Here is a 118,013-nt window from a genome sequence, read left to right as displayed (position 1 = left end):
TCGCATGTACCTGCGTAAATCGGCTGATATATTATAGTTCTTCTTCAGTTCCTTAGCCATCTGATTATATAGTCTTTGGGCTGGATTTGGTGCGTCTGCTCTTTGTGAAAATTCATATGTTTGGCAAGGCTTAGGTAGATAATTAATAAAAACGTTTTTGTTTTATTAGAATAGGGTGTGCGGCTTAAAGTGTTTAACGAATTTAAAAACAATCAAACTTTAAAAGAACTACTAGAAGATATGTGCTCTCAACACGAGTTGTTACATTCGCATTACTCTGAAGAAAGAGGAGGATAGTGGCTTTCTGTACGCATGGAACAATTGGGTATACAATTTAGTACTTAATGAAGAAGGACTTGACCCAGTTATAATTTGTGACCCAATATATGCAAATGAACTCTCCAATCTCAGTTTGCGATTCTGCATTATTACCTTGGTTATTACTATCATTGATTAAATAACCTTATAAGGTTATTTAATCCATGTTACTATACTAAAATTTGTCTACATCCCTATCTACTGGAATTTTAGTTAAGCCTTGGTTTAAATCTTCACTGGTTTGTATAGTACCAATTGAATACAAATCTTTTATAAATAAATTACACTGACTAAATTTACTTTTCGGCTTTAAAGCTAACTCTTCTGGTGTATATTTCTTACGAGCTTGAGCCACAGTGACTCTTGAACTTAACAGAGGCAAAATTTTTGAAAAAGGAATAAATTAACCAACGAGACAACGTCTTCGGGAGATTTACCAAGGAGAATATGCTTCTTGGTTTTACCGCTAGGTTAGCTAGCATCGCCCATCTGAACTATTTCCTCTGACCGTGACGTCATGAGACATAGGCCAAACGTAAAAGAGTCGTTCCTGATTGGCTCAATCATTGTATAGGGGAAACAGCTCCTCATTTTTGAAGGAAACCACTGGGAAAGCTAACGAACCCGTTTCCTCCCAGACTTTCTGTTTTATATCCACTTTTGCTCCTAGCTGGAAGGTATCTCTCTTCTATATACTATTTCTGCTATTTCTGCGTACTGTACAGCATATCTTATACTTGGTGTACTTGTTCTATCTCCATGCTTGCTGCGTCATAGTTAGGTGGTGTATTTTCTACGTAGGCTCTGCGTGAAGTAAATATCCTGGCTGATATTGAATTTTTAGGTCGAATGCCTGAAGACGGAGTTACATTCTTTGGAGACGCTTTGGGGCTGATCGCAGTGACTTGCCAAAGATGGGTATAAGGGGTTTGTGGTCTGTGACTATTAGGAATTCGGAGTGACCCACTAGATATTTTTCGAATTCCTGTCAAACAAACACTATCGCTAGACATTCCTTTTCGATTTGTGCGTAGTAACGCTCGGTCGATGTTAGTGCTCGAGAGGCATACGCGACTGCATGGTTGTCCTTCTTGCCGAAGTACCGCTCCATAAAATAGATTTTAGAAGATGACTAAATGCTCTGACAAATAACTTAATTTAATAATTAGCATTAGCCAACTGAAGAAAAGTAGTACACCAATTTATATAGCATACTACAATTGAGACTATATAGAAGCCTCTGTTACACTTTTAGAATATTTCCGATACTCCCGAGTTGTGCAGAAAAAGAACGTCCCAAACATATACATGTAATGTAGTAAAAAATTAGGAAGTGCTCAAATAAACCCGAATAAAAAAAGGACGGCTGGCCCATGAGCCATCATGAAAATCTTCGCAATGTGGCTTCTGCATGCGTCATACAATTTTAAGCGCTTTTTGATTTCGATTTCCTGGTGCCAGCGGGTTTACGAAGTAAACTAGGGCCCGTTGCAAAAGTCTGCTTTGCTAGAATCGCACATGTTAAATTCTATGGGCTAGCACTTTGGCGATAGGGCTTTTGCAACAGGCCCTTAATTTCCCAAGCATCACATGTGGTCCATTGTATGGCATTGGCTTGGCCGTAGATTTTAAGTAATTTCTCCAAACGTTTGAAGGGGCCAGAGTTAAAACCCTCTTGTCGAAGGGTGCGAAAGACTGCTCTTGGGAGCATGTAGTCGGGTAATAACTGCAGTCTGCCAAGATACTTTAATTTCCTAGCTGCCTCCCTTGCTGCCAGCAAACTCTGACAGTCAAGTTCTCCTTTAATTGCAGAGTTGGCCGCTTATGACCCAGCAGACAAAGCTGCTCGGCCAACTTGTCGCTCAAGTGCTGCTAGAGAGTACCTTGATATACTTAAAATCTCAGTGCGGTGGACAAGGGGAGGGTTTCCGTGTCTATCCCCCGCCTCTTGGGTGTAACTTGGGCTGTACTAATATTTAACCCCCTTTTCGACCCCTCTCAGGTATTTTACATAGTTTGAACCCCTTCATTGGAGAATTTCTGGCTACCCCACTGTAAAACCTCATTGGCAAGTGTCAGAGCGGGTACCGCACCGATTTTCATAGTGTTGTATTTGTTGTAAGGATGTCCAGCCATATTACTTACCACATCGCTGGCGGGTAGCTTTTAGAACTAGTTGTTTTTCAAAAGGGAATAGATATTATTTTGTCCTAGTAGAAAAGAGCACTCCTAGGTATTCATCAAATAACTCTAACTCGGCACTCGCTACCCTGTTGGGTAGCCGTTTCTTCAGCTAGTTGAGCGGCAGCCCGAAACCCTAGTGCCTTCGATTTTTCCCCACTAAATCTCAAACCTCTTTCATTGTCAAAATCAGTACAGTGCAGTGGCGTAACTAGGGACCCGCAGAGCACGCGACCGCGGGGGAGCCGGTGACATTTTCACAAAATAGGGGGCCCTTTCGTCTTAAGAATTAATTTTTTGCTACGAAAATTGTACTAATGCTTGATAACCAATAAAAAGGTTTTTTTTTATAAAGGGCCCTTTTGATATCTTGCGGCAGAAGGTGATAGCAGTGGCGTAGCTAAAGGGCAAGGGGCCTTGGTGCAAAAAAAAACCAATAGGCCCCCTAACCAATATGTTTAAGAAAAAAATAGCTAATGAAAAATCTTTTATTTTTCTATTTAAAATTTTTTGAATGAAAACTTGCAATCTTTTGCGGACTTTAATGTTTAAAAAATTATCAATCACTTCGTTCAAATTCAATTTGATGCAGCCTTGTTCTCGATTGCTATTAATGATAAATGGCAAAGCCGATTTTGTCGCAGACTATTCCGCAAATAACTTTTAATTTTTTTAGCCAGAAGTTACAGGTTTAAAGTGTGAAATAATAAAATTGCGGTAAACACTTCTGTTAGGTCACATTCAAGAACTCTGAATTTCGTTATAATTACACTGCATAATTGTTGAACAGTCCACACTTCGGTTAATTCAGGTAGAAGAAAATTGTAAAAATTGAGAAATTGAAGCGAAAAATTTGGTCCTATTATATCAGAATATTTTAACTGAAATTGATCACATTAATGTAATAAAACTGCTCGGTCAATATCTGCTAAAACTTTTGGCGTTAGAAAATCAAACGTGTTACCATATGTAACATAATCACTCATAAGTATGCCATAAAAGCATTTTCGTTAATGAAACCTTGTTCACTGGATATGACGTAATTTGCATCACTTAGAAGTCCGTGACGAAATATGCGTCATCAACTTTACTGATGGGAAACGGAAATTAGTGAGAATTCCTCGCGCGTTTCTGGCTTTGCCCATTTCAAGTTTAGCTCGTGCCTCGCGATCACATGATTTCATTTCCATGGTAACCTTTTCAATAGCGCAAGGATTATAAGCATTTTTGCATTTTTGGGTCCGCTCAATGCATGTTCCGCGTGAAACAAGGTCTCATCGAATTTTTTTCAATGGAAATATTATACAGAGGCATACTTATGAGTAATTATGTTACATATGGTGTTACATATAACATATTTCTCTCATACTAACGCCGCTTTACTTGAGATATCAAAATGTCTAAAACATTATTGAAAATGGTCACTTTAAAAATATCTTCCCTTTTTTCGAATCGGTGGTCAGAATCTAATGGCGTTTTCCATTGGAGTCCTCTGAGCGCTCCTGGAGCGCTCCTAAATATAAAACGTGTTCCATTGGGACAAAAAGGGCAACTCCAAAAAGGAGGCACGTCTTCCATTGGCACTGTTGCTCCCTCGCGGATTGATCCGAGCTGCCCCAACTCGAGGGACGGGGCAACCAAAAAAGAGCAATTTTTAAGCAAAGTGACTCCGAGAAAAATTCGTATTCCATTGGGAGGGCTGGAAGTCTAGTCCTCCGAGCACCTAGCGGAGTTCTCCGTGGTAGAGCAATGACGTAGAAGGCAAATCCGGATCACGCTCGGAGCAGTCCCAATGGAAAACGCCATAATTCGTCCAAATGTTTTTTAAATTTTCTCTGCCGTTTTACTTGAAATTGGGGATCAATATCATATTTTGCTGAAGTATCAGTGGCCTTGCATTTAAATGATTCGAAGTCAATTCTGTAACTTTTCAATTTATTTCGAGCGTCTTCTAAAGCTCTACATGCCTCGTCCAAATCGATTTCACATTTTTGCAATTTTTTTTAAACATAGTTAATGCACACGGTGCATGAATTCGCAGAGTAACAAAAATTCGAAATTGAACATTTGTTTTAATATTTTCTGCTTCAACCCGTTCGTCTTTACTGTGACTGTTATACACACAAATTTCATCCCTAAATATAATGTACCCATATACCACATGTGTAGATGGCGCCACCTAAGTAGTGAGATCAGACGGTAGAACTTAGCACATGTGGGCTTTAGGGACATTTTTGTTCCTGCCTAGATACCAACCAGCAGCGTAAAGCTTTTTCCCTTTTCATTTGTAATTATCATTAAGTCAACATATTAAATATCTTTCAAGTATTAAGTAGTATTAATTACGAACACAACAGTGACTCTTAAGGATTATGTCTGACAATGCTTTGGTAATATCGAACTACACAATTATAACGTGTTAACCCTGCTGGACCATCTGGTGGGTTTTAATTTATTCAAGCTGATTTCTGATTCGCTAGTGAATTACGATAACAGATCCCAACGCTTAATGCTATTACCAAAAAAAATTATACAGGTCTTGAATAGTTCCGAAAAAGTTTTGTATTTCCACACAACCACGCACGGCATCGTTTATCACCAAATTTAGGTTATGACTAGTACAGTGTACATGTTCGGCGTTTGGCTGAACATCCTTAATTTGTTTTTGTACACCATTATACATACCACTCGATCATTACACTGGCCCCGTCATAACCTTGGCCAACACACTTTCTCATATCAAGATTTTTTTCGGAAAATAAATTTTTCGTCTGGGGTATTGATTTGAAACGTCGGACCGAGTCGACCATCGAGAGGCTCTAGCCTAGATTTCTCAACCGATTGAACCGATGAGGTGGCGACCAGTTCCACATCTTCAAGTAGTAATTCCTCGTCAAAAGTAGAGTCTGGCGGGCCGGGCGGCTCTGGCACTTTCACAGAAATAGCTGAGGCCGGTTTAACTAAATATTTATCTAGTTTGGGCAACTTTTGTTTACTTTCTTCTCTTTCTTGTTTCTTTTTTCGGCATGACGAAGCGTCGAAGTATTTACGTAAATACGTGCATGTCCCGAATTTTCCACAGTATAGCCTAGGTTTAGGGGCCTCCCTGAGCTATGGGGACCCGGTGCACCCCACCGCCCAGCCCCAAGCATGTAGATATAGAAAGTCTAAGGGGGGACGGGTTATAACACAACCAGATGAAATCGCGAGCGCAGCTAGCGCGAAATTTTCGTTAGCAATAACGCATATTTAAAGTACTGGCTAGACTCGGGACGAGTGACAATGACATTTCCGCACGTGTATCAAACGAAGTTTTTTAATCCATTTGAGAGAAAATGATAATATTAATTATCCTATTAATATATTTAATATATTAATATATTTTGCTGTGCTGCGTTGCGGATATTTCAATTCATTTTTACGTCTTAAGCTTGTTTTCCACTAGCGCGCGTCATAATGTTATTTTCTTTGCGCGCGCCAGTGGAAAACAAGCATGAAGCTTGTTTTCCACTGGCGCGCGCAACGACACGTTTCTCAGCTTTGAAACATTCAAACGTTTTTACGCGCGTAAAGAAAATAACATTATGACGCGCACTAGTGGAAAACAAGCTTTACTGTTTATTTCTTAATGTTGCGCTCCTTTCGTAAGAAAGGAATCGAGTCCTAAGGGAGGGGGGGGTTTGAACCCCTAACCCCCCCCCCTTTTATACGTCCTTGCCCAGCCCTATGATAGCTACGCCACTGGGTGATAGCCAGGTCATTAATATAATTAACAAACAGGGCAACCTAGACGTAGACCGATCATACGATTGTAAGTATAAGCTCAGTGGTCACACCTTGAGCTGTATATATGTTTTATTTATTTATTTACAAGGAAAGACTGCTAAGCTAAATAACATAGAGCAACCCACTCACATAGACTGGAAGGCTATCAGTGAAACTTGTGAACACTTTTCGTACGTAACGTCATGTTTTCCAGGCGTGAAATAAACAAGTTGGTCTAAAGTTAAGGTACAATACCTGGATAAAAAAGTAACTTTATACTCCAAAAAATGTAAAAACAATACCATCGCTCTCGCTCGAGCGCTCTTCGGACTATATTTATTCACGCCTCGAAAACAAGCTGGCCCGTTAGGAGTAATGTTTCATGCGCTTCCATAGGGCCTTCCACTCTATGTGAGTGGTTTACTCTATTGCTAAATAAGCTTGTAGGCAGTCATACAGGATAAAAAAGAAAAATGAATAATAAAAATTTTGAAAAATGGCAATAAAAATGTTGAAAAATGGTAATAAAAATCATGTAGGAAAGAGGATACAGTAGATCAGAGGCAGAGATGGGCAACAAATCATTTGACGAATAACGAATAAATTTTTTTCGCGTCAGTTGTTATTTATAAATAAGGTTACAATTAATTTATTTAGAGAAAAATATTTTAAATAAATGTAGAAAAATATTTTTTAATAAAATAAGTTTATAAATAAAAAGGTCAAATATCTGTTTTATTAAATCATTTGAAATAAATGTATTTTGCAAATAAGAAGACTGAAATATTTTGTCATCAGATATTTCGGGTTGGCGTAGTTTACAAATAGATCGTCAAAAATAGCTTCCGTTTATTTTTTATTTAGTAGATAACGAATTATTTGAGAGGGCTAGACTCAAGGAAAATAACTGAATACATGTCCAATTTGTAAGAAAATGCAATACAAATTCCAAAGACAAATTAATTCTGGTGTCAGAGACGAAATACAATTTTCGACACTATTTTTATTTTAACAAAGAGTATCAATATTACCCAGCAATGGTGGTCACTATTTAATGGCACAGCGAAGGCACAGCAGACCTGTCGGAGGGGAGGCAGCGACATGTGAGCGAGGCCCCTTCTCACAACAGACATGTTTTGCGAAGGAATAAATGAGGGGCCCGAATAAGTGCCGCAAAGTACGGGAACCCCAAAAAGTGCCGGACCTCAATAAGTGCCGCTAAGTAAGGGGACCCCTAAAAGTGCCCTTAGGTGTGGGGACCACAAAACGTGTCGCTAAGTGCGAGGCCCTAGACGCTCGCCTGTTCTAGCACCGGCCCTATAGCTACACCACTGTAGCTATTAATTATTTAATTAATGCTACTAATTTTTACTTGAAAGCATCATTTACCTTTACTATATACACAAACCTTACGAAGATACGTGAATTTGGTTAATAAAAACATTAATCTAATACTGCCGATCGCATAATTTACGTAGCATCGTCCAAACAGTGGCGTAACTAAGGACCTGCAGACCCCGAGAACGGGGGGGGGGCTTTTCATTTTCACAAACTAGGGGGCCCTTTCGTTTTAAGTATTTTTACAAGAAAATCTTGTAAAAATGGAGAAAAATCGGTTACGGGACGAACAAAAGACAGGCTTTAAACCATACTAAAATTCAATCTCACTCAATATCCGACGGTAGAAATCGTAAAAAAATATCAAATTTTAATAAATGAAATTCGCGGTTTTTAATTTAAATAGACATATTATATATTGCATTTCCTTTACTACGACACTACTAATACCTTATAACAAATACATTTTTTTTATAAAGGGGCCTTTTGATATCCTGCGGGGGGCTCGAAATTTGTCATTACGCCACTGCGTCCAAAGCTTCTAACTGGAGGTGCTTTGTCGGTGGCATTAGCGTTAAATGTTGCCATTATCAAGAAGTCAAATATCCCGCAACAGTTTACTCCATATAGTGCGATAAGCATTTTATTATGAACCTTGCGTTTACTCGATTAACTAAAACAAAAAGAACAAAGGTCTCCTTAATCCTTATTCGTTATTTAAATTAAAGAAAATATTTCAATTTTTTTTATTCCGCGAAAAAATGACTGAAAATATTTTGTAAAAAAACAATTTACCAAATGAATGTTCATGAAATATTCGTAAAATATTATTTTCCAGATAATAGTCGAAAATATTATTTTTTAAATTATTTACCAAATAAGACCACGACCAAATATTTGTTTAATTGCCAAATAACTATACCTAAAATATTTAGCCCTGTCAATCGACGAATAAATATGATCAGATATTTTGTTATTTAGTAATTTATTCGTTATTCGCCAAATGATTTTTTGCCCATCTCTGATCAGAGGAGGGCAAAAACATAAGATTAACAAAATTAAGAATTAGCGAAGGCCGTTGATTGGAGATGTTGCCGAGCGTGTTGGCATAATTTTGGATAGTTTTATTGAATTTAAGGATTATGAAAAATTGACTGTCTACCCCCCCCCCCTCTCCTCTTTATTAAACTGTGAACTATTTTAGTATAAGTATACCTTCTTAAAAAATTAAAAGTAAATTATTATAATAACTAACGATGTAACGTTATGATAAATTCAGACCACGGGAAATCTTGATTGAATAGTACTTCGGCCTAATAGCACCCACACTAGAAATAACCTTGATGCTACCTTTAGTGCAGGTTACTTAGAATATGCCACAGTTTATCTTAATCTACCACTCCGGAACATTGGTGGTGGAACAGGGGTGGCTAGTTTAAACCACACTGGTTTAAATCATGGTTTAAATCAGGTGATTTTTTTTAAAAACCAATGGTTTTTTTAATTAACTAAAAATTATTCCAAAACGTTTGTCCATTTTCTTACCAAAATGATTACATTTCTAAAACATTTACAAGGTTCCTATATTTTTAATACCGTCCACTAAATTCCTGAGGTTTTCTCATGTAGTATATAACCCGAAAACATTCCGTCGTCGCGTGTACCCTTCTTCATCCTATATTTAACTTTATTTTACTTACTGTTTTCGATAAGAATCCTTATTTTTACTTATGGGTTTTACTATATTTTCCTTTAATTCGCTTGAGAATTTTCTAATTATTCTATAACATTTTAAATTAAATTAAATACTACTTTCATGCTTGCTTTGTTTCACTTAATAATTAAATTAGGGTTAATTTTAATGTTTTTCGTCATCAATATTTATTCAATAACTTTACAACCACAAATCTGATTTGAAAAATTAAACCAGATTATGTTCCCGAATATTATGACGCTTCGAACATATTTTGTTTTCATGACGTCATTTTGGAGGGGTTTGGCTAATTCCGGCTTTGATCGCGCCCTAATAGAATAGAAGCCCTCATTCGGCTCTCTACCTAAAATAGAAACGAAATGGCTGCCAAGAGAAAACGGCCAGAAACTTTTGATTAGGATTGTATATCTTTAATTGGACGATGTGTGAGCTAGGGGTTAGCTTGAATCCTCCTATATGTGAGAAAAAAAAAACGAGCTGAAGATATGGCGAGAATCTAGCTGAAGTTCGTGGCCCATTAAGAGCACGGATTGTGGTTTAAGACTATGAAAATGAAATCTTTTCTATTTGCAGATCTATCCAAACTGTATACCTGCAGAAGCCAAAGCAGTGTTGCCAATGTTCGAAAGTAGAAATTTCCATTGCTTGATGGTAAATTTCCCACGAATTCCCACACCCCAATGGACGCTTCAATAAAAGATACTCGGTTTTTACTCCCCTCTCCAAATTCATCTGGGAAGGAACTATTTCCGGTCGGTCGGTTAAACGGTTAGAATGGCTAGCCAAAAAGTCATATTTAAGCCATTTGGAGACGCGTTTTTGCCCTCATGAGAATTTTGCTCACGTGTATAAGGAACATACTAATGTTAATTTTCGATAATATATTTTAAGGTAAAATATATAATGTTACTAAAACTAAGTATAAGAAGATAATATTATTATTATTATCATCCTCTTATGGTATAAATAATTAAAATTATACGGAATATTTTTATATTACCGGGCAATTTTAATTCTTCTCATGGAGGCAGTCTTTCGGAAAAATATGAAAACGAATTCCTTTAGAACTAAACGTATTACTTTTTCAGTACGGTATGCAACAAGTGTTTTCTTTTAACCAGGCAACTTTTTTGGCATGTTAAGGCTTAGCAAAAAACCGATGTTATGTTCGAGAAAAGTTTCCAGCTTTCTAATATTTCAACAAGCACTATATAAATAGTAACTTATGAGTCCTGGCTGTCGGAAATATTACTTCTTTGCAATTTCTGGGAAGATGTTTTATTTAAGCGCCTATTTAGCCCCGCCCCAAACGAAAACCAACGGAAAACATGCCATAATTTTATTTTTTTTTGGAAAATGTACTTTCAAAATTAAATTTAATTGAAATTACGATTTTTAAACATTTTGGTTGTGCGGCCTATAACCCTATACATTGTTTGATTGAAGTATTAGGAGGCGCCTCCTTTATATTATTTCTTAAATCTTAAGACTCACGAAAATACACAGCTCTAGATAATTTTGAGCTTTCTATTGATAGACAAAATTAAAAATACCCGCAGACATGAAAATTCCCACTAAATCAACGTTTTTTTAAATAAATTATCATAGAAATCTTATACTCCTACAGAGCCAAAATGGGTTAATGGACCCCAAAAATTCTTACAATATGGGAAATTTCCCACAATCTGGCAACGCTGAGCCGAAGTGGACTGGATCATGGATTAACAATAACTTATTGTTAATCCATGACTGGACGGAGAACATCACTCTTTCGCACCATCAGCTAGTCGGCCCCTGATCATTTTAATATTGGCGGGGAAAAAGACAAACTACTGGTTTCGATGGTTGCCGTATAGTGCCGCCGTCTAACGATGGGAAAAAGCGGAAAAAATAACATCGTAAGCACATGGTGTGAGGGTTTCTAGACATATTTTTGACATGGTGTACAGAATAATTTTTCGAACTCACAGCTTGGTATACTGCTTCTAAACAATCCGAGTCATGTAATCATGTTTAGTATATTTGATAGACTAGAGCCCATGAAACCGGATATTGGAATACCTGCCAAGGATTTAAATCAGGAACAAATAGCATTGATCATAACTCCTATTGGCCAAGAGAAAAAGGGTAAAGGGAAGGTTTCTCTCTTCGATTCCAAAAATGCAATTTTATATTCTAATGATCCTGAAGAACACAAATTTATGAGAGACCATTTAGAGAAATATGCCATTCCTAATAGCGAAAGTGACAACATCTGCCTTCCAAATAACTTAATCACCTCCGGAGCAGATGCTCCTTGTCCAAATAACTTTAACATCCGAGGAGCTGTTTCCACAAATACGCCTTTTCCAAATAACTATAACACCGGAGGAGCCGCTTCCATGAGTATGCCATTTCAAAATAACCATAACACCGGAGGAGCCGCTTCCACGAGTACGCCATTTCAAAATAACCATAACACCGGAGGAGCCGCTTCCACGAGTATGCCATTTCCAAATAACTATAACACTGGAGGAGCGGCTTCCACAAGTGCGCCTTTTCCAATTAACTTTGTGGATAGATCAGACATGGCTTATAATCAAAAAGGCGTTAACTGTTTGCTGGGAAATTCATACAGAAGCTCATCATTTACTGGAGAAAGCGGTTCCGGTTACGATGACCATATGATGAGACCAAAGGTGCCCATTGCATATCCGCAATCAAACCCGCAATTTGACCATAGAGCTCCACTGATTGGGAACCATTCTATTCCTCAAAATGTTCGAGATGCTCAAAGTGCTCCCTGGAGAAGGCCCTACAGAGGAGGATTTCGAGACAAAGGAAAGAGGTGGACAAATACTAGCTGGAGATTAAAATGACCTCTTTGTAAAAGCTTTATCCTACGTAAAGAAAATAATTTGTTTGCATTCAACAGTAAAAAATATTCTGTATTAACATTAAAATTCCTTTTAAAGTAAACAAGGAATTTATTATAAAATATTTTGGTCTAATTCTGTTTTAAGTGTCAAGGATTCCAAACTTTGTTTTCCACTCGGGGGTTCCTCCCAGATCACTCTTGTAATATAATTAAAAATGATAAACAAAAACCAACCAGAGGTCGTAAATAGAATTGGCCATAAGTTTGTATGACGCTACTGATTATTTTCGGGTACTACCAGAACTAATTTCTATCTTACACAGTTTCAGTACAAGAATTTAATGGGGTGTGGGCTAACATTTTTTTCTCAAAAATGGGTCTTTATTTAAAATTTTCAGTAAGTTAAATAACCTTTGGGACCCCTACCCCAAAAGTTAATGTGAGGAAGCTTCAAGGGGTTAGTCACTTACGTAATCAGGTGTACAAATCATAGGTAATCACCGCAATTCACCTAGAATAATCCCAGAATATTTAAGGAAAATCAGGAGTACAAAATATTAACGTGTGACTACCCCCTTGGGAAGCTCTATTGGGGCCCTTTAAAATTGATTTGTGTACAATGAAAAATAGGCCATAGCTTGTGTATCCAATGTGGTATTATTGTTGTATATGCATTTACGATTTAGCGGGAATATCGCTTACTTCGAAAACTACTTGGAAGAAAAAATTTATATACATCTGGTACTACTTTTGGAAACTGGAATATTATGTAACAGAAAATATTTCTGGTTTATATTTAATTTTAAAATTTCCTTTGTTAACTATAGTAGTGTCTTAAAAAGTAAGTAAAAAAACGTTATATTTCTATAAGACATTTTATTTCAAAAGGGTGAGGACATTTTATGGGTAGTTGAATTAACGCGACTTCTTGTTTAGGCAATTGGCGCTCCGAAGCCGATTGGTCCGATCCGCGAATGCCGACGAAGAGTCGCGGTTATTTCAAATGGCGAGTACGCTGGTACCTGTCGAAAAACGGTCAGAAATATAATTAAATTCGTGCTAATTTGGACAAATCTTCCGTATTTGCGACGTCCTTCTTAGTAAGCGCCGATATTGTTGATTTTGAAAGGTTGCTCGTAACTTTGGTAACCTAGCTTTATGACGTAATTACGCACTCATACAGCTAGATAACCAAAGAGAATAACACCTTTTATACACGATAATTGACCATGGTACCTGTAAAAAGCGTTACAAAGTATTAATATCAGATAATCGTTTGGAAAAAAATCTACCCCCGCGCGGAAACTGTACTCTCAGAACCCCGGTGTGTAGCGCGAAAGAGTCCCAAAAGTTGTTTTTTTTTCCATCGGTTAGTGTAAATGCCACGGGGTTATATATTATCAGTTTAAAAAAAAACTTATCCCATAGTTTTACGAGACGTCGAAAAGTTAACCATTCGAGGAGGGGCAGTTTCTAAAAGGTAAACCCCCCCTCTCGCTTTTCGTTCGCCAAAGTCCTATCTATAAAAGCAGCCACCCACCCAAAATTGTTAGAGCCCCCTTTCGGAGGTAGAAGGAAGGCTCGAAGTAGACTTCTTTAAAAAAATATATATCTATATATTCCTGGACCACATTCCAGTCGTTGAGGGACCTTTCAAAATTTACGGAACACGGTAAGATAGGGTAGGTAGAAAGGTAGGGATGACGCGGAGGAGGGTCTATAAAGGGAGGGGGGGTTGGCGAGGAAACCGACGAAACTAGTCTTCGCTCTAAGCAGTCTAGTTTTTGAGTTTGACCCTTAGATATGACCCGAAGTGGGTCTGGGAACGGGGGGACGCGCCGCCAAAATGTACCTCCCGAGGGCCGAAAAAAGGACTCCACGCGGCGGTGGCGGCGTCAGCTTGCTACCCAAAAATGTACAGGTAGTTACTTTATAGAAGGAAAATAGCGCGCGCTTTTTCTCGAACATTTTTCCAAAAGAAAAATAAAAAAAAAGTTGTCCATCTTCGTTGGACGTTTCGAACTTCGGGAATATCCTAAGGTTTTAAAATAGAATCTTAACGTAGTTCGTATAAAATCGAGTGGTAGCGAGAAACAAAATACGCCGAATTAACATCTGCGTTAACATATTAACGATAGATGGCGGTCAAAAATGTCGATGGGGGTTCGATTTTTATGAAATATCACTTTTAACTTGTTTTAAGTGATAGAAATCGTATATACAACTTGATTTCGTAAATTATAAAACGGTAAAAGTTGCGAAGAAATCCGTAAACAACGCGCTCTATATAAAAACGTTACTCGTAAAAAACTAACAGAAACAATAATTTTATAATTAAAACTTATCCAAAAGTACTCGGAATATATTAATTGATAAAAGATAATCGTGGACCTTACCTCATTTCGTACAAACGCTTTAAAAATTGCCGAATGAACGAGACGTCGTTAGGAATCGGTTCTTGGTGGAAACTAAACTCGAAAAGTTAGACCAAAATCCAACGGTTTTAAGTTTAAGCGTACCAATTTTGAAATACCTCGAAAGCGGTGGCGTCTGTTGGAGCGCGCGCGCGGGAGAGAGGGGTAAAAAAGTACGTCGAACACTTTGGGAAGTTTTCGGGCCTCGGTTGGCCGTTCGTCGGAGGGTGAGAGCATCTCGCCAAAGAGAGGAGATGTGCTGGCCCTTTTCTGGGCGGGAGTAGATCCGACTTTGGCTTCTTCGGAAAAGGTGGACTCTAAGGGGGGGAGAGAGGAGAAGTTAAACCTGTTTGTTAGGCTGCAAAACCGCTTTTCACGGAGGTTCACCTACGTGATACATTGCTCGCTTCTCTTATAGAAGTTCGGCAATTTTTTTCTCATCTCCCCTCTCTCTGGCTGCGCTAAGTTATATTCAAAAACCTAGTACGCTTATAATAGGACTTCTAAAGGCTGTCTTAATTTTTATTTTCTTTTTCGGTAATACTCGTTTCTTCTTCAACTTCTACCGATGGACGACCCACGTAAAAACGAAAAATATAAAAAGATCCCCTACCTACCTGTATGATTTTACCAAAAGTACCTCTTGGCTAGGGGTATGACGGTTCTCTCGAAGGTACCCAACACGGTAAAGTTAAACCCAAACTATACACTATAGACTTTAGTTTAACCCTATGCAAAGCGAGGCTATGGCTAAAAGTCGCTTTCAAACTCTTTTATTATTAACGTTTCTACCATATAAATTAATAATTAAGAAACTAAGTTCAATTATTTTTTAAAGTTTAATTAATTTTTCTTACGTAATTTATCTATTAATTTTTCGGTTAACTTTAAAATCTAGCTAGCTTTAAAAATCTTCGCGAAAAACCACCCCCCCCCCGTATCAAGGTATCTTAAAATATTTGAAGTACAACCGTACAAAAAAAAACTTTTAAAAATTGACTATGTAAAACGGGTTTTGCCAAAACTCTTTCCAACGGGTAAGGAAATGGGGTGTTTTTTATATACTTTGAAATTATTCCTCCTGAATTCTAATTAGCATATCTCTCGGAAAATTACTATCTTATAACCACCTATATATTACGTTGTGCGCGCCATAATTCTACGTATAGTTAAAAGCAAAAAGATCGACACTTTAGAGAAAATGATTTCGTCATAGTTGAAAATACTTTATAGTGTTGTATCCGATTCAATTCCTCTATCGTCTGAAGATACAATTTTCCCTTACGGAGGGTTTTATCTTTTCGGTGTTCGTGAAAATATTTAAATGGCGCAACAAAAAAAATTTGGGAGTTGGTCGTGTCTCTTAACAAGGGGAGTTAAAATGGACGGTCCAGTCTGTGAAAAAAATCTTCTATCTTGGACTTTTTATCTCGGCTAGAACGCGAGTGGCCTCCCCCTCGCCAAAACTAGCCCAGAGGGTAACCCCCACTTTGGAATCCGGATAGGACTATCTCGCATTATGATGTTATTCACCTCTAGACAAGTCTTGTGATCGAGCCATTTTTTAATTTCGCGAAAGGGTAGACTAGACCATTTTCCCAACAAAATGTTTCGGCTGGTTTTATTTTAAATATATTATAGACTTTAAGATCACTTTCAATTATTTCCGTCTATTTTTAATCGAACTGTGTGTGGGTGCCTGAATTGGAGCTCACGAAGTTGCGGGGGAAGTCTTAAAAACCCAGGATATTAACTTAATAATTTCAGATCTAAAAAGACCAATTTGCCTTCATTAAAATCAGGCTTCAGAAAATGTCTATTTTACGTTACAAGACTTTGGACAATGTCCTTTAATTTAATTTTCCACTAAAATATTTCTTAATTCATGTCGATTTTCCACTAAAATATTTCTTAATTCATGTCGATTTTCCACTAAAATATTTCTTAATTCATGTCGATTTTCCACTAAAATATTTCTTAATTCATGTCGATTTTCCACTAAAATATTTCTTAATTCATGTCGATTTTCCACTAAAATATTTCTTAATTCATGTCGATTTTCCACTAAAATATCTCTTAAGACATGCCCATTTTCCACTAAAATATCTCTTAAGACATGTCTATTTTCCACTAAAATATTTTGTTAAGACATGTCTTTATTTTCCAATAAATTTCTCTTCATGTCTATTTTCCACTAAAATATCTCTTCAAATGTCTATTTTCCACTGAAATATCTCTTCAAATGTTTATTTTCCAGTAAAATATCTCTTCAAATGTTTATTTTCCACTAAAATATCTCTTCAAATGTCTATTTTCCACTAAAATATCTGTTCAGATGTCTATTTTCCACTAAAATATATCTTCAAATGTCTATTTTCCACTAAAATATCTGTTCAGATGTCTATTTTCCACTAAAATATCTCTTCAAATGTCTATTTTCCACTAAAATATATCTTCAAATGTTTATTTTCCACTAAAATATCTCTTCAGATGTCTATTTTCCACTAAAATTAATATTGAAATCTCAATGCTGCATACCTGGAAACGTCTTAACGTGAAACCTTATTTTCTTAATTTAAGAAATTTAATCAATATTTAAAATAAATACTAAATGCAATTTTTAAAAAGTTTATTGGTTTTTCATAGCGTAACATTTTCCCCTAGTTTCTTGTTAATTTAATTTTATATATTTAATTTAATAGCTTCTGATCGTTTATTCAAATCTAAGAAATATACTTTCAATTGTTGTATATTTTTTAATATTTATTTTCGTTATTATAGCGATAAGGTAGGTCCTTTTTACTAGACGAGGAAAACTAATTAACATCACAATATAATAAATTTTAAAATCTGTTGAATAAAATTTAATTTAAAAACTTTAAAAATAAGAAACAAAATTACAATGATACTTTTTCTTAAAATAAGTATAAGCCAAAAATAAATATAAAAAGATTTTTTTTTCGAGATTCAATAAATTTTGAGCAGTTAAATTAACACGATTTTGAATCGCAGTTTTATAAATTAAGTACAATACTTGGGTAAATTTGGGATTTTTGTTATAATTTAAATATAGAATCATTTCATTAGAAATAAAGCTCTTGAATATGAGATCCTTGTAATTTATATAAATAGCTGACTAGCTTTAGCTTCTTTTTATGAAACGTAAAAATTCGCAAAAACGCGTTTCATGAAAGAACAGAGGTTTTTTTTTGCGAAAAAAATTAAATAAAGCCTAGGGCGACAGTTTGGAGAGAGCCTGGGAAAACTTGCCTCCCATCTCGATAAGTTGTTCTATAGCGAGTTGCGAGCCCTAAAAAAAACAGACGGACGACAAATGTCAGACTCGTAAGACGGTCGAAAATGTTTTCTGTATCTTACGGAGTAAGGCCCTTGATCACAGCCTGAAAATGTGCATTCCATGGTGTAGCTGAGGCTCACTTTGAACTCCCGCCAGACGGTCACTCTGGCGGTGGATTCTTTACCAGCTTCGATTTCGAAGGAGCAGTCTTCAAAATTGAAGGCGGGCGCTGATTGGCTGAGGATTTCGGGCAAAATCTACCGGGAAACAAACAACCAGGGGATAACGGTCACATATTTCGACTTAAAATGGTCTTCATGATCTTAATAAGACCCTAGCTTCGGGAATGGGCTGCATAGTCGGGGATATATATTATAACTGTTAATTGGCTTATCCGTAGTTCTTTAAAGGACCACAAGAGAGGGCCCGGGCACCGGGGAAATGATAGTTCCGGGCCCTTTTCTCGGTAGAAGGGTAGAAACCTGGGGACCCGAGTCTACACATAATTCCGGGCCCTGTCTCTTGAAAAGGGTTCAAACCCGGGCCACGGGAAAACATAATTCCGGGCCCTGTCTCTTGAAAAGGGTTCAAACCCGGGCCACGGGAAAACATAATTCCGGGCCCTGTCTCTTGAAAAGGGTTCAAACCCGGGCCACGGGAAAACATAATTCCGGGCCCTGTCTCTTGAAAAGGGTTCAAACCCGGGCCACGGGAAAACATAATTCCGGGCCCTGTCTCTTGAAAAGGGTTCAAACCCGGGCCACGGGAAAACATAATTCCGGGCCCTGTCTCTTGAAAAGGGTTCAAACCCGGGCCACGGGAAAAAAACATAAAGCAGCGCCCATTCATGAGAGAAGGGTTCAAACCCGGGCCCGGAAAACTTTAGTTCCAGGCAATGTCTTGGAAGAAGGGTTAAAAACCCGGGCCACGGGAGAAACATAATTTCGGGTTTTGTCTTGGGATAAGGGATAACAACCCGGGCCCTGGTAATTAATAACGGCTTCCAAGGGCGTATCCAGAATTTTATTTCGGGGGGGGGGTTCTAGCTTTCGACCCCTTTCAGACCTAAAATTACGATCTGCACCTACTTCCCCCCCCCTTGATATTGATAAGTAATGTTACGCTAAGCACCCCCCTTTGATCCATTTAAGGAGGGGGGGTTAAAACCTTCCCCCACTCCCGTCAAAGTCTGGTTCTTTGAGTTTAGCCCCAGAGGGTGAGTAGAATAGGTGGAATGAATATTTACGAGGTAGCTTTTATCGTGGTTGCGTTTCGAGCGGTCCTTCCTCAACCAGGATTGATTGGAGTTGCAGCCGTACAGGAATACGTTATATTTCCGAGAATGTCCGTGGAAATCGCAATAAACCTACGTTTCAAAAGAACAGAGTCAACCGAAGGACGAGTTAGCCATACTTCGGAAGAATAAAGCCTACAGGAGTCGCGATTGCATGGTGGCTACAGGAATCCATACTTCTACTTGGAATGCTTATCCTGCCGTATCGCGTATGGTAAGATCACTCTGACGGCTTTGGCCCCGCCTACGAGAGAAAAAATCCCCTCTGCGCACGCTCCCCTCTCACGTTGTTGTTTGTTAAGTTAACATAGTGACGTCAAAAAAACCGTCAGCCACATCGATAAGCATTCCAAGTAGAGGTATGTATTCCTAGTGGCAAGTTTGGTTTTAACAGTGGCTGGAGTTCCGAAAGAGGAGTTGAAACGCCGTTGGCGCCATCTTTTATTTTGTTTATCCTTACTTGAATCACTCGCTTAAAGACAGAGCCCTAGCTAGCGAGTTAAAATTTGGCGCTCCCAATGCTTAAATCGCTTATAGAAAAATGATATTTTAGCGCCCCTAGACCCTAATACGCCGGTGACGACGCCCATGGGCGTAGGAACCGGGGGGGGGGGGGGGCTATACTCATCCCTTGCCCCCTCCAACTTTTTCGTCAGTTGAAATCTTCAAAAGGCTCAAATTATCATTTTTAAAGCATACAAAGCTTATTGAACCTCAACTGTGTTTAAATTCCAGTCTTTTCCCGCCAATTTGCATAGTAGTAAAAAGTACAGACCCCTTTTCGTTTCTTTTTCCCCCCTCCAACTTTTAGCTGCCCCTGCCTAGCTACGGCCCTGCTTAGAGATGGCGCTAAGCCTGGTTTTCACTAGTACCAAAACGGCACAACGGCGAGCTTCGACGCGTAAAAATTGTATTAAGCTAGTTTTCCACTAGCGCGCGTCATAATGTTATTTTCTTTACGCGCGTAAAAACGTTTGAACGTTTCAAAGCTGAGAAACGCGTCGTTGCGCGCGCCAGTGGAAAACAAGCTTTAAGCCCCATTTTCATGCTCGCTGGTAGCAGGTAAAAATCGACAAAATCCGCTTCAGCTATACACTTTTTCACTTTCCGCGTCGATCTGTTTCAAACAGATATTTTAGCTTAATTTTCACGCTTGCGAGTGGCGGAAGCGAATTTTGACGATTTTTATCCGCTACCAGCGAGCATGAAAATGGGGCTTAAGGCCTAAAGCTTGTTTTCCACTAGCGCGCGTCATAATGTTATTTTCTTTACGCGCGTAAAAACGTTTGAACGTTTCAAAGCTGAGAAACGTGTCGTTGCGCGCGCCAGTGGAAAACAAGCTTAAGGCCTAAAGCTTGTTTTCCACTAGCGCGCGTCATAATGTTATTTTCTTTACGCGCGTAAAAACGTTTGAACGTTTCAAAGCTGAGAAACGCGTCCTAGCGCGCGCCAGAATTTTTGCGTCAAAGTTCACCGCTGTGGCGTTTTTGCCCAACTAAGGAAAAAACGCCACGACGGTGAACGTCGACACGAAAAATTCCCGTTAGGCCTAATGCAATATTTTTACGTTGATGCTCACCGCTGTGGCGTTTTTGCCCTAATGAAAACCAGCCTTAAAGGGCGTTTCAACTAGAGCATACGGCGGATTAAATTCGGTCGGCGGCGGCGTTTGGTGAAAAACACACGGCAATTTTCAAAAATCCTCGGCGGCGTTGATATTGTTTCGGCGGCAGCGGGGTTAAAATGTCTTCCCACTTTTTTGAAAATTTCCAAAACAAAATTTTTTAAATGTTTTGGAACCAAAAAGAATAAAGTTACGTAGGAAAACTCAAAAAATTTCGGCGGCGGGAACAAAATGCATCGGCGACGCGCCGAGATGTAATTGACTCGGCGCCAGAGAAAATATCAGCGACAGCGGCGTTGGATCGGCGGCGCTAGGCTCTATTTTCAACCCCTCTTTCGGAGGCGGGGCTTCAGTCTCTGATGAAAGTTCATGAAACTGAAACCCTTATCGGTTTGATACTCTTTTAGGTTTTATCATTTTTATGACTCCAAAGCGATACAATGTAAAAACTTGGACGAATAATTCCTGAACTCGAAACCAAATGGCGCGCTTGGTGCTTTTACGACAGCGCCGCTTGTAGCGCCGTTGTGTCAAGTATTGGAATGATTTCTATCCAGATACTAAACCCGTGCCCAATATTAGCGGACGACGTTAGGCCTAGCGTTTTTAGCTCGTCACTGTGTCAAAGCTTACAAGTTTATTCAGTGGCGTAAATACGCCAATGCAGCCAATCGCGTACATTGGAACGCGCAAAAATTGACATGTCACAGGGGCCCTTTTCCTTATCTTGCATTGGGGCCCAATTTTCCTAGCTACGCCACTGCCTTTATTTCAATTTTTTGACTAGTCATTTTTAAATTTATTATCTATTTAAACCTTCACACAAACTATATATGCAAAAACATTAAAACGAACTTCCTATTTAAATAAATTAAATAATTACCCTTTATTACTGAATAATCTAAGGCCTATTAAAATTCCAAAAGCCTCACTGCTATCATAAGTGGATAATAAACATAAGTATGCCATTTCCTATTCACCAAATGCAATTTTTTTAATGATGGTCTGTTTCGCCAATGACAACGTAAACCATTACGTACCGACGGACTGACAACTCTCTGCGAACTGCTCCTAGTATTTGGAGGAAACCCGGAAAATCGGCGACGGTTCTGGCCGGCAGCCTTTTCGACGGACCAGCCTATTGAAAATTTAAATGCTTTCAAAAGTGCAAATAACGCTTACTTTTGGAAAATAATGATGAATTATTGAATGGGAAGGCAAAAATAACTATAATAAACACTGGCTCCATTTCAAACCTAAACGCAAGTAAGCTCGTATTTCTAGCCATTAATCTAACCAACTATTTTGCCAACGGAAAGAGTAGGAAGGGACGGGTTTGCTGTTCGTAAATTTCCTATTTCGCAATCACTCCACGACAGACAATCATCTAGGAGCCTTTAAACACGCTAACGCAGTGTTGTGTACAAATTTCAGTGGACGAACCTTTACGCTGAACGATTTACAGGCGCGGGAGGGGGGAAGACAATTTCCGAATTTTATCCTTCCGACGGCAGCAGGCGCTAAAGCGTCTAACCAATGAAAAATGTACGCAAGAAAATGCACGACTTTTGACGGGTTGCGTTCTCCTTGTGTGGGGTGCTGTGTTTGTTGCTCCTATAGGTGGCAAGACCTTCATGCCACGAGAACCAACTTTTATAGAGTTTGTTGCTCCTAGCTATCATTAACCGAATTCGTTCTGTACCATACCAAGGATCCTGTATGTTAGAAGGATATGAGGCGAGGGACGAAAAATGGCAGCGCCGTCGGTGAGTCATGCGCGATAGAGAATCCGTCTTTAGATTCTGTCAAGGACAAAACATGGAGGAAGCACCGCCAAAATTTGTCCTTGAGGGAGTAGAAACAAGACGTCCCACGTTTAGAGGCTCTGTTAATATCGACGGCGCTGCCGGCGTTTTGAAAACACGAGCTGGCCGGAGGGCTACCTATCCTTCTAACATATAGGATCCTTGACCATACTTATGTTTTTTATCCACTTATGCTTCTATTAAAAACCGCAGAGTAGACGACGGAATGCGGGTCATCTGACAATTTTAGGCACGTGTTTTGTATTTGGATAGAAATATTTGGCGATTCTCTCGGTAGGAGCGCTGACGGGCGATGCAAATTGTGGAACAGGGGATTTTGCTTAGGTTTCGAGTCCGGTAATTATTCGTCCAGGACTCCAAGGTAAAGACAACCAGGAGGACGAGGAAAAAGCATCGTTGGTTTGTCTTACTAAGGGTGGTCCCCGATGGGCGGTGAGGTGCTGGACGAGGGCCTTGGAGTGGAAGATGGGGGCGTGAAGCAGGCAAGAAGGGGAGGCCCACTGGCGATTCAGGTCCATCCCGCTCAGGGAACAACGGTGGCTAAGAGAGAAGCCGCAGATTCATAGTTAGGAAGTGAGGAATTACAATATCCGGCGGACAGTGGTGTAATTACCTGCCGCTGATGACGCCGTCCGGGTTTAACATGGGCAACACTTTAAAGACGTATGTTTGACGCAGTTTGCGGGCCCTCCGAGTATCGCTTAGCAAATAGTCGAGGACTCCTTTCAGTACCCAAGACGAGTTGGACTCGCCCGGGTGTACTCGCGCTGACAGTACGACGTAGCGGCGTGAAGCTGCAAAACAAAAAGGGTCATTTTATAGCAGGTTGGTGGGACTCGTGGGCTAATACGATCATGGCGCATCAAAAAGTGACATAATTACCAAAAGTGTGGCAATCGGACCTATTTCCTAATGAATGTTACGAGCGAAATACAAGTTGGGAGGGGAGAAGGGAAAGTATGCCTTGGGGAGGGAAGGAAGTTAAAACCAACAAATAACGCCTCGTAGTGAGGAACGGAGGAACTTACAAGGAGAGTACCCGAGGTGTTTATTTCCGATTTTGTTCAAAGTCGGCCGTAATGTAGACCTATATGAGGTATGAAATTTCCCAAAAGGAGACGTTGCACTACCCATTCGATTTGCCATGGCACCCAAAAATGTTTTGACCACTTAAAACCAAAAAATCTCCATTTAAAAAAGCATGGGATTTTTTCGGTTTTACCTACGAAAATTTAAAAAAAATTGAAATCACGAAATGGGTAATTTGAACTACATTTCGGAAAATTTCATCAAGTTTGGGAAAATTGTTACATTTTTGGGTTAAAATTGTAACAATTTTTGGGTAAAATAAGGAAAAAATCTTATTTTTGTTATCAGTGGTCAAAAACATTTTCGGTTGCCATGGCAAATCGAATGAGTAGTGCGACGTCTCCTTTTGGAAAATTTCAGCAACGTCTCCTTTCGGGAAATTTCATACCTCATATAGGTCTACATTACGGCCGACTTTGAACAAAATCGGAAATAAACACCTCGGGTACTCTCCTTGAAAGTAGCACACTAGCACTGGTCAAAGTTAATGTACTTTTGGATTTTTCGTCGTTCTGCGGAGATGCTATCGCCATCTACCTGCGATATAATACCATAGACTAAAAAAAGATCCAGAAAGGCGTCAATAAATAGTCTTTTATGTGGTCGATCTCGAGTCGAGCATTCATTAAACCTTTAGCATACGAAAGTACAGGGATTGTCACACGTTTGGTAATTATGTCGCTTTTGGGCGCGTGTAATTACCGTTAAGAGGCTTTTGCGTGATGGTAAGCAAGAAAACGGGATTTCCCAACAAGGTTTTGCAAATTTCGTCTCGTTTGTAGTAAATGCTGGAGCTGTCGTAGCTATGCTCCCAACAGTACACGTGTAACTGTTTGGAAAAATGAGCGAATACTTTCAACTTCAAGCATTAATTTTAAGAGCTTCGCAACGCTTTGGTATCCCTAATACCAAAAGTAAATGAACCGAGGTTATCACTATCAGACTACTATACTCCCCATGTTGGAGGCGTTTTCCTTAGGAAGTTACATTTTGACCTCGAATTTGAAATTTTGCGCGCTCCTAGGCAAAAAAAAGTTTTTGTTTTTATGAAACCATTTTTTATACATAGAACTAGCTATACCCACAATAGGCGATATAATAAAGTAACGTGGCCTTCTTGTTTTGATGGGAAAGACCACCTTCCACTATGCTTCCATTAGCTTTCCCACCAAAGAGCCTATGAATTCATCCGTAGGCTTTAACTGTACTATTTCGTTATCCCATTTTAACAAGTTGAGCAAGCATATCTGACTTTATAATATCGCCTATTCCCAAGTGCAATTTATCGCGTCAAAAGACGGGAGAAATTAGCTTGATTTTCTCATCATTTTCGTAAGGAAAACGCCCTCCAATTCTGAGAGTTATTGAGATAACTACGGTTAATTTACTTTTTCTAATACCCTTGGAAATTAACATTTCATTGATCCAAAATTTTAGGTGGGGTGGCGGAGTGGTTAGCACTTCAGCCTGGCAACGAGATGAGTCAGGTTCAATCCCGAGTTTGTGGAACTGTTTAAAGGGGTTTCTTAGGTTTCCCCTTTCCACTAGTTGATGTTATCGGTAGTAGCATATGTAACATAATTGCTCATAAGTATGCCTCTGCATAACATTTCCATTGAAAAAAATTCAATGAGACCTTGTTTCACGCGGAACATACATTAAGCGGACCCAAAAATGCAAAAATGCTTATAATCCTTGCGCTATTGAAAAGGTTACCATGGAAACTAAATCTCGTGATCGCGAGACACGAGCTAAACTTGACATCGGCAAAGCCAGAAACGCGCGAGGAATTCTCACTAACTTCCCTTTCCCATCAGTAAAGTTGATGACGCGTATTTCGTCACGAAATTGCAAGTGACGTCATTTACGTCATATCCCGTAAACAAGGTTTCATTCACGAAAATGCTTTTATGGCATACTTATGAGTGATTATGTTACATATGGTAGTAGCAAAAGCGAAAAAAGAACCAAAAGTGTCTGTACAGTATAATGTTTAATGAGAGCTTGTCGCGAAACTCGCGAAGTAAAAAGTGGGAGACGGGGTTAAGAATACGTCATCACAATTTGAAATTTTCTCCACTCCAGCGCCACCGAGTGATCATACTAGCTCTCAGTAAATATTTTAAATGGCGCAAAGTTAGTGTGGACATACTTTTGGGTCTTATGTCGCGTTTGGAAGTAATGAGTGTAGGGAGCTGTTGGCTCGCGTGGCATGAAGGGCTTGCCACCACCCTCCTACGCATTGTAACCTTAAGTTTTTGTAACTTCCCCTCGGGCGTTCTCTCTCTACCCCTTGGCGCGGGTCGTCTTGGGTTGTGTGGGATCACGTGAACCAGCTGTTCTTAGCCGAGCTTCCCTCTCTTCCATGGGGTCCATAGTGGCTTTAGTGGCCACGGGTTGCTGTGCCCCAGTAGCTTTTCTCGTTCCATATAACGGTGCGTTTGGAGTAAAGGAATGCCCTCTTGTCTTTGTAATGCCGCACTATCTTTTCACCCCCATCTCCCCATTTGGCATTTCTCCGAAATAAGAAACAAGCAGTGGCGGCGCCAGGAATTTTCGCGAGGGTAGGCAAACCAAATAAATGGGCCTCCGACCCGGGACCCCCCTTTTCTCAACGAAATCCTTCAATAAAATAAAGTAGTGATGTACATGACGAACAAAAAATTTCTAAATACGTTATCGCCATTTGCTTTATTGTTATTTATAAATAATTTTATCTCTTGGGTCAATTTTGAGACCCTTTATAGATCAATTTGGGGCCCCTTATATGGTGATTTTGGGGCCCCTCAAAATTTTAAGGTAGGCAGTGGCCTACCTGGCCTACCCCCTAGCGCCGCCACTGGAAACAAGGACTGCCAATATGTCATGTTATTTTATATATTTGTTATTTCTGTGTGACGTTTTTATGACTTAAGTTCTGAGAGTTTGTAGTGATACAATTTTAAGGAAATGAACAGAAAGCGAGCTTTCCTCGCTTTGGGGTCATAAAGTGACTCAGATGGAAACGTTTAACGCCTAAGTGCGAAAAGTAAAAGTTTCAACGTGATTGTGTTTGGCTCGGCGGTACCCCCTTCATGTTAAACGAGCGTGCCTTCAACTAATAACTATTTTCGGGGGTTTGAATTTAAAGACTTTGGCCACTGACGCGAAGTCGGAAGCATCCCTAAGCTAACGGCGACTATAAGTCGTGATGAATCAAGCTAACCTGGCGGTTTAAGTTAGAAAGGCGTAAGTCCCGTTAGGGCAGCTGAAACCCCGGTGTGCGCGTGTGTGTGTCTGTGCAGCATAATACTAGCGGTCACCGTTCCGAAACCGAAAACTGCATGCCGAGCCGAAACAGCAATGGTATGACGCGTGTTTATTTTCGTAACTAAGACTTTAAAACTGTTTTCAATTCCCTCGGAATTGTTTCTGTGTTGTGTTTGTTATAAGATGTATGTCATGCATCAGTTAGTCTCTGCCGAGTATTTGGTAGAGTGAAATCTAATTTTTGTTAATAATTAAAAGTAACCAATCTAATGATAATTTGGCAGTCCGTCCTTTTATCCCTATGAATAGTTTAAGCATACCCCTAGACTTCAACTCGTTAACTCCAATCGTGTACGTTATACGAGTTTCCCAGTAACAATCCTTCCCTGTAGGCTATTGTCTCTTGCGCTGTCGTCCTTTTGGCTAGGAACAGTTGTTAAAGGTAAGGAAATAGGCTTACAAACCCGGCAGTGGCGTAGCCAGAAATTCGTCAAGGAGAGGGAGGGGGGGTCGAACTTCGAAGTACGTGAATGTTAAGAGGGGGTCGAGAAGAGGTGGAAATTTAGTACAGTCAAAGGTAGGTCCAAGGGGGGTCTGGACCCGAAACCCCCCCCCCCTTGTCTACGCCACTGTAAACCCGACCACCTAAATTGAAGGCAATAAAAGTCGCACTTGGTGGCATAGATATATGAAATAGTATAGATCCACAATTCCACGAGGAACTTATACGTAAGTGACCGCTAGCAGAAAACGCATATTTTCTGGATGCGCTATGTTACAGCGCCATCTTCCCACCAAAAGCAAAGAAAAAAAGAATGACACGCGACTTCAACTCCACGTTACTATAGGGCTATCCACTTTATTAGGCCTAATCTAGCACGTTCTTTTATCTAAATACTAATTTTGGTCACCGATAGATCTCACTATTACGTAGCGCACCCGGGAAATATTTTCCAAATACTAATTTTGGTCACCGATAGATGGCGCTATTACGTAGCGCATCCGGAAAATATTTTCCAAATACTAATTTTGGTCACCGATAGATGACATTATTACGTAGCACACCCGGGAAATATTTTCTAAATACTAATTTTGGTCACCGATAGCTGGCATTATTACGTAGCACACCTGGGAAATATTTTCCATATACTAATTTTGAACACCGATAGATGGCATTATTACGTAGCGCACCCGGGAAATATTTTCCAAATACTAATTTTAAACACCGATAGATGGTGTTATTTTAAGCGCATCCAGATAATATATTCAAAAAACTAATTTTGGTCCCCTATAGATCTCACTATTACGTAGCGCACCCGGGAAATATTTTCCAAATACTAATATTAAACACCGATAGATGGTGTTATTACGTAGCGCATCCAGATAATATATTCAAAAAACTAATTTTGGTCACCGATAGATGGCACTATTACGTAGCGCACTCGGGAAATATTTTCCAAATACTAATTTTAAACACCGGTAGATGGTGTTATTACGTAGCGCATCCAGATAATATATTAAAAAAACTAATTTTGGTCACCGATAGATGGCACTATTACGTAGCGCACCCGGAAAATATTTTCCAAATACAAATTTTTGTCATTCAGAAAATATGGGTTATCTGCTAGCCCGTAGCAGCGTAAGGCATCTATGCTATTTCATATATCTATGCTTGGTGGTGCCTGGGGTATTATATTAATATAATATATACTTATTATTATTATAATTTAATAATAGTGGGTGTCCCAAAGGGTAGCGGATTGTTGGAAAGAAAGTGTAGATGGCGTCAAATACCTTTAGCAAAGAAAACGTGTAGGGGTAGAAAAAAGACAAATAGCAGACGTCATCCTCGTCGGTAAAACGCACCGAAAACGTCAGCGTGTAGTAGGGTCTGGGGATGTCCTTCCAACCGTCGGGTCGGATCATTCTGGACTTGGCCGAGCAAGGAGGCCGGACGTAGTGATTACGGTAGTAGCACACGTCTTCTCCGACCCTCCTCCAACTTCGATCCTTCATCGAATACATCACAGGTTGCATCCCTACGCAGTAAACCACAAAATTACCCTCTTTGGTTACCGTAGAGCCTCCAAGTGATCAGAGTGAAAACTTCCCTTATTTGCTGGATGTTCGTCTGCTAAACGTTGTTTAAATATATCAGGGTTATTTAACTTTAGGCGGTTGGATTACGGAGGTTTCCGGATGGCGCTCCTACGTCAAGACTTGCTTTCCCCAAATTTCCCCTTTTTATCGTTATTGCAGGGGAGCGACATCTAGGTTAAATACATTGAGTAAAGATAACCACAATTATTTACAAATATTTACTGAAAATATTTATTTTCAAATTTATAAAAGTAAATTTTAGTACATTATTTTCTTAATTATAAAAGTAAATTTTAGTACATTATTTTCTTAATTATAAAAGTAAATTTTAGTACATTATTTTCTTAATTATAGAAGTAAATTTTAGTACATTATTTTCTTAATTATAAAAGTAAATTTTAGTACATTATTTTCTTAATTATAAAAGTAAATTTTAGTACATTATTTTCTTAATTATAAAAGTAAATTTTAGTACATTATTTTCTTAATTATAAAAGTAAATTTTAGTACATTATTTTCTTAATTATAAAAGTAAATTTTAGTACATTATTTTCTTAATTATAAAAGTAAATTTTATTACATTATTTTCTTAATTATAAAAGTTCATTATATTTTCTTAATTATAAAAGTAAGTTAATTTTATTTTCTTAATTATAAAAGCAAGTAAATTTTATTTTCTTTATTATAAAAGTAAGTTAATTTTATTTTCTTAATTATAAAAATAAGTTAATTTTATTTTCTTAGTTATAAAAGTAAGTAAATTTTATTACATAATTTTCTTAATCAAGTAATTGTTTTCTTATTTTTCATGAGCTTGTATTTATCTGCAAAAAAGGGCGCAGTAGGCCAAACAACATAATATATGTCTGAAATGTTTCTATTACTGCTACAGCGTCGTTATCCAACCTCCTAAATGTTGAATAACCCTTAAAATACGAAGCAGACGAAAATTCGGCAGTCAAACGAAGTTCTCACACTGGTCGCTAGGGAGCTCTATGTTAAACAAATAAGCTAATAAACCGAAAACGTGGTGCCATCCTTCGATTTAAGGCTGAACTATAATTGGTAAATCTTTCTGAATTCTAGAAACGGTAGCCTGCTAAATAATGGTTCAGCAACGAATCTAGAGGTGGGGGTAGTGTCATTACAAATTTTAGTCTGCTAATTAGTGGTTAAGCAACGAATCTAGAGGTGGCGGTAGTGTCGTTACAAATGTTCGTCTGCTAAATAGTGGTTCAGAAAATAATCTAGAGGTGGCGGTAGTGTCGTTACAAATGTTCGTTTGCTAAATAGTGGTTCAGAAAAGAATCTAGAGGTGGCGGTAGTGTCGTTACAAATAAAAATAAAACATCTTCAAGGAAATTGCCAATAAGTAATATTGCCGTTTTCGGTCTATCGAAATCTGGCAGCCTTGCCTGCCTTCCGGCCTGTACCTCCATACCGAAAATGGCCGACGAATACGCCGCCGAAAATATTTTACTAAACTGATCGGCGGCGTTTTTGACCGTTATTCTGAATTATCGACTAAGACTATGAACTAAAATCTTGAAGGAAAAAAACTTTGAATTAATTAAGTGGTCACCAGGACCACTAACACCCCAAGCATTTAATTTTTAAACTGGCCCAGCTAATTTTTAAACTGGCGATTGGCCTGTGATAGTGCCTTATTTCTCACACTGACATGCAAGTCACTGTTTATATAGTGCTTGGTAAAATAATGGAAATTTTCACCTATACGTGCTAATAAGACTTAGCAAAAACAAATCGTCATGTTAACAGGTTAAAAGTTTCCATTATTATCAACAAGCACTATATAAACAGTACCTGCAGGTCCTGGCTCTCAGAAATATTACTTCTTGGCGATTTCCTTGAAGGATGTTTTATTTAAGCGCCTATGTACAGCTAGGAGCAAAAAACACAAGGAGAACGAGAGTACAAATTTCAGTGGACGAACCTTTACGTTGAACGATTTACAGGCGCGGGGGGGGGGAGACAATTTCCGAATTTTTTCCCCTTCCGACGGCAGCAGGCGATAATGCGTCTAACCAAGAATGTATTTATTTATACCTAGGGAGAATGTCTATGTCGAGACGGTTTTTAGCCTTTCTCTCAATCCACCCGTTGGTCCCCCCATTGAGTTGGGAATATTAATCTAGAGGTCCAATAGAAACGTCGGATTTCAGTATTTCGCGAAACAAGTTTTTAAAAATAAGAATACTGTCGTCTGCTCCCATCGGCGTCCCAAATGACGAGAAAACGTTATCATTCTACCCGTGGCGCCGTCTATATCTCAATGATTCGTCCAAATAAGACGCGTTTTCAAGCAAAAAGATTTTTTTTCTTCAAAATAATGGATGGCGCCACGGGTCATATGATAACGTTTGCTCGTCATTTTAGAGCAGACGGCACATTCGTATTTTTCAAAAACTTGTTTCGCGGGGAGCAGATTTGATTGGATCTCTAGATTAATATTCCCAACTCAATGGTCCCCCCAGTACGGTTCTCCGCTTAAAATAAAACGAATAGTCCCGGTATTTCATTGGCTGCTTAAAATTTACGTCACCTAACGCGATGGAAATCAAACGCCGGTGACGTTTTTTCTCCCCCCCCGCGCGAGACGGGGGAAAGGCGTTCAATGTGCCCGGCGATTGTCCCAACATAATCATTCTTCCTAAATATAAATAAATACATTCTTGGTCTAACCAATGAAAAATTTACACAAGAAAATGCACGACTTTCGACGGGTTGCGCTCTCCTTGTGTGGGGTGTTGTGTTTGTTGCTCCTAGATTTACAGTAGCTTAAATCTTGGTCTTTTCTACAGCCTGGAACTCGGCGACAGTTGTAAAAATAAGGAGGTAAAAGAATCCACTTTTAATAATACTATTTAATTCGGGGAACTAACTTCTAAGACGAGGAATGTCCCCGTAAGACGCGTATGCATGCTATAATCACGAATGATGAATCGCTTGATTAAGATTCTATGGCTCCGAGCGAGTGTCGAGAATAATTTCGCGTCGATTGCGCGGCTGTATGAAATGGAATAATTTACCGGCGTTGAATTGGCTGCTGGATTTTTCGCAGTTGATAATGTTGAAGACGTAAGGCGAAGAGGAGCCCTCCACTTTGAAGTTGCTGACGCGAAAGTAGAACCATTGGTGATGGTAATCCGTATTGATGTCCGGACTAAGGAGGAGGTCGTACTCTCGATCGGCCACCTGCAAATGGTGAAATTACGTTTTCATTTATTTGGGAATCGGCAGTGGCGTAGCAAGGGGCTGTGATTCGTATGATCTATCCCTGGAAATAGGTAAGGAGAGAGAGACCGAAATCTGATGTACATTGACGACCCGGGCGGCAAAAGGTGTAGCTACGCCTCTGGGAATCGGGATTTTGCGAGGGCAGATCACTAAGCGTAATTGGTGTACATTCTTTCCGTTGACGAAACTCAGCGTACTCAACGTAATCTTAGTGTAATTTCGACGTACTCAATGTAATCTTAGCGTAATCTCTGTGTACTCAATGTAATCTTAGCGTAATCTCGGTGTACTCAATGTAATCTTAGCGTAATCTCGGTGTACTCAATGTAATCTTAGCGTAATCTCGACGTACTCAATGTAATCTTAGCGTAATCTCGGTGCACTTTTGTCGTAATATCGACGTATTCATCATAATTTTCGTGTAATCTTGACGTACTCATCTCATCATACTATTCGTGTAATCTTGGCGTACTCATTGTACTCTACGCGTACTTTTGGCGCACTCCTCATACTATTCGTGTAATCTTGGCGTACTCATTGTACTCTACGCGTAATTTTGGCGTACTCCTCATACTATTCGTGTAATCTTGGCGTACTCATTGTACTCTACGCGTAATCTTGGCGTACTCATTGTAATCTACGCGTAATTTTGGCGTACTCATTGTACTCTACGCGTAATCTTGGCGTACTCAATGTAATCTACGCGTAATTTTGGCGTACCTACATACTATTCGTGTAATCTTGGCGTACTCATTGTACTCTACGCGTAATTTTGGCGTACCTACATACTATTCGTGTAATCTTGGCGTACTCATTGTACTCTACGCGTAATTTTGGCGTACTCCTCATACTATTCGTGTAATCTTGGCGTACTCATTGTACTCTACGCGTAATTTTGGCGTACTCCACATACTATTCGTGTAATCGTGTCGTACTCATAGAGTAGTATCACCTCGTAGCTTTGGCCATGGCCGCCATTTTAGGCACGTTTTTTTCCCTATAGGAAAAAGCATGGGTGACGTTGCGTGATGTAGCACTGATACTACTCTATTGTACTCTACGCGTAATTTTGGCATACTCCTCATACTATTCGTGTAATATTGTCGTACTCATTGTACTCTACGTGTATTCTTGGCGTACTCTCTGGTTACGGGGTGCGGGCAAAGTCGAAGTGATCGGCCCTGAGAGGTTGGTCCCAAAGTGGAGGAAAGTAGTCGTTTGTTTACTTGGAAAGCTTTGCGCAAGTTGCCACTCTCGAACCGTGATTCGAAGCGCAAAGAGGCGCTGTACTTTTCGTCGCCGGTTTCGCTGCCGTAGTTCTTCCTCAGTAAGGAATCCAAGTCGAAAACGGTTTGCTGATGTCTGGGGTCGTAGTCGGCCACGCTTTTGGTTAATCCTTTCTCGTGGTTAACGACGTGTTGACGAATGTGTTCCAACGTCTTGTATCTGGAATATTATACAACTTTATATTTAAATGCCTATTAACAAGCTCCCCGCGGATGGAAAAAACATTTTCACAAAAGTCGAACTTTTTTATGGCCAAGGCTTAGCTCCAAATATTTAAATCGATTTTTTTTGAATACATTCTTTTTATTGAATGAAACTACATAAAAATATTAATAATCTCCACCTTGATTAATATAAATTAACATATTTTGAAGTAGTAAAGGCAATTTTTTAAGAATTAAGGGTCCATTCCCTCGCCAGTTAAAATTTACACGCGACCCGGGTATCGGCGGCTCCGGCCTCCAGTCTCAATATCTATGGAGACTGGCGACCAACAGCGTTGCCGATCTATGGATCCGGGCATACCAGGCCGCTTCTCAAAACCCGAGATAAATTAGCTCCAGCCGGGGCTAGTGGCATAGTCTAGTAATCCCATGCGTCTCGGTGGCAGGGCTTGTGAGGACGACTACTAATCCCCCAACGGGTGGTTGTCATACTTCCGCCACGGGTGTCCTCACCCCTGTCCCCATGTATCCCCCCAGTGGCGTGGCCTTGATATATATCTCACCCCTGATTACTCAGTTGGACGAGCGGACTGAATTGACGTTATAATCGCGTAATAAAATAATAATAATAATTTAGCTCCAGCTGATCCACCCTCAATATTCAAACGGGTCTGTGCCCTTTTAAAGCCCAAAATCTCGACTAAAACGTTGACTCGTGTGAACAGGAAATAGACACGCAGTGGCAGCGCCAAGAATTTTTGAAGTTTAAGCTATTATTTCTTCTCACTTTTTAAAATTTTACAGAAGGTAAACGGCCCTTCTTGGGACCCCACGGGTTAAATAGAGGAGGTGATTTTAGGGCCCTTAAAATCGAATTGTGGGCCCTCAGTAAAATAAAAGTAGGCAACAGCCTGCGTAGCCGTACCAGCTACCACGTGGCCCGTACCATGTAGCACGTGGCCTGTACCAGCTACAACGTGGCCCGTACCGGGTAGCACGTGGCTCGGACAAGGTACCACGTGGCCCGTACCATGTAGCACGTGGCCTGTACCAGCTACAACGTGGCTCGGACAAGGTACCACGTGGCCCGTACCATGTAGCACGTGGCCTGTACCAGCTACAACGTGGCCCGTACCAGCTACAACATGGCCCGTACCAGCTACAACGTGGCCCGTACCGGGTAGCACGTGGCTCGGACAAGGTACCACGTGGCCCGTACCATGTAGCACGTGGCCTGTACCAGCTAGAACGTGGCTCGGACAAGGTACCACGTGGCCCGTACCGGGTAGCACGTGGCTCGGACAAGGTACCACGTGGCTCGTACCGGGTAGCACGTGGCTCGGACAAGGTACCACGTGGCTCGGACAAGGTACCACGTGGCCCGTACCATGTAGCACGTGGCCTGTACCAGCTACAACGTGGCCCGTACCGGGTAGCACGTGGCTCGGACAAGGTACCACGTGGCCCGTACCATGTAGCACGTGGCCTGTACCAGCTACAACGTGGCCCGTACCAGCTACAACGTGGCCCGTACCGGGTAGCACGTGGCTCGGACAAGGTACCACGTGGCCCGTACCATGTAGCACGTGGCCTGTACCAGCTAGAACGTGGCTCGTACCGTGTAGCACGTGGCTCGGACAAGGTACCACGTGGCCCGTACCGGGTAGCACGTGGCTCGTACCGGGTAGCACGTGGCTCGGACAAGGTACCACGTGGCTCGGACAAGGTACCACGTGGCCCATACCGGGTAGCACGTGGCTCGAACAAGGTACCACGGGGCCCGTACCGGGTAGCACGTGGCTCGGACAAGATACCATGGGGCCCGTACCGGGTAGCACGTGGCTCGGACAAGGGACCACGGGGCCCGTACCGGGTAGCACGTGGCTCGGACAAGGTACCACGTGGCCCGTAGAGGGTAGCACGTGGCTCGGACAAGGTACCACGGGGCCCGTACCGGGTAGCACGTGGCTCGGACAAGGTACCACGTGGCCCGTAGAGGGTAGCACGTGGCTCGGACAAGGTACCATGGGGCCCGTACCGGGTACCATGTGGCTTACCTGATTAAATTTGGCGGTTGAACGTAAAACGGTTCTAAATGCACTTTCTTTTTGGTATTCTTCATCTCACTAATTTTGATGTTCTCCGTTTTGGTGCCCAAGTAGACCGGGTGGTCGACCCAGCGCGTGGGTCCGATTGTCTGTTCCGAACACTTCCGGTACAACGCTTCGAAATCCAGCTTGTTTAGGAACTTTTCCCGACACATTGATTCTTTGGCTGATCGGTATAGATTCTTCACAGTCGCGGCGCAACCTCCGAAACCTAACAAATTATCTTTTAGCCGAAGTACGATCGTAACAAGATCTGTAAATACCATTTTGTTTAACTTCCTCTCCTATCTGATTATCGTGGTATTCCTTGACGCCGATTAAGTCTCCAGAATTCTGAACGTATATAATTATAATTATGTGATATACAAAAGTAAAATAATTACCAAAAGTGTGCCACTTCCTATACTTGACAAATTTAACGAATGCTGGTGTCGAGATAGAGCGCTTAGAACTTAGAAGCAGTGGCGTAACGAGGGGTTTGGGTGCCCAGCTCAAAATCCACATTACGTCGTTGGTTCTGTCGAGGGGCAGGTCACTTACATTTTGGGTGCGTCTTAATCATAGTAAAATGATTAAATCAGGGTAATCGTGATTAAAAAATCTAATCAAGATTAGAAAATCTGATCACGATTTAAACGAGATTAAATAATTCTAATCATGATCTAATCTTTTTAATCAGGATTTAATTATTTTAATCAGGATTTAATAATTTTAAAGATTAAATAATTTTAATCAGATTTAATAATTTAATCATGATTAAATCAGATTTAAACATTATAATCATGATTAAACGTGATTTAATCAACTTAATCGTGATTAAATGTGATTTAATCAACCTAATCGTGATTAAATTGAATTTAATAAAATAATCACGATTAAATCGGATTTAATCTTTTGAGGGGTGCGTCGTTAATCAAGGAAGTGACCTGCCCCTCGGGTTCTGTTCTACTGAGAATTATATACTGATTAAATTCCCAACGAAATACAGATGAGTTCGTTATTAGGAACGTTAAAATCTAATTCTACGCGCTTATTAATTCGAAACGTCAAACGCGGCTAAAGGACCTTTAAGCAACGTATACAGGGTGTCCACTAAAATATGGACCAGGGCGAATAGAGGTCGGGGATGGTTAACTTTTATTCAATAGATAAAGCTCTCAAAATTATTCGTAAAACGTTTTGATCAAGTAATTTATATTTCTGTATTATCCGATTAATTTTTTGATAAATTTGTAAAATTAATCGGAAAAACGACGTTTTTTCGATAAAAAGCTAAAATTTTACAAATAATACATGTTTTTTAATCATTTTCCGAAATATTAACCGGTAAATTTCTTTGTTTACATTCTTTTCCCGAAAAAAAATCAATTTAATCATGGATAATGATTAACCGTTACCGACCTCTAAGGGCGAATATCTCCAAAACAGTTTTAGGTACGAATTTGAAATTTTTAGGTCGCAAAGAGTGTGTAGGGGGAAACTTTCATAGCAAATTTCAATGACCTTGAACTATGTCTTCAAGGTCATCCAAAAACTATCTCGAGAACCGTAAGTGTTAGAAAGTTGGTTCCAATTAGAAAAGTGTTCCCCGTCACGTTTTAGGTCGAAATAGCGTAAACATGATCGGATTCGACCAATAGGAATTCGTGGAAAATTTACCAAAGTCACAAAGGTCGTAAAAGGGAAAATTGCAAGAAAGCGCTAATAACTCCAAAACAAGTCGTGCTACATTGTCGAAATTCGCTAGGCAATCTCATCATGGTGGGAGATTTTAATATTCGGAAAATTGTATGACCTTGAACCATGCCTTCAAGGTCATACTAAAATTATCGAGAGAACCATTAGGTTTAGGGCAAAAATTCCAATAAGAAAGTTGTTCTTCGTCACATTACCATTAACTTTCTAATTGGCTAGGTGGTTTCTTTTCGGCTGTTCTCGGACTAAAAGTGTACTCTTTTTACCCTAAAACGTTTTATTCGCCTGTTCCGGGGATGAGAATTACTCCGCCCCACAAATTATTCACTTGTTCGCGAGTAATAGGGCTACTCTTTTTACTCCTTCTGGTAAGTAGGTGTAAAGGAGTAAATCGGATTTTGTCGTCTGCTAGCCTGAATTTATATGTTGAAAAGGTCAAATACTCCGGAACAAGTGAATAGTTTATGGGGCGGAGTAATTCTCATCCCCGTAACCAGCGAAACCACCTATTTTCTGGTTTGTTCTTTGGTGTTTTGTATTAAAACGTAGATAGATGGCGATAGCGTTTCCGGCAAGAAATCAATAAACCTGCTAGCCTTCTTCGGCACTTTCTTAGTTCTCGAAGCTCTCACCAGGCGACACTGTTTCGACTTTTGAACTTCATTCCCTCTTCAATGTATAACCTCCCAACTTTTACATTCATTTGAAAAACAATTACATTGACACACTTTTGGTAATAACGTCACTTTTGGTCCTACCGTCTAATCATCAATAAATAACCAATTTGTCGATGGTCTAATCAATATAGGGACGTTACGGGTCACCTAAATATCCCTAGGAATAGCCAAACGTATTATTACCATCCCTCTATTGGCGAAAAACAGAAGTAACCAGCCTACACACATACGTTAAAGTGTTGACGTGTTTATAAATGACGTAAGCCACGCCATCTTACGGCACTATTGCTATTTCGTTTAAAAAACAGACGCCAAAAAGTAGGTTGTTGCTTATATTTATGCTCACAGCAGACGCTAATTAATAGAAATAATTTCGCACACGCGTAAAGGTATCATAAGGAGTGGCCATGTTAAGAAATTACGTAAACCACGCCATCTTACGGCTTTTTTCCATTTACATTCAAAAATGATGCTTAGAGATGCAAGATAACGCGTGATACCTTGGCGCATGCCCAGAGTCAGCTATTCATATTTTAATTGAAATAAGCGTTTTAGGTTAGCCCAGAATGTCCCTGTATTCATTAGTCCAAGCATGGAGGAAATAGCAAGGAGACGAAATGGGGCGTGCTTCGCTATCGTTCTGATGTTCTCCTCATACAGCGGGGATCATATGGGAGGAGGCAAAGGAGTGGTATTGTCATGTAAAAACGGCATAAGGCTAGTTCGTACAACTCTTTCCGTACCAGGATCCGCTGTGGGAGCTCGGCAAAAAGACGGAATGAATGGTTCTCCTTTCAATTTCCCCCATGGTTGAATGGGGCTGGAATGGCGAGTGGGGGCTTACGGGCGGGGGCGGAGACGTGTCCCTAAACTCCCCGAAGAAGGCTCCGTAGGCGCACAGCTCCTCATCCCCCAATTGAGATCGGAATTCTTTGGATTTCTCCGCTCCGGGCGAAGGCTTGAACGGCACAAAGAACTATTTTTACATTTTTACGATTGCTTTAACGGGTGGCCGAGTGTACTTGCTGGTGTCTTTTCTCGTCGTCCTCTTCCCGGTTCTCCTTTTCGCGCTCCTCCTCGACTTCGTAGTCGCTGTCCGACGACGACGACGACGACGACTCTTCGCTGCTTTCTGCAAGTGTTCAAAGACAATCCGGTTAAAGACGGGTTAGTGGGCGGAAACGAGGGGCTTGTGTGGACAACGAGGGGTTTGTGGTGGAAATGAGTAGTTTGTGGGGGAAATGAGTAGTTTGTGGGGGAAATCAGTAGTTTGTGGTGGAAATGAGCAGTTTGTGGTGGAAATGAGTAGTTTGTGGGGGAAATGAGTAGTTTGTGGTAGAAATCAGTAGTTTGTGGTGGAAATGAGTATAGTTTGTGGTGGAAATGAGAAATTTGTGGGAGAAACGAAGAGATTGTGGGGAAATGAAGAGTTTGTGGGGAAATGAAGAGTTTGTGGGGAAATGAAGAGTTTGTGGGGAAATGAAGTTTGTGGGGAAATGAAGTTTGTGGGGAAACGAAGAGTTTGTGGGGAAATGAAGAGTTTGTGGGGAAACGAATAGTTTGTGGGGAAACGAAAATTTGGTCTATGAAATGAGGGGTTTATAGGAAATGAGTAGTTTGAGGTAGAAATCAGTAGTTTGTGGTGGAAATGAGCAGTTTGTGGTGGAAATGAGTATAGTTTGTGGTGGAAATGAGTATAGTTTGTGGGGGAAATGAGTATAGTTTGTGGAGGAAATGAGTATAGTTTGTGGGAGAAATGAGTATAGTTTGTGGGGGAAATGAGTAGTTTGTGGGGGAAACGTGGAGTTTGGAGGAAACGAGGAGTTTGGGGAGGGAAATGAGAAGTTTGTGGGGGAAACGAGGGGTTTGTGGGGATACGAGGGGTTTGGGAAACCACGTACCGAGTCGGACGTGAGAATCGGAGTCTTCGTCCTCTGACTGCGGCAGCCGCGTCTTGATGGGGTGGTGGTAGGAGTCGGGGTACCTGATCGGGAGCAGCAACGGAGGTAGTGTCCTTTGTACGATGGAGCTGACCAGCAGGACGTGCTTTGTCCACAAGGGTTGCGACGATGGTAACGCTTCCGCCCACGAAAACAGTACATTCAAAATGCCCTCTTCGAGCAGACATTGTCTTCCGGGTTCTAAGGGTTGGATATTAACATTGTAAAATGTCTTCCGTCAAGTTATCTTGAACGCTGACTTTGCTCTACTAAGACAATCCGCAGCCACCATGCTCGAATTTTCCCCCGCCCCGATAAGGGCGCCAGAAGATGTCAGTTTTAGCAAGAGCGACTTAAGACCCAAACGCGCGTCCTCTCTACGTTGGTCCCTTTAAAATATTATCTTACTGAGAGCTATAGTCTCACAATAGACTACATAGCCAACTATTGGGGATAATACTAGCAATGATATGTTTAGTCTATGGTCGGGCGCGATTTTCTCGCCCGTAGACATACGTTCTAAATCTTAGCTGAAGTAGGGAAAATTTCAAATTGGGATAACGTATTTTTAACACTCTCTCTCACTTCCTCTTTTTACTTCAAGACAAGCTCTCATTAAAAGCTACACCGTACTGACACACTTTTGAGTCTTATGTCGCTTTTGCTCTAAGGGATCCTATGAGATACAGGGCGGTTTTGTATGCTATTTAAGAATAGGACCTTACTGTGGGGGGGGATCGGTGGAGCGTCGGGGAGATCGGTGGAGCGTCAGGGAGATCGGTGGAGCGTCGGGGGGGGGGGGATCGGTAGAGCGTCGGGGGGGGGATCAGTAGAGCGTCGGGGGGGGGATCGGTAGAGCGTCGGGGGGGATCGGTAGAGCGCCGGGGGGGGGGATCGGTGGAGGGTCGGGGGGGATCGGTGGAGCGTCGGGGGGATCAGTGGAGCGTCGGGGGGATCGGTGGAGCGTCGGGGGGATCAGTGGAGCGTCGGGGGGATCAGTGGAGCGTCGGGGGGATCAGTGGAGCGTCGGGGGGATCAGTGGAGCGTCGGGGGGGGAATCGGTGGAGCGTCGGGGGGGGGGAAATCGGTGGAGCGTCGGAGGTATTATGTTACTAAGTCCGCATTCTAATAACTACAGTTTGCCTAGTCACCCCAATTAAGATTCAACATTATTTGGACATTAAAAACGATCTTAAATAAAATATTTAAAATAAACAAGTAAATACCTTCAAGCATTTTAATAATAGTAATGCTATTAAAAATAATCAGCTAGGTTAATAACCAAGGCACCACCTTAGGACCAAGTCATCGAGTGACTATTAATGCATTTAAACAGGTGGCCGGGTTGTAATGCGTGGAAGGGTGGTGGCAAGCCCTTCATGCCCTACACTAACTATTACCGTTAACGTCTACAAGTGTTCAATACCAAGGGGAAACCCCTTTAACCAGTGATGAGAGAGGTTTCGCATTGTTGATTAACGCGGTGTAAATGAAAAGTATGAGTTACTGGTGCTGGCGGCGTGGTTTAGCAGATTGAGAATGGTGCGTAACAATTTGGCCATCCTGGATGACTTCTTGGTGGCGGTGCCCTTCCAGGCACGCGGGTCCAGCAGGTTGACCATCAACCCGAGCATCGACGAATCATCCGGAACTGACTCTGGCGCGGAAGCCGAAGAATCCGGGACGTTGGCGGGAGTCCTTCGCCTTGACATTTGAGCGACTGCCAACCCTTGAGAGAGACACGCGATCGAAAAAGAGCAGGATGAAAAAGATTCATTGAGAACTTAGAATTCGTTTAGGATCTAAACGTCGAAGAAAACTAAAGAATTAGAGGGAGCTGGAGATGGCGAACACTAACTGGATTTGCGAGCCACCGAGCAGAGAACTTGCAAGAGGTACAGATTGGCCAACGACGACGGTAGATGGCCGCCATTTCTCGCGCTGCTGTCCAAGAGAAGAGTCATTAACGTCTCCACGACGCCTTCAGACACCAGGGCTCCCGCCGTCGGCGCTAAATTGGAAGACAAATCGACGACAAGGTTACACCTGCCTCGTTGACATCCACTACTTTCTAAATTTATGCCTATTGTATCTTTTGTACGTGGCTTTTTTATACCGGATTTGGAATCTCGCTTACCTTTATTTATAGAATTAAATGTTACGTAAAATCACCATTATATAAGACTAGCTGAGGGTGTGTTTCGAGGCACCCTTTACCCCATAGTCGAACCACCGCAGTAAGGCCCCCGACCCTTTTTTCCACGCCATAATTTCCGTGGCACCCTTTACCCCATATTCGAACCACCGCAGTAAGGCCGCCTCCCCCTTTTTCCCATGCGAGAATTACCGTGGCACCCTTTTCCCCATATTCGAACCACCGCAGTAAGGCCCCCGACCCTTTTTTCCACGCCATAATTTCCGTGGCACCCTTTTCCCCATAGTCGAACCACCGCAGTAAGGCCCCCGACCCTTTTTTCCACGCCATAATTTCCGTGGCACCCTTTTCCCCATATTCGAACCACCGCAGTAAGGCCGCCTCCCCCTTTTTCCCATGCGAGAATTACCGTGGCACCCTTTTCCCCATATTCGAACCACCGCAGTAAGGCACCCTCCCCATTTTACCCATGCGAGAATTACCGTGGCACCCTTTACCCCATAGTCGAACCACCGCAGTAAGGCCCCCGACCCTTTTTTCCACGCCATAATTTCCGTGGCACCCTTTTCCCCATAGTCGAACCACCGCAGTAAGGCCCCCGACCCTTTTTTCCACGCCATAATTTCCGTGGCACCCTTTTCCCCATAGTCGAACCACCGCAGTAAGGCCCCCGACCCTTTTTTCCACGCCATAATTTCCGTGGCACCCTTTTCCCCATAGTCGAACCACCGCAGTAAGGCCCCCGACCCTTTTTTCCACGCCATAATTTCCGTGGCACCCTTTTCCCCATAGTCGAACCACCGCAGTAAGGCCCCCGACCCTTTTTTCCACGCCATAATTTCCGTGGCACCCTTTACCCCATATTCGAACCACCGCAGTAAGGCCGCCTCCCCCTTTTTCCCATGCGAGAATTACCGTGGAACCCTTTTCCCCATATTCGAACCACCGCAGTAAGGCCCCCGACCCTTTTTTCCACGCCATAATTTCCGTGGCACCCTTTTCCCCATAGTCGAACCACCGCAGTAAGGCCCCCGACCCTTTTTTCCACGCCATAATTTCCGTGGCACCCTTTTCCCCATATTCGAACCACCGCAGTAAGGCCGCCTCCCCCTTTTTCCCATGCGAGAATTACCGTGGCACCCTTTTCCCCATATTCGAACCACCGCAGTAAGGCACCCTCCCCATTTTACCCATGCGAGAATTACCGTGGCACCCTTTACCCCATAGTCGAACCACCGCAGTAAGGCCCCCGACCCTTTTTTCCACGCCATAATTTCCGTGGCACCCTTTTCCCCATAGTCGAACCACCGCAGTAAGGCCCCCGACCCTTTTTTCCACGCCATAATTTCCGTGGCACCCTTTTCCCCATAGTCGAACCACCGCAGTAAGGCCCCCGACCCTTTTTTCCACGCCATAATTTCCGTGGCACCCTTTTCCCCATAGTCGAACCACCGCAGTAAGGCCCCCGACCCTTTTTTCCACGCCATAATTTCCGTGGCACCCTTTTCCCCATAGTCGAACCACCGCAGTAAGGCCCCCGACCCTTTTTTCCACGCCATAATTTCCGTGGCACCCTTTTCCCCATAGTCGAACCACCGCAGTAAGGCCCCCGACCCTTTTTTCCACGCCATAATTTCCGTGGCACCCTTTTCCCCATAGTCGAACCACCGCAGTAAGGCCCCCGACCCTTTTTTCCACGCCATAATTTCCGTGGCACCCTTTACCCCATATTCGAACCACCGCAGTAAGGCCGCCTCCCCCTTTTTCCCATGCGAGAATTACCGTGGCACCCTTTTCCCCATATTCGAACCACCGCAGTAAGGCCCCCGACCCTTTTTTCCACGCCATAATTTCCGTGGCACCCTTTTCCCCATAGTCGAACCACCGCAGTAAGGCCCCCGACCCTTTTTTCCACGCCATAATTTCCGTGGCACCCTTTTCCCCATATTCGAACCACCGCAGTAAGGCCGCCTCCCCCTTTTTCCCATGCGAGAATTACCGTGGCACCCTTTTCCCCATATTCGAACCACCGCAGTAAGGCACCCTCCCCATTTTACCCATGCGAGAATTACCGTGGCACCCTTTACCCCATAGTCGAACCACCGCAGTAAGGCCCCCGACCCTTTTTTCCACGCCATAATTTCCGTGGCACCCTTTTCCCCATAGTCGAACCACCGCAGTAAGGCCCCCGACCCTTTTTTCCACGCCATAATTTCCGTGGCACCCTTTTCCCCATAGTCGAACCACCGCAGTAAGGCCCCCGACCCTTTTTTCCACGCCATAATTTCCGTGGCACCCTTTTCCCCATAGTCGAACCACCGCAGTAAGGCCCCCGACCCTTTTTTCCACGCCATAATTTCCGTGGCACCCTTTTCCCCATAGTCGAACCACCGCAGTAAGGCCCCCGACCCTTTTTTCCACGCCATAATTTCCGTGGCACCCTTTTCCCCATAGTCGAACCACCGCAGTAAGGCCCCCGACCCTTTTTTCCACGCCATAATTTCCGTGGTACCCTTTTCCCTATAGTCGAACCACCGCAGTAAGGCCCCCGATCCTTTTTTCCACGCCATAATTTCCGTGGTACCCTTTTCCCCATAGTCGAACCACCGCAGTAAGGCCCCCGACCCTTTTTTCCACGCCATAATTTCCGTGGCACCCTTTTCCCCATAGTCGAACCACCGCAGTAAGGCCCCCGACCCTTTTTTCCACGCCATAATTTCCGTGGCACCCTTTTCCCCATAGTCGAACCACCGCAGTAAGGCCCCCGACCCTTTTTTCCACGCCATAATTTCCGTGGTACCCTTTTCCCCATAGTCGAACCACCGCAGTAAGGCCCCCGACCCTTTTTTCCACGCCATAATTTCCGTGGTACCCTTTTCCCCATAGTCGAACCACCGCAGTAAGGCCCCCGACCCTTTTTTCCACGCCATAATTTCCGTGGCACCCTTTTCCCCATAGTCGAACCACCGCAGTAAGGCCCCCGACCCTTTTTTCCACGCCATAATTTCCGTGGCACCCTTTTCCCCATAGTCGAACCACCGCAGTAAGGCCCCCGACCCTTTTTTCCACGCCATAATTTCCGTGGTACCCTTTTCCCCATAGTCGAACCACCGCAGTAAGGCCCCCGACCCTTTTTTCCACGCCATAATTTCCGTGGTACCCTTTTCCCCATAGTCGAACCACCGCAGTAAGGCCCCCGACCCTTTTTTCCACGCCATAATTTCCGTGGTACCCTTTTCCCCATAGTCGAACCACCGCAGTAAGGCCCCCGACCCTTTTTTCCACGCCAAAATTTCCGTGGCACCCTTTTCCCCATAGTCGAACCACCGCAGTAAGGCCCCCGACCCTTTTTTCCACGCCATAATTTCCGTGGCACCCTTTTCCCCATAGTCGAACCACCGCAGTAAGGCCCCCGACCCTTTTTTCCACGCCATAATTTCCGTGGTACCCTTTTCCCCATAGTCGAACCACCGCAGTAAGGCCCCGACCCTTTTTTCCACGCCATAATTTCCGTGGCACCCTTTTCCCCATAGTCGAACCACCGCAGTAAGGCCCCCGACCCTTTTTTCCACGCCATAATTTCCGTGGCACCCTTTTCCCCATAGTCGAACCACCGCAGTAAGGCCCCCGACCCTTTTTTCCACGCCATAATTTCCGTGGCACCCTTTTCCCCATAGTCGAACCACCGCAGTAAGGCCCCCGACCCTTTTTTCCACGCCATAATTTCCGTGGCACCCTTTTCCCCATAGTCGAACCACCGCAGTAAGGCCCCCGACCCTTTTTTCCACGCCATAATTTCCGTGGTACCCTTTTCCCCATAGTCGAACCACCGCAGTAAGGCCCCCGACCCTTTTTTCCACGCCATAATTTCCGTGGTACCCTTTTCCCCATAGTCGAACCACCGCAGTAAGGCCCCCGACCCTTTTTTCCACGCCATAATTTCCGTGGCACCCTTTTCCCCATAGTCGAACCACCGCAGTAAGGTCCCCGACCCTTTTTTCCACGCCATAATTTCCGTGGCACCCTTTTCCCCATAGTCGAACCACCGCAGTAAGGCCCCCGACCCTTTTTTCCACGCCATAATTTCCGTGGTACCCTTTTCCCCATAGTCGAACCACCGCAGTAAGGCCCCCGACCCTTTTTTCCACGCCATAATTTCCGTGGTACCCTTTTCCCCATAGTCGAACCACCGCAGTAAGGCCCCCGACCCTTTTTTCCACGCCATAATTTCCGTGGTACCCTTTTCCCCATAGTCGAACCACCGCAGTAAGGCCCCCGACCCTTTTTTCCACGCCATAATTTCCGTGGCACCCTTTTCCCCATAGTCGAACCACCGCAGTAAGGCCCCCGACCCTTTTTTCCACGCCATAATTTCCGTGGCACCCTTTTCCCCATAGTCGAACCACCGCAGTAAGGCCCCCGACCCTTTTTTCCACGCCATAATTTCCGTGGTACCCTTTTCCCCATAGTCGAACCACCGCAGTAAGGCCCCCGACCCTTTTTTCCACGCCATAATTTCCGTGGCACCCTTTTCCCCATAGTCGAACCACCGCAGTAAGGCCCCCGACCCTTTTTTCCACGCCATAATTTCCGTGGCACCCTTTTCCCCATAGTCGAACCACCGCAGTAAGGCCCCCGACCCTTTTTTCCACGCCATAATTTCCGTGGTACCCTTTTCCCCATAGTCGAACCACCGCAGTAAGGCCCCCGACCCTTTTTTCCACGCCATAATTTCCGTGGTACCCTTTTCCCCATAGTCGAACCACCGCAGTAAGGCCCCCGACCCTTTTTTCCACGCCATAATTTCCGTGGTACCCTTTTCCCCATAGTCGAACCACCGCAGTAAGGCCCCCGACCCTTTTTTCCACGCCATAATTTCCGTGGCACCCTTTTCCCCATAGTCGAACCACCGCAGTAAGGCCCCCGACCCTTTTTTCCACGCCATAATTTCCGTGGCACCCTTTTCCCCATAGTCGAACCACCGCAGTAAGGCCCCCGACCCTTTTTTCCACGCCATAATTTCCGTGGTACCCTTTTCCCCATAGTCGAACCACCGCAGTAAGGCCCCCGACCCTTTTTTCCACGCCATAATTTCCGTGGCACCCTTTTCCCCATAGTCGAACCACCGCAGTAAGGCCCCCGACCCTTTTTTCCACGCCATAATTTCCGTGGCACCCTTTTCCCCATAGTCGAACCACCGCAGTAAGGCCCCCGACCCTTTTTTCCACGCCATAATTTCAGTGGTACCCTTTTCCCCATATTCGAACCACCGCAGTAAGGCCCCCGACCCTTTTTTCCACGCCATAATTTCCGTGGCACCCTTTTCCCCATAGTCGAACCACCACAGTAAGGCCCCCGACCCTTTTTTCCACGCCATAATTTCCGTGGTACCCTTTTCCCCATAGTCGAACCACCGCAGTAAGGCCCCCGACCCTTTTTTCCACGCCATAATTTCCGTGGCACCCTTTTCCCCATAGTCGAACCACCGCAGTAAGGCCCCCGACCCTTTTTTCCACGCCATAATTTCCGTGGCACCCTTTTCCCCATAGTCGAACCACCGCAGTAAGGCCCCCGACCCTTTTTTCCACGCCATAATTTCCGTGGTACCCTTTTCCCCATAGTCGAACCACCGCAGTAAGGCCCCCGACCCTTTTTTCCACGCCATAATTTCCGTGGCACCCTTTTCCCCATAGTCGAACCACCGCAGTAAGGCCCCCGACCCTTTTTTCCACGCCATAATTTCCGTGGCACCCTTTTCCCCATAGTCGAACCACCGCAGTAAGGCCCCCGACCCTTTTTTCCACGCCATAATTTCCGTGGCACCCTTTTCCCCATAGTCGAACCACCGCAGTAAGGCCCCCGACCCTTTTTTCCACGCCATAATTTCCGTGGTACCCTTTTCCCCATAGTCGAACCACCGCAGTAAGGCCCCCGACCCTTTTTTCCACGCCATAATTTCCGTGGCACCCTTTTCCCCATAGTCGAACCACCGCAGTAAGGCCCCCGACCCTTTTTTCCACGCCATAATTTCCGTGGCACCCTTTTCCCCATAGTCGAACCACCGCAGTAAGGCCCCCGACCCTTTTTTCCACGCCATAATTTCCGTGGCACCCTTTTCCCCATAGTCGAACCACCGCAGTAAGGCCCCCGACCCTTTTTTCCACGCCATAATTTCCGTGGTACCCTTTTCCCCATAGTCGAACCACCGCAGTAAGGCCCCCGACCCTTTTTTCCACGCCATAATTTCCGTGGTACCCTTTTCCCCATAGTCGAACCACCGCAGTAAGGCCCCCGACCCTTTTTTCCACGCCATAATTTCCGTGGTACCCTTTTCCCCATAGTCGAACCACCGCAGTAAGGCCCCCGACCCTTTTTTCCACGCCATAATTTCCGTGGTACCCTTTACCCCAAGTCGCGAATGAAAGTCAGAAAAAATGCGATGAAAGGGTTAGGGCTCTCGAAAAATTCACGTGACTTCTAGACCATTTCCTCTACCTGCAGCATCGCGGCAAAGGCAGCCAAGCCGGCAAAGCCGAACAGATGTTAAAATGTAAATAATCAAAAACTAATAGAAATTGTTAGAAAAAGACCGATATTATATTACATAATTCATCTTGACTACAAAAATCTGATCAGGCCTAAAATTTATCGAACAGTTCAGGTGACATTCGAAAGAACATACATGGAAATGTTACAACGTAAATTTTTTATTAAATTGATATTTTTCAACAAGGCTTAGCTAAAATAGCTTTCTCTGTCACCAAACCGCTTTTCGAGGATTAAATTATTAAAATATCCCTGATCTTCGCGTTTTCGAAGAATTTATCGAATCCAACATCTTTTCTTATATGTTTCTTCTTCAAAATATTGGTCGCTAACAAAATAGTAGCTATAGATTACAAATTATGAGATTAGCTCGGATCGAGTCATTTCTTCTGGGAGTGGGAGCCATTTTCCTTTCTACATACAAAATATCGGCCGTACTACATCCAAAAATATCAACCGTAAAATATTTTAGTGAAAATGCCAAATCGTCACGAAACCGAAAACGAAATATTTTTGTTACGAAAAACGAAAAATTCCGGACGAAAAATATGCCCCGTGGAAACTAATAGAGTTTTATTATGTAGATATATCTCTAGGAGTTGTTAGTTTTCCGGAAAAATAAAATGCGGAAAAATTTCCTAAAATTTTCCGAATTGCGGGAAAATAAAAATTTGAAACATAAATTACTTTTTAAGGGTTTTTAATGTTTTTTATCTTTTTATCGGTATAAAATGTCTAATAACAGTAAACATACTACAAAACATTAATAGTGTTACATTGTTAATCAGTTTAAAGCTAGTCTACAGGTTTAGTTTTACTTTTAGATGAAAAAAATGAGGCGAAAATGCCGCTTTATTTAACTTTGCAAACAATATTAGGCTTATCATGGAATAAAAACCTTTTTATTTTTTCGTAAAAATACGGAAAATTTTACTATTTTTCGATTCACTGAAAAACCGTTTATCATATCTTAAGAATAATTTGGAAATTGGATTGTTCTCACAAAATTACCCCTAAGGCCAAATAAAACCAAATGCAATTTGTATCTGCGCTACATGGGTACCCTCCCGTAGATATCAATAATATGCCAAAACAAAATATTATTCGTAGCTTGCCCGTGGGTGTGGCTTGTGTTCGTCGCCATGGTAACGCGTATAGGTCGGCCATGACATTAAGACGCCCATGGCGGTCACGTGATTATTTAACAAGATCACGTGGCGTATGGCCTAGTGATCTGTGACGTCAAATTATGTCATGGCGGCCGTTTCAAGGCTAGGCTTAGCAACGACGTACGCCCACGACACTACGGGCAACTACCCAATAAATGCTTAAATAAAACCTGTTCAGCTATTTGCTTTGAAGTATTAATACATGGAGCCAGGACATACTTATAAAAGCGATATATTTTAAAGCGCGCTACTGAATATTTCAATTTAGAAGAGCTCGTTCATTGTCACATGCGCCTACTGATCAGGGTTGCCAATGTTCGAAAGTCGAAATTCCCATTGCTGGATAGTAAATTTCCCACGAATTCCCACATTTTTAAACATTTTTGTTGTGAGGCCTATGCATTGATCGTTTTATTAGGAGGCGCCTCCTTTATAATATTTCTAAAATCCCAAGATTCACGAAAATACACTGCTCGAGATAATTTTGAGCTTTCTATTGATAGTCAAATTATAAATAATATAGGATAAATAAATAAATAAATTCCCACAAAATCAAAAGCTTCCTATCTTAATTTATTTTAGTAGTCATTGACTAGTGGGGGTAAAAACAAGAAGGACCGGCAACATTTTGCTTTACCCGTCAGAATTAAAATAGGAGTTTGGTATCACTTGAGTTACATTATATGATTTTTTTTAAATAACATGGGATTGATGAATGATTATAATTAATGATTATGAATATTTAGGTATATTTTTCACTAGTTAAATTGACTAGTGAGCCCCAGATTTCGATTAATTTTAGTAGTCAGAGCATTTATTTTAGTAGTCAAATGCCGTGGCTAGTGCCTGATGTCCAACCCTGATCCGTGACAATTTCATTCAGTGACTCGCGCATGCGCGTAGGGGAGGCAATAAAATGAGAGCGACATTTATTGAATCGCTTATTGAGATAAATGAGACAATGCTTACGTTTAGCCGCCAATATTTTGAGGAAAAGCAAAACAGATTGCAGCAGTTTGGATTTAGCCCGGAAAGAATTCAAAGCGGCCAGAGTGACTCCCAGGGCTCCGCAGCTCAGACATAAAGGACGGAAATTATTGTCTGCAAAACAAATTTACGGTCCAAAGTTTAGCTAAAACGAACGACTTATAAACAGTAGCGGCGTTAGGAAAATATTTAGTGGGGTACAAAAGTACAAAATAACTAAAATCCACTTGTTAATATTGTCCAAACAATTGCTCCATTACTGTCTTCGTGTACCCTGCTTTAACACGCTAAAATCGATTTTCGCATGTTAAGATTTAAACGTAATTAATCTGAAATTTAAATATAATTATCCTAAAATTTAAACGTAATTATTATGAATTCTAAATGTATCCTGAAATCTAAACGTAATTATTCTGAAATCTAAACGTAATTATTCTGAAATGTAAACGTAATTATTCTGTAATTTAAACGTAATTATTATGTAATCTAAACGTAATTATTCTTAAATCTAAACGTAATTATTCCGAAATCTAAATCTAATTATTCTGAATTATAAATGTATCCTGAACTTTAAACTTAATTATTCTGAAATCTAAACGTAATTATCCTGAACTTTAAACTTAATTATTCTGAAATCTAAATGTATCCTGAAATTAAAACGTAATTATAATGAACTTTAAACGTAATTATTCTGAAATCTAAATGTATCCTGAAATTGAAACGTAATTATAATGAAATTTAAACGTAATTATTCTGAAATTTAAACGTAATTATTCCGAAATTTTATTGTTTATCTAAAATTTTAATTTAAGTGGGGTTCTTTAACGAATTTCCAGGTTATTCTTGTTTTTAATTTTATATTGTTATTGCGCCAGGCACAGGATACAATAAGTGTATACACTTTGTATTTCTTATACCATAAACTAATATTATATAGGCTTTCTTCAAACATTTATTCTGTCTAATCGGTTCTCGTGTCACCTCTATAATTTTCTAAAATTTTAATGTATTTGGAAAATTATAGACTGAAATGTGGTTTTTTGGCAAATGCAATGGGGGGGGGGGAGTGCTCCGGCACTGCTTTTAAATGGAGATTTACCTTTCTTGCCGATGGTGGCCAAGACGTGGAACAGCGAGGCGCAAGTGGCGTCGCTCAGGGCCGTCGGGTTCGAAGACAGGGCGTCGACCAACGCTTGAAGCAAAAGCGGAACACCACCCAGAGACACTAGCCTGTGCGCCTTCTCGCTGCGACCTGATGTACGCGTTATTATTAGTGAAATGTATTCAAGCCATCCATCACAATTACGCGGTAAATTGTACCTGTTTTAACGGAATATAAGAGCTCTCGAAGCAAAGTCACTAAATGCTCCAATAATTTCGGTTCTTGTTTTTTCTAAACGAGAAAAGCTACTTATTTTACTACAATTACAGTGTTGCCGTGATATTTTCAAATTGAAATTCCCCTACTTTTCCCCGATCATTTTAGAGATATTTCCCGGACCTTTTTATGGGAAAAATTAGACAATTTTTAACTTTATATTTTACTTTTCAAGAAAATTAATACATTTACTTCAACTTCTATTTTATTATAAAAGCATAAGTAACATAATGCCACTAAGTATAACTCTTGTAGCCTAGCTCGTGCATTTTTTCTTACTACATTCTTTCTTCACCAAAGATAAATCAGTAAAACGAGTAGCAACTCTGTGACCCTGAAGTTTAACCCTCTTTGTGATTGGAATTTTTCTATTGGGTATCCAAATGGGGTCAGAGTTCAAATTCAGAAAAATCATATAGTACTTCAAAAAAAATTCGTCTGTTGCGTAACCATGCGGCTAAATAAGCATTAAGCCTAAAATTGGCGACTTCAAAATCACGCGCTAAATTTCCGGAATATCACGTTAACGGAAGTTGGGTTATATTAGTTCATGGCGCCACTACCGAGGGGCGCTATTTAGATTTTTTTAGTGCCCCTGTGAAGAAAGGATATAGTAAATAATTTCCTAATGTTTTTCCCCGATTAGGTTCAAACTCGGGGGTTAAGTAGACCTTCGTTTACCTTGAAAGCTTCTAAAGGGAAAAGTTTTAATGGCAACCAAAATATTTTTCACAACTCAGGTTTAAACTTTCTCTACGTAAAATAAATCACGGATTTTCAAAAAATTTTAAAATTACAATTTTGGCAAAACAATTGGGTAAAATTATAAAAATTGAGTAAAATCGATAAAAATGGGTAAAATCAATAAAATTTCGGTAAAATCTGAGGGGTTTACAATCCGTGATTTTTCCATGCAATTTTACGTAGAGAAAGTTTAAACTTGAGTTGTGAAAAACATTTTTGGTTGCCATGGCAAATCGAATGGCCATTGAAACGTTTCCCTTTAGGAGCTTTCAAGCTAGGAGCAACAAACCCTGCACCCGACGCATTTTATTGTGTACATTTTTCATTGGTTAGACGGAAGGGGAAAATTCGGAAATTGTCTTCCCCCTTTCCGTAAAACGTTCAACGTAAAGGTTCATCCAATGAAATTTGTACACAATACTGCGTTAGCGTGTTTAAAGGCTAGCTGCGTTTTCCTTGTGTTTATTGCTCCTAGCTTTAAGGTACATGAAGGTCTACTTAACCCCCGAGTTTGAAGAAAATCTGGGAGAAACGCCTCCGGAGGTATTTTATATAAAATATATTTTGGTTGTAACGATTAAAAAATGATTAGAATATTTAGGAGCTAAATAATAATAATAATAATAATAATAATAATAGAATTGTTCACAGAACTATAGCAAAATTACTTTAATAAAATTTTGAAAGATAAAATTCCCTGATTTTTAGACCCATTTTCAAATTCCCTGACCTTTCCCTGACCCGCACTCACCCTGAATTATTTTAAAACATAATAAAAGTTATCCAATTTAAATTTGGCCTATTTTTTATTATCTACATCCGCCTGTAGAAGTGTTCCACCCTTCTGACTCCGCTGTATAGCAACGAAGCCCCCCGTTGCCCCTTCTCCGACCAACCTGTTGACAGATAAAATATTTCGAACCAACTTACTCGCAAAACAGACATCGCCATGGAAATAATAGCCGTTGCCTGAACCGTTATATTTTCGCTTTGAATCTCCTTATCTGAAAGGTTAAAATTAAATTATTCGAAAAGGGATTTAACGATATTTTTACCGCGAAAATAACGCCGCTAAATGGAAGATTACTCGATAACTTACCGAGAAAATTTGCGTTACAATCAACGAGGTTTGTACCCAATATTTGTATCAAATCGTTGTACGATTTCCCCGAAAGAGTAAAGCATTCTTCCGAATCGGATTGGGGACTTTGATCTTCGTTATCCGATTGAAAGCCGTTCATTTTTGGGCCGCCCTAGCAACCGATTCCGCGCTTCGATCGGGAGACTACCTTACTCGTCGAAAGTAGGTAAAGAAATGGGTACTTGTCAAAGTTAAAGGATGTAGCCCGATTATCCAAATAAACTGGCCCGTTTTCAAAAGAAAAAGGCTCTTCCTCTTATAAAAGTGTTTACGGGATCTGAGACGCGATAGCCAAAAAAGAGAGAAAAATGGCTGACTTGGCTGCAGTTAAGGCCAAGGATGAACTGACACCTTGGTCACGGTTGTCTCGACGAAAACCGTACCGCACCCACGCTAATTAACTAGACTATCGGGTTAAAACTTGCACCGGCTCTAGTTTTTAGCCGTCATACCGCGAGGATAATTCGCGATTTGGCTCCAAAAATTGAAAGCCATCTGCTCTAAGTCTTTCCAGCGAACACGACAAAATCTGTTCATCGTAAAACGAGGTATCTTTTTTTTCCCGTCATTAATACGTCATACATTTACCCCTACCCCCCTCCCAGTCAGAAAACCCCTTTCCTTGGCAGAAATTGATCCAGGATCTCAGAGATGCACCCAAAAATAAATCATAAAAGCCATTCGTTTTTTAGAAAGAAATCTTCAAAAGCGAAACGAAAAGCTAGCGTAATACGCCACCCTTTAACCCTCCATTACGAACTCTGACATAACCTTAAACTTTGTTCCTAGCCCCATTAACGCCTAATAAAAATTAATTCTAAAAACAAACGTTTTTTAAAAATGATTGTTTTTATTAAAAAACTTAAAAAATAATAAAATTTTTGTTCAAATAATATACACAAAATTTTGTTTTTGTATACCATTAGTTTTTTTTTTCAAAGATTCAAAGCATTGCTTGTATCATTTGATAAATGTATATCCCACGAGGGAGACTGATTTAAACAATTAGTGTTTTGATACTTACAGGTTGGAGGTCGCCAAGAAACAGCTGTTGAGGTTTCATTATGAACGCTTGCCAAGCTTCCTTTGGTGTATTTGGTAGTGGAAGGGGGATACCTGTGAGGAGATGAGCACCTATTTTCTTCACCATTGTAACAGCTGGCCAGATCTGATTCTTCAGTTTCCATCCACCACCTTATTTTGGGAAAGAGGTTCGTTATGACGTTGAGTTTGAGTGATTACGTTAGCTATTTGGTAAAACTTGAAATTCAGCTTACTAAACTCTTTTTGCGACGTGAGATTAGCGCGCTCTACGATTTAAAATGTTACTTCCTCCCCCCTCTCTCCATTATACCCCGTAAACGCGCCCCTCCCCGTGTATTCTGCCATTTCGCTAAGCCTAGCTATCATAATTTGAAAAATAAACGAGAAAACGTTTTTAAAAGAAGTTTTATAAACTTTAAACGGTTTTTATTACCAGTTGGTAGTTATTTTTTGCGAAAATCCGCTGAAGTGCAAAATTTTAAACAGTGTAAATTAATTTTAAAGGTCAGTAGGTCATTTCAGTAGTTACTCGACAAAATATTCGAGAAAATTGTCTGCTACTATCGAATTTAATTTATGAAGTGTCGCCATCTAGTTCTTTTCTTGTTAGGACTATAAATTAAAGAATAGTTTAATAGATGGCGTAAGTTTCGTAAAACACTTGGAAATATTCTTCCATTCCTAGAAAAGAGTCAAACTAGTCCTACAGAGTTATTTCATTTTCGAGTTAAAACTGAATAATAAGTTAATTATAAATTTATTGTTGTAAAGCGAAACGTAAGTGCTTAGAATTCTTACGGTACTATTTTGAATTGGTATAGATATTTGGTGGTGACCTGTAAATCATAGACTGTGATAAGTAAATTTAAGCCAAGTCTTAATAAACAGATGTAATCTATAATAGTACTACACTATACACCCAACGCGTTAGTGGGATTTACACGTGTTTTTTAAGCCTTTACATACTGTCAATAGTGAAATGAGTTCACAAAAAGGGAACGCTTTAAGACAAAGACCTCAAAAACATTGCAATGTCCGTGGTTTTCGAAATAACGCAAATGACAAATCCCCTCGTGTGAAAGCAATGAATTGTATCGATTTAAAAGAATGGGATCTGTGTAAAAGGTGCATTGAAATTATTCAGTGGAAAATAACTTACAAAAAGTACAAACCTCTCACGTGTCCAAAGAAGTGGTAATATAATTTTATGATTGAGTCATTATGTGGCAAAGACACAGTGTTCATATTTTTCAGCATCAAATGTTCTCAGAAATCTGTCAAACGAGCTTATTGTACAGTTTGTACTGAATGCGCTCAAGCTTTGAAAATTTGTGAGAAATGTGCTAAAAATGAATTTGAGGGTGATGCGCAAGAAAAAGATGCAAGGTAAGCTATATTTAATACAATTTTCTGGTGAATAAAGACCCATCACTTCATAAATATTTTGTAGATTGGTTACTGGTGCAACAAATATAAAAAAAGTTGCTAAAAAAAGCAAACATTCAAAGGAGGATGATGATGATGAGGACGATGACGAGGAATGTGATGATGATGTAGATAGTAATAAAGATGACGAGGAATGTGATGATAATGTAGATAGTAATAAAGATGACCATTTTAATGAAGATGATGAAAGTGATGTTGATGATGGGTCTATAGAGTCTTTTACCAAAATTTCCCATTAATAGACTTCTAGTTGGTCAGGTGATATCATTGAAACAATATCATACCTTTTTTTATTTAATAAAAAAGTGATGTATCATTAAGTTTGTGCTTTTTATTTTAGCCATTTTACAAAAGGTATCTTACGAACATTTATTAGTTTAAAAATACATATTCATTTGGCAGTGTAAAGACCATTGAAAAACAAATCTTATATATATTTTACAGCAAAAATTTGGTTTATCTCTATATGCTAAATAAAAAACGCGAGTGACTTTATTTACAAAAAAACATAAATTACCAGTACGCTTAGAGTTTTAACTTTCAAAATTGTTTTATTTAGTGTTGAGAGGAGAGAGAAAAAACTATCAGAGGTATAATTGTTAAAAGCGCGGCGCACCGTTTAGAGCTTAAAAATTGGTTTGATCTTATTTGGTTATACTTAAAGTAACTGGAAAAGTAAATACAGGCTCTTCGGACAATGGTTTTGACTGGCCATCATTGGGTCGCATAAGTGCTTTAATGCGGAACTGAAATTGACCAGTCTGATTTTGTTCTTTTGTGAAATGTAATATGTATATTCCGCGGCTAAAATAATTAAAACATAAAATTGAGATAAGAATGTTGAGATTTTTGGGCTTGGATTACCCACTAATTTACCTTTCAATCATTTCGAATGGTTTTTCATTATAATCCTCTCCTTCAGTATCTATTTGATAAATAATTTGATACCTCAAATTGTTAGTTGCTGGTTGTAACTGTAAAATCCGAACATCTGGATGTGTTAAAGAAACTGGGATTTGTAAATTAACTTCGGCCATGGAATTATTTGCTAAATTCAATTTCGGTTTTTTGTTGAACTTAGTTTCCTTCTAAAGAAACATAAATATTGGTTTAGTTACAATATAACCCGAAAATATTGGATTGTTACCATAGTTCGGGCCTCTTTGGAATGTCTGACTGTTCGAGCTGTGGTAGAAATGCGTAACGCTTGCTTTCGTCTTGCCTTGGGTTGCTTTTCGCTAGTTTCATTCAGGGCGCTTCTTGAAACCCTAACCCTGGTGTTTGTGTGACTATTTATCTTGCAAGAATAGCAACCCTCAGTCGAAATTATGTTGTCATCATTTCCATCCGTATACCCATCGCCTATACCTCCCCCACCCAAATTATTAACGTGACCTCCCAAGTTGCTTATTTCTCCCGGACCTGGGGTTATAGTTGACAAACAATGGCTGTAAATAAATAAGAAATTAGCTGTGTTGATTTACACCTGAGATATTTGTCTTACCCTTGGCCTATTCGTTGGTATCCTTCAGGGCAACCGCATGCCCAGGCATTTCCACTGACAGGGGTACAACCAAAGGCGCATAGGTTTGGTTGGCAACCTCCATAGCCGGTTCCAAGTGATCCCAGTAATTCTGCAATATATTTAGATTTTAACATTTATATTTTTCAATAACCACTTTGTATCTACCAATGCAAGAAAGAAGTGTTGGGTCGAAAGCGTATCCGTCTTGACAGTTGCAAGAATAGCTCCCGACCGTATTGGAACAGTCGGCCGAACCACAAACGTTAGGTTTACTTGAGCATTCGTTGTCATCTGAATTGAAAATATGGAATGAAATCGGTGATAATGATATGCATAGCTAAAAGCGGCACTTACCCACGCAATCATTCCAGTAATAATGGGGAGATTTGCCATCGGGACAAGTACAACGGTAACTTCCGGGAAGATTTTCGCATCCAAGGTCGCATTTAGAGCCATCCTGTTCACACTCGTTCAGGTCTAAGCAGGGTCTTTCATAAGTCTTTCATTGTGATTTATGTTAAAATACTTATATTTACCAAAACACGACGCTCCATCCGAACCGGGAGTGTATCCTCTAGAGCAGACGCATTTGTAACTTCCGGGTACATTTTTACAAGTACCGAATGGGGAACAGATACCTGGATCGCGGGAACATTCGTCCACGTCGACGCAAGTACCTCTTCCTGACTTTTCATAACCGGTTCGACAGCCGCATTCGAAACTACCCGGTGTGTTGACGCAGTTGTGCTGGCAGTCGTGTCGTCCGTTGGAACATTCGTCAATATCTATTGAATTAAAACTAGGTTAGTTTTCCAACATCGAACTTCGTTCTCGTAGACAAGTACCTTTACACGAGACTCCATCGTGTTCTAAGCGGTAACCCTTCCTGCAAGAACATTTGTACGAGCCGTCGGTGTTCCTGCATTCGTGGTCGCAAGGTCCGGCCTCCCTATTTCCAAACTGCGGCCGAGAACACTCGTCAATGTCCTGGCATCGAATCTGATTTCCGTCAGTCGGATGTTCGTATCCCTTGTTGCACATACATCGATAGGAACCAAGGGTGTTGATGCACCGGCTGTTGACGCACATTCCCGACATCGTCACACATTCGTCCACGTCTTTCCCGTCCTTATTAAAGCCAACGCCGTGCGGACACAATTCGTCGTAATCGACTGATAGATACGAAATAGACGTTAATAGACGACGTATTTTATACATCGTTGTTATCTTACCCGAGCCCTTTCTAGGACAAAGCTCGCAACGATCACCCCAAGCGATACCCATACCGCAGCAACAAGTCGCCCTAGTGACTGACACAGAAACTCTCGAGGTGGGACATTGCCCGGATCGAATTGGCGTTTGGAAGCAGTTTCCAACTCTTACATCTGGTAAGATGAATATCTACGTTGTATATCAAGAGTAAATCGACGCCTTGATAAATTTTTATCTTACCAACGCATCGTTTTCCATCCGCGCTAGATGTAAATCCATCGTAGCATTCGCACCGGAAACTACCTTTGGTGTTGGTACATCTTCCGTTCTTACACGGTCTGGGTTGCTTTCTGCATTCGTCAATATCTGCAAACGGTCCCTTCAATAAATTGACGTCAATCGTTAGAAAATGTCGACAAAGTTTTTACCTCTGCATTCCTCTCCTCTCAAACCAATTTGTTCGTATCCATCCGGACAGACGCAGGCGTAACTACCAACTAAATTCTTGCAGGCGTAGCGGCATTCTCTGGCTAAACCCGTCGCGCATTCGTCTAGATCTTCGCAGTGTTTGCCGTCTGGCGCCGACTTGAAACCAAAGGGGCAAGTGCACTGGAAAGAACCCGGTATATTTTGGCATCGGAAGGCGCACATGTGGCCCATTTCCCGGCACTCGTCGATGTCTTCGCAAGTCTTTTTGGGACCCGGAGCGTATCCCGAGGGACAAGTGCATTCGAAACTGCCGTGCGTGTTGCGACAAGTGCCATTCGTTCCACAAGCCTGCGGTCGTCTGCATTCATCCACGTCTAGAGATTATTTCGTACAGTTAGCGGTTGAAAGTAGGCGTGTTTTCTAGCTAACTCTACCGGAGCAGGATTCCCCAATAAGCTGGAAGCCAGCCAGGCACTGGCAACGGAAAGAGCCATCCGTATTGACGCATTCTCCGTCTTTGCATAAGGTTGGATCCATTTTGCATTCGTCGATATCTAAGGATCAATTTCAACGTCATTCCGTAGCTAGAACTCTTTCTATAATTTAACTTACCCACTACCGTTCCAACGATTGTGATGTAGCCAATACCGGCCTCGCAAAGTTGTTTAAATTCGGCTGGAAGGTATTTTTATTTGTTATTTGACTAAAAATAAATCATTTGAAATAATGTTTTTACTAACGGTCGTCATCCCCCGGGCAAGGTTCGCACGCTGGCGCTCCGGGTGCTCCGCCCCACGCCTTCGATCCTTTCATGCAGCAGCATTCTTTGCGACTGATGTCCGGGGAGCTTTGTTTTGGTTCCAAACAGCGGCCGCTGTCGTATCGAGCGTAACATTGGCCTCGGCGTTCATCTACGAAGCAAACATTAGACACGTTCTCACCGTTTATCTAATCCCGTAACGCTGTTGGACATACCTATGCAGTCTTTTCGATCGGGGGTCTGACGGAATCCGGGTGGACATTGACATTCGAAACCGCCGTCGGTGTTGATACAACGTCCTCCGAAACATTTAATGTCTTCCTCCACCGCGGCAGGTCGCAGACGGGTTTGTGGGGCGCATTCGTCGACATCTTTAGATATTTTTTTCAAGATTAGTTTGAAGCTTAAGGGTGATCTTCGTTTACTTACCGACGCATTCCCTTTTGTCGGGCGTATTCATGTATCCTTGTGGACAAGTGCATTGGAAGGACCCGTCGGAATTCCTGCATGTTCCCAAGCGACACATGTCTGGTTCTTCAATACACTCGTTCACGTCTGTTTACGATGGGTTTTAATTAACGTTGGTCTCGTAATCCCGATTGGGGATCTCTTACCTAAGCAACTTTTCCCGTCCGATCCCAGTCGATATCCGTTCTGGCACTGACATTCGAAGCTACCCACCGTATTTCGACACCGCCCGTTTTGACAAATTCCGAATTGGTTTCGACATTCATCGATATCTAGAGTTTTTTTACATTTAAATTGATGTTTATATTTAGTTCTTCGAACGCTTACCGGTGCAATCGGTGACTCCCTGAATCTGAAAACCTTGTCGACAAAAACACTTGTACGAACCGAGCGTGTTGACGCAATCACCATTGTTGGAGCACACCAAATTGCGGTTGCATTCGTCGATATCTGTTTAAGAAAAATTTTAATTGCCATTTAGTTTAAAAAAAGGTTTATATTAGTTCACTTACCATTGCACTGATCTCCTAAAGGTGACAGAAGGTATCCGGGGTTACAAGTACATCTGAACGACCCTTCCAAATTGGAACAGCGACCGTTCTGACAAACGTTGGATCTTTCCAAACACTCATCGATATCTGACGTGGTTGACATTCACAATTAGTTTTATGGTTATTTTCCGGTAAGGCATAGCGTACCTTGGCAATCTCTTCCACTCGGAGAGAGTTTATATCCATCGGGGCATCGGCACTCGAAACCTCCCGGGATGTTGACGCAATGGGAGCTTCCGGTACATGGTCTTTGGGCTCCTTTCTGACATTCGTTTATGTCTGGAAGATTCATCATAATTTCGTATAACGTCTTTACATATTAAACCCTGGTTCAAGTACCTTCGCAATCCATGAGTATTGGATTGTATACGTAGCCATCCAAACATATGCACTCGAAACTTCCAACCGTGTTAATACACCTTCCGCTTTGGCACACCATCCCTTGACATTCATCCACGTCTAAAATTTGTTTTAGTTTTAAACACTGTGACTGTTAAGTTCGTATTTAACGAATACCATCAACTACTCCCGTGATGGGATTGACTACGGTCCCAGGCGTCTGACTGCAGAGGGATTTATATTCCGCCGTTTCTTTGATGGGACAAGGTTCGCAGGGTTCGCCCCATGCTTTTCCAACGGAACAACAGCAAGCGTGTCTAGTTTGCACCACCGATGTCTTGTGCTCGCAGATTCCGTTGTGGTATTGGGTGTAACAGCTGTCCTTTCGCATATCTAGCGCGATAAGGTTTTAGATTGAATTCGTATACTAGCTCTCAACCAACGTACCTACACACGTTCCTCCGGGAACATTGACGAATCCTTCGGGACAGATGCAAGTGTAACTGCCCTCGCTGTTGATACATTTTCCCAGTCCGCAAATTTCGGGATTAATGTGGCATTCGTTGGCGTCTTTAAAAAATGGACTTAAATATATATCGCCTTTATTTCTAAATTTATAACTAGTGAATTACCAATGCAATGTCTGTCGGTGTCGTCCAATATAAAACCATCGGGACAGGAACACATGAAACTACCAAAGGTGTTGGCGCATTTCCCCCCACCAGTACAAATAGTTCCGGGTGGATATTCGTCACATTCATTCACGTCTATGAATAGTAGCGAATTTAGAATTTCATCGCGGGTGTTTTGTTAGCGCGTCCCCTTACCTTCTAGAGCGACGTTGATGACGTTAGGCCTGAATCCGGGTCCGCTTGGGCAAAGCTGATCGTATTCTGCTACAAATGATAGCAATTTTGTAAAAACCGAAGTCCAACCGCGCCTCGAGTCGCTTGCTTACAAGAGCTCGGAGTCGGACAAACTTCGCAGTCGCCTCCCCAGGCCACTCCAACGGTACAACAGCAAGTAGCTTTACTCACGGAATCACCCAAAGAATCCTGTCGATTACATATACCCTTTCCATTGTAATTTCCAAATACTTTGACGTAGCAAAGGCCTTCTCTTTTGTCTTTGATCAGAGAAAATAATTAAGAAGTTTTCATCGACGGTGTATCGATATTACCTACCTACGCAACCGGTCCCGGTTTCTATTAGTTCATGGGCGGGAGGACATTGACAGATGTAAGATCCTACCGTGTTAATGCAAGTACCATACTGGCACGCCTGAGGATTTTCGCATTCGTCCGTATCTACGTTTCAAGTGGAATTTTTCAGATCTCATACCTTTGAGCGTAAGTTCTGGCGTCCTTACCCGTGCAGTTTCCTCCTGACTCATCCAACTTATATCCCACGTTGCAAAGGCAACGGAACATCCCAAAAGCGTTTTCGCATCGACCAAACATGCATATCTTATCGAATGAGCTGCATTCGTCGATATCTACCGGAGAGTCATTGTTAAAAGGGTTTCCGGATTTCATTTTTTTCAATTCCGTTCAACCTACCCGTGCAAGATCGTCGATTTTGAACGGCGAAGCCTTGGTCGCATTCGCAGTCGTGCCCTCCCGGGTAATTGATGCATTGGCCGTGTCCGCAAATGTCTATTCCACCTTCGGCGCACTCGTCCACGTCTAGGCAACTGAAGCCGTCCCCTTTAAGACCACTGTCGCAAACGCATCGGTAGGAACCGTCCGTGTTAATGCAGAGAGCGTCCATGTGACAACCGCCGTTGTTTCGAAGGCATTCGTTGACGTCCCTACACGAAACGCCATCGCCCACGAACCCTTCTCGGCAATCGCACTTGTAGGAACCAGGGGTGTTGACGCATATCGCGTTGTCGTCGCAGTCCGACATGGCCAGTTCGCATTCGTCGTCGTCTAACGGAGCCGGTTTATTGCTTTAGTTTAAATTTCGATTAAAAAGAAAAGCGTTCGTACTAACCCGTACAGCCTTGACCCTCTTCCTTCACGGAGTAACCGAAGTCGCATCTGCACGTGAAAGAACCTTCGGTGTTTTCGCAGCGACCGTTCATACATAAATTAGGGTTTAGCAGACATTCGTCAATATCTGCGAATTAAACGTTTATTTCCACACTGTAATAATGTACGCTTGAAAACCGCTTACCTATACAATTCTTTCTATCTGGCGACTCCAAAAGACCATCTCCGCATTCGCAGGAGTAAGATCCTTGAACGTTTTTACATTTTCCACCGCCGCAGATTGCCGGATTCTCCAAGCATTCATCCACGTCTACGCGCGTAAATAAGGTATGGATATTTTAGGACAGGGTTGCCACACGCAAGGGAAAAGTCAGGGAATTTAAAAATTGGCCTAAAAAGTCAGGGAATTAAAATTTATCTTGTCACTTTTTAAAGGTAATTTTATTTAAGATCTATCCCAAATTCTATGATTATCATTTATTTCCTTGAAAGTTTAGCTAATTTTTTCAACATTGCAATAACCTTTTTACTGAAATATAAGTCCATTTTAATTTATTAACTTCTGATAAAACTAACTATAAAATAAAAATATTGGCCTTAAAAAGTCAGGGAAAACAGGGAATAGTCAAGGAATTTTAATCTAATAATTTTGTGGAAAGCCTGTAGGAGTTTTAAGGTCGCGAATACTCTTACCTTTGCAACGGAAACCATCCGGTGTCAATTCGTGACCTTCCTCGCAGATACAATGGTAGCTTCCCGGGGTATTAACGCACTGATATTCGCACCTGCCGTTGTCCCTGTTGATGGTACATTCGTCCACGTCCTCGCAGCTCGTTTGTTGAGGCAGCGTTTGGGTGTATCCTTCGTTGCAAATACACCAAAAGGCGCCCATCATGTTCTCGCACACTCCGTTTGAGCAGACTCCGCTTCCGATACCACATTCGTCGATATCTAACGAAGAACTCTTGTTGATTTCGGGCTTTCATTGGATAAAAAACTTTACCTTTGCAGTATCTTCCATCGGGTGATAGTTCGTGTCCAACGGGGCAGTCGCAGACGAAAGAGCCCGGGGTGTTCACGCAAGTTCCACCGAGACACAGGCCTCGATTCAGGGCGCATTCGTCAATATCTGGATTGATAATTATGTTCACCTATTGGTCTTTATATTTGTTAATTCAACGCGTACCGTTGCACATTTGGTTTAACATAACCGGTTCAAATCCATCGTTACAATCGCACACGAAAGAACCAGGCACGTTTCTGCAAATACCGTTGGCGCAAACTCCACTGTGCATTATGGAACATTCGTCAATATCTGAGTAAAAATAAGTTTTAAGTTTATAAATTTTCGATCTTTTTCGGCGGACGAAAACAATGATTAACCTGTGCAGTTAAGACCATCCGGATCCAAGTCAAAACCTTTGTTGCAAGTGCATTTGAATCCCCCCATAGTATTCGAGCAGCGTCCGTTCTGACATAACTCGACGAACCGGGTACATTCGTCAATATCTAGTTTGAAATGTTTTAGTTCCGGTTACGAAATGTTTCTGGGGAATGTAGGAGTGTTACCAAATACGTCGGAGACGTCTTCCCCAGTGCGTCCTTCCCAAGTGAATCCTTCTTTAGGACAGAGCTCGTTGAAAGCCTCTTAGCGCGAAATTCCAACAATAAATAATAATCCCTTCGAAACGTAAGCCAATAATAAAATGTAAATACCGCTAGTTGGTCTCGGACAAGGTTGACACGGGTTTCTGCCCCAGGCCTCGCCGACCCCGGAACAACAACAAATATTTTTCCTGAAGAATCCTTCCATGGCTCTCGAACAACGGCCTTTTTCGAACCTACCGTAACAAGTCTCTTCGCGATAATCTTAAAAAACCGCCAAAGAATGTTGTTAAAACCTCTTCCGAGTTTTCCGTTTAAAAATATTCGTACCAATGCATTTGGTTCCGGTTCTCGGGTCCAGAGTAAGACCAGGCGGGCAGTTGCATCTGTAAGAACCTTCGGTATTGAGACAGAGTCCTCCTCCTTGGCATATATTGGGAAATACGTCGCACTCGTTCACGTCTGAGGATAGGAAACTGCGTACGTTTAAGAAACGACGAGACGCTATAAGCCCTTAAGCCTAAGTGTTAATGCTTATACCCGTGCAAGTGACTCCGTCCAACACGGCGAATCCTTTGGGGCATCTTTGATCTAAGAAAAGAAGGATATTTACCGTATTAGTTTTTCTCCGGTATTGAAGAATTATTCGAAGCTACTGACCCACTCCCGTTGAAGGCCCCGTAGTTGGGTGGCAAGGCTGGCAAGGACTGCCCCAAGCTTTACCAATCGTCGAACAACACTCGGATCTCAACATTGGTACTTTGACGGCGTCTTCGCAAACGCCCTTAGCCGATAACTTGCGCCAACACGACGCTTTGCGGTTGTCTGTTGGGAAAATTCTTAGTTTTTGGGCGTTTTTACTGAAGACGAGATTTCCTTACCGATACATATACTTCTGGTGGCGTCCAAAACGCTTCCCTGTTCGCACTCGCACCTATAGCTCCCTGGTGTGTTAATACAAGTACCGCCGACGCAGACGCCGGGTTGTCTTCCAGTAGAGGGCTGTCTTGGAAAATGACCACCGTTGTCGGGTGGCTGCTGACCACTCGGTTCCCGGCATTCGTCGATATCTACGAACGTACGTAACCTTGAATAGTGATTGCTTCATTGTGACATTTTAGAATGTGGTACCTTCGCAAGCGCTGATGTGCGTGTTCAGTCTATAGCCAAGCGGGCAAGTACATTGGTAGCTTCCAGGTGTGTTTCTACATTGACCGTGTTGACACAGTAACAGGTTAATCGCGCATTCATTGATGTCTGGAAAATAACCCCGGGTTATCTCGTACCAAAGGTATCAACAAAACAATGAGGGGATTTTTTAAGAGCAGCCTCCAATTAGATGGCGCCAATAACAATTGTAAGAACTAGTGGGCTTAAGCTATTCCGACCAATGGGAAAGCGGGTAAAAGGTCATGCTTTTCTATTGCCCATTAGAAAAGAAGCGGAAAGAGCAATAACCTTCCAGCCGCTTTTCCATTGGTGGAAATAGCGTAACCACGTTGTACTTTTTGTTAGTGGCGCCATCTAATCGGTGGATTTTCTTAACAATTGCCTCATTGACGCATACCGCTGCAAATTTTCCCCGTCGAATCAATCTGATAGCCTGGATTGCAAATACATCGGTAGCTTCCTTTGAGGTTTTCGCAGGCGCCATTTGGACAGTAATTGGGGAATACCTTGCATTCGTTGATGTCTAATTAGAGTAAAATTTTTTGTATTTAAAATTGATAACTTCTCTGGAGTTTCGTTTGTACCTTCTCCGTCGTGTCCAGTTCCGGGATCGTGGGAACAAAGCTTTTCGAAGAGTGGTGAGCCTGGGATGGGACATGGTGTGCAGGGTGTTCCCCAGCCGAAGTGGCTCCCCGAGACACCGGCGTGGGCCGCGCAACAACAAGTAGATCTCGTGACCAAGTGCGCCGACGGGTCGGCACATTCTCCGTTCGCTTTATACACGGCGTAGCAGAAATCCTTTCTGGTATCTGAAGTTGGGATACTGATTAGACGCTTTGAAAACCGAAGGGCATCGCCTGGCCATCGAGTATTACCTACGCAACCTTTCCCACCAGGCCCTAAAGTAAAGCCACTGTCACAAATGCAGCGGTACCCTCCGTCGTTATTTTCGCAGCGACCATTGGCGCAGGCGTTTGGTGTTTCCAAGCATTCGTTGAGATCTACAAAGAAAATTATCGTTTTAATATCAACTATAAGCGTAAATTGACCATAATTTAACTCTTACCTATACAAAATCTTCCATTCGACGACAACTTATATCCGCTGCCGCATACGCATTTGAAACTACCTTCTACGTTTAAGCATTTTCCATTCAGGCAAATGCTACTCTCTTCACATTCGTTCCTGTCTAGTTTTTGGAAGATAATTTTAATGGTACGTAGAAAACTCGCGTTAATGAAGATTGCCGTACCTATGCAAAAACCCGAATCCAGTCCTCCGGATGACGGAGCCGGCACGAAGCCATCGTCGCAGATGCAACGGTAACTTCCGGGTGTGTTTTGACAGCGACCTCTCAAACAGATACGAGCGTTTTCCAAGCATTCGTCAACGTCTAAAGTAGCTTGGAATAAGTTCAAGTAGCCTCCAAGCGGTAAAATTTAAATCAAAATACGTGCCTACGCAAGCGTTTCCCGTGGCAGATGATTTGAAGCCCGGTTTGCAACGGCAAATGTAAGAGCCGGCTTGGTTAACGCAGTCACCGTTGGTGCACATCCCACTGGCCGTACACTCGTTTCTATCTGTAGATACATCGAGTTAGCCACTCTTCTGGTGGTACTATATTGAACTAATAAATAAAGGTACGTTTCGCTGACACTGAATCATCTTAACAAGCACGACATCTGTCTATCGGGAAAATTAGGCGTAACAACTACTTCGCGTGTGCAAAGGCATCGCAAGGAACGATCTTATATAAAAAATTATGTAAGCTACGACAACTTACACATCTTATTAGGAATACTATTGTGGCCCTGATGATTCTTATAGTAACGGGTGGCATTTACAAAGGAGATCTTCGCTAGCGTGTTCGACATTAAGCCTTGTCTCGAATAGAAGTTTACTTACCTTCGTTGCTCTATTTAAACCAATGAGGTAGAATAAATAGAGATCCAAATCCGCCTTCCAGGACCTACCGTTTCGCGGGACAGTATTTGTTGAGTTGGAGAGTTAGGCCTAGTAAATGAACTTAATCAAATCGTGTTGGCGCCATCGGAAATCTAAACCTTAATGTATTTTGCAAAAGTGTCTGCTTACAGAAACAGATGGCGCCAACACGATTGGATAAAGTTAAAACTTAAGCCTAATTCTCCTACTCAAATAAAACGTGTCCCGCGAATCTCTATTTTTCTCCTTCATTGATATAAACAATTCTAAATACGTTATTTTAAGCGGAATTAGATTAGTTTCATGAAGAACGTAACGAATTCTACAAGATCTTCACTGTGAGAACTAATCTGGGTTTCTTAAATTCATTTTCTGGTTAGTCTATTTTCCGAGTGAGCGTCTTCTTAGCGACGGCAGACAACCAATCAATTTGGAAAAACTCGTTACATCTTACATTTGACAAAGGTAAGGCTTTTGAGTGTATACTATTCCGCTTTCAAAAAAACTCCGACTAAAAAAGTAGGGTGTTGTGTTTTAGAGCCGACACGAGGCGCTAGCTAACAAAATCGTGCTATGTGATACCTTCACATATGCTCAGTGTGAGTTACGCCTTTTTCGTTGGTACCGGGATGGCCTTAAGCGTTTGTACGTTTTAGGGAGGCCGAAACGTTCCTGCATTTATTAGTCCAAAGTACAACGTAGTCTGACTACCTGTGCAAGCGGTTCCATCGGGAGAGACGTCGTACCCTTGAGGACAGAGGCAAGTGAAACTTCCCAACATATTGACGCACCGCCCACCTCCTTGTCGACACAATGTCCTGTTGGTGCATTCGTCTATGTCTGTGGTTATAAATATACGTTAAAAATTGAATTAAAACAGATTTCCGTGTATTTAGCTTTACCAACGCATTTCTTATCGCCGGATGAGAGAACATATCCGGGAAGACATTCGCATCGATATGAATCCGGCGTATTGACGCATTTTCCGTTTTCGCATATGCCCGGTCTCAATTCGCATTCGTTAATTTCCAAACTGGATCCGGGCAAACAAAGTCTCTGAAAGTCGTCTGCCAGGAAAGAATATATAAATAATATATTAGCCTGTTAGGTTGAATGTAATTTTATCCCTTACGAGATCCTTGTTGAGGACACCGTTCGCAAGTTGAAGAACTAGTGTGTCCGTTGTTAGCTAGAGCCCAACCTTCACCCATATCTTTGCCGCAGCAACATTCCATTTTGGACAATCGGACGTGGAGTTTGTCCTGACATCGTGCTCCACCGCTACCACCGTTGAGATACTTCGTGTAACAGTTACCCTGGCGAGCGTCTATTGGAACCATTCGATATAAATCAAACGCACCAGTACCATTAGTGACGCTAGAGCTTTTCCCTCCCGGGGCTGTCCCAGTGTTTGGGGATTTTTTTGCACTCTTTTCATTTCAATAAAGTGCCCCCTCGTGACACCCATTCTTACCAATACAAGCTCTTCTGTCGTGTGAAGGGACGTAACCAGGATCGCAAATGCAATAGAAGGACCCTTCGACGTTAATACATCTCCCGTTGAAGCAAATTTCTTGTCTCTCTTCGCACTCGTTGATGTCGGCGCAGGCATCTTCGTCCCATTTATATCCATCCTTGCAAGTACATCGGAACGAACCGGGACTATTGGTGCATAGTCCCCCGGAACACAGACCTGGAATGGCCTCGCACTCGTCGACGTCTAAACACCGGGAACATCGTAAAAGTTTTGTATTCTCGGTCTACGCCTAAATTGAAAAGTGGTCGTACCTTGACAACTTTTGGAATGCACGTTGGTAATGTAGCCTCTTTGGCAATCCATTTTCTCCTGGGGTGGACAATACTCGCAAGGATGACCCCAAGCCGCTCCGATTGTGGCGCAACAGAGTTGCCTAGTGCAGACAACACCCGATAACTGACCGGCGCAAAATTGATTTTGTACTTTACGGAAACAAGGTCCCGTTCTGTAATCTACGCGATATAGAGACGTTAATTCGGACTTTGAAAACGATTTAATACGGGTGGAATGAACCTCTTTCGCATCGTCTTCCGGTGAAACCGTAGACGCACGCGCAACGGTCATTTCCGATACACCTGCCGCCGTTTAAGCAAGGCTCTCTGCAGTTTGGTCTACCTGTCGTAGTGCGAATTACTTTAGAACAAGTACATTCGACATTGAGTGATGAAATTTAGACGTACGTGGGTCTCTAGGGTCCCTCGATTCTCCTGGATCGCCTCCGGGTTGGGGACGTCTGCCTCCGCCATTGCCCGAGGTGTTTCCTCCGCCCCTGCATGGCGCTATCCTTTTCTCCGCGCTGCAATAGCAAGTGTTTGGACGTATGCAAATGCCACCTTCTCCGCATGGCCTCGTACAAACGGCTACAATTCGCGGAATCAAAATTATAATGTCTTCGGTTTTAAATGGTGACCTTAAAGCGTACGTACGTTGAACGCATAAACTACTACTGTCTCCTTGCGTCCTCCATCCCGGACAACAGTAGCTTTGATCCCCTCGACCACAAACATTCGGACTAGGATAATACGTGTTAAAACCTCAATGTGAAAAAATAGTTTGGCTTGCAAAGTTATCTCGCGAGATAATTTTTCATATTTTTTGCCTGTTAGGATAAATAAAATTATCTAGACTTTTGAATTTCCCCTCGCGTAGGATAGGGAAGAGATTAGGCGCCAGGGGTTTTTGGCCCTCGACAGTCGACGTGACTCCGTCTTCGCCCGAAATAAATTCAGTCGTAGGAGGCCAAAACGAAATAAACGAAACCACCCCCCTCAAAAGAGATAAATCTTCAGTTTCCGGATATAAATCAGACGCTAACTCGCTACGTAACTAAACCTTTTTACGATTCTGAACTTAAACGATTTTCCATACTAATAATTTCTAACCCGGATTTATCTTATGGAATTGAGTTTTATATTTGAAAGTTCTGAAAAGTGATTTTTAAATGAAAGAATATTTGGAACATACCCGGCGAGGTATCCGTTCGTCCGGCTTCTTCCATTAGACGGATGTCCGTTGCCATTGTGTCCCGTTTCGGGGATGGGATGGGGCACTGGCGGAGCGGCATTCGCGTCGGGGTGGTCCCCGTTGGACCTTCCGTCCATATCGAATGTTCGGACTATCCTCCATTGCAGCAGCACGAGCAAAGTCGCGGACACGAGTCCGACTCGAACCATTCTCTCCCGCTTAATTCCTCCCAATCAGTTTCATGAAGGCGCGAATGTATCCCGCGATAAATACCCCGATGAAAGTGTTGAATCCGGTAGCGATTTTCGACACGCGGGTGGTCCTCGTAGGGACCCCGAGTTAACCAACTTTCTTTTCCTCGACAGATTTTTTTTTCAATTATTCCAAGGACTTATCACGTGATTGTTCCTTTAACCAATCGCGATAATCCCGGAGAAATCCCACCGATATAATATTCGCCAAAACGTATAAATTTGAGATAAGGGGCGCACCACTCGCCGTTACTTTTCGTGGCGAGATCAGCTCCAGAGAACGCACTCCGCGTCGGATAAGAAGGCCAAAAACTAACAGCTTTCAGTTTTCCAATAACTCTTAAGTGCCGCTAGAAAGCTCCTCCACTCTTAACACGCGCGTTTTTTTAATTCTCAATTACTTCCTTTCTTTTTTTTTAGTCGGTAATTGTAAAAGAGGCGCCAAGGCGTACCCGCGAAATCCTTTGATTAAGTTTGCACCAAAATCATATCCGAATTTTCGCGACTCGTTTCGCGACGTTCTCCCCTTCAGGATTTCATCAAAGAGCTTACTCTCTTCCTCCGAAAGAGAACTAACTGATGGAAGGGAAGAAATAAAAAAATCTCAGAGAGGGGGAACTCAATCTCTGGTTGGGCTCTGGACAGCGTCTGTCTTAAGATGACGTCAACGGGCCATTCGTATCGCGTTACGAAATATTTGCGCGCTGTCCGATTTTTTTTTGTCGTGACATTGGCTTTTAAGGAAGAGAGGCGAATTTCGCAGTTTCGCTTTCGCTCGATGTATATAAATTTGGTCCGCGGGGGCCCCGGATAAACACTAGCGCTCCTTGTTGAGTCACTGGAAAGTCAGTGGAGTCAGCGGGCCGAGACCATTCGAGCGACAAAGCGTTAATTTCGACGCAACGCGACACCAGCGCGGCACCCGATCGCCTCTTTGATTAGATTAGCGGACGAAAATGCGGTTTTAAGAAGCTCTTTTTTGGCCAACTTTGTCGCGATAAACGTTACTCTCTCTCTCTCTCTCGGCTCTTTTGATCAGGGCCCATCCACTCCGAGTTACGATAAGATATTGGAGTGGTTAGTTACCCGAAATCGCAACCCCCACCCGATTTATATAATTGATTCGCTGAGAAAAGGGACCATTTAGCTACAACTTATTAGTTTATGAAAGAAATATCTCCAGGGTTTTATGCCCGAAAGGTCGACGTTAACCGTATCATTTAGAGATGTTCTCGTTTAGAACGCGTGTGTGACAATGGACTAGATATTCGAAGAATTTGTTTTGAGATCACGAACTGATTTGTTCAGTATTTTCGCGCCAAGTTATATAATCAGGATCTGCTATTACTTATAAGGGTTTTCCTAAACGGTTCTTCGCCTTAAAACCTCCCAGGGGCCCATCATCCTTAGGGAAATATTTCCACCATTAGCGATATAAAGGAAGTGCCCATTGAAACTGGAATGTATATAAAATAATTACTGGACAATAGCGCTATTGAAGGTGCCGGTGGGGTAAAGTTTCAGGTTTTTTTTTGAGAGCGCACTTAACTATCAAAAGTTGACCTTCCGGAAATGTGTTCTTTTTGATAGCGATTAAGGTCAAAGATACGCTTTCCAACGAAACAAACAACAAAAAATGTTTTTATTCGACATAAGCGCTTTATTGGGCAGTCGTTAATTAAGAAGCACTCAAAAACCCTAATTAGTAGGAATGCTTCGGGTTTTAGTCGCTGGTTCGGTGTTATCAGACCGAAATTATATATACAGGGTGTTTCAAAAGGTTATGCAAAACTTTTAAGGAGTTGTAGGGGCGGTTTTTTCTCATTTTCCTACGATGAGTGAAAAGAGCGCCAGAGAGATTCAAAGTGTGGCCTACTAGCCCCAGGAAGTAGGCTGCAACAAGCGCAAAACCAAGCAGCAGGGACTTTAAATACTGTTTAAGTTTACTTTTTTTACGCTGGTTACCACGATTGGTTTACAAAGTTGGTTTTATCTATCACACGAACCCAAACCTTAATGTTCGCGTTTCCCTGCTGCTATCTATCTATTTATATTTATTTTCCTTTTGGGGTACAAATCCGTTTTATACCACGCAGGAATTTACAATTTTTAAAGCGAAGTAATAAAAACATAATAGTTCATAACTTAAATGCATAAGGTAACCAGAAGCAGTATATATATAATACAATAAAATATTTACAAAATGCTTGGTTTTGCGCTTGTTGCAGCCTATTTCCAGGGGCTAGTAGGCCACACTTTGAAGCTCTCTGGCGCTCTTTTAACTTTAATCGTAGGAAAATGGGGAAAAACAGGTATACTTCTCAACTCACCCCCTACAACTCCTTCAAATTTTGGCATAACCTTTTGAAACACCCGGTATATGATTACAAACGGCTCTTTAATTATGCATTCAGTGAATATTTAACTCTAGAGATTAGGTTACAGAGGGATAACTTTTCGACATCATTATCAAAAGTGCGTCTCGTCGGTTTCGTAGCAAAGGAGCGAATCCGCGTCGTACACGGACACAATGTCGTTCCACTTAGCCGTCAACTCCGAGGCGTCGCTTTCGATGAGCCTTTTCAGCAAAGACCATCCTCTGGCAGCGCTGCTCAGCACGTAGAGGTTGGACTGATCCTGGAGGTTGGTGTAAGCGCCCATAGTTAAAGACTGCGCCAATCTGCCTTGCACGCAATCCTACGGATGCGCGTTTTAGGATTAGTTACGGAAGGAATTTAAAATGAATAAATTAACGGTCAATTTTTATCAATAGCAATAAGAAACCATAATGATAATAATAAACAGCGAGGATAATACCCAAGGGCACCGCCTTAGGCCCAAGTCATCTAGCGATTTTTAATGCCTTAATTTAGGTGGCCGGTTTACAATGCGTAGGAGGGTGGTGGCAAGCCCTTCATGCCACGCGAGCCAACAGCTCCCTACACTTACTATTGTCGTTAAATGTGACAATTTACAAAAATTAATAGTATTACACAATAGTTTAGTGCCCTCTAGTGTCTAAATAGGTCCAAGGCGGAATATATTATTACCAAGGTCGATAATACGGTATATGCCTATTAGCGCAGTTCCCGTTAGTGCAGTTCCCATTTGCGTGGTTTCCCAAAAGCGCAGTTCTCAGAAGCGCAGTTCTCAGAAGCGCAGTGTCCCAAAAGCGTGGTTCCCAAAAGCGCAGTTCCCAAAAGCGCAGTTCCCAAAAGCGCGGTTTCGATTATTACGTATATGTATATAAAAATTAATGAAAATAAACCAAAGGAAATTTAAAGGAGATTCCAACCACCCATGGTCTCGAGATAAAGCGTCCGAGTGCTGTTTAGGAAATCCGAGTTCGAATCTCCGTTGGGGAAAGTAAGTTCAAAAATATATTTCGATAATTTCAATTAATTATCCAAATTTCAGGTTAGGTTAGCCGGGCGCGCCGCAGGCGCGTAGGCACTGTAGGTTAGGTTAGGTGTTTTCAACCCATTTGTTGAGATAGGGTTTACGAAAATCATATTTCTATATATAAAAATTATTTAAACAAATATTTTGTATTTTTTAGAATGCTGTATATATATATAACATAAACGTTTGTTCGGGAAAGTGCGCTTTTGGGACACTGCGCTTTTGGGAAACCGCGCTATTGGGAACTGCGCAAATGGGAACAGCGCTTTTGGGACAGTGCGCTTTTGGGAAAACGCGCTATTGGGAACTGCGCTAGTGGGCATAATAAACCGATAATACCGGGTGTTTCAAAAAGTTATGCAAATATTTAAAGAAGTTGTAAGGGGTGAGTTGATAAGTATTCCTGTATTTGTCCCATTTTCCTACGATGAGTTAAAAGAGCGCCAGAGACCTTCAAAGTGTGGCCAACTAGCCCCTTTAAGTAGGCTGCAACAAGCGCAAAACCAAGCAGCAGGGAAATACGAACATTAAGGTTTGGGCTCGTGTGATAGGCACAAAAGGACTTGGTAAACAAATCAAGGTAACCAGCGTAGAAAAGTAAACTTAAACAGTATTTAAAATCCCTGCTGCTTGGTTTTGCGCTTGTTGCAGCTTACTTCCAGGGGCTAGTAGGCCACACTTTTAACTCATCGTAGGAAAATGGGACAAATACAGGAATACTTATCAACTCACCCCTTACAACTTCTTTAAATTTTAGCATAACCTTTTGAAACCCCCTGTATACTACTCACAAGGAGACATCCCGAAGTGTAACGCACCGATTTTGTTCAAACTCGGGGGATTGGTAGACCTTCATGTATCATGAAAAATCCTAAAGGGAATTTATTCAATGGGCAACCGTTTTGCCATGGCAACGAAAAATGTTTTTGACAACACAAAATATAAAATTTTCCCATTGAAAATAACATGGGATTTTGACCTCAAATTGATCAAAAGTTGATCAATTTTGATGTTTTTTTGTCAATTTTTATCTATTTTTTCTATTTTTGGCTTTTGAAATTTGTTCAAATTTTTCACAGGAATCGGTCAGAATCCCATGTTATTTTCAATGGGAAAATTTCCATTTTAAGTTGTCAAAAACATTTTTCGTTGCCATGGCAAAACAGTTGGCCATCGAATAAATTCTCTTTAGGATTTTTCAAGTTACACGAAGGTCTACCAATCCCCCGAGTTTTAACAAAATCGGTGGGTTACACTTCGGGATGCCTCCTTGTCAGTCGATAAAAAGGTTTGATCAGAAAATTATCATTAAAACAATAGGAGGTATCATACTTATTGTTCTTACGTTACTTATGTTTGTAGGCAATATGATTGTCCACGCAGTTATACCTTGATCATGGCGACTTCGTCCACTCCCAACGGACTGATAACCTCCTCCAGTTCTCTGGCCCTGGTTTGATAACCGGCCAGAACATGTCCAGCAGCTGCTAGCGGGTCCAGTAATTTGGACTCGATCATGGCGTACGTAATCGCTGTTGAGATTTCGAATAACCGCGGAGCGACGTGGCAGTCCGTGAAGTCCAGGACGCCATACACGTTGTACGAATCCTTTTCGCAAATGTCGACGATGATGTTATGTTCGTTGTAATCTCCGTGTATCATAACTGCTCAAAAAGAATCCATTCTATTAGTAAAGGGCAATACTATATCTCTTTTAGCGAAATCACGGGTCAAATTTCGGCGAGGGGTAAGACAGTCTCAGATAATCTGTACACCGAGTTCTTGCATTTAGCACTGTTAAAGGTACATATTTTCAAGAGTTCGCGAGTTCCATTTAGCACTGTCAAAGGTACGGCAGTGTACACCGAGTTCACAGAGTGTTTTACCCCTCGAATTTCGGTTAACAAACTAGTCTGCAATTCGAAATTTTAGTAAGTTTAAATCAAGAATATTATAAATAGTTGTCTTATAAACAATAAATTATTTTACCAAAATTTAACATTGATTAACTGATCACTCTTACCCCACACTGCAAATTTAGAAAGAGTTTTTCCATATTAAATTTTGAAAACATCAAATTATTAGCTAAAATACAAAATTTTCCCTGCAGGTAAATAGGTAAGCGGACTACAAAATACCAAAATATGAAACTCGTTTGCTAGTTACAGAACTTTTCTTTTGGGCAGAAAATCTCTAAACACAAGTAGAAGAGTATAACGTTTTTTCAACTAAAAGTTTTAAAAATTAAATTTAATTTAAATTAAAATGTGTTTAATTAAGTATATTTCAATGATTAAACGGCATTTGTTTAATCAGCGTTTTCCAAAACCGCGTTTTTAAAATCTGCTTTTTGTCGAAATAGCGCTTTGTCATAACAGCGTTTTCCAAAACAGCTTTCTGTCGAAATAGCGCTTTGTCATAACAGCGTTTTCCAAAACAGCTTTCTGTCGAAACAGCGCTTTGTCATAACAGCGTTTTCCAAAACAGCTTTCTGTCGAAACAGCGCTTTGTCATAACAGCGTTTCCCAAAACCGCGCTGCTTTCTATAGCTCTAAAAGTGCTAACTAAAAAATTGGTTGCGAAATAAAGTTTAAATTTTCAAATTCATATATTTATTGACCAAGAAACAATTTCATTACTACATTACCCGAGTGGGTTATTATAGGAAAATATTAAAATTGTTAACGTGTTATGTATAAAAATAAAATAAAATACAGACTGATAGTCTTTTCATAGCGCGACAGATACTACATTCTATTCTTAGACGAAAGGCCGAGAAGCGATACCATTTTATTTCAGAAATTGTTTCTATGCTGAAAACGTCAAACCGATTTGCAAAACATTTTCTTTAATTTTTTACTCTGCAACTTAGATAATTACATTTCCGAACGCTTTTCGCCTACCTTGCCAATCAAATAAAAATATATTGAAAAAAACTGTGCTTGTTCTAAAAATTCGTACGTTTCACGCGCCTTTTTTCGATTTCCGCTAATTTCCGGATATTTCGGTATTAAGAATCCACTATTTTGACTAAATGCTGTTTTGAGAAACCGCTGTCTTGACAAAAACCGCTGTTTCAAAAAAAGCTAATTTGAGAAACGCTGTTTATAGAAAAAGCTATTTTGACAAGCCGCTGTTCTGAGAAACTCTTAACCAAGAAACGTTGACTAAACAAAATGCTCTTTCGACAAAACCGCTGTAATGAGAAACACTATTTCGATAACCACTGTTTTGACAAAGCACCGTTTCAACAAAATGCTGTTTTGAAAAACTCTCTTTTGAAAACGGTATTTTAATCAAGCGCTCTATTCCCTACATACCTATTTCAATATCCATTCATCAAATATTTTACTATATTAGGGAAATAATAGGGGGTGATCACACTTACCCCCTGATGACACTTACCTCCATTGACCATGCCAAATAATAATCTAATTTTAAAAGCGGTACTAAATCCTATCCACCAAAATATTTCGGTTACCAAATAGTAATCGGTTTCCAAATTAGTCTGAAATTTTAAATTTTAAAAGCGGTCCTAAATCCTATCAACCAAAATGTTTCGGTTACCAAATTAGTCTGCAATTTGGAATTTTAAAAGTGGTCCTAAATTCTATCAAAGCTGCCCAAAATAATTAAAAATAGCGAAACTTTTTCGGTGATAACTTTTAAATTCTTTAAAACTACAAAAATTTGATGCAGGGTGCATAGAAATTGAAATTTAATAAAAAAACATAAGTAACATAATAAACATAAATTTGGCACTTCCTATTGTTTCAATGCTAATTTTCTAACCGAACATAATTTCAACACTGACCGCTCAGCTCCGACTTGGACTCTCAACGAAATTAAGTAGTATATTATCGTCCTTGGCATTAGTATATTTATATTTGGGCATATTTTAGACACTAGGAGGCTCTGTTCTTAACGAAACCTGGATTGTGTGGTAACTGTGAAATTCAGTTGGGTGATAATCTAGGCTATTTGTCATACGATAAGTCTATAATATTGTTTCATAAGTTGGTCACGTTGGGGAATATTTTACTGAGAGCTAGTCACGAAGTTACATCATCACAAGAAGAAAATATCCCCCTAACGAGGCGCTGTCAAAGGCTACGTGTGACGCAGGAGCAAGCGAACGCAAAACGGCGACGAAGCCCATAATACAGTGTGTTGTGAATAGCTCTCAGTAAAGTTTTTGCATGTGAAGAATAGGAAGTCTCACACTTATGTAAGAATATTATACACTTATGGTCATACTTATAGTTATTATGTTACTTATGATATTAATAATAATAACATGGTGACTTTTAATGCCATTAATTCAGATGGCCGGGTTACAATGCGGAAGAGTTGTGCTGGAAAGTTCTTCATGCCACGCGAGCCAACTGCTCTATAGTTAGCGTATTTAAGGGGGTTTAGGTGTTCAACCCCCTCCCCGGAAATATTCCAAAGTTTAAACCCCAGCCGAAATGAAAACCTGCATAACATATTTTGCTAGCTTTATGATATAAAAATAGGCCCCGAAGTAATTCTACGTTTCTTAAGAAATAAACATTATTACGCATACTAAACTTAAAAGCTTGGTGTCCACTAGCGCGAGTAACGGCGTATTTGTCGACTGTGGCACTATATTTTAACGCGCGTAAGTTGAGAAGTGCGCCGTTACGCGTGATAGACCATGGTTTCCACTAGCGCGTCATTCAACTTTCGGACTTATAAGCGTTTTGACAAGAAAAAGGTATTATGATGGGTGCTAGTGGAAACCAAAATTACACCACAATTTTGTGTTTTAAAGACCAGCTTAATTTCATTATTTGATCTTCATAAAGATGTATATCTCAAACAAATTGTCAACCCAAAAATCGGTCACCTAACGTTTGGTGTACACGCTGCTTAAAGGGAATATAGCCTGCAAAGCATTCTTTACGGAAGACCCTTCAATTTTTCAAATTACCCTGTACAGTGGCGCGAAACACCAAATATCTGAGGTTATATTCCCTTTAATTCAGTGCCAATTACTTGGAAAGTTTAGTGTCGAAACTAATTGGCCTTTAAAAGCCTTTTACTTTTAGGTAATTTCTTGAATAGATCATTGTCTATTATTCGCTCTTCGAAGTTCTTGATGCTCGTCTCAATAAGGGTCACTTTTTCGCTCTCCAAGCCTTTTGATTTCAGAGTTGCTAGAAAGGGAACCAGTTTGGGTACGTTATAGAGGGACCATAATGAACGCCTGTGTCTCAAAACATCTGCCACTTTGGTTCTGGTCATCGCCTAAAATTAATTAATTTTATTAGCACCGTAGAACAAATTGTATTAAAGGGAGTAGAACCCTCCTTGTTTGGGAGGGTGCGCCATAGCTTCTCTCTTTTCTCGCTCATGGCGCTATAGTCTAGACTCTAGAACGAGAGTAGAAACACCCATTTCTTCTATTAGAGGAAGCGTGCCCGCCCTGAAGAGGTTTTCTCACTTGATACCTTTCTTGTTTCATATTTAGTGTTTATTTTTTAAATGCACCCTTAATTAACATATAAACAACAATATCCGAGCTATAAATTAGTTATTTTCAATATAGTTTGGATATTTATTCAAATATAATTTCTTAATAATGAGGTACGTGGTTTTAGATCCACGAAATGCGTTCTGGTAGATATGAGAAATTAAAGCACTACCGAAGCGGGGATGGTTATAGTAGGATAATATCTCAAAACCACTGTATTTCACACTACGTATTACATGTGGTTAAAAAAATGAGGGGAGGGAATTATGTAGTGCCCCAAATTCCTGAAAAGGTTATACTCCCTGTAACAGTACAAGGTTGCCGATTACTTGTAGCGCTGAGGACAAGTTAGCGAGCAGTTGTCCATATTGGTTCAAGACGTTGGCGGTGTAAGGCACGTGGTACAGCGTTGTTCCCGCTAAATAAGACAGCATATGGACAGCATAGGTATTTTCCCCGCATCGTTCAATTACATCGTCTAATAGTAAAGATGATATTATTATCAGTTCCATAACGGGTAATATATCGCAATTACCATCCTCGATGAGATCCGAGGCTTTCAGTCGGACCACGTAACCTCCTTCTAGGTTCAGTACGGGCATCGGAACTTTGACCCGTCCACCAGATGCGTTGATAACATTTTGTATTTCAACTACTGACTCTGTATAAGAAGAAAATGATTATTTATCTAGAAAAACTGTGTCATTCTGTTTTTCTAACCGATTAGATTGGGAATACCGCTATCCAAGCAATTGGTAATTTTCAGAGTATAATCCTTGACCGTTTCATCCGATTCTTCAACACTAGCCGCCTGTAAATAATAACAAAAATACTAATGTTAACTTCCAACTTCGTCACTCGAAATACACGTGATTTCCCCACATTTCGAAACGGAAATGCGTGTTACGGCGACTTCCGAATAACAGGACAATAACAACAATAATCAGAATAATGCGGAGCTAGATTCCCCAATCGGCGTATCACGAGAGATTCCGTGCTGGCATTTGAGAGGCGTCCATTGTTGGTGGTCCGCGGAGATCATTGTCTGAGCTCTTTGCACCATTAACCGCCATCCTGTCCAAAACGTTAAAAGCCGCCAGTACATTTCGTCAGTACATATTTAAAAAGGGGCACGTGAACGACAAAATCGTTAGTCGGGCTAAAGTGAATAAAACGAGGAAAAAAACTTTCAAAAAATGATTGTTATTTTAGATAAAAACACGGTGGTTTAAGGCTCTCCGAGGGGGAGGGGGGGGGACTAGATAATTGTTAAATAACTTTCCCTGTAAATTTGATTTGAACGTCATAGAATGGCGTTTTCCACCCATTGAATAAGAATTACGGTAGTAATGAATTTGAAGCGTGTTAACAGCCATTGTCCCGATCACGTATAGTTGGTCAAACGGGAATAGTCGCTCGGATACAACCCTGAAATGGCGACCAAACCTTCGGATTTTCCTGGACATATTTTATTATTCTTGTCAAATGCTTCGCGTCGTTATAATTTCTAAATTTCAAAATTCAGGGACGCGTTTTTTGCTTCGGTACGATTTTGTCGTCGCAATCATTTTCAACTGCTTTATTCGATTCAGCGCTAATTATAGATCTTTACGGGCGTATTTATGAGCTTCGATAATATTTTGAAGAATTTATTATCGGTCACGTCTTAAATTGACGGCGTCAGAATGAATTTGTTTTCGGTAAGAGAGAATGTCTCGGTTTTGTTGGTTCTTTGGTGTTTCGGTTGGATGTCGATTTTGGCTCAAAACGAAGGTAATCGCACTAATAGAAAACAATTTTTGACGGTGAACACAACGTCGGGTATGGTTCGGGGTGTGGAACGATTGGCAGCGAACGGTAAGCCAATCTGGTTATATTTGGGGGTACCATACGCCGAACCACCAACTGGGAAGAATCGTTTTCTACCGCCGATCGCGATAGCTCGTCGTGACGGAGTGCACCGAGCAGATAAACAACCCAATGCCTGCTCTCAGAATCCTTATCCATTTACCGATGTGATTCCGTTTTTGAAACGGTTCGCCTTACCCACCAATGTGAGCGAGGATTGTTTGTACCTGAATATCCACCGACCCGCCACTGATTTCGGAGCACCGCCCAATGGTAGAGCCGTCATGATCTGGTTATACGGAGGCGCCTTCACAAAGGGTTCGTAATTAGGCTTAGCTGACAGTTTGAGCTATTCGCTAAGAGTATTTCATTGGTAGGCACTATCTCTTACGACCTGTACGACGGCTCCGTCCTGGCTAACGAAGAAAGCGTCATCGTGGTTTCGATTTCGTATAGGCTAACCGCGTTTGGCTACCTGTTCCTCGACCATCCCGGTGTGCCTGGAAATGCTGGCTTGTACGACCAGTTGATGGGTATTCGATGGGTCAAAGAAAATATCAAAGCGTTCGGTGGTGATCCTGATAAGTAATAATCTTAATTTATTGGCGATGGCTTGCGAATGTTTAAAAAACTCTTTCATTAGAATCACCGTCTTCGGGGAGAGTGCTGGAGCCCTTTCCACGGCGTTGTTAGTGATTAGTCCGGAGAGTAAGGGTTTGTTTAGTAGGGCTATTTTGGAAAGCGGCTCTTGGACCGTTCCTTGGGGGACTTTGGACAAGGATGTTGCTCTGAAGAGAAGTCTCGAAGTGGCCAGAGGACTGGGCTGCTTGCCGTACATGAATGCGAACTACACAACGAAGCCATCCGAGGTATTGCTTTTTTGTTGTTGACTGGGCTCTTGGTTGAGGATGTTGCGTTGTATAACGCTTAACGTTGGGTTGTTACGCTAGTTGTTAAGGTACTGGCGTACGAAGGCCAACACGTACGTCAAAGAGGAAACGATTGCCTGTTTACTTAGCGTCAAGGCGGACGATTTATTGGATTTGGAGCCCAACGTGGTCGACAGTTGCGCGTTCGCGCCCGTTGTAGACGGTCGTATCCTTCCCAAAACGCCCCTTCAGCTTTTGAAAGACCGAACGGACATGAGTAAGACGACTAATCAGAAGAATCCTTTGCAAGTCCTGATGGGCACGAACACCAATGAGGGCACCATCTTCTTAGTTTGGCTCATCCCGGATGTCTTTTCCGTTTTTGACGAGACTGCCTTTTTGCCGCGGTATATCTCGTTATCTCTTGTAGGCTAGCGACGTTAGACCATTTTGAAATGTAGGGATATATCACAAACAGGAAAATCTTCAAAGACACGATCGAGGAATTCTCTCCGTACAAATACGACGCAGCCTTGAAAGCCGTTGAGTTTTTCTACGCCGACTGGAATCAGTTCTCAGCGAATCAACTGAAGGCCGATGAAAATGGCACGACTATAGTAGAAGAGGTGAATTTTGCGAATGCTATGGACAGTTTAGTCAACGACTACTACTTCACGTGTCCCATGAGAGACTCGGCAAACACGATCTCGACGGCCAGCCTTAATCTCGAAGCCTACAACGACGCCGGCAAACTTCCGACTGAGAAGCCCAAAGCCTTCGTCTACCATTACGAGCACAGATCGTCGGTATCTCTGTTTCCCGCCTGGACCGGCGTTTTCCACTCGCACGAAATTAACTTTGTTTTCGGGGAACCCATGAATTCGACCTTCGGGGCGCCCAAATATACTCAAAAAGAAATATTGTTCAGCAAACGAATCCAAAGAATGTGGGCCAACTTCGCTCGGACGGGGTAAACAACCGTATTTAGGAGTTAGATTTAATCACTTAGTTACTACAAATTTGACACTTTAGGGACCCCAACGTATCCCCGGACGGTAAGGAGGAGTTGATGGAAAATGTTCCCCGATGGCCAGCTTGGTCCGTCAAAGGACAGGAGTTCATGAGACTCTCGGCCAATTTCATAAGACCAGAACTAAATCTCAGGGCGCGAGAATGCTTGCTTTGGGGCTCGTATCTACCATCCATTGTGGAACGTGCCGGTGAGGTCCTAAAGGTTTTCCTCACTAAAAATTACCGATAAGGTCATTAAGTGTTTTCTCGATGTTCTAGAGCACCTGAACAAGACGATTAAGTTTTATAAAGAGGCTGCGGAAGCTTTAACGCCCAGCAAAAACCTGGACAAGTATCTCGAAAGTCTGCGGAAGAAGGACAACGAAGCGGTCGTTAATTCCATTGAGCCCGAAAATGATGCGGCCAACGTGGACGCGTCGTTCAATGTCTTTTTGCTAACAGTCGGTCTAGTGCTTGCCTTTGTGTCCTCAAGTACTTAAATTTTCATAAAGAGACATAAATATAAAACGTTGCTAACCTTGAGAACCTTTATATGGAAGTTCCGGTCGTCATAGCTGACCATTTGTTGCTGAGAAATAACTTTTAGTCCATAAAACCGTTCCACCAGTCCAGGAATTACCGATTCCGAAACGGGTGGTTTGATCATTTGATAGGTTTTCAGAACTGAACATTCCATCTTACCGTAGTTTTAGTCAAATGCGCGGGTCTTAGTAAATGTTATTTCATTAAAAGTCGGTAGATCTGTGTCGTTAAATCACGCAGCTGCAGTTTTAAACCTTCTCTACTATATAGTTAATTGTTCATTATTTCACTATCAAACAGTAAAGTGAACAGCGAACGTTGGTACACTTTTCGGAGGATCATCAAGGAACATTTTTCGAGTAGGTGACTGATTTTTAGGTGTACCATTTGTTTGAGATATACAACTATTTGAAATTCAACCAATGAAATTAAGCTGCATTTGAACCACCGTCTGCTTACTATATATTATTGCGTTTATCGAAATAGCAGACATAAATAATTTTGACATGCTAAACTTAATTTCTAAATTTCCTTAATAAAACATTATAGCAGACGACAATAACAAAATCGAATAATCCCATTGGAGGAACCGAAATCGAGAGCCCCGCAAAAAGTTATTTTCAAAAATACTCGACGGTGGTGCGAAGGGGCAAAACATTACCCCCCCCCCCCCTTGAAAAAAAAATCCAAAATGTTTTTCCAAGTTCAAAGAAAAACAATTATAGGTGGCGGCGGCGGTTAGGTGCCAGATAAAATATCGGCGACGGCGGCGGCGTTAGATAGGCAGCGCTAGGATCTAGTCACGGGTGACGTTTCGATGATGTTTTACTAGGGAAAGTCCTGGACATAAGAGTAAATTCGACGAGGCACCCTGCTTCTAAGCATAAACTGAACTGAACTTCTACGTATTTCGTGACGAATGAGCTACATAAAAACTAGCTTATTTTATAGAAAGGCATATAGAGTAATGGCACTGTGACGTTCTAGTACGTCACCCACGCTCTTTCCTATAGATAGAAAATTTGTGACCAAAATGGCGGCCATGGCCAAAGCTACGGAGTGCTACTACTCTATTGTGCTATGGTGACCTACAAAAATTTAATATAAACCCATTTTTGGTGACTGGGTATAAACCAAATAATTGGCACATCGGATATGACCAACTAATTTGGCAGCAATAAAATTGAATAGTCCGAATGGTACTTAACTCCGGGATATTTTAGTGGTAATATGGTTACCATAAGTTACAAAATAAAAATGATTATGTTACTTCCTATTCTCCCAACACCAGGAAACTATATAGGTATACACTTGGAATGTCTAAGGAAGATTTTTACGGCCGTGATGAAGCTCGTAGAAATGGGCGTGTCTTAAAGCGGCAAAACTCACGAGAAAAACTCTGGCGCCCCGCTACCCTAATCCGACGAAAACTCGTCATTAAGCCTAGTCATGGTTATTATATTATTAGCTTACCTGATTATCTCTTTTATAACCATACAAATACGCGAAATTACGTATCACTACACTTCTTTCGCGATGAACATTATAATTACTTCAAAATATTAAGTACGATAATAAATTGAGGTTTTTAAATCCATTGTTTTATAATCGTATTTTGCGTGGGAAGATCGCCTATTTGTTACCATGACGACGCAATCTTTTCGCGTCAAACCTCGAGCCAATGAATTTGAAATGTCGTGTTACGTCTTACACTTGACGTAGTTAAGCCCCGCCTTTTTCTCGACGCGCTTTCGTATCACCCTCCCAATGGAACCTTAGACATTCCAAGTGTATACCTCTATAGTTCCCTGAAAACACTCACTTCGTTACTGTACTTTTTTTGTTTTCGAATTTGAAACTATCCTGGTTGGAATTTTACCAACGAAGTAACGAGTTTCATGTTTCAACTTTCAACTCTTCCGATTACGAAATCGCTCTACGACAGACTATCATTATAGGGAGCTAACAGTTCTACGTCACACGACGTCACCCATGCTTTTGCCTATTGAAAAAAATTTCTATCCAACATGGTGGCCACAGGCCAAAGCTACGGAGTGTTAGTTCCCTATAGAAATTTTTTCTTATTCCTGTATCTAAGAAACAATTGCATACTCCACTGCTGTTTAGTATATAGAGGTCAATGGTAAATATATAATTTTTTTGGGTCTTAAGCCTAGTTTAGATAAAAGTCGGGTTCGAACTCATTAAAATGTAATTGTAATTTCAAATCTCCAGATCTGGCTAAATATACCTGATTTTCTTAAATTTATTGCAAAGTCTTATTCAGTTATAGAAATTAATTTTTGAACCAAGGAATTGTTACCATACCAAAGTGACTGAGAAAAATCATTTCACCTCGGGCAGTAATCGAACCTTTGGGTCACCGTCCCAACGCCACTACCATTGAAGTAGATATTTAATGCTGTAAGATTACATTAATATTTTTTTAAATCTTGATCCTAATTTAGGTCTTTAAAATTGCCCCGTTACCTACATATCAGAAATATTATATATATCTTAAAGGGGAACGGTCAAGTTTTAACCAGTTAGATAGCCCTGTAGCCCATTAAAAACTAAAATTTATGGCGAAAACCACATCAAAAAATATTAAGTGGTTAATTTTTAATAAAATAAAGAAATTTCGGAAAATCGAAAAGCGCCCGTCCGCCGCGACACCTGGTGAGAAGTCGGTGAGACAGAAAAACAACGTAAAAAGCGCGCGCTGCTGAAGACGCAAAACATATGTTTTGCACGCGCGGCGCGTTCCAGTTATAAGAGACCTAAGCCTAAATTGCGCGATTTTAAAAGTTGGGATAGTTCGCAAATCGCTCATACGGGGTTAGGGCGCTGGCGGCAGCCCCTAAGATGGCGGCGAAAATTCAAACCCAAACACCTGGCGTTATTTTTCGTTTCAACTTTTTGGGCCAAAAGCTATTTTTTCAAGACAAAAAAGGTACGTGTTAGTATATTGAACATCTTGTTAATCTTTTGATACGGAAATAAGGCCATATTTGGAGAAGCTTGGCCGTTCCCCTTTAATATAAGAATTCTCCAGCTTGAAACATGTAACTACGCCGGTCCCCGTTGATTTTTTAAAGCAAGTGTTGAAACAAATCAGTGCTACATTACATACTGACTTTAAAAAAACATTTCATCGAAAAAACATCGTTAATAAATAAGAAAATATCCTTATAATCGCTGCGAAGGAATATATTTCATTTTTACGGACTAGATGGATACTTATCACGGTTGATTAATATCATTTACTTCTGATAATACATGTATGTAAATTTCTGGTAACGTATAGTAAAAATATATTTTTGATTAACTTAAATAACAATGTATTCTAGGTTACCCACGCAGAGGCTTAAGAAAAAGGGTGTTGGACAACTTAAACCGTCATTTTTCTAACAATCGCTATTAAATTTTGTCAAAGAGACATAAATATTAAACGTTGCGAAACGTAAGAACCTTTATATGGAAGTTCTGGTTTATTTTAGGGGAAAAGAGCAAACATGAGGTATTAGCCTAGCTGATTATTTATTTTTTTATTATTCATTTAGATCGTCCAGGGCCCCAAAGGTTCTATAATTCCTATAAAATCCTATATTTTCCAAAATATTCTTTAACATCCTATATTTTCCAAAATATTCTATAACATCCTATATTTTCCAAAATATTCTATAACATCCTATATTTTCCAAAATATTCTATAACATCCTATATTTTCCAAAATATTCTATAACACCCTATATTTCCAAAATATTCTATAACATCCTATATTTTCCAAAATATTCTATAACATCCTATATTTTCCAAAATATTCTATAACATCCTATATTTTCCAAAATATTCTATAACATCCTATATTTTTATCAAAATAACCTATACTATCCTATAATTTTTATATTTTGCCCATTTCAAATCCCGCCAACCAGTTAAATTGCTAGATTTAGCTACATGATAAATTCCTATACAAAATCATTAGTCTATACTTTTGTTATTGTTAACACGGTAGTATATTTCTGTGATAAAATGCTTAAATAGTTTATATTTTTAAGTGAAAATCAAAGATTTATTTAACTAAATATAGTTTTTGTTTTTAAACGCGTAAAGTTAGCAATAGTCCTATACACTCCGATAATTTAGAAAAAAATAGCCCTATAAACTCCGATAATTTAGAAAAAATAGTCCTATAAACTCCGATAATTAAAAGTAATTTTAAGAGCTGAACTACATCGCTAGTAAATAAAAAACCGGAAATTATTATCCTACCGGTACTGAATCTTTTGAAAGCGATTCTTTCCACCTCTTGTGATAATTTTAAGAATATATCATTAGTTAATTTACGTAACTTATCGGACCTAGGCTTAGCATCATTTGAAGTCAGGTTGAATAATTTTTATATCTTCGGCTACAGCTAGGAATTCTGGTTGAATTTTTCAAATATAATTTTCAATTCAGTCGAAATACTCGATTGATAAGTTTCACAGTCAAAACTGGGTTTCTCATTCACTTCTGTTAACAAAAGTAAGCCAAGATGGTCTAGATGTTTGAGCACGGCCAACTTCGATCTCTCGCGCTACAGCGGCCATCTCATTCGTTGACGTTTCTGTGTTAACCTATGAGCAAAAGATGTGTATGACGTGAGCGCCCCTAGCGGATTATTATTTTTAGAACAGTTTTTACATTGAAGTCAATATAAAAACCGAGCGTGGCGCTGAACTCCTACACGGTTTAGTACAGTTTATAGGGGGAAAATCCGTGATCGCGGAATTTCGACGAATGTGTTGGCCGCTGTAGCGCGAACAGCGCGTGATCAAAGTTGGCCGTGGTTTGAGCCTTTGTGGTTTTAAAATTCCTTCCTCCTTATCAAGGGCTAGCCTAGCAATAAGCTTGTGGGCTGATTCTTCACTCGCTTAATTTATTTTAGATAAACTAAAACTAATATAACCCGCAACTTTCGCGTTTGTCTTACACATAATTGCTGTTATCAAACGGACTCCAAATATTTATGGACGCGAAATTTTAGGCAGACGACCGTATCCGGTGACGCCACTGTGGGCGGGGTTTAAAAGTTCAGCCTTTTTTGAACGTGATGGCGCCAGTATCAGAGGAGATCTATATCCATGGTTGAATATGAATAATTATTCATGATTGTACAAAATAAAACATATATTTACTCTTCAGTTCTTCCACGGTTTATATATTTACACAGATTGTAGGTTAAAATAAAAACTTCGTTATATTTGCATATATTTAAATATATGCAAAAATAACGAAGTTTTTATTTTAGCCTACAATTTAACAACGCATATAGCACTGCGAACTTAACTATTAATTAATGTTATATTTACACAGGTTAGAATTGTCGGTAGCTTCGCGCATACTACGGGACGGGGCCGCTTAAATTCTGCTGACTGGCAACTCGGTTTTCCAAATCGCGCTCGCTGCGCCATCTAATTTATTGAAACAGTACTAATTGGATAGAAATATATATAGATTTGGTCAATAGTTTTACAATTTTATACGAGATGGCGCAGCGAACGCGATTTGGAAATTTCCGAATGCGAGAGTAGCGCTTAAGTGGCCCTTCCCGGAGCGCGACAAGTCTAACCCTGGTTCTTCGTCGAGAGGCGCGTTTTCACCACTTGATAGTTGATACCCCAATAGTTGATTTTATAAAATGTCTTTACGCTTGCCCAACTTGTTGAAATGTTGCCCTGGAATAGTTCAGCCAATTCCCTAGAATGAGAAAACGGATCCACAGCTGAAGCGGGGAGGCAACATTTCAACAAGATGGCCAAGGTTATTTTATAAAAAGAACTATACACTCTTTTTCGCGGTCTTTTTGACCCCTCTTTTTGGCCGCCCGCTAGTCGGCCATTACCTGGAACCACCGGTGGGGGGTCTAGGCTCGGGTCTTTGGTCCCAGGATATGGAGAATGGGGGTTAAGGGGGGTAAACTCAACATGGACGCGCCCAGCAAAATTAAAAAAAAAGAGTCTATAGGCTTCGAGCTTAGAAAAGATAGCGCCATCTAGTTTAATACTTGTCAATTAAATGTGTGAAGAAATAGCAGGCGACTTTTAAATATGAATGTTCTTTAACTGAAACGTTCAGCTTTTATATCGAGAGAATTTTGAATGAGCAGACAACTTTCACGTATTAGATTTAAAATTCAGTCGGTCAGTCAGTCGGTAGGCGGTGATACTTCTGACCAAAGTTTAAACTACGCAAATGTTACTACCAAGAATGTATTTATTTCTACTCAGGGAGAATGAATATGTCGAGACTATCGACGGACACGCTGAGGCCCTAACCCCGTCACGCTAAGTGGGAGGGGAGAGAAAAAAGGAGGCGGTCTTATTTTTGCGTCCTCGCAGCAGTGTTAATCGCGTCGAATAACGTAATATTTAAGAACCAATGAGATTGCAGTATTATTTGATTTTATTAAAGCGGAGGAGCATACCGGGGGCCCCAATGGGTGGAATTGGAGAAACGCTAAAAATAATCTCGACATATTCATTCTCCCTGAGCACGGCCAACTTTGATCACGCGCTGTTCGCGCTACAGCGGCCAACACATTCGTCGAAATTCCGCGAGCAAGGATTTTCCCCCTATAAACTGTACTATAACGTGTAGGAGTTCAGCGCCACGCTCGGTTGTTATATTGACGTCAATGTAAAAACTATACTAAAAATAATAATCCACTAGGGGCGCTGACGTCATACACATCTTTTGCTCATAGGTTAACACAGAAACGTCAACGAATGAGATGGCCGCTGTAGCGCGAGCGATTGAAGTTAGCCGTGCCCTGAGTATAAATAAATACATTCTTGTTACTACGTTATGTTTTGCACCACCTATCAAAATGGGGGCCCTAGGCAGCAGGGGCGTTGAGGTTGGGGGGTACATTAAGAGGGAAGAATACAGTAAAAGCCTCTTTTTCGTTCGAGCTGAACGTTTTTGTTTTAACAATTACATAATTGAATTATATTTTTCTTATTAAGCTGAACCTTCCTCTAGTGCTTAAAATAATTTTGATTATTCTAATATTAATAGTTAACTACTAAAGGGTAGTTTGGGCGTTTGCTCAACTTGTTTAGCTCCGGGGGTCCGAATTAAAACGTAACAACTTAATTAATTTTAAATTAAAAAATACAAGAGGATGTTCTACACTTAAATATTAATTTTATAAGTTAAAATACGAAATTAAAAGAGTACAGCTTGAAATAGCGCGAAAATAGGCAATGGCCACTGTAGTCGTCCCCCTTGGAGGGAATATAGCCAACGTTTGCAGCTCTGGCCGCTCTTGCCTTTGGCTTTAAAAATGTTTGGCGCCACTGTACAGGGATATTTGAAAACATGAAGGGCTCTTCCATAAAGATTGCTTTGCAGGTTATATTCCCTTTAAGAGCACAATATATGATATTATAAAAGTTGACAAATATTTGAAAATTTTACTTCAGTTGCTATACTTTCGCATGCTAAAGATTTCCTGAATGACGACACTGTTTCTACCATTGAGTTGGGAATAAATAGAGGTACAACTAAATCTGGCTGGCGCGGGACCAATTTCTTTCAATAAGGAAACTTTATCAATTTTATCGTTCTACCGTGGCGGCATCTGTCTCTGGTGGTGGCCACTATATGCCAATTGAATTTTTGCGCGAATCTGACGCGAAATTAAAATGTACGATTTCTCGTAACAAACAAACCTTTGAAGTTGTTTAAAAATAATTTTATTCTGTCAACACGATCCTTTTTAACACAAGTTACGGTGAGTTAGCTAATAATTATTTATTTTTAGCCATATAACTTTACAAAGTATAGATGGCGCTACCGCCTAATTATAAAGATGAATTTCGTACAGTCTTCTCAGAACAGGTCCCGCGTAACCATGGCAACCGAAATCATAATTGTAATTCCAGCAGTATTATTCCCAATTCAATGGTTTCTACTTTGGAACTTCATCTGTCTTCATCCATGCCTTCCTAAATTTTACTTCGCGTGTAACATTCATTTCAAAAACAATTACATATTGACACACTTTTGATAATTATGTCACTTTTGGTATAATCATGAATCTATTTAACCCATGAATATTTAACTCTACGTGATTTATTTTTTTAAACCAATAAGAACGAATTCTGAATTGATGTCAATTAATCGCAAGATAGTTTACGAGAGCAGAATAGCCATAGACAAATAAAAGATTATCCAGGACAGCAATCCCGTGCCTTACCCTGTACTAATATTGTCGTCTCCGCAATTTAACCCTCCACTGGGGGGTGGGGAAGGGGATGAACCGGAATTGGGTACAACATCCGGCTGGTTTTCCCGGTCGGTATTCATCGGTTTCAAAATTATCTAAAATGTCTGTGACGTAAGTTGTACCCGAAGTGACGTAGTTCTAAGCTTTCACCATTTTTCAAAAGGTGGCGCTAGTAGTCGAGGGTTACGTTGAGAAGACGCGTTTTGAAAAGGATAGCTGTCCTGTATAATCTTTTATTTGTCTATGCTCGAAATGACTTCTCACCATTGAGTTGGGAATATTAAACTAGAGATCCAATCAAATCTGCTCCCCGCGAAACAAGTTTTTGAAAATTACGAATGTGCCGTCTCCTCTAAAATGACGAGAAAACGTTATCATATGACCCGTGGCGCCATCCATTCTTTTTGAAAAAAAATATTTTTGCGGGAAAACGCGTCTTATTTGAACGAACCATTGAGAGATAGATGGCGCCACGGGTATAATGATAAAGCTTTTTCGTCATTTGGGAGCAGACGGCAGCATTCTTATTTTTAAAAACTTGTTTCGCGAAATACTGAAATCCGACGTTTTGATTTGACCTCTAGAGAGTCTAGATTAATATTCCCAACTCAATGCTTCTCACAGACAGTTCGCGTTATTTTGTTAAAAATAACGCTTGAAGTTATAAATATATATCGAGTGCCTGAGAGGTTTTTAACAAATTAAACATACAAACTTTCTCTGAATAGCTAAGCCTCAGTGATACTTTGGAAGAAAACCCTAGTCAGTGTTTGCCATATTATATTGGCTCACGAGATAAATAGATTCACGGTAAAATGTATTAAATAATTTCAACACCAAAACCAGACTAGGTTGAAAATCAAGCATACGTAATATCATAAGTAACATAATAACAATAAGTATGACAATTAACGAGATTTACAACCAAACTGATTTTCATAGTAATTGCGTAATCAAGATGTTTTCTCAGCACAGAGCCCTCTAGTGTCTAAAATACGCGAGACTTCCGCTAAGCCGAAATATCCGGTTTCCGATAGATAGGCGCAATATTAGGCTAAAATGATAAAAATTTAAAAAAAATTATCGGCGCCTCGATTTCGTGTTTTTTTTATCACGCGTGATTCGCACGCGGGCTTCAAAACAAAGCCAAGCCCCTCGCGACTCCAGAACGTGCTCTCCGATATTAGCCTTAAATTTATATAAAAAATTTGTCACCCAAAACGGTAAGTCGGGAGTCCAAGTCACAGCTTGAAGAGAGTATCAGTGCCGAAAAAAGGTTCAGTTAGAAAATTTGCATTAAAGCAATAGGAAGTGTCATACTTATTGTTGTTATGTTACTTATGTTGTTGTTATGTTACTTATGGTATTATCTATAAAGCAAAACATTGGTCACTCTGCTCATTGGTTGGTAATCGAAGTCATCGGCTGGGGGCAGTCGGTTTTTCCATAGTCACGTATTGCAACGATGATTTTTTAATGGACTGACCTAGGCCTAACTTTAATTACTAACTTTTTTCCCAATTAATACCGTTTAGATACGCCAAATCATCATTGGCAAGTTCATTAACTCCTTATTTTTTGTTTTAGAAAGTATTAGTGACCGAAACGAGTCTAGCCTCTCCGAGGTAGCGGCTATGATCTGCTACAGTCAAATTATAAAGTCAAATAAATGTTTTTTCTTAAATAAACTTATCAAAATATAAGCAAAGGATGCATAAATTATATTAAAATGCAAATATCATTTTTTATAAAGTCAAATTTACTAATAACGATGAGGAAAAACTGCTTTAGCCGCTACATATCGTAGCGATAGTTTTCGATCGCGGTATATAACATGTATCTTAAGAGTTAATTATACAACTTCATCTGGCTCTTCTGTTAATGCTCTTCGCTTGAAACATGTACTTTCGCGAGATACCGTTGATTTTTCAAAATACGTTTTGAAACAAAAATAGTGCTAAGCGAACTACATAAATATTGTTTTTTTATAAAAGAAAATATCCCTACGCATTGTAATTTTTAAATTTTAGATTGGTTTGCAGAATCTAAGGGGACTCAATGATCAGGCTTTAAAAAGCACGCGTTAATACTGGGAATGGGAAAATCACGGATAATTTTAGTTCAATGTAGTTTCGTAGAGAAGCTGGAGCGTTCACGGAATCACGTTCAAATTTGTCAAAATGGCGCCGTTGTTGTCGGTTAAATGATTAGGCTTAGTAAGTTTTATTTTTCAAATTGCTTCTTTAGAAGTTTAAATAATGGTAATTAAACATTGTGTCAAGTAAAAATAACCAGTAAGCCGCATATGACTGAGGTTTTTTAATCAAATTCAATGGAATCCATATCATTCTTAAAAAAAATTAATTAACTAAGCCTAACCTAACTTTCTAGCACGTACTGTCGCCTAAGCCTCTCGTAGTGATAGTTGAACAGTATTCTTGAGGTGCTTCAAAGCGGCTGGCGTACCTCAGTAATAAGCCTTCCGATTTAGGCCACGCCGTGTCCAAATATCTAAAACAGTGAGTCCCCTTAGATTCTTGGTCCATGAGTGGATACTTTTATCGGAAGATTATTATGTATTTCTGATTATATGTAAATTTTTGAGGACGGATTGTAAAAAATGGGGGCAGAGGTGGAAGACAACTTGAACTCTGCTCCACTGTAATGAGGGAGCTTGACGACTGAAGTATGGTGACCCCCAAAAAGGACAAATAGCTAACGTGTCCTCCAATGCCTTTGTGGTTTTGACCCTCAAGTACTTACATTTTTGATAGACTGACAAATATAAGACAAACTTAAGAACCTTTAAATGGAAGTTCCGGTCGTCATAGCTGACCATTTGTTGCTGAGAAATGACCTTTAGTCCATAAAACCGTTCCACCAGTTCAGGAATTACCGATTCCGAAACGGGCGGTTTGATCACTTGATCGGGTTTCTGAACTGAGCTTTCCATATTACCGTAGCCTTAAAACTAAGTTTTAATAAACCAAGTGAATGTACTGTAATTTTAATTCTTTAAAAACCGGTCTATCACTGTCACGCAGTGGTGTTTTAACCATGGTTTTCGCTTATCTCCGTTACATCGGCAGAAGAAGATAAATCCGAAATTATCATTCTACTTACTGAAAAGAACTGTAGTGGTTGTAGTTTTGTATATATCGTAGGCATACAATATATACAGGGTGTCGACTAAAAAACGATCCAGAGCTAATAATTAAAAAGCTATTATTTCTAGGAATTTTATATTTTCAGATCGCATAGCACGCGCAGGGGGTCATTAGATGACCTTGAACCATGTCCTCAAGGTCATTCAAAAACTATCTCAAAAACCGTTAGATTTAGAGCTTCGGTTCCAATTAGAAAGTTGTGCGACATCGTATTTTTGGTCCACATGGCACTGAACCGATGAAAATTTACTAATAGGAAGCCAAGAAAATAAACGTCACAAATAAAAATGTCCAAGAGATCATGCTTAGGTGTCAATAATTTAGAAAATACTTGTGATACGTCATCGACATTTTCAGGACAAATTCACTCTGGTAAGATATCTTAGGCTATTAAAATTTGTTTGACCTTGAACCATGTCTTCAAGGTTATTAAAATGTTTGGAAGGTCGGTTCCAATTCGAAAATTGTTCGCCATCGCTTTTAAATGCTAATTTGTTTCAATCGACCTAATCCGATCTTAATTGAAATAAATTTTTATGTTGGTAATTAGTCATTGAACATTTTTATTTATGATCTTCTTGATTTTTGTGTTTACTTCCTTAGCTTCCTATTGTCCAATTTACATCGGTTTATAGCTACATGGACATAAAATTCAATGGCGCACACTTTTCTAATTGGAACCGAGTTTCTAAGCTCAACGCTTCTCGAGATAGATTTTGAATGACCTTCGGGACATTTTTCAATGTCATTGAATTGGGTATCTTCTAATGACCACCTAAGCGTGCTTTGCGATCTGAAAATATCAAATTCCTAGGAAAAATAGCTTTTCAATTATTAGCTCGGAATCGTTTTTTAGTGGACACCCTGTATAACATCAGTTTCCAAATGGCGGGCTTATCAAAGTGATGGTAGAGTTCGTCGGGGGAACGTTTAGGGGATGTGACCAGGATGAGTCCAATTTATAGCGAGTGAGCTGAGTGGCTATAAACTTGCCTTTGATACATGTGTTGAAAGATAAGGGAATTTAAGAGTTTGAAAGCCGTAGCTAAAGCGTCATCTGTTGGAAGATTAAAGAAAGTTCTTTTAAATTTTAACCTTATATACAAATTTAAAATTCTTGATTCAGCTATCAATTTATGAAAATTTGTGGAAAATTGTTAAAACCAGGGATATCTGATTAACTTATTTGCGTTGATAGATGGCAGTATACTATAAAACCTTCACATGTTATCTTGTTTCATTTCAGATTATTTATTTCAATGCGTTCGTTATTTATCTACCTTATTATCAATTAAAATAGTTAAATAAAAATGTAATAACACTTTCTAGAACCAATTTTATTTAATGGAAATTGTACGTAAGCCAAATCTTTAAGGTTATTAGCCTTGCAACCTGGTCTCTGACGCAATTCATTTTAGGGCTACTTGTCGAAGCTAGTTAGCCATCAAATGTGACGGGGAACACTTTTCTAATTGGAACCAACTTCGTATCTCTTACGGTTCTCAGGTTAATTTTTGAACGACCTTGAAGACATGGTTCAAGGTCATTGAAATTTTCATTGTCGGGTAACCCCCTGAGCGCTCTATAACACCCTGAAATGTCAAAATAATGATCCGCAAGGCTAATAGCCAAGGCACCATCCTACGCTCAAGTCATCTAGCGAGTTTTACTGCCTTTAGTTCAGGTGTTAAGTTAATAAGAACCACCTATGGACTGTGAAAAAAATAACTTTGTGAAAACAATAACTTTGTGAAAAAAATAACTTTGTGAAAAAAATAACTTTGTGAAAAAAATAACTTTGTGAAAAAAATAACTTTGTGAAAAAAATAACTTTGTGAAAACAATAACTTTGTGAAAAAAATAACTTTGTGAAAAAAATAACTTTGTGAAAAAAATAACTTTGTGAAAAAAATAACTTTGTGAAAACAATAACTTTGTGAAAAAAATAACTTTGTGAAAACAATAACTTTGTGAAAAAAATAACTTTGTGAAAAAATAACTTTGTGAAAACAATAACTTTGTGAAAAAAATAACTTTGTGAAAAAAATAACTTTGTGAAAAAAATAACTTTGTGAAAAAAATAACTTTGTGAAAAAAATAACTTTGTGAAAAAATAACTTTGTGAAAAAAATAACTTTGTGAAAAAATAACTTTGTGAAAAAAATAACTTTGTGAAAACAATAACTTTGTGAAAAAAATAACTTTGTGAAAAAAATAACTTTGTGAAAAAAATAACTTTGTGAAAAAAATAACTTTGTGAAAAAATTAACTTTGTGAAAACAATAACTTTGTGAAAAAAATAACTTTGTGAAAAAATTAACTTTGTGAAAACAATAACTTTGTGAAAAAAATAACTTTGTGAAAACAATAACTTTGTGAAAACAATAACTTTGTGAAAAAAATAACTTTGTGAAAAAATAACTTTGTGAAAAAAATAACTTTGTGAAAAAAATAACTTTGTGAAAACAATAACTTTGTGAAAAAAATAACTTTGTGAAAAAAATAACTTTGTTAAAACAATAACTTTGTGAAAAAAACAACTTTGTGAAAACAATAACTTTGTGAAAAAAATAACTTTGTAAAAAAAATAACTGTGAAAAAAATAACTTTGTGAAAAAAATATATTAATATAGATGGCGTTACTTTATAGTAAAAAAGAATAATTCGGGGACTACTTATGTTATAATGGGTCACACTTACTGCTAAACATAATTGATTTGTTGTTTTTATAAGTTTAACCAGAAGTTTATAATATATATCTTACGAGAGAAGTATCCATCGGCCCTATACTGGTAATGCTTTAAATTCTATCGTAAGAGATATGTTCTGGTTCAAGATCTTACTTCTGGAGTTACGACGTCGCGTGCACTTGACCGCGTGAAGCGGCCTTGCATGCACTATTTGAAATCAGACCTGTAATAAAATGGCAGCTCTCACAAATAAGGATATAAAAGAGTGTATAGAGCTAACAATTACTTTAGGAATTAACACTAAAATCACTGCAACGACACTAACAAGGAGACGACCCAAGGTGACAATCACCGATTTTGTTCAAACTCAGGTATAATGTACACCTCCATGTAACTTAAAAAAACTGCGAGGGAAAACCTGCGAGGGAAAAGTTGCGATGGACTTTCGTTTTGCCATGGCAACCGAAAACGTTTTTGACAACATGATTTGGAATTATTTCCATTGAAAATAACATGGGAATCTGAAGGATTTTAAGGGTTCCCCAATTGACCAAATTGCATTTAAAATTGATTAAATTTAATTTTTAAAATCAATTTAAATGTATTTTTAACGTTTTTGAAATTTTCAATTTTTTTCAGTTTTTAAAAGGTTTCACAGGGGGGTACCCTTAAAATCCTTCAGATTCCCATGTTATTTTCAATGGAAATAATTCCAAATCATGTTGTCAAAAACGTTTTCGGTTGCCATGGCAAAACTAAAGCCCGTCGCAACTTTTCCCTTGCAGGTTTACCCGACTTTGAACAAAATCGGTGATTATCACCTCGGGTCGTCTCCTTGTAAGTCTATTTGGAAATAAGGTAGCAAACGCGAACACAATAATTTTTTAAAATTATTTTTTAGATAAACCGAATTTTTAGAGTTACCTGGTTTTGGAATTAAAGTAGCGAACGCAAAGGTTTTTTGAGAAAGACCTTTTCACACGAGCCAACTTTTCAAATCAAAATGTTGAGTCGGCAAAAATGGATCAGTGATCCATTTTTTTCTCGCGTACTTTTTTGGTGGGTCAATTCATCGAAGTTTTACTCATACGAACCAACTAGTTGACTCAACTCAAGTTGACTCATCTAGTTGGGTCAAAAAGTTGGCTCGTGTGAAAAGGCCTAGATGGAACTATACCCCGACGACGATCGTTTTTATGGGCCGCCCATAGATATAGGAAACGTATATAAAGGTCTAGATAAAATATTTCAAAGGGAGTGAATACGGAGGTGACAGCTAGCAGAAACGCGTAATATCTGCAGGCTATCCTTATAAGGCGCTATCTATCGGTAAGAAAGCTCGTGCTATCGTCGCGAGAGCCATTGTCTAATGTTTAAAAATGATACTAAAAGTCACCAACAGATGGTGTCTAAAGACTACGGCCTGCGGAAAGGTCAAGCACTTCGTACTAACGTACTAAAATGCTAAGAGAGCTCGCGCTTTTGGTCACGTGCCTTCCTCGGTGTCTGCTAGGTGTCAATTCCGTATTTTATGTTAGGCTTAGACGCCCCGAAATTTATCTAGACCTTTATATACATTTCTTATATCTATGGGGCCGCCAACGATGTTATCTCGGCGCGCCGCCGTCGGTTTATAATACTTTTTAACAGGGCTACCAGCTTTTCCGTTGATATCAGTATTTTTTCAGCTTTAACAAAAATTTAGTTTTTTCTTTATCATATATTTCAATTATTACTTTGCTAGTGTAAATAAAATACAGTTTTTTTTCTTCGAAATTTCGTATAAATGCCGCGCCACGCCACCGCCGACGTTAATATTTGGGTCAACGCCGCCGCCGCCGCCGCCAAAAACGTCGGCGCACGCCGATCACGCCGCCGCCGCCGCCGATGGAAAATCACCGAATCAATTGTTACGAAATTCAAATATCACAATAGTGCGTCCGCGGGTTATGAGGTCCCGTGAACTGGCCTAAAATCTCACTTAAAATTAAAAATTCTTAACGCAACCAAAAACATGTAGCACCAGGAATCCATACCTCTACTTGCAATGCTTATCGCAGCAGATTTTCGTCTCCCGGTGGCTGACGGTTTTTTTGACATCACTATGTTAACTTAACAAACAACGTGGGGATTTTTTTATATCGTAGGCGGGGCCAAAGCCGTCAGAGTTATCTTACCATACGCGATACGGCAGGATAAACATTCCCAGTAGAGTTATGGATTCCTATCAGTACTAACTAAAAATATAATTTTAAAACAAGTTGGTCTTAATTTAAAAAAGTATGTAGATTTAAAGTCGAATATCGCCAAAATGAACTAAATAGTCTTAGTCGATAATTCAAAATAACGGTCAAAAACGCCGCCGATCAGTTAAGTAAAATATTTTCGGCGGCGTAATCGTCGGCCATTTTCGGTATGTAGATACAGGCCATAGAAATCTCATAGGTAACTAGAATGCTGCCGCCTACGGCCGAGCTTGTCGCCAGTTCGTTTTGAACCTTCAGCCAATGAGAGGCCGTAGAGTGGTTCCGCCAAGGAGGATAATAATCCTCCTTGGTTCCGCTACTATCGCGGGAGCTAGGTGACGTCATTCTCTCTGGTGACATTAAATTCTTGGCAGAACCACTCTTTGAGCCCTGATTGGCTGAGATCTGGCTATCGTCTTCCACGGCGTTTGGTCCATTTGCTAGTTACACGGCAGCATTCTAGCAAAGATAATTTAAACTCGTACCCTAGATTCGAAATCACTCTCTCACGCGTTGCCGATAGCGTTTACCCACTTCCCGCTAGAACTCAGAAAAAATTCGCTCCATGGTTTTCGCCTTACCGCAACCGATGGAGCCCGTTTTTTCTGAGGTCACGTGCCGGAAAAGGCTAAACGCTTCGTAACAAAACCGTCAATGGGAAAGCTCTCAGTATTCGAATCTAGGGTACGAGTTTAAATTATCTTTGATTCTAGTTACCTATGAGATTTCTATGATACCGGCCGAAAGGCAGGCAAGGCTGCCAGATTTCGATAGATCGAAAACGGCCAACTCTCTCAAATGTTTTCGTTTTCAAAACGAAAATTTTGCGGCGTAGCTATTGACTATGACTATGGGCAAATGATCAGCTTGAGGGGCCCCGATCTCCAAAATTCATAACGGGCTACCGAGGGCATGATATTTCCTTTCGATTAAGGGGAATATAACGTGCAAAGCGATCTTTACGGAAGACCCCTTCAATTTTTTAAATTACCCTGTACATGTAGTGGCGACAAACATTTCTAAAGTCAAAGGCAAGAGTGGCCTGAGCTGCAAAGGTGGGTGTTCAACACCAAATACCTTAGGTTATATTCCCTTTAAGATATCCCTGGCTCTTCTAAGCCTAATTCTTGGAGAGTTATGTGGAATACGTCGGCATCGGCTGCACTGTACGTGGTCCCGGTACACCCAAATCCCTTAGGGATTGTGTGTTAAATTTGGTGAGAACAGTAGTTTTTGAAGATAGATCGCTCTGATCAAAATTTTCCATTTGCGTGCTCAGATCTGCCCCGATCAAGTTTCGCGTGCTCCATTTCCCACTCCCGGGTGCTCCGAGATCGCCCAACACCAATCTGCCGATTTCGACAGATCAACGGATCGATATCCAGATCGGAGAAAATTTTTGCCTGTTAATCCTTTTTGATGTTTTGGCAAAATTGCAGACCAAGACGCAAAAATTCAAAATAATAGCAGACGAAAAGCAACAGAGCGCGCTGGAAACCTGGAATATGATAATGGATGTTAAATTTGCGGTTTTACTCTAGTCGATTGGGGTGAGATCTATGACGTCCGAGACAGATTCGGAGCGAATCTCGAGCATACAAATATAAAACGCTATAAGTTTCTCACGTGTTGAAATTTAAATGTAATTCCTTGATTGAATAAAATGTAAATTCAATTGTTTATTTTCAGGGTTAAGTGGAATTCTTCAAAGAGTTTCCGAGGAGCTCTTAAATTCATTGTTTTTAATTTCATTTTGTTATTGTACAAGACCGATTGGCTAACCACTGTCAGTGAGACTGTACACCGATTCCGCGTACTCAATACTGTTAAAGGTACAGACTTTAAAGAGTACGCGTACTTACTATCATAAGTACAGTCAAAGGTACGAGCGTGTACACAGATTTCGTGGAGTGACTCGCCCCTCGTACAAAACACAGGGTATATTAAGCGGATCCACTTTGTAATTGCTGTACAATAAATTCGTATTATTTTAATGACGCTTTTCTCTTGCACAATAACAAATCGTCTGCTTAACAGAAGAAAATGCAGCAGATAGCCGTTACGTCGCTCTATGTAAACTGAAAAGGATAATTCAACGCAAAATAATGGTGGCGTTATAATTCTTTGAATGTGTCACGTTTGAAGACTGGGAATTGGAAAACCACTCCACATTTTAGAATTTCTGAATTAGCTGCCAACCATGGGCAAATAAAGATTCTCCAGGGTGAAAAATTGGTGAATAAGTAGATAAGTCCATAATGGACTTATCTACTTATTCACCAATTTTTCATCCTGTACAATGCAGTCCATAGGTGGTTCCTTTTAACTAAAGATTCTCCTCTCCAGGACAACAATCTAATTCAAAACGCGTCTTCTTAACGAAGCCCTCAATCACTAGCGCCATCTTTTAAAAAAATGTTGAAAACACAGAATTACGTCACTTTGGTAGAACTTTACGTCACAAACCTTTTTCAGAAATTATTAGAAATACCGAACGGAAAAAGAAGACTGATATTGTAAACAATGGGCCCTTCAATAAAACATCTTCAAGGAAATCGCCAAGAAGTATAATGCCGAGAGCCAGGACCTGCAAGTTACTGTTTATAAAGTGCTTGTTGAAATAATGGAAACTTTTCACATGTACGGTATGCAACAAGTGTTTCCTTTTAACTAGCTTATTTTCGACATATTAAGGCTTAGCAAAAACACGACGTTCGGTATTCAGGTGAAAAGTTTCCATTATTTCTTTTATTAGGTTATATTTTATTGTTTTATTCCACTTTTACCAAAAGTCTAATAAGACTTCATACAAAAAGTCATCAACTAGCGCAAGGAAGCGTAACGTGTTATTTTTAATCCTTTCCCCTTTCCCAGCTTAGGCAGATGTCACTGTAAGGTGGCACCTAAAATCACGTGACTTTGCGCGCCGCTTCACCGAATGTGTAACGAAAAGAGTGGCTATGCACTACAAAAAATAGTTCACGCTGATTTTACATGGAAGTCAGTAGCGGCGCTAAGGTTTTTTCACAGGTGGGCTAATTATTTTGTGGCCCCTAAGAATTTTGTGGCCCTTACAACCATGGAGTGTAGCTACACTCCATTTTACAAATTTAGTGACCCCTTATAAATTTTCCAGGAAGCGAGAAGAGCAAGGTCGTTTTATTGTTGCGGCTCTCGTCGCGTTAACTGGACCCCCTATGACCTTGTGTCCGACCTGGAGGGGACACGTGCACGCCCGGGGTATTTCCCTAAATTCCCTTTCTATTCTTTCTATTGTCCATTCAAGTTTATCTCAATTTCCGCTCCCTTCCTCCCGGATCTATCTGTTTATGGTAAACAAATTGATTTTGAAAGTTTTTTCCAGAAATATTTTTCTTGGCAATAAAACAAATTTCTAGAGATAAAGAAAATTCATAAATTCAAATATGTGGCCTCTTAATTATAAATATGTGGCCCTTTTAATATAAATATGTGGCCCCTCTCAGAAATGCAGGGGGGCTAAAGCCCACTTCAGCCCACCCTTAGCGCCGCTACTGATAGAAGTATAGTTAATTTCAGTTTTTATGAAACTTAAAGGGATAAGAGAGTTATGTAGTATATTTCTTTATTTACCTGATGCAAAGAAATGTTTTAAAAAACACTTAAATCCGAAAACTTGTTTAAAACTTACAACCCTAACCATATGTAACATAATCACTCATAAGTATGCCATAAAAGCATTTTCGCTAATGAAACCTTGTTCATGGGATATGACGTAATTTGCGTCACTTACAAGTCCGTGACGAAATACGCGTCATCAACTTTACTGATGGGAAACGGAAATTAGTGAGAATTCCTCGCGCGTTTCTGGCTTTGCCCATGTCAAGTTTAGCTCGTGCCTCGCGATCACATGATTTCATTTCCATGGTAACCTTTTCAATAGCGCAAGGATTATAAGCATTTTTGCATTTTTGGGTCCGCTTAATGTATGTTCCGTGTGAAACAAAGTCTCATTGATTTTTTTCAAAAGTAAATAGGGGGAGAAAGTCTATCACTGCCTTCAGATTTTACCTTCCACCATGCTTGACACCCTTTTTAAAGTGCTAGTGATCACGTTATATTTCTAACCAATAAGGATAGCACATTACACGCGAAATAGTGCATTAGAGCTCAAGATGAAAATATTGAATTTTATTTCCTGGCAACCATTATTTTAATTAATAATTACTATATCAATTGTAAAATAATCATAAAAAGCTCGTAGCTATAGCTATTATTTCAGTTAAACTTGCAAATTGTTAGGCCTTAACATCGTAGATTTACCAATTAGTCCCGATCTCTGCTCTTAGATGGCGCCACGCTCTCAACGATTTAAGTGAGCGTTATTCTAGTTACGGTTTATTTCTTTTCAAAAGTCGTGTTATTATATTTTAAAATGTCGCATTTTAGTTTCTATCATATATCTACTTTATTTAGGAACTAAATTAACCAAATTATCGAAAGCAAAAGTTTAATATTCACGTATTTTATAGATAACTATTTTTCATCGTGGCGGAGTACAACCGATACCTTTGTGTCCTTGTAAAGAGGCGAGGGGGAATTAATTTCCGAAGCCCAAAAATTTTACCCCACAAATTTGACGTCATGCGGTTGGACCCAATCACCAAAGTGCCAGACTTTCTCCCCCAATAGTTGATTTTATAAAATGTCTTTACGCTAGCCCAACTTGCTGAAATGTTGCCCTGGAATAGTTCAGCCAATGCCTAAGAATGAGTTCATAAGCTCTTTAGTGGTAGAGAAAACGGATCCACAGCTGAAGCGGGGAGGCAACATTTCAACAAGATGGCCAAGGTTATTTTATAAAAAGAACTATTTACTTTTGATTTTTTTCAATGTAAATGTTATACATAGGCATACTTATGAGTAATTATGTTACATATGGCCTAACTAATAACTGAATTATTTTGAAATGAGAAATCGCAAAACTTCGTACTATTTTCAGTACGTCACAATTATTTACCACTAGTTATTGGCTATTTTTGAATCTAGCTATCTCGTTCTGATTGGTTACTATAGATGCCCGTCGTCTGTACAAGAAATTACATGTTATCTAATATCTACAGCCAAAGCTGAAACCCCGCGCTAGCTGATGACTTTTTGTATGAAGTCTTATGTCTTATCAGACTTTTGTTTTTACTTTTATACTTTATGTGTGTACCATTAGACTCATGATGAAAATTAGCCTTTTCAGTTTACATAGAGCCACGTAGTGGCAAATGCAAGAAGCTCATAAACTGCTGGATTTTCGTCTGCTACGCAGACGCTTTATTGACAAATCGTCTGCTTAACAGACGAAAATCCAGCAGTTTACGAGCTTCTCGCATTTGCCACTACGTGGCTCTATGTAAACTGAAAAGGCTAATTGGGGGGCCAAAAATTAACATTTTTACCTGGCAACTCAGCATTTGGACTGAACATCCGTTTCCTTACTTCCGCCTGTATATTTCAATGGCGGTCACGTGGTTTAAAACGTCACAAACAGGATGTTCCGTCCAGAGGTCTCACTTAAGCCTCGTCTGTTATGGGTATTTTGTTTGCCCTTGCGTCATTTTATTATTCAGTAGCCATTTGTTTATTACTCTGTTGGTCACACAAAAGCTAACTACCAGCTTCGTGACCTGTAACTATTTCATTAAATAAATGAACAAATAAACAGTAACTTGCAGGTCCTGGCTCTCGGATATATATTACTTCTTGGCAATTTCCCTGAAGATGTTTTATTGAAGCGCCTATTCCGGTCATCCGCCTTTCTACCCCCGAGTGGATCGTTACATCGAGACGACAAATATAGTACGCGATAGCTGTCCTGGATAATGTTCTATTTGTCTATTGTTCAAACCAGTGATTCTCAAATGGGGCTCCAGGAGATTTTGAAAAAAATTAAAAACTAAAATTTTATTCAAGCGAGGGTTCCACGAGGTGACAAAGTGAGAACCACCGATTCAAACAAAACACACCTAATTACTCCGCCCTAACAACGTAGAAGATAAAATTTGCATTTATTTATTTGGAAAGCCTCAGGGGCTTATGCCCAAGCATCCGAATACAGGGAGTAGAAACAAAACCAATAATAATATAATTACACTACAAAAGAGAGATACAAAAATTACTAGAATACAAAGAAAAAAGTAAAAATACTACGAAATACACTAATACAGTTAGGGAGACACTAGGTTTACTCAGCTAGGTAGGTCCATAACAAATTTTTAAAAACACGGCAAGATTTTTGCGTGACCATATCATCCTGCAGGCTATTCCAGTTATTAATGACGCTGTGGGGAAAATGGTTCCATAAAGATATTAAAATATGCATATGCATGAACTAATTTTTCAGTTGAAATGGTTTTAGAAAATCACAATTACTAATTTTATTTTCCACCACACTTACATTCTTGGAGCAAGTTTAATCAACAAAATGAAAAAAAAAAAAAAAAAAACACACACACATAATAATTATAGACTATTTCCAATTTATTAAGACAAAACTTTGTTTTTACAATATTACACAAAAGGTTAATTAAACCAAAATAATCCCAACAAGATATTCTTTTATATCTAGTAGGCGTGAAAGAAATTAGAAAAACAATTTTTATATAGATTATTTCACTCTTTAACTACATTTTTGTGTTATACAAAAACCTAAGGACTTTTTAGACACACAAGAGTAGAGTTAGCAAAAGCGCTTCATGAAATAGAAAATAAAAAAGGAAAAATATAAGAAAAAATAACTACTTGGTAAATATTTACCAGATATCGTAAACTACACTGTACAGAAACATGAATTATACTATTTCCAAAAAATCTTCCCTTTCAACGCTTCAAATTTTCCAAAAGAAAACTATAAATAACATTTTTTATACACTATATGATTATATCCTATCAATTTAATCGTGACATGGTTCAAAATGGTTAAATAAGAAGCCTAATTTAGTTAAAAATTGTCATACAGAAAAGAAGTTTAAATAACTTTTAAATATAATTTGGGTGAATTTTAATCGAGAATGATTCTTGGTTACTCAAAAAATATTGCCATTAACAACCAAAATAAGGACAAAAAATATTTACAAAAAAAATTAAATAACATGCAAAATGAATTTCATCAAATTCAACCCGCGACCAAAATCGAAAGAAAAAATGCATAACCATCATTTTTTAAAGACTGTAAATGATATATATTTGTACAAAATATGGGTGTTTTTGTTTTGAAGGCAAAAAGTACCTAAAATATCTTCTCTTTAAAAAAGAAAGAAAGAACTGCATAATAATTATTAATCACACTGTTTTGTAAAGTCCTACGAACGAGGCAATTTGTTTATAGAAGCCTTATTTTCTTAGCCTTACATCAATGCAGGACGACTTTCGGTATCTTGCCATTGAGCCACTCCTCTATTTACCAATTCGCGATTAATGAACACAGTCTGGAAAATGGTAATTGAAATTTATAAGATGTACGTTTAATGGATTTAAAAACCAATTTAAGACATTCTTACAGAGACTCCCTGGATACGATATAAATGAACCATGGGAACACCATCTTCAGCATGACCAACAACTAGAGCTTGCAAAATTTGACCTTGAGCTAATTCTTCAAAGGTGACACTAGCCTCCAACGACCAATTGGTGTAAGATGATTTAGCTTGTTCCGAAGAATCAGAAAGTTCATTTTCTAATCAAATTAGAATTAGCGCAAAAACGCAATATGAACCAAAAATGATAAAGGGTGAAAATAATAACAGAAATTAAGCTGGAATAGAGGCTTACCGAGGGGTTTTACATTTGCTGAATAACATTCCGATGCTTGAAAGGGCAGTGTCATAAAATCACTTCGGATTTGTCTAAGCTCCACCATGGGCAAGCAAGCGTATCCTCCGTAATCCACAAATTTCACATCGCATTCTTGAGTAGATTCATGAATGTGGACCACCTGAGCTCTGTACCAACCTCCCATAGTAGGAGCGGAACAAATGACACCCACTAACGAAGATTAAAAAGGTATTTTCCTTAGCAGCCTTGATAAATTTCTTTTCCTTAGCAACCTTGAAAATTTACAATTCCGCTTCAAAGCCTCTCTACGCAAGTTCCCATTGAAAAGCGAAATGCCTTAAGACAATAGTTAAGGCATAAGTGGATAATAAACATAAGTATGGCACAGAATGAATTCGGTTAATGATAGTCTGTCGTGGAGTGAATGTAAAATAGGAAGTTTCCGAACAGTAAACTCGTCCTTTCTGTAGCCAAAATAGTTGGTTAGTTTGATGACGAGATATAAGAGCATACACGGGTTTAGGTTCGAAATTAAAAAAAACTAACTTCCGAAATGGAACCAGTGTTTATAATAGTTATTTTTATCTTCCGATTCAATAAATCATCATTATTTTACAAAATTAGGCGTTATTTACACTTTTGAAAGCATTTCAATTTTCAATAGGCCTTGGCTGCTCCGCCACCGATTTTCCAATTTATCCTCCAAATACTAGGAACAGTTCGTAATGGTTTGGCGAAACAGACTGTCATTAAAAAATTGGCATTGGGTGAATAAGAAGTGTCATACTTATGTTTATTATAACTTATGGTTATGGTAAATATCGTCTGCTATTTCTATTTAAACATCAAGAGCCAAAAATATTTTTGACATTGAAAACCAGTCATTTGGCTCTGAAATTCATGTTTGTAAATTTTCATGATGTGCTAAAACTATGTATTATTTATTTCAAACTCTACCTTCTATAGGTTGCGGCATTGGAGGTGTGTCAATTTGGGAATAGCAAGCAGCCATACAGAGATCTAGCCTACTGAGAGACGGGTAAGTGGGATGTGTTGGTTGTTGGACAAAGAAATGGCCCGCATTGACCATGCTGGACAGTATCACGTCGCAGGTTACACCCTCTGGAAGATGAAGCTGCAGAGTTTCGGGTAGCATAATTCCCGCAGTTGGAGTGACAACTGCGGCGCCTGTGTTGACCTGAACTAAAGTGACAGCTGGAAATTGGCTCAATGGAAACCTTTTGCGAACTAAATCTAGAGCATTTTGGATTTCTGATTGTGTTCCTTCTACAGCGCATAATTTGAGGTGTCCATCGTAAGGGTGGCGTTTAATGAATATATTTGCATTGCATTGGCTTTTGATATAGTTGACGTGTTTTCCAAGTCGACCTACAAAATAAAATTTCAATGAAAAGGAAATTTTTTTCAGATATTTCCTTCAAACGAGACCGTACCAATTAATCTCCCACAGAGCTCTTGTGGCAATTCAAATTCGTAAACTAACAAATTTCCGGAATTATCCAATACCGAGTTGCTCAAAGAGGAAGCTGGCGATGAGCTGATTAGGTCCTCATAGCCACTTAAAGTGCCTTGATTATCATTGGAGCTCCCCTGAATTATGTCACTGCCTCCTTTTCCACTGTCACTAGACCCCTATTCAAATATTTTAAATATTTGAAATTTCCGGAAATTAATTTTTGGCACAGTGTGGGTGGGGTAATAGAAATTACCTCACTGTGAGCATCAGAATATAGACTGGGTGGTGGACTCATTTCAGGAACATTGTCCAATTCATAAGGACATTCGCGGTGACGATTGACTTTGTCTTCCGTCACTAGATAAGCATCACTGGTGGAAGATGAAGTTGACGAATAGGAAAGGCGAGTTAATGGTTCAGAATGTTCATCAACTACCGGTTCCTCACTATTACAATGTTCTAAGTCTTCACTAATTTCAATGCGCATGTTAGATAACTCTTGGACTAAAGCATCTGTAGTGGTATTAGGATTATCGGAAGAGTCCCTTTGCTTAACTACATTATCACTTTCTTCCTTAGTGTTGCATTCCTCAACATCAACATCTGGCAGTGACTCAACAGTTTTGCAATCTTTTATAGAGGTATTTCGCTCAATGTGATCCGCTGCACATGGTTTTTCCTTCATTGTGGGTAGTGATTTGTTTTGCTGTGGGTTTCTCTGATTATCTTTCAATTCACTATTAGATATATTGATAGATTCTCTACAGGATGGTGTACTTGATTTTACACTGGTGCCTTCTAGCTCAACTGATTTTTTCTTTTTACGAATCCAGAGAAAAGTCAACAATGTTATAACAGCTGGAAACGCGCATACCAAAATAGTTCTGGAGGTTGTACCGGCCATTAAGTGACCACTATCAATGGGTGATCTATAAAAGCCAGTCTGTGGCTTTTATAAACTGCTCTTGACTAAATGAAATTTCTTGATTTTCCTTTTGAAAAAAGCTATCCTCTCTGAAAAAACCTTTCACCTATATGAAAACATGGGAAAATGTACCATAAGTTCCGCAATCTTGATGGACGTATCCCTTAGACAATGACATTATTTAAGTATTTAACTTGTTATAAATTGATACTTCTTCCAAGAAATGTATAACTAATATAACTAATACAGTGTCAGAAAGTGTCGTTACATCAAATTTTTGTGTCACTATGTCTTTGACCTCTAATTTAACCCTACAATATGGTGCACCACGCGTTATTTCCAATCGTAACTACGTAAAAAACCGTACTCACGAGGCCGGGCCAGATAGGCCTTGCCTATGAGTCAGTTGGGATAGAAGGGCAAAGCCGATTTAACATTAAAAATAATTAGACCTACTTGGAAAAAATATTTCGTAACCCAAACTAAATGTGTTTTTAATGAAAATTAGAACTTACGCAACTCCGTTTCAGATGGTTTGTGAAGAGTAAAAATTATCAATAAAAACATCCCCACGTGGCGAATTATACCTATCCGCCATCAAGAATAAATTGGAAGTTTTGATGAAATTGATGGGGAATAGTTTAGCATTTGCTATCTAGAGTGCGCCACTGTTTCTATAAACGGGCAATAAACTTGCAGAATAATATGAGATATTTTTAGCTCCCAAGTATAATTGTGATTTCCTAAAAAATTCCAAACAATTTATAAATTTTCTGTTTGTCATTTTAAAGTTTTAATTACTTTCACCCAAATAATAATTCTAAAAAGACTGGGAAGGCTGTTTATGTCTAGTCACGACCTTCCTAACCAGTCTTACGAGCATAGTAGCAGAGCTGCCAGATATAATTTTACCTCTACCGCCCAACAGCTTTTCAAAGGAGCCCAATTTCCAGCCCAATTTAAAATAGGCCATATTTTATAAACAAGCCCAAATTCTAGCCCAATTTGGCGAGGGTTTATTTTTTAAAGGGCGCGCTTTTCAAAATATTGGGAAATTTTATAGAAACTCCAATTTTTATTATTAATATTTTTTTAAGTACAAATTAATACAATTATTAATTCTTTAAAGAAAAACTGTACAACACTTATCAAAACAAAATTATTGGACTTTGTGAGTAGGAGCGTAGATTCAATTAAAGTTGGGAAGAAATTATATTTTCAAAAACTGACGAAATGGGCATTTCAACATTATGACTAACTATTTCAAATGCTCATGTTGAAAAAGTGACGCGTCATTCATATATGGAACTATTGAAGTTCAAAAGCTCAGAGGTCGGAACGAATTCGGAACTTTTTAATCCCATTCTGCTCAAGCCAAAGCGTACATAAAGAATGCTTTCTAAGACTTCTTTACTTAAACTATTCCTCAAATCGTTTTTAACGATGTTGACTTGAGAAAAAACTCTTTCAACATGAGCATTGGAAATGGGCAAACATAGAATTTTTATGGCACCCTCGGCAATTCCCCTTAAAAGATAATCACCCGTTGCATCTTGAAATTGATATACCTCTTTCCAAAATCTAATTGGGTCTACTTTTTCATTCCACACTAAATGATTGAGAATTCTCAACTGATTTTCCAAATAAGTTTGGCTAGCTTTAAAGAACACCTGCTTTGGAAGTTTAGGCAAAGCTGATATTCCAGCTAAAATTCTGTTGGGTGAAATTGATTCAAGAAAATTAAGTAATTCTCTAGAATTAGGAAGTCTTATTTGGCAGTTTATGCAAACTGATTTAATAAAATTGAAACAACGTTTTTTAATTTCGTCGATTGAGGAGACGCTTAATTTGCTGAGTTCTAGTTTATCTAAAAATGAAGGTCCCAAATCACAATCACCGACACTAAGATAAATTGACTCCATTTTCTCCAGATCCAAAGTTAGAAGTTTATCGGCTTCTTTGTTTATCCTAAACACAGCTGGTTTTATAATGCGCGCCATTGTTATTTTGAAGAAACTTTGAAGTTCGGAAAATATTTTGCAAGTGTCTCCTTTGTCCATTTGAAAAAGCTTGGTCATTCGTTTAAGTTCTTTCAATATTGGAAGTAGAAATTCCATGTACAATTTAGTTTGAGGATCGTCCAACATTTGTTTAATTACTCTGGCTTCATAATCTTTTTCTTTACTAACAAATATATTGAAAAATAGTTTAAGTTCGTCATATTGCTTCAATATTTTATCCATAGAGTCTGCTATTACTAACCAACGCGTTTTGGAGAGCGATAGGAGTTTCGAAAACTCTTCATCTTCATTAATGGTTTTAAAAATGTTTTTAAAATCTAATTGTCTTTTTGCACTATGGCAAAACCAATTATAAACAGATTTTAAAAAATGTTCAATTGAGCCTGGTACAGCCTCCATGGCTTTTTTAGTGAACACTGAATTTCTCACACCACACATGGTGCTTGCACCGTCTGTGGCTATTAAGTTTTTAGTATCTAGATTCATTTTCTTTAAAAATTCTAGAAGTTCATCCGTTAGTCCTTGGGCAGTTCCGTCTTCGACTACAACTAAACCGATAAAAGTGGTAATAAATTCCACCCTACTTCTACTAAAATATTTAATAGAAATGGCCATTAGTTTTTCGACGCTTATGTCCGTTGATTCATCTATCAAAATTGAAAAAGGACCATCTCCAATATCCTGAATTAGCGTTTTTTTGAAATGAGGACTAAGTACGTTTTTGATGATGGCAGTGCATTTAGTCCTGTGCATTTGAAAGCCCGTGTCTTTAAATTCATCTTGCAAAATTTCTCCTAGATCATCTACCGCTAATATTGAAGAATGACTCGCAACGAAAGTTGCGATTCGTAGCTCACGTCTTTTTCTCGAATCAGATATGTTTTTATTTTCAATTTTGGGTGTAAAAACTTCATTAATCGGCTTACACCCGTTCATTAAACAGTTGCTACTTCCCGGAGAATTACGCAAATGTTTTGCAGTCTTACTGTGATTTATTAAATCACTCATGTGCGCTCTGATATCGGTTCTACAAAATTTACACATAGCGTACTCATCCCCCTCATTTCCGGTTACAAAATCTGAAAAGTAGATCATGGTCGTAAATAAAAATTTTATTTGAAATTGTATAAAATATTATATTAATTACCTTTTAAAATATGATGCTTCTCCCATTCTTTACAATACTTTTTTTGTACTTTGCCCATTTACCCATTTTAATTAAAATATTAACGGAAAACCAATTTTTTTAATTATTGGAAACGAACCTCTCGTGAGTGTTAAGTCGTGGTCGTGCATAGAATTAGACTGTTATGTTTATTGTTTAAGTCTGTTTTCGGAAAGAGGTTAAGAAAATTTCAAAGTGGAAAATATTCAGGTGTTGTGTATACAATGTATGGCCCCTTACGCTTTGGAAAGTTTGCAGTGACGTCAATGGGTTTCCCATAGTTAGGGAGATAAATGAAAATAACGCCATGCGTCTCCCCCGACTTTTCGAAAACCCTAATCCGATGTTCATTGAGTCACTTTTGAGTGACATTGACGTATCGAACGCCACAGTAGGAGACAGGGGATTATTCCCTCGTTCTTCGCGCTTATTTTACATAGTTTCCTTTTAACTAAAATAAAAACGAGCCATTTGTAGAAATTCATACCCCCGAAAGGGGGTTATAGAAGATGGGGGAAACCTTTTTGGACCATATAGCTTTTACCCCATGATTGGAACTCATATATTGAGAGTAATATATTTCGGAGTGCATTAAAGCGTATTCCTTTGAAAAAAATCGGTATCCTACCGATTTTAGTGTATATTACCGAAAACCTCCGAAAAGTAGCCTAAAAACTAGCCCAACAGCCCAATTAATTTTTTCCCGCAAGCAGACATAAAAAGAAGCCCAATTGGGCTGTAAAAGAGCCCAACTGGCAGCTCTGCATAGTAGCCGCGTGTGGGGGGCCGTGGTCCTATCCTCCTTGGTGGTCTCATATGGTTTTGCGGTAGTCTTGACTGGCAAACCTGTTACCATTTTTTGTGATCCTGTTCACGTGTTTCTCAAGTCTCAACGCCAACAATTTTTTACCTTTAACGTTTATTAACATTTTACTAATTTGAATATATTGGTAATAAAATCTTATACTATTTAATTTTTAAACAAGTTTAAAGTTATAAGTTGCTTTATCTTCCCAACGAAAAAATAAAGATCAAAAGAGTATGTAACCATCACTTGGGTGATAATAAGCCTTGGTCAGATAGCGCATTTTAATTATAAATTTATAATTTGAGAAAAATCTCATAAAGAAGTATAAACAGAAACTGTTATCAACGTAAAAAATGGCAAAAAGCTTAAGAAGCAAATGGAAGCGAAAAATGAGAGCGGAAAAGCGTGAGAAATATGGAGCTAAAGAGCTTATAAGGTTAAAAAATATGCTTGAAGCTGCTGAAAAGAAAGATGTTGACATGTCTGAAGTTTTCATAAGTACTAATAATCATTTATTACATAAAACTATAACCAGTAATAACAAAGTCACTCTCATTTTCAGAACGAAACTCCAAAGAACTTAGAGAAGATATAACGAAACAACCTGTAGCGTCAAATACAGAAAATAAAGGTACATAATACTCTGTCATCATTATTTAATGTTATTCATTAATGACTTCACATTTAAAGTTAATGATAAATTCCAGATGAAATGGAAGTTGACAAAGAAAAGAAGCAATATAACAAAAAATCATTGCAAGATGAACATGGTAACTATCCAGTTTGGATGAGTCAAAGAGCAATTAGGAAAAAGAAAGCTGCTCAAGGCAAAGGGAGCAAGAAAGGGAAAAGAAAATCTGCTTGGTAACTTTTAACAGGTAATTAACTTAAATATGTAATTTTACACAATATACTGCATTTTTTTAACGGGAATTTTTGTTGTTTGGTCAGATGCGATATCAATGTGGAACTAAAATGTTTATTAATGGATTTGTAAAATAATGGTCATTATGAATTTTACTGTAAAAAATAAATATCATGCCACAAGTTTTGTGCCTTTTTTAAATATTTAAGAGGCATTTTGTCAATAACAAGTTGGCAAGCCAAAATATACCTCTCCTCGGAAGAATTGTCCCTAGTGGTATTAATTTCTCGAGATAACCCTTAAAGATATATCTCCGCAATTTAGAGTTATTTGTTAAAAATATTAACCCATTTCTATCCCGCCCGGTATAAAATTTTAATTATAATTAAAATAATTGAGACGAAACGACCAATTTTAATTTATTCAGAATATCATAAGTTAAGTAGTTACAACAGTAAGTTAGACGTACTATAACAATGCACAATTGAATTAAACCCTTTTACAGAAAAAGTTTATCAGTTAAATATAATACGAAGCAAATTTTAATGAAATATCTACAGAGGCTTTTTGGAATTACTCGCTTACGAAATACTTGCCGCATCTTTAACGCTCATTTTATTTCAACACTCGCCCTTGATGAAGATACCGTAGATATCTGGTAGTGGACGACTCGTTCACTTCCTGTTGACGTTGTGACGCATACCACATGAAAAAGACCAATGCCGTCCAATTTCCTATATCATATAATGACTCGCACACCCAAGAAATCATTGACTGCGTTAGAAATCGTAGATATCCAAATATCCACACCAAATGTATTTACAAGAAGCAAAAACCTTACCATCAACAAAGCACAGAGAGCCACTTGACTAACCGCCAGCTTTTAAAGCAATTAACGTTAAATTATCTCCTTTGAATTAACAGAACTATATATAGGTCGTTAAGAAAGTGGACCACCCACAGGGTCTACCCTTTAACCCTCTAATCTCGGCTGACTGCGCTAAAACAAGATTTAACCTTTAAAAAATACCAGATTAGGCCTTCATAAATTCATTAATAAAAAAAGACTTTATTACCTATTATGCTTACGATGCCTGTCTTAATTTCAGTGAATCTAAGCAGCTATCGGTGGTTCTGTGGTAGAGCGCTCGACTGCCAAGCCGAATGGTCTGGGTTCGAAACCTGGGTGGCGCATTTGTTTTTAATCAATAGAGAAACGCTAAATTAGAATTTCTTCGATGCAATAATTTCAATTTCAATTCTATTTCAATTAAACCAAAATTTCCTACCCTATTAAATACGCTTCCGATAAAGCTGAAGGTCTAATTTTCAATAAGGCGTAA

General features: G+C 40.1%; 8 protein-coding genes across 14 annotated transcripts; 3 read left to right on the top strand and 5 right to left on the bottom strand.

Annotated features, from left to right (window-relative positions):
- Positions 1 to 17,572: 17,572 nt before the first annotated feature.
- On the bottom strand, positions 17,573 to 55,885 carry LOC149923150 (uncharacterized). 3 transcript variants are annotated; one of them, XM_090162724.1, is made up of 22 exons: positions 55,794 to 55,885; positions 55,341 to 55,510; positions 54,106 to 54,179; positions 52,374 to 52,446; positions 52,153 to 52,305; positions 51,036 to 51,167; positions 42,055 to 42,207; positions 41,704 to 41,925; positions 40,158 to 40,397; positions 39,279 to 39,388; positions 39,101 to 39,232; positions 36,148 to 36,217; positions 35,834 to 36,095; positions 33,552 to 33,771; positions 32,118 to 32,283; positions 28,762 to 29,006; positions 24,421 to 24,547; positions 23,243 to 23,423; positions 23,040 to 23,169; positions 19,132 to 19,251; positions 17,966 to 18,142; positions 17,573 to 17,897 (listed from the first exon to the last, which is right to left on the bottom strand). In XM_090162724.1, the coding sequence occupies exons 2-22, from the start codon at positions 55,501 to 55,503 to the stop codon at positions 17,820 to 17,822; spliced, it is 3,228 nt and encodes a 1,075-aa protein (XP_090018850.1). In that variant the 5' UTR covers positions 55,504 to 55,510; positions 55,794 to 55,885; the 3' UTR covers positions 17,573 to 17,819. The 3 variants fall into 3 exon arrangements, with proteins under 3 accessions (XP_090018850.1, XP_090018851.1, XP_090018852.1); XM_090162725.1 differs by having other exon boundaries at positions 39,101 to 39,214; XM_090162726.1 differs by lacking the exons at positions 55,341 to 55,510; positions 55,794 to 55,885 and adding an exon at positions 54,275 to 54,591.
- A 181-nt stretch (positions 55,886 to 56,066) lies between these two features.
- Positions 56,067 to 57,082, top strand: LOC149923149 (uncharacterized protein C9orf85 homolog). Its single transcript, XM_090162727.1, has 3 exons — positions 56,067 to 56,554; positions 56,615 to 56,746; positions 56,811 to 57,082. Exons 1-3 carry the CDS (start codon positions 56,340 to 56,342, stop codon positions 57,043 to 57,045), a joined length of 582 nt encoding a protein of 193 aa, XP_090018853.1. The 5' UTR covers positions 56,067 to 56,339; the 3' UTR covers positions 57,046 to 57,082.
- Positions 57,083 to 57,426: 344 nt separating this feature from the next.
- On the bottom strand, positions 57,427 to 72,834 carry LOC149923148 (fibrillin-1-like). The gene is made up of 57 exons (XM_090164173.1): positions 71,805 to 72,834; positions 71,267 to 71,352; positions 71,021 to 71,200; positions 70,854 to 70,955; positions 70,592 to 70,792; positions 70,278 to 70,523; positions 69,936 to 70,130; positions 69,706 to 69,870; positions 69,515 to 69,643; positions 68,317 to 68,439; positions 68,112 to 68,252; positions 67,926 to 68,048; positions 67,735 to 67,860; positions 67,444 to 67,668; positions 67,257 to 67,382; positions 66,821 to 66,946; positions 66,571 to 66,759; positions 66,350 to 66,514; positions 66,230 to 66,280; positions 66,020 to 66,151; positions 65,801 to 65,953; positions 65,654 to 65,731; positions 65,468 to 65,593; positions 65,271 to 65,399; positions 65,088 to 65,213; positions 64,778 to 65,035; positions 64,269 to 64,394; positions 64,086 to 64,211; positions 63,650 to 64,021; positions 63,460 to 63,585; positions 63,275 to 63,397; positions 63,049 to 63,216; positions 62,918 to 62,986; positions 62,723 to 62,857; positions 62,538 to 62,660; positions 62,268 to 62,483; positions 62,091 to 62,210; positions 61,899 to 62,030; positions 61,713 to 61,838; positions 61,528 to 61,650; positions 61,347 to 61,472; positions 61,162 to 61,287; positions 60,948 to 61,103; positions 60,713 to 60,883; positions 60,585 to 60,647; positions 60,407 to 60,526; positions 59,972 to 60,346; positions 59,784 to 59,909; positions 59,564 to 59,716; positions 59,177 to 59,503; positions 58,868 to 59,116; positions 58,686 to 58,808; positions 58,497 to 58,622; positions 58,311 to 58,440; positions 57,954 to 58,254; positions 57,683 to 57,894; positions 57,427 to 57,610 (listed from the first exon to the last, which is right to left on the bottom strand). The coding sequence occupies exons 1-57, from the start codon at positions 72,011 to 72,013 to the stop codon at positions 57,451 to 57,453; spliced, it is 9,039 nt and encodes a 3,012-aa protein (XP_090020299.1). The 5' UTR covers positions 72,014 to 72,834; the 3' UTR covers positions 57,427 to 57,450.
- A 1,605-nt stretch (positions 72,835 to 74,439) lies between these two features.
- LOC149923146 (hydroxylysine kinase) lies at positions 74,440 to 96,592 on the bottom strand. Of its 3 annotated transcripts, none has more exons than XM_090163105.1 (7): positions 96,307 to 96,592; positions 81,675 to 81,765; positions 81,490 to 81,615; positions 81,284 to 81,432; positions 80,524 to 80,728; positions 76,847 to 77,124; positions 74,440 to 74,752 (listed from the first exon to the last, which is right to left on the bottom strand). In XM_090163105.1, the coding sequence occupies exons 1-7, from the start codon at positions 96,454 to 96,456 to the stop codon at positions 74,525 to 74,527; spliced, it is 1,227 nt and encodes a 408-aa protein (XP_090019231.1). In that variant the 5' UTR covers positions 96,457 to 96,592; the 3' UTR covers positions 74,440 to 74,524. The 3 variants fall into 3 exon arrangements, with proteins under 3 accessions (XP_090019231.1, XP_090019233.1, XP_090019232.1); XM_090163107.1 differs by having other exon boundaries at positions 76,847 to 77,121; XM_090163106.1 differs by lacking the exon at positions 96,307 to 96,592 and adding an exon at positions 85,230 to 85,394.
- On the top strand, positions 82,625 to 85,233 carry LOC149923147 (cholinesterase-like). Its single transcript, XM_090163104.1, has 7 exons — positions 82,625 to 83,120; positions 83,180 to 83,387; positions 83,446 to 83,671; positions 83,753 to 84,078; positions 84,150 to 84,641; positions 84,704 to 84,891; positions 84,962 to 85,233. The coding sequence occupies exons 1-7, from the start codon at positions 82,640 to 82,642 to the stop codon at positions 85,180 to 85,182; spliced, it is 2,142 nt and encodes a 713-aa protein (XP_090019230.1). The 5' UTR covers positions 82,625 to 82,639; the 3' UTR covers positions 85,183 to 85,233.
- Positions 96,593 to 108,839: 12,247 nt separating the features above from the next.
- LOC149923145 (A-kinase anchor protein 1, mitochondrial-like) lies at positions 108,840 to 112,438 on the bottom strand. Of its 2 annotated transcripts, XM_090163369.1 has the most exons (7): positions 112,327 to 112,438; positions 111,140 to 111,917; positions 110,864 to 111,062; positions 110,367 to 110,798; positions 109,407 to 109,619; positions 109,136 to 109,311; positions 108,840 to 109,063 (listed from the first exon to the last, which is right to left on the bottom strand). In XM_090163369.1, exons 2-7 carry the CDS (start codon positions 111,788 to 111,790, stop codon positions 108,983 to 108,985), a joined length of 1,752 nt encoding a protein of 583 aa, XP_090019495.1. In that variant the 5' UTR covers positions 111,791 to 111,917; positions 112,327 to 112,438; the 3' UTR covers positions 108,840 to 108,982. The 2 variants fall into 2 exon arrangements, with proteins under 2 accessions (XP_090019495.1, XP_090019496.1); XM_090163370.1 differs by lacking the exon at positions 112,327 to 112,438 and having other exon boundaries at positions 111,140 to 111,999.
- Positions 112,439 to 113,103: 665 nt separating this feature from the next.
- On the bottom strand, positions 113,104 to 114,927 carry LOC149923144 (uncharacterized). Its single transcript, XM_090162359.1, has one exon. The coding sequence runs from the start codon at positions 114,925 to 114,927 to the stop codon at positions 113,104 to 113,106; it is 1,824 nt and encodes a 607-aa protein (XP_090018485.1).
- Positions 114,928 to 115,845: 918 nt separating this feature from the next.
- LOC149923143 (protein LLP homolog) lies at positions 115,846 to 116,873 on the top strand. 2 transcript variants are annotated; one of them, XM_090163166.1, is made up of 5 exons: positions 115,846 to 116,036; positions 116,111 to 116,303; positions 116,368 to 116,436; positions 116,513 to 116,683; positions 116,757 to 116,873. In XM_090163166.1, the coding sequence occupies exons 2-4, from the start codon at positions 116,159 to 116,161 to the stop codon at positions 116,671 to 116,673; spliced, it is 375 nt and encodes a 124-aa protein (XP_090019292.1). In that variant the 5' UTR covers positions 115,846 to 116,036; positions 116,111 to 116,158; the 3' UTR covers positions 116,674 to 116,683; positions 116,757 to 116,873. The 2 variants fall into 2 exon arrangements, with proteins under 2 accessions (XP_090019292.1, XP_090019291.1); XM_090163165.1 differs by having other exon boundaries at positions 115,847 to 116,303.
- The last annotated feature ends 1,140 nt before the right edge of the window (positions 116,874 to 118,013 follow it).

The sequence above is a fragment of the Leiobunum rupestre genome, chromosome 11, assembly GCF_980474605.1.
Source record: "Leiobunum rupestre chromosome 11, qqLeiRupe1.1.hap1, whole genome shotgun sequence".
In the NCBI taxonomy this organism is placed as follows: domain Eukaryota; kingdom Metazoa; phylum Arthropoda; class Arachnida; order Opiliones; family Sclerosomatidae; genus Leiobunum; species Leiobunum rupestre.
The sequence above is the reverse complement of the archived record's forward strand: the minus strand, read 5'-3'. Positions and strand labels throughout refer to the sequence as shown.

What these genes read in the sequence shown, in the direction of transcription:
- LOC149923145 (XM_090163369.1), bottom strand. Translation starts at nt 111,790, where the DNA reads ATGGCCGGTACAACCTCCAGAACTATTTTGGTATGCGCGTTTCCAGCT. An exon ending in ATTCTGATGCTCACAGTGAG is followed by an intron (nt 111,063 to 111,139) that starts GTAATTTCTATT and finishes ATATTTGAATAG; the next exon opens with GGGTCTAGTGACAGTGGAAA. An exon ending in AATGCCGCAACCTATAGAAG is followed by an intron (nt 109,620 to 110,366) that starts GTAGAGTTTGAA and finishes AATCTTCGTTAG; the next exon opens with TGGGTGTCATTTGTTCCGCT.
- LOC149923144 (XM_090162359.1), bottom strand. Translation starts at nt 114,927, where the DNA reads ATGATCTACTTTTCAGATTTTGTAACCGGAAATGAGGGGGATGAGTAC.
- LOC149923148 (XM_090164173.1), bottom strand. Translation starts at nt 72,013, where the DNA reads ATGGTTCGAGTCGGACTCGTGTCCGCGACTTTGCTCGTGCTGCTGCAA. An exon ending in GTCAGGAGGAAACTGCACGG is followed by an intron (nt 63,398 to 63,459) that starts GTAAGGACGCCA and finishes CTTGAAACGTAG; the next exon opens with ATACGGACGAATGCGAAAAT. An exon ending in TTGCCCGGGGGATGACGACC is followed by an intron (nt 60,648 to 60,712) that starts GTTAGTAAAAAC and finishes AATACCTTCCAG; the next exon opens with CCGAATTTAAACAACTTTGC.
- LOC149923147 (XM_090163104.1), top strand. Translation starts at nt 82,640, where the DNA reads ATGAATTTGTTTTCGGTAAGAGAGAATGTCTCGGTTTTGTTGGTTCTT. An exon ending in CGGAGGCGCCTTCACAAAGG is followed by an intron (nt 83,121 to 83,179) that starts GTTCGTAATTAG and finishes TTTCATTGGTAG; the next exon opens with GCACTATCTCTTACGACCTG. An exon ending in TTCGGTGGTGATCCTGATAA is followed by an intron (nt 83,388 to 83,445) that starts GTAATAATCTTA and finishes CTCTTTCATTAG; the next exon opens with AATCACCGTCTTCGGGGAGA.
- LOC149923146 (XM_090163105.1), bottom strand. Translation starts at nt 96,456, where the DNA reads ATGGAAAGCTCAGTTCAGAAACCCGATCAAGTGATCAAACCGCCCGTT. An exon ending in CGGTATTCCCAATCTAATCG is followed by an intron (nt 81,616 to 81,674) that starts GTTAGAAAAACA and finishes CTTCTTATACAG; the next exon opens with AGTCAGTAGTTGAAATACAA. An exon ending in ATTCAAGAAATTACCTAAAA is followed by an intron (nt 77,125 to 80,523) that starts GTAAAAGGCTTT and finishes ATTCTTTTTGAG; the next exon opens with CAGTTATGATACACGGAGAT.
- LOC149923150 (XM_090162724.1), bottom strand. Translation starts at nt 55,503, where the DNA reads ATGGAAACTGAAGAATCAGATCTGGCCAGCTGTTACAATGGTGAAGAA. An exon ending in ACACGTCTCCGCCCCCGCCC is followed by an intron (nt 36,218 to 39,100) that starts GTAAGCCCCCAC and finishes ATATACGTTCAG; the next exon opens with AATTCTGGAGACTTAATCGG. An exon ending in ACACGTTTTCTTTGCTAAAG is followed by an intron (nt 24,548 to 28,761) that starts GTATTTGACGCC and finishes TTTTCCAAACAG; the next exon opens with TTACACGTGTACTGTTGGGA.
- LOC149923149 (XM_090162727.1), top strand. Translation starts at nt 56,340, where the DNA reads ATGAGTTCACAAAAAGGGAACGCTTTAAGACAAAGACCTCAAAAACAT. An exon ending in CTCACGTGTCCAAAGAAGTG is followed by an intron (nt 56,555 to 56,614) that starts GTAATATAATTT and finishes CATATTTTTCAG; the next exon opens with CATCAAATGTTCTCAGAAAT. An exon ending in GCGCAAGAAAAAGATGCAAG is followed by an intron (nt 56,747 to 56,810) that starts GTAAGCTATATT and finishes AATATTTTGTAG; the next exon opens with ATTGGTTACTGGTGCAACAA.
- LOC149923143 (XM_090163166.1), top strand. Translation starts at nt 116,159, where the DNA reads ATGGCAAAAAGCTTAAGAAGCAAATGGAAGCGAAAAATGAGAGCGGAA. An exon ending in CATGTCTGAAGTTTTCATAA is followed by an intron (nt 116,304 to 116,367) that starts GTACTAATAATC and finishes TCTCATTTTCAG; the next exon opens with AACGAAACTCCAAAGAACTT. An exon ending in GTCAAATACAGAAAATAAAG is followed by an intron (nt 116,437 to 116,512) that starts GTACATAATACT and finishes GATAAATTCCAG; the next exon opens with ATGAAATGGAAGTTGACAAA.